At 42.1% G+C, this 117,648-nt stretch overlaps 3 protein-coding genes and 1 long non-coding RNA gene across 5 annotated transcripts; 1 reads left to right on the top strand and 3 right to left on the bottom strand.

Annotated features, from left to right (window-relative positions):
• Positions 1-9,136: 9,136 nt before the first annotated feature.
• On the bottom strand, positions 9,137-37,343 carry MOGAT1 (monoacylglycerol O-acyltransferase 1). Its single transcript, XM_081861589.1, has 6 exons — positions 36,681-37,343; positions 21,446-21,624; positions 20,205-20,409; positions 18,311-18,485; positions 15,572-15,771; positions 9,137-12,558 (listed from the first exon to the last, which is right to left on the bottom strand). Exons 1-6 carry the CDS (start codon positions 37,252-37,254, stop codon positions 12,404-12,406), a joined length of 1,488 nt encoding a protein of 495 aa, XP_081717715.1. The 5' UTR covers positions 37,255-37,343; the 3' UTR covers positions 9,137-12,403.
• Positions 37,344-43,579: 6,236 nt separating this feature from the next.
• FARSB (phenylalanyl-tRNA synthetase subunit beta) lies at positions 43,580-72,297 on the top strand. The gene is made up of 17 exons (XM_081861582.1): positions 43,580-43,730; positions 45,030-45,085; positions 45,740-45,894; positions 46,768-46,840; positions 47,379-47,494; positions 48,459-48,609; positions 50,009-50,117; positions 50,614-50,684; positions 51,442-51,503; positions 52,767-52,818; positions 53,378-53,439; positions 57,373-57,580; positions 57,980-58,060; positions 59,229-59,321; positions 60,134-60,251; positions 61,883-62,035; positions 71,525-72,297. The coding sequence occupies exons 1-17, from the start codon at positions 43,673-43,675 to the stop codon at positions 71,674-71,676; spliced, it is 1,770 nt and encodes a 589-aa protein (XP_081717708.1). The 5' UTR covers positions 43,580-43,672; the 3' UTR covers positions 71,677-72,297.
• Positions 64,539-70,838, bottom strand: LOC309341840. The gene is made up of 2 exons (XR_014156583.1): positions 68,267-70,838; positions 64,539-65,036 (listed from the first exon to the last, which is right to left on the bottom strand). It is a non-coding gene; the product is annotated as an uncharacterized lncRNA (long non-coding RNA).
• Positions 72,298-76,608: 4,311 nt separating the features above from the next.
• Positions 76,609-105,320, bottom strand: SGPP2 (sphingosine-1-phosphate phosphatase 2). Of its 2 annotated transcripts, XM_081861622.1 has the most exons (6): positions 104,999-105,320; positions 97,456-97,614; positions 83,437-83,616; positions 82,290-82,379; positions 79,715-80,015; positions 77,022-77,228 (listed from the first exon to the last, which is right to left on the bottom strand). In XM_081861622.1, the coding sequence occupies exons 1-6, from the start codon at positions 105,209-105,211 to the stop codon at positions 77,158-77,160; spliced, it is 1,014 nt and encodes a 337-aa protein (XP_081717748.1). In that variant the 5' UTR covers positions 105,212-105,320; the 3' UTR covers positions 77,022-77,157. The 2 variants fall into 2 exon arrangements, with proteins under 2 accessions (XP_081717747.1, XP_081717748.1); XM_081861621.1 differs by lacking the exon at positions 79,715-80,015 and having other exon boundaries at positions 76,609-77,228; positions 104,999-105,308.
• Between the last annotated feature and the right edge of the window lie 12,328 nt (positions 105,321-117,648).

The following is a 117,648-nucleotide window of genomic DNA, read 5'->3' as shown; positions in this document are numbered from 1 at the left end:
TTTATGTAATTATCACCGTAGGTTTTATCTTGCTTTGCTTCACACTTAATTTCTCTCTAACCTCACTCCTCTTTATTCTTCCTCCCCCAATGCCTGCCAATTTAGGATCGCACTTAATGCCTCTGATGAACTGTTCATGAAACATTATGTCAGCCTTTTTTGTTTCAGACAAGAATGGAGTCCGAAACTAAAGTTTTCCTACCAGTAGTTTAGAAACTTGTACCATTTTGTAACTAAGCTACATTTTACTGCCTGTGCAACTTATTCAGACTCCTGTATGGAAAAGCACCTGAATCTGACATTTGAATGGTTTTGTAAGTAAACCATTTTATAACTTATTAAATGTGTGGTCTGGGGATATGGAAGTTCACTGGAATGGGGTCAATTTTAAGGTTTTACATCCTATATTTCTATGCTTTTCTATACTGCATGTTTTGCAATGTTAAATCTCTGCTGGGGTTCTCTCACCAAAGAGTACTTGCCCCAAACTTGAGTCTTGGCTTCCAAGATTTCCAACAACCATCTTTTTTTCTTGCCCATCTGTTTGCAAATAATATCCAAAAGTCTGTCTCTCACACTGTAAGGCCTTAACTCCAACAGCACGACAGTAATTTTCCACCTGAATGGATGGCACAAACCCCAGAAACAGCCCTTTGAAGCATGGTGAGACCTGTTTTGCAAGTTGCCTTTTGAAGACTCAAATGTCAACAATAAGTGAAGTGTGGTCAGGAGGAAAAAACAAATAGCTTATTATATTATTTATAATTTTACCCTCCATTCCCTAGATTCTCAGATTAACTAGGTAAATGGCTAGTGTTGGACAACACCAGCAGTGGGGAACCTTTTGCCCTCTAGAAGTTGTTGGACTCAGCTCCCATCAGCACTAATCAGCATGGCCAATGGTTGCATATGATGGGAGCAGTACCCCAGCAAGAGTAGAGTAGACTGGGAGGAGGGGGAGTGACATTTTAGCAGCTTTCACTTGCAAATATGATTACTATTTAGTAGCTGGTGAGCTAGATATCATTTTTAGAAAGAAGAGCTGGTACACATTTATTCTACTTATTCATATCCTACCATTAAGAAAATATTTGTACAAGGCAGGTTATGACAGGGCCTAAAAACAGAAAAGAGTTTTGCAATCACAGAACCACAATGGTGGAAAAACTTTGTGTGTATTTGTGTGTAGTCAAATATAGCACTTGTGTCATGTTAGAACCAAGTAATAAGAGACGTGGTTAAGGTATGTTGCAATTTGAACAGAATTCCACTAGCCAAATCAGTGAAAAGTCATTCTATAGTTATGATAGCTGCAATTTCTCCATTACAGGTTCATAGAAATTCAGCTATAAGATCTTCGGGGCAAGAACATATTGTTGGGAGTTTTTGGTGGGCAGGGTGTCAATCTGTATGATGCCTGAATCCCTTCTCATTCCTGGGGTCCTGGATCCAGCAAGGGTTAAAATGTAATGGAGGATTTCATTACTGAACTAGTCAGGCTAGTTTCTTTGTGAGTAAATGGTCCTGAGGACTGTCATTAGTATAACAAAAGAAGTGGCTCTGAGCCAGAGAGCAAATGGGTGGACCCCCTCACTCACCTGGCTGGTAGTGAGAAAGACAAAAGCTGAGTGTACAGTGGTACCTCGGGTTAAGAACTTAATTCGTTCTGGAGGTCCATTCTTAACCTGAAACTGTTCTTAACTTGAAGCACCACTTTAGCTAATGGGGCCTCCTGCTGCTGCCGCGCCGCCAGAGCACAATTTCTGTCCTCAACCTGAAGCAAAGTTCTTAACCTGAAGCACTATTTCTGGGTTAGCGGAGTATGTAACCTGAAGCGTATGTAACCTGAAGCATATGCAACCTGAGGTACCACTTTCCTTTCTTGAAAAAGCACCAAATCCATCTGGAGTCTTCGTTTATTTCATGGCAATATCAGGCACCTTTCTCCAATAGAGTTAAATGTGATATGTGTAAGGGTTTCCATATGCAGATCTGATTAGCTCCACCAAGGTTGCTATATTATGGGCCTTAAGACCATAGCACTGGCATTACATGCCAACATAACTCTAAAGATAGACAGTCCCCTAAGTGAAAAATGAAATATCAATAATCATGCCTTTTAACTTTTACACTGATGAAGCCAACAAGTAACCATTCAGGGCTAGCGGCTTTCAAAATCAACACTTGCCACCTTCGGTCCTTTGTTTAAAGCATAAATATTAAAATACTTTCATTATTTCAGAGTAAAAAACTGAAACAGTGCACAACACTAGATGCGCTTCAAAGACTATCCCTTCTTATCTTCACTCATATTGCAATCCTAAAACAGATCACTCAGAAGGAAGTCCCTCCACATTCAATGGGACTTATTCCCATGCCTATTGGGTGGGGTTAGGAATTCTGCCTAAATCAGCTTGACACTTCTGGAGTTACTGAATATGCTAATATAGCACAGCTTACAGAGCATTGCTGAAACAAAGTAATAAAGGTTGTGTTTGAATATGTCAATGTTTCTATACCTCGTGCTCAAACAATATTGTTTTCTTGACTCTAACATGGTGCCGTTACCAAATGGAGACCATTACTCTGTGGTTAACTGTGCAATTATTTTAACTGTTATATGCTTATGGCACTACCCAGTGCATTGTTTGCAGAAGAACAAGTTTCTTATTTAATTTCTTTTAAGCTTTGTGTGCTCTTTATTTTATACCAGAAAAACGCCCATGTCATAGAACAACTCTTCTCTGTTGCTGGGCAAGGCCCACTAGGCACACAGACTCTGGAGGTACTGGGCATTCTCTCCCCCCACCCCACTAGCTGTGGAGCAACTCCAAGGGTTGAAATATACAGTATTTTAGTGTATAAGCAGAACCATTGGAACCGAACACCCACGTAAGAGTGGGTACTATAGTTAAATAACACAGAATTACCAGTAGCAGCCGTTTCATCTTACAATCCCAGCTATGCTTGTGGCTTGAGAAGATTGGATAGAAATGAATGGAACTTCATTCTGAACAAACCATTTTCGGATCAAGCTATCCTAAAACACGGGTGGCGCTGTGGGTTAAACCACAGAGCCTAGGACTTGCTGATCAGAAGGTTGGCGGTTCAAATCCCCAAATCCCCATGACGGGGTGAGCTCCTGTTGCTTAGTCCCTGCTCCTGCCCACCTAGCAGTTTCCCGGTGGGAAGGTAAACCTTCCCGGTGGGAAGGTAAACGGCGTTTCCGTGCGCTGCTCTAGTTCGCCAGAAGCGGCTTAGTCATGCTGGCCACATGACCCGGAAGCTGTACGCCGGCTCCCTCAGCCAATAAAGCGAGATGAGCGCCACAACCCCAGAGTCGGTCACGACTGGACCTAATGGTCAGGGGTCCCTTTACCTTTATCCTAAAACTGGTTGGTTTTCTTAAGCAACTCTGTTAAGGATGCCATACTTTGCCTATATTGATATGTCTTCAACTGGCAAAAACGCCAGGGATATAGTATAGAAAAATATGGGGCACCTTAATGGTGGTAGAGACAATTTATGCTTCACACTATGATATACCCAAGCCCATCCTTCCTAAAAGGGATTCTGGCCTGTGAATGAGAACTTTGGATTACAGCTACGATGATTCACTTGGCATACAAGCAACCGTTAAGAACAACTGCCTACATTTTGTAGAGCTGGCTTACTTTTAAGACAGGTTGAATCTTGCAGTAGGTGGAAATGAATGGAAGTCAGAATGTGTATTTTGCAGATGTGTATTACACACACCCATACCTTTTTCTCAGACAAACACTGCAATACTCTCACCCATAAGATTAGAAACAGCTGTCCACGTGCACTCTTAAGCAACAGCTGTCTGCCTCTTTCCCCAGATTGTCAGACCAAGGAATCCTTCAATTTGATTGGTTTGGAACATTCAGTACAGAATTTTCATTCTTCTCTGTGTTTGTGAATGGTTGCCAAGAACACCGGTCAGCAAAAAAACATAAAGGAGAATTTCCTAAAGAGGGGCCAGATCTGGATGTACAAGCGTTGCAGTGGTTGTTTTGACAGAAGTGGATTATATGTTTTGTCAGAATCCCTATAACATTGTTAGCTCAGAGCACTAGTACATGGGTGGGCAAACTAAGGCACGGGGGGCCGGATCTGGCCCAATCGCCTTCTAAATCCGGCCAGGGAACAGTCCGGGAACCAATGTGTTTTTACATGAGTAGAATGTGTGCTTTTATTTAAAATGCATCTCAGGGTTATTTGTGGGGGCCTGCCTGGTGTTTTTACATGAGTAGAATGTGTGTTTTTATTTAAAATGCATCTCAGGGTTATTTTGGGGGCATAGGAATTCATTTTTTGTTTTGTTTTTTCAAAATATAGTCCAGCCCCCCCCCCAAAAAAGGTCTGAGGGACAGTGGACCGGCCCCTTGCTGAAAAAGTTTGCTGACCCCTGCACTAGTATAATGAATGCAGCTTAAATCTTTTCCGATAGAACGCTATAACATTTTCTCCAGTAGTGTGCATGTCTCTGCCTGCCCACTTCTGTACCTTACAGGCTCTGTCTGCTGTAAACAGGCAGCAAGCAGTCTCTAGGATCAGCGAATGAAACAAAACAGCAACAAAAAAATTCACCCCACTTGATGTCAGAGGAAAAAAAGCTCTGTAGACTCAGTCTGTAACCATGTTCAGCCTCAAAGGGCAGAAAGATCATTAGTCAAAGTCCATGCAAACTTGCATAGTTACAAAAAGGTGCCCAATTCAAATCTTATCTTGAAGGAACTAAGTTCAGTGGGTGAGAGTTCACCTGATAAGATGGCAGTATTGGCCAATCCCCAGATGTGGATTTCTCTGTCAGGGCAGTAAAAATACATTATATTTGGCATAATGTCTTTCTTGGAACGGCTTAGTGGGACTTGATATGCCTATGTGGGCAGCTCCTAGGAAAGTCCAGTTAATCTTTTACATTGGTCAGTTTCCCCTCAACATTTATCCCCTAATTTGTGGTCAATATTACATTAGCTTGGGCACAACCAGCTCTCCCCAAGGGTCAGAGTTTGGCAGTAGCATTTGAGTAGGACACGGGTAGGGAATGTTTTCCAGCCTCAGGGCCACATTCCCTCATAGGTATAATTGGGGGGCGGGGACCAGAGGCAAAAATCAGCAGAGCAATGGATGCAGTTTATATTTGTACGATAGGATGCATTCAACTCATGCTGCAGCTGAAGGTTTTGAGACCCCTCTGTTCACCCACCTTTCCATCAAGGAAAGCAAAAAGCATTATCACACTCCACAAGACACTTTCTAGTCAGTCAAAAGAAATCCAAGGCTAGCATGGAATAGTAGATTGAGGAGCATGGCATGGAGAGAGTCCCATGGGCCAGTTGAAGAGGTATTGAGGACCTCATTTGGTTCATGAACCAGAGGTTCTCCACCCCTAGAGTAGGACATTGGAAGTAATCAAGTAGGCATTATTGGCAAAGTTGGTTGCCAATCATTGACAGACTTTATTGGCAAGTGTGTCTCAGGGGTGGGGTGTTGTTTCATTTTGTTGGATTAATGAAGTTGAAACAATTTACAGTTAACTTCTAAATTCAAGCATTATGACATCCTGAATGCCTCTTCCCTGCTGCTTGTAAGAACTGTCTTTGACTTGCATGTAAGTTCAGAAGAAACATAAAAGGTTCTGCAGTGCAATCCTACGCATACTTGCTGAAAGGTAAATCCCAGTATGTCAACAGGACTTATTCCCAGGGTAAGTGTGTATAGGACTGCAATATTTTTGCTTCTACATGAAATCAATTCATGTACTTGGGGGTTTAATGGTGGTATATGCAAGTTTGGAAGGGGAAGAGGAGCAGGATCACTAGTGGAATGCAAACTAAATAGAACGGATTGGTTTGGGTAATGAGATATCCTAATTAGCTAATCTGTGATGATATGTTGCTGTCTTTTGCACCAATATAGGTTGTTTGTTGTTGTTCTAGAGCAGTGGTTCCCAATTAGGTAGGGTTGCCATATTTCTAGAAGTAAAAATACGGATACTAGCAAAGTTGTTGAGGTGTTGTTTTTTTAGCTAATTGGGAATCACTGTACTACAGGATATTCATCCTTGCTTTTCATTCCTCTAAAATGAATGAATTATTGTAATGCAAGGAATACTGCCTGCCTTTCAGTATTCCTTACATCACAATATAAAGAATGCCTTGGGTGTTCTAAATGCCCTAAAGGGCTTATGCAAGTTAATTACTCAGCCTGGTTAATCCTATGTAATACAGATTAGCACTGTCAAATATTGCTCCCATCAACCGGCTGTCTGTCAGTTCTTTTAAAACAAGACAACCATCCATCAATACAAGTATGAACATAGAAGAGTGGGGACTAGGTGGACAGGTTAGTATTTTCCCCTCCTAACTGATAGCTTTTCTTAATTTAGTTGCAAGGCTGCTTTATAAGCTTACAACTTCATCTAATCACCCACTTGATTGTTAGAATCACCAGTCATTAAATACAGATATAATTACACACACATATGTCAATCATTCTCATCATACAACTTATGCAAGTTGGTGCATAAGTTCCAATGATTTACTTAGATCATAGTGTTACAGATATAAGCTTTAAGAATGAAGCATGCTGTGCTGCATTGCTCACAGATATTTTTTTTTTGCACTAGATGGTTTAAAAGCAACTGTTATGCAACAGGATTGTACAGCAGGACCCTTAGTTCTGGTGTGTTTGATGGAAGGAGGAGGCCTTGCACAACTGCCTTGTAGAGTAGGCCAGATGTGTATTGACTATCTGGTAACAGTTGCCACACCACCGTCTCTTAAACTTGCAGGAGCAGGATCCTGGCATGCTCAAGAAAAACGGGGGGAAAGGATCCTGAGACAACACACCCTGCATTTTCCAGCCAGAACCCTCTTAGTTCACTTGGGGAGTGAAGCCAGCACTTAGCTCTTAAACTCTCCCAGAGATCAGAATAGCTTCCTTTTCTCTAACACCCCAAATCTTATACCAAGTAGAATGCACCCAGCAGTTAGGGCACATGGGAGATTACAAAAATCCTTGAGTTTAGCAAACACACATTCTGGACTCCAACAACCCAATTAAATAAAGCTTTATTAAGAATAGAAGGGATGAAGGCAGATGGACAAACAGCTCAAATCCACCTACACTGACCTAGGAACTTACAAACAGGCTTCTTACTCCTCTCATGAGTAACAGAGCAAAGACGGTCAGTTGCAGGGTTTCTTATGATTGGCGTTGGATAATGGAATGGACCTTGGTGGAAGAAACAGGGGCAAAGGCTATATACCACAGCCCAATTTTGATGACTTTCTCCCTTATGTTGGTTTAAATGGCACCTGGCTCCTTGCTTAGCGGAAATCATCTCTAAGGTTTTTAAAATTTCCTGCAGACAGCACCTTTGTGGATTCAGGAGTTGGCTATGTACGTGTTGGCCTCATTCTTGGTGTTTCTAACATAAAACTCTGGTTTCCCTTCAGACCATACGAATATTTTACTAATGTGAAAACCATACCCATAAGACACTACTCATGACACTGAAAGATGATTTAGCATAGGAATAGAAAGGGGTTTGCTTTGATGTTACAAAAATGAAGCAGAGAGTAGGTTTTCACTTTCTGCTCTCTCCAGGCTATTTCTTTCCTTCCACAATTTGGCAAATAACAAATGGATGGTGAGAAAGGAGATATGCCATCTAGTGGAGCTAAAGAAATATAAAGCAGGTGTGCTTGTCTTGCATAACTGCAGGCAGAACCTTTTTTTTTTTTTTTGTAAAATATGAGGTATACTGATAGAAGTGCTGCAGGTGCCAGGACAAAATACTTGCCATGAGGGACCAAGGAATAACCTGGCTGCAAGGAATAACCCACTCCTGCATTACTACACAAAGGTAAAGTCAACATGATCCTTGAAATATGAGATCGGTTAGTTTTCTTCCTCAACATCAGGTGTGGAAACCTTTGGCCCTCCAGATGTTACTGAACTAGAATGCTCATATGGGGCGGATGATTCTGTCACTTTCAGTTCTCTCACTTGCTCATTTTTCCATTCTCAAATTCAGTTCTCTGCATTTCTGCAGCAATTTGAGCTCCCCCCCCCCCCCAGGAAGAACCCATCATGATTTTTTAAATTGCATTTTAGTGCAAATTTCTCCTGATAAACACATTTCGTATGCTGTTTTGACCACTGTTTGGTTGACCTTGGTTGGTTGGAAAACTACACCGCAAAATTCAGTTAACTGCAAATTTCAAAGGATGCCTGTGTTTTCATATTGTTTCAGAAAGCTCAAATTTGATAAATTCGGCTTTACACGCTACCTGAATCAAATATCTCCCCCATCCCTACTCCCATCATCCCTAGCTAATGGCCAGACTCACTGGGGCTGATGGGAGTTGGAGTTCACCCACTTTACTTCACTGAATATATCATAAAAGAAGTTGGTCAACAGGCTGTGTTTGCTTCAGAATCCAGCCACAATAGGAGGATAATGATGTTGCAAAGGATAACATATTTAATATTTAAGATTACTTTGAAAATGCACAACACTAATAATATTATCCTCCCCTTCTCATATTCCAAATGACAATTCACTCTCTCCCCTTCCATAGCAACAAGCTGCAATGTTGATCTTCCATTATTAAATTTGAGAGCCTTATACTAGGAAGCAGCTGTTCCTTTCCTTCATTCGTTCGTTCAGTAATGAGACACTAATACATCAAGACATTTACAGTGCATGTCTACTCTGAAGTAAGCCCCAAAGAGTTCAATGGGGCTTCCTGCCAGGTAAGTGGGAATACGATTGTAGCCTTAATCAAACCTCCTTCTTGCCTTTTCTTCATTTTCATTATATTATAGTATGCTGCATACATGCCATTGTGGAAAGAATATGAAAATCACCAACACCCAGCTCCCTTGAATGGAGCGGAACTACATGATGTGTCTGCAGATTATCTTAGTGGACTGGCTGCCAATATAAATAGCATAAAGATATTATGATAAACCCATGATGGAAAGACATTGGCTAAGCTAAAACCGCATGAAGCTAATCTCTTCATCAATGGGCTGCTAGATAATTATGAAAGAACACACATAAAAGATTGAGTACATGTAAGCACACCCACACACCCACATATTCATATCAAAATGGTTTATTCTTCTTAAGCTTCTGTTCAACAAAATAATCAATCTGTATTTTAAAAAGCCATAATACAGCAACAAGGCTGGAGCAGCGGAAAACAGCAGGTTGCATGTATGTATTTTGCAAAACTGTTCAACACACTGCAAGGCCTGTTGAAGGGCTATTCTTGATTGGCTATGTGATTAGTATAGGAAGCAATACTCCCACTCTGAAATGCTTTCACTTGGAAGGTTGCAAATTGCCGTTCCCTAAGTCAGATTGCTGCCATATCTAGCAAGTGGTCACTCTCTTCTGGGAGGGCTTGGAGATGGTCAGAGAACTGTTTTTCCTTGGGGGTTTTAAGGGAAAGTGTGGGCAGTGGAGATGGGTCCATTAGAATGAACGGGACACTGTCCCACCAAAGTCAATCTGCCCTTAACCACTCCCACGTGTCAGCTTCCTTCTCTTCAGTTTCCCATGTTGTCCTTGTAAAACTCAGCAGAAGACTGGGCACAAAACTAGAATGAGATGGCTCTGCTTGTCATTGACTCTGCCTACTGTCAGACTCCTTGCCATCCGTTCTGTCAATCTCAGTGGGGCCAACCATCATTGATGCTTAGGTATAGGGCAATCAGTGGCTGTATGACCCATGACCTCCCTCCATATCTCTCTCTCTCTCTCTCTCTCTCTCTCTCTCTCTCTCTCTCTCACACACACACACACACACACACACACAGCTCCTTTTAAGTGAACTGGTGCATGAGGAAGTAATGAGCTTTGAATAATTTTGTGAACCAGCAGTGCTGAGAATGACATAAGAACCAAGAATGTGGTATCAAGGGGAATTTGAAGCAAATGCTGATAGCAAGCCAACCTTCTGTGTATAGGGAGAGCAGCTGCTAGGACGTCCGGCCTTAGCTGGTTTGTCCCTCAGCAAGCGTTCCCATCAGAAACTAAAAGGAAAGGACTGGACCAGACAATATATGCTCTTTTTCCCCCACTTCCAGCTCCCTCTTCAAGCATGAGTGGTTAGTAGAGGGAAATAATATTGGCAAATTTTCATATCATCTCTTTATTTTCCTCTCAGTCTTGTTTAATTAAGTTCTTGCATTACATCACTCATGTCAAGCAGCTGTTCAGTTGCAGTGGAATAATCTCAGTGCCTCCAAAGCATGATCCAGTTGTCTGGGGGCTCGATTCAAATGAAAAACTATAGCTACATGCTTGGTTAGTTGGTGCAACTCTCAGCAACTCTAAATTAGGAATTTAGAATTTGTGTGTGTGTGTGTGTGTGTAATTCTGAACTGACAAATGCTTCCAGTGAAACAAATGCCTGAAATTGTACACATTCAGATCATAGAATCATAAAACTGTAGAGTTGGAAAGGACCACAAGGGTCATCTAGTCCAACCTCTTGCAATGCAGAAACCGTTTTGCCCAATGTCAGGCTTGAACCCACAACCCTGAGATTAAGAGTCTCAGGCTCTACCGACTGAGCTGTTTCACCAACTCACTTTTCATGGTTTCCATTGATAATACTTAGACTTAATTTCCCCTCTGCCAAAAGCTTTTTGATTACTAAAAAACATGCTTTTGAAAGAACAAAAAAATCAAGCAGATTTGATGGGGTCACTCATGTGACTAAACCAGGAAGCATTATCCTGTTTCTTAATTGATCCCAGTGCCATCCAATACACTGCTGTATTTAATTGGTTACAGGGAGAAGGAATCTCGGACCCACGGGCCAGTTGCAGCCATTCAGGCCTTTATTACGGTATCTTGTTCTTGGGACTTTCCCCAGCCACCCCACTTGGTCCTCATCAGCACTGCTTTGCAACCTCCTTGGAGTTTTTGCCTGGCTGGAATGTGTCCTTGAACTCATCTAATGCCTGGATGGAGCATCGTGAGGAGTGTAAGAGTGAGTGTAAAATCTAGCCTACTGTGGAAAGGTAATGAATGCCATCCATTGCTCTGGCCCTCTTCACCACTGTCATGTGACCCCCCAGAATGAATGCAGGCCGGGAGCTGAAAAAGGTTCCTTGTCCTTGGGCTGCAATGATGTCATCCTGTTTACTCAATACTCTACTAGTGGGAATCACTATGTGACTTAAATGAGGAAAGACAGCAGTGCAGAGTGAGCGGAAATAGGTGCAAAAGCACTTGCCTCCAGGGAAAACAGTAATACAGAACAGAAGGGGGGGAGTGATTGTTTACAAATACTTTTTTCTGTCAAAATATTTCTGCCCCACTGAAATTGTTGCTCTCAACCTGAAAGCTAGAGAGTATGCAACACAGTTCTAATATTTTAAAAGTTACATTGCAAAGTATTAATTGCACCTCTTCCCACCTGTCTCTTTGGTGAATGAGCTTTGAAAGGGAAAAAATCACAACGCATGGCTCCTTTAGAAGCAAAAGTGGTTTGTCTTCCTCTATTATCATTATCATTTGGGAGGGGTGCTGTGAAAAAACTTCCCAGAGAATCATCAATTTTGCCTCAGCACACTACTCTTCTAAATAAACGCACCAATTACAAAAGTACAAAGTTCCCGTCCCTGCTAAATGAGCATCTTTGGCTTATTAAATCACTTCAAGTACAATACCATATGGCTTAGGAACGCCTAATATGCCACATATTGCATTGCATAGTTAAATACAGATCAATAGCTAGGCAACAAGCCATACACGAGCATTCAGCAAAAACATTTAAAATTATTCAGTCAACTCAGATGGACACAATACACTTCTCTTTCTAAAAAAACAAACAAACCAAAGGCTTCTCTGCTGCAACCACTCGGATATTAACTGAACTCTGCAAGAGCATACCTCTGCAAAATCCCTACCTGTTTCAAAGGTAGGAAAAATTTCCTGGAGGAACAAGACTGAAGACATGGGAGCCCTAGACTTATTCCATGAGCGCTCTCTTCACATAGTACAGACCAATTATCTGTGCTTACAGATTGAGTCTGTCTCGGAAAAAGCATGAGATTAAAAAGCATTAGGATTCTTTGTAGATTTGCAATGTTTTGTTACAAAACTGCATCCATTGAGAGAAGGAATAAAAATGCATTCCCAGACAATAGAGCAAAGGTATACAAAAACACAGAGAGAATTGCAAATCTTTTTTTTTTTTTTTAAAGCAAATGCGTCACATTGTACCCAGCTACACAAGAAGATTGTAACTCTTGTAAGTTGTTGGAGAGAAGGGTTGGATGGGGTAAAAGGTTGCTTTTCACCAGCAAGCAACTCTTCTGAATCAGATTCTCCTTCTACTTGAACCTACATTTAGGTAAATGTGAGAGATGCATGCTCTGATATCCCGTACTTTTCTTTGTTTTTGTCAAATAACTCCTGGAGTTCCTGCAGATATTTCTCATGGAGTTGATTAATTTCTTCAATGGTGGGATTCAGATTCTGTTTCACCGCAATAGGGTTCCCAACTGCAAAATCAAAAACAAAATAAGAAAATCCCAGTGAGAGTTATCTGTGAAATTGCTCTGATCCAACTATCTAATGATCTTTCATAAATTGTAAGGGACCTCTAGAGCTATCCAAATTCTAAACTTTCCTGCGTTAGCAGAGCATCACAAATGACCCTGTCAAATGTGGACAGTAGGAATATCTACCTATTGGTTTTTCAGTACCACTCACACTGAGGCATGTGGATACCCTTTACTATGTTGGTTTCCTGAATACATTTTTCAAAAATGGTTCTGTGTGATCTTAAGTACTGCAGAGCAACAACAATGTCCAAGGAGGAAATATTGGCGAAATTGGCAGGATCAGTGTCACCACTTCATTAGAAGCTGTTAACAAAGAGCTATACAACCTGGCTGCTTACAGCACTTCTTCATGTACATACAGTATGAATGGCAACAACAATTCGCAAGTGAAAACAAACAACATGAATGGTCACATGAAAAGTAAAATTCCCAATTTTATTTATTTATTTCGTAAAAATTATATACTGCTCGATTTTTTGTTGTTGCTGTTTTTTAAATCAAAGTGGTTTACATCCAACGAACTGCTTTTCCAAACAGTCTCACATACTGAAGACAGATACTTTTGCCGAAAGAAAGCCATTCTGAAAACAGAGTATGTCAATGTGTCCAAAGCAAATAGATTTGCAAGTGGGAAGGACTTCTGCTGCAGCTCTGTTAATTACAGGCAACTGCCTATTAAGGAATGGAAGTATAGTGGTACCTCGGGTTAAGTACTTAATTAATTCCGGAGGTCCATTCTTAACCTGAAACTGTACTTAACCTGAAGACCACTTTAGCTAATGGGGCCTCCCACTGCTGTCGTGCCGCCGGAGCACAATTTCTGTTCTCATCCTGAAGCAAAGTTCTTAACCTGAGGTACTATTTCTGGGTTAGCAGAGTCTGTAACCTGAACTGAAGCGTATGTAACCAGAGGTACCATTGTACTTTATTGGGCTAGTAAAATGGGCACATTTTCCTTATTCAGTATTTATAATCAAATGACTGCTGCTATCTGAACAACCTGTTTCTTTATGGTGCCATCTAAACCTAGAACTAGTTTGTAAATTTGGGACACTATTATATGCATGGGATATGTTTACAAGTACTCAAAGATACAAAGGCATAGAAAACATCGTAGAAGTTGTCCTTCTACTTACCTAGACGTTCACAGTTTAAAATGACCAGTATGCCAATTGATCACCTTGTGTTCTTGTTTAGCAGAACTGTGTCTTTGTTGCAAATTGTTCTTGTATACTTTTTAGTTTCCAAAAGTTGGTTATTTTGTTCAATCACATCCACCATGCACTTCTTTCTTGCTATTTTTAAATCACTTTCATAAAGCAACAGGTTGAATCAGCACCTGGAACCTGCTCCACCCTAAAAGGCTCATGCATAGGTCAGTTTAAATTTAGCAGTCAGTGCACAAAGTAATGCACCCGTCCTTTTAGGTTCTAGTGTTTTTGCAATTAGCATTCGTTCTTTTCTTAGCCTCTTATCCTCTCTCCTACACCTCCTCTAATGATCTCTAACTTGTATTTACAAATGCAAATCTACCTCTCAACATATTCTGTGGCGTATCGTACTGTAGCAAGCAAAATGCCACTTTTTAGAAGAGCACTTCTCTTAATCAAAAGTTGAGCCAGAAGTGGTTTTCAGTCCTCTCTTCACTCTTGACAAAAGTGGTTAGAACATATCTTATGATCCTGTTTACATTTTAAAGCAGCTGACATAATACTTGCACACGACCTCAAGAATATGGTGTGTTGCTAGAAGTTTGCCATTTGAAAACTACACAAAGTACAGGAATGGTGGAATGCAATATAGGAAAAAGTACAAACCACTCAACATATTATCAAACTCCTGCAATAACCTGGCTTTGGTAGATAACCAAATGGGAATGTAGGTGGACATTTTTAAACCACTTATTATTTGGAGCTCAAGGAGACATGCATGGGGATTATTCCATTTTATATTCATAATTATCCTATATAGTAAGTTCAGCTGAAAGATAATGGGATCTGTAATCATGCTGGGATATAATGGGATCCACAATCACTGAAGTGTACCCAGTGGGCTTCTTGGTTGAGTACAGTAGGAACCCAAATCTCTCTGGTCCAAGTCCTCCTCCTCCCCCTTTAGCGATCACTCATATCTGAGTAAGATTGTCTTCCATGAACATGGTCTTAACAGTGAGTCTGTAAGTGACTGTGGAGGCCAGTTCTGGATCCACATGTCCTTCCACAGTGGGAACATAGGTTTCCTGGCAAGAGTTGATCACGGTGTGGATTTGCCAAGCATGCCTTCCTCTTAGCACGTTTCTCCCTTTCATCCTGAGTTTGAGCATCTTCAAAGTTCATGACAACTTTGGTAAAGGCTGTTCTCCAATTGGAGCGCTCACAGGCCAGAGTTTCCCAACTGTCAGTGTTTTATTGGATATGCAATCAAAGTATTTATTATCTCACTGCTGTATTGAAGCTTTGGTGATTTTAATATATCATCTTATTTGATTTGTTGTTGCAGTTGTTTGGTTTGTATTTTACTTGTGAACTGCTCTGGGATCTTGTAAGAAGAGCAGTATATAAATGGAAATAATAGTTAAAACACATTTGGTCTGATCCACAAAGGCTCTTATGATGTTCTTAACACAACATATCACACCGACTGTACAACATAGGGATGCGGGTAATAAAGTATGAATTGAAGCATGTTATGTAGATTATTTTCTGCTGACAAATTCTAGGAGCTACATATAAACACAACACAGTCAAAGGGCAGGGGGAGAGGAGGAAACCTATAAATTAAAGATCAGGAAAGAGACAAATGCTTATTTCAAACTTCTTCCTCTTCTGCATTTGGCGCTTAGATGGTATATGGAGCCGTTTTCAAAGGCTAAGTGGCTACTATTTCTTGACAAAGATTTGTATATTAAACATGTGCATATGAAATCAAAAAGAGAGCAAAAAGAACTTACCAATAGTGTGAACAGGTTTCCTATAAGGCATCACCCCAAAGCTATATTGGAAGATTCCTCTGCCATGAAACAAAGGCAATGCAAACCCCATAAACTTCTGCAGTTTCTCTTGCAATGTTCTGAGCCTCGATCCTTTGGGGTTTGCAACTTGTTTGAACAGTTCATTTTCCCCAAAAGAAAACACTGGGACCAGTTGAGCCCTGCCAGAGAAAAGCAACAACGCGGTTGACATAATTCATGTCAATGGGTTGACAAGTATACCCATTTAAAGGAGCTGGACCATAAAGAAGGCTGATCACGAAAGAATTGATGCTTTTGAATTATGGTGCTGGAGGAGACTCTTGAGAGTCCCATGGACTGCAAGAAGATCAAACCTATCCATTCTTAAGGAAATCAGCCCTGAGTGCGCACTGGAAGGACAGATCCTGAAGCTGAGGCTCCAATACTTTGGCCATCTCATGAGAAGAGAAGACTCCCTGGAAAAGACCCTGATGTTGGGAAAGATGGAGGGCACAAGGAGAAGGGGACAACAGAGGACGAGATGGTTGGACAGTGTTCTTGAAGCTACCAGCATGAGTTTGACCAAACTGCGGGAGGCAGTGGAAGACAGGAGTGCCTGGCGTGCTCTGGTCCATTGGGTCATGAAGAGTCGGACACGACTAAACAACAACAACAACAACAACAAATAACTTTGGCACTAAATTCATGTTGCTACCTACTGCCTCCTAGGAAAAGCTCAACAGGCAATAGGACTAAGCCTCCATTTACACAACTAAATGCAATATTAGTCCAGGACTAAACCAGGTTAGTCCAATGGGACTAACTAAGCAGATGCCATACGTCTAGGGCTTTCTTTCAGCCAGAACTCAGTTCTAGCACCTCTCAGGTGGGTGCCGTTTCCATTCTAAGAGAATAAGGGAGGTGTTCATGGTGAGTTCCAGCACCTGTTTTTCTAGAAAAATAGCACTGCATAGATCAGAGGTTGGTGGCTAAGCTTATTTTGGCCTGAGGGCCCCATTCACCCTTGGCAACCATGTGGAGACCACATGCCAGTGGGGACTATTGCCAAAGCTAAGCATGGCCAGCCCATATGCTTGCATAAAATTTCTGGCATGGACACACAGGGCACATGCCCAGGCAGGCAGCCCTCTCCCCAGCCAAAATCAGTGAAGTATTGAGCACAGGGCAGAAAAAAACTTGCATGGGATTTTTACGAAATTGTAGTTGGCTGCCTCTTTTACCAAGATATAAAATTAGAAATGACAGTAAATGCAAGAAATGTTGAAATCGGGAACAATAACCACAGGAAGGGAATGGCCCATAGGACTGCTGTTGGCTAATAGCTCACTTACAAAGAAATATTGCAAGTACACAGTAAAAAAAAGGCATGAAACAGGAAGTTGTTACATGTGCAATTTCATACTTACGTATTAAATGACTCTTAGACATATATAGGACAGCTCTTTTCTGTGTGTGAATATTTGGTTCTTGTTATTGGAGGGGGGAATCTATTTCACAACACTGCACTTCTTCCCTCGTTTTTATATATGTGGGGTGGAGGATAATTTTAATTCAATTCACACTTAAAGCCAAATTGATCAATTTCTGACTTTCCAAAACAATGTGAGAATTCTTCATAATTTGCACTTATCCAAAATCTGGGATGCAGTTCTCCAACCAACATTTACGAAAAGGCACATATCGGAGTGGGGATGGGGTGGGGAGGGAAGAATATACTAGTGAAAATAACATGCAAAAATGTTTTATATTAGGAGAAATTGTTTGCAAAAGTTGAAACTCCGTACAAAAATGTATTAGGAGAAATTCACATTAAAAGGCTAATGAATTTTCACGATGATTTTAAAAAGTCACAGATTGCTGCAGAAATATGGAGAACTGAATTGAAGGTGGGGAAAATGAGAAACTGAGAGAACTGAAATTGACAGATTTGGTATGCAGTTTTCTCTAGCAATTGTAACGCATGTCAGCGCACATAGTAGCACAGCATGTGTGCTTTCATACTATGATGTTACTTGGCTGGGGAACTGCATAGCAAAAGTTGGAGAATGCCTTGCAGACAACCCCAGTGCTAGAGACAGACAGACAGACAGACAGACAGACAGACAGACAGACAGACAGGTTGTGTATCCGCAGCAGTGACCAGAGGAGGGAGGACTGCTGGGGAGGACTGCAGAGAGAAGAAATGCCATGGTGCATCTCCAGCAGCAAAGCAAAGCATGTCTATCTCATATCAGTCTCTACAGCACTGTAACTCTCCAACCATTTGACTTCACCCCCAAAGACGCACTCCTACATTGTCTCCTGAGACAGCCAACGACAAGATATACTTATAGAATACTATCAAGTACAGTGGTACCTTGGGTTACATACGCTTCGGGTTACATATGCTTCAGGTTACATACTCCACTAACCCAGAAATATTACCTCAGGTTAAGAACTTTGCTTCAGGATAAGAACAGAAATCGGGCTCCGGTGGCACGGCGGCAGCAGGAGGCCCCATTAGCTAAAGTAGTGCTTCAGGTTAAGAACAGTTTCAGGTTAAGAACAGACCTTCAGAACGAATTAAGTACTTAACCTGAGGTACCACTATAGTCCATTTCATGTTTTGGGTACCTACATTCCATCTTATTTCAATTGACAAGTTCTCTATATTCCCAGTTAATGTCCTGTGTGTTACCACTTTATTCTTAATGGGTGAGTTCTACACATAGAACTTACCCATGTTTCAAAGCCACCTTAATGAACCCTTTCCTTTTGAGGATGCTAAGAGTTAAGCTTCCAGGACGGGCATCTAAAGACTCTTCTGCTCCTCCAATTACAATCACAGCAACATTTCCACCACCTTCATGGCTGAGCACATGAGACACACTCTTCTTGGATGCTGAAACCAGCCCTGAAAATGTGCATAAATAAATAAATAACAGAATACCCAATCAGCGTTGCATGGAAACCATTAGTCAGGTGGAATGAAAAAAATCTGCTGAAGTTAAATTTGTGCTCCGTACAGTAGCTAATTCTTTATTATAAACATGCAAACAGTTTACAAATGACATATTACATAATGCAATCTAATAGTCACTAATTTACCGTTTATTTTGAAAAATACTGTATTAAGATTGTGCCCTTAATGAATCATAAGACAAATATAAATATGTTTTCTAAAAACTCATATTACAGTTTATTTAAATATCTACAACATAAATGATCAAATTATTTAATTGAATATGATAGCAGTGGGAAAAGCTTTAAAAAATATTAACTGAGGTTCTCATTTCATGTACTTAAAAGGGGCCCACTGACTCTCAAATTGCTCATTTCTCTGTCTACCTTCCCTTAAGCATACCAGCTCCATTAATTCTGTCACTGTGGCAGGCAAAAAAACCAAATTTTATTAAAACTATTTTTGTTCTGTGGGAATTATGGGAGTACACCACTTAGCTGCTATTAATACTCTGACTAGATTTCAATGTTCTGCTCTTATGTCCTTTTTTTAAGCTATCCCAAAAGATGGTAGATTCATCTGTATTTGATATCCAATTATTTCTTATATATGCTCTGTAACAAACTACCGTTTTAACTTATGAAACAGTAAAGCCTACATGTTGTTACTACTGAATTTGATGACCCCTGTTTGGGTGTTTCCCCCTCATGCACAGGGCCAGATTTAGGTTTGATGAGGCCCTAAGCTACTGAAGGTAATGGGGCCCTTTATATGTCCAGCTGTCCTTTGCCAACAACAAATTGTCACTGTTTTTTGTGTTGAATATATGCTATATGGTAATTTATGGACCTAATAGGTATCTAACCAGTGATATTTTAGGGAGCAGGCTAGCAGGCGGGCCCCTTACTTACATCATAGGAGCCTACACAACACGAAACACTTGCTGTATGTATGTTTTGTTTTATTTGTTTTTTATCTTATATTTTGGAAATGTACATCCAGTTTTATTTTCCCTTTAAATTTTTGGGGGGCCTCCAAGAGAGAGGGGCCCTAAGCTATAGCTTGTTTAGCTTATACGTAAATCTGGCCCTGCTCATGCACTTAATAATCATGTGTAATCCTTCTTCCCCATCTGCAACCCCCTACCCTCTCACTACCCAGACCTGAGGAGTACATCTGTAGAGCGGAATCTCCTCTTTCTGCATCCTCTGGTGATGTGGAAGATGGAGAACACCTGAATAGGGCTGTGAGAATCAGGCCACGTCCCAGAGCTTACTTTACGAAGTGAACAAAGTGTGCCAGTGAAAGCATTACATTGCTTCAAATGGCTGGTGAAGACGTGGCTTTTCAAAAAGGCCTTTGGTGAATGATCTTTTTGCGAGCTCAATTTCTGATGGCTGTTCTACAGTTCTGAATCTTTGTGACTTGTATTTTGGTGTATGGGGGCAGCAGAGGGGAATAATGTTCTGCTGCACAAGGAAAACTCCTGAAACTGGCAGAACATTCTCCTTAGTGATATGTTAAATACAGCCCACTGTTATTATCTGATTTGCTAAATGTGTTCAGTTGCTTTGGAAATCAGGTAGGGTCGCATTTTTTAAAAAAATACTGTGCATCAATTCCATTTTTGGAAAAACAGACACATCTGAATTACTAGGGTTTACTGCTTACCTGCACACATAATATAGTCTCTGAAGAAAGGACACCTGAACCAGAAAGGCAAGATGTGTAGGTATGGAGTCAGACCAGGGAATAACTTCTTAAAACCTGTGTATTCTGTGCAAAAGTTTCCAAAAGCTCCAGCGACAAGGACGCCATGAGGATGAAACCCAAAGAGGTAGTTCTGGCTTGGATCCAAATCCGAGGTTTTTATGAGCTGAAATAAAGGCTCAGTAAGAAGTTCACTCTTAATTTGAAAGTTGACTGGCAATTGCATACTGGCCAATTCAGATCCCACAATGAAAGCTAATTATTGCTTTTGCAAAACAAACCTGCTCCCGCCCCCCCCCCCCGACCAGACATTTTGATGAGATGGAAAGTTATGGGGAAATGCTCTGGAAAGTGTGGGGTAAGAAGAGTTTGGATGTGATATCCCGCTTTATCACTACCCTAAGGAGTCTCAAAGCAGCTAACATTCTCCTTTCCCTTCCTCCCCCACAACAAACACTCTGTGAGGTGAGTGGGGCTGAGAGACTTCAAAGAAGTATGACTAGCCCAAGGTCACACAGCAGCTGCATGTGGAGGAGAGGAGACGTGAACCCGGTTCACCAGATTACGAGACTACCACTCTTAACCACTACACCACACTCTCTTGATGTCCTGTTGCCTAACCTCCACACCCACAAATAAGGAAGATTGCTCAAAGAACAGGTTCTCTGGAAGAGACCTCAATTTGGGTTAAAAATAAGAAATGGAGGTGTAACTTGTAGAGTATATAGACACAGAGATCTCAGCTCTCAGTTAAATTGCAATCTATGCACAGTTACTCAGAAATAAGTCCTCTTGTGCTCATGCTGTTCCAAGCCAACCATAGTTGGTTTGTTAGGATTGCATAGCAAGCTGTAGTTAAGCAAGGAAAGGATTGAAAGCTTTCAAAACCATTTCTTCCAGTCACATTGGAGGACAGGAGGGGAGTGTGCAAAGCCCAAGGCTTATTTAGGACTATAATGTGGTGCTCAGCCATTGTTTAGTGCAACGTGTGGCCATGTTTCTGTGATGGCTTCTTCACGTTGGCCATCCACACGTGCAAAATTTCAGCACAGGAATAATAATGGAACAAAACAAAACAGAAGTGGAATCCTAACGAGATGCAAAGTACATCGGCTTTCCTCCCCATGCTCTGGGACATACGCAGAGCGCACAAGCATGCACACACAAAGACATTAACTTTCACTGCAAAATATTTCACTCACCTGAATTGGAAAGTATTCCTTAAAGTATCTCCACACAGTCCAGTTTCTGACCCACTTGGATCTTCGCCCCCCAGTTTGGGGGGTTTCCCAGTCGAGGTAGAGCCAGAGCGCATAAATAGCTGAGATAAACCAGTAATCTCCAAACACAAAGATCATGAAGATTCCACAGCAGCATTGTGCTAAAAACAGAGACACAGAAAACACAAAACATTTGATACAATGAATGCAACTCATAATTTTACCTCCTTGCCATTTTCTTCTCCTTTCCCATCATGATCCCTATGGCTGACCAACAGAAGCCTCTTGAGGGTTCTTTCCTTGTACCTAATCCATGGAGGTGCTTCCCCTATAGCCACACCAGCTTGCTACTTTGCTTCTCTGCAACTCTCTGCTCTCAACTCTGACATACAACCTGCTCTCTGCCCCCAAAACTCGTAACACTGCCATATTGCCGTTGACAGCAATGGAGGGCTCTATCCTATTCTTTGCATTCCTATGCCTAAGGTCACCACTGTTATATCAGTATGTGATACAGAGAGATAGAAGGAGGGTTTTTTGTTGTTTATTAGCAATATACAGTGGTACCTCGGGTTAAGAACTTACCGTATTTTTTGCACCATAACACTCACTTTTTTCCTCCTAGAAAGTAAGGGGAAATGTCTGTGCGTGTTATGGAGCGAATGCCTGCGGGTGGCGGGGGGGATCTGCTGCAGTCGTGAGCAGAGGATCCATGGTTCCCCTTCCTTCCCTCCTCCATGGTTACAAAGCATGGATCCACATGGATCCTCAGGATTTTTGCATTGGGCTACTCCAAACTCACTGTCAGATCACGTCTGTGGCCACAGCATGAACCACAAAAATCATATATCCACTATTTTGTTTAGAATATTTTCTTTCTTGTTTTTCTCCTCTAAAAACTATGTGCGTGTTATGGTCTGGTGCGTGTTATAGAGCGAAAAATACGGTAATTCGTTCCAGAGGTCCGTTCTTAACCTGAAACTGTTCTTAACCTGAGGTACCACTTTAGCCAATGGAGCCTCCCGCTGCTGCCGCTGCGCGATGTCTGTTCTCATCCTGAAGCAAAGTTCTTAACCCGAGGTACTATTTCTGGGTTAGCAGAAATAGTCTGTAACCTGAAGTGTCTGCAACCTGAAGCGTCTGTAACCCGAGGTACCACTGTATACTCTTTGAAATCCTTCATCAAATGCTGGGGGTTTTATTTTGCCCTTTATTTTGTTTCATTTTTGTCATTCTGCCTGATAAAACGAGAAATCAGAGCACGGAGGCATAATGTCCTGCCTTGGATAATTTAAAATGATAAATATTAATCATTCTGCTGAGAATATGTGGTTTGGTACTGCAATTCCATGATACCTTCAAGCTGAAGCAGGGCAATAATTTATTTTTAGCTTTGGAAATAAAAAGGAACCTTTCAACCACACTAATGATAAACTATTCTAATCCTGACATGTATACATGAATAGATGCAAAAGTCGCTTTTCAGATATCCACAGTCAATATGCAGGTGTCAGGAGCTGAGTAGGGCTAACACAACAGTGGCAGATACAGCAAAGAAGAGCCGCAGGAAAATAGGCAGCCAACAGTGCTGCCCTGTTCATGTCTACTCAGAAGTAAGCTCCATTGCTTTCAATCCTACATCAATTCACTTAGCGGTAAGCTCATTTAAATCAACGGAACATATTTCTAAGTAGACGTGTATAGGAATTCACCATTTTAAGGGAAATGAACTTGAGAAGAAATTGTCTAAAGCCAAACTTTGTTTTTTTAAACTCTCAATTTTCTTTCTCGTCCAAATGAAATACATTTGTTTCCCGAAATATAGCTTGTATCCAAAATGTACAATCCGACACAATTTAGAAATTATTTGGCAAGAGACAAGGAGACGGAAAGGAATTGGAAAAGTGAAAGCCATGGAAGGCCAGACCTTTCTTGAGTAACACACTTTCAAAACAGAGAGTCTTCTCCCAGTGCCAAACTTTAACAGATTTAGAGCCTGAACAATAATCCCATGTACGTGCAGAACTTAAAGCAAAGGCATCCTGAGAGCGTTTCAGGGGGGGAGGATAGTTATGATAAACTTTCCTCTTGATTTATCAAGCAAGTGGTCATGAGTTCTTGTATTACAAGTATCTTGCGGCACAAGTTTTGCAACTTATTCCAGAAGCTGAGATGTACGTATTCCATTTGTGGCTGAGCAAGTTCCTGACATGACAATGACTCAATATAGTCTCACTTGGCTTGACAGAATTACTACCCTTTCAGCTCCTTGGCAGGATTCCACATGGCTTAACATCAACATGACCTTGAGGTATGAAAGTCACACAAAGTTTGATGACTAGTACCTGGCAGGGCTATTCAAAGACTTCACAAAGGCTGCCACACAGTCCAGATAGCAACAAAAGCTGATAGGATAGGTTTGCTTTTGCACTAACCAAGGGCTTACCCTGAGATGTGCGTCCTGCTTTCCTTAGGGTAGGAAGCCAAATGAACTCAGAAACACTAAGGCTCAAACTAACACACCCACTGTTCTTTCTGTGTTTGTCTGAATGACCTGTTAAGCAAAGTTAACAAAGCTCATGGTGTTAAATAGATCAACAACAAACACATGAGAGAGTTCTTAAGCAGCTTTGATTAAAAGCAAGTTGAAGACCAAGTTACATAAACCTTGGACAACAACATATTTTTGGTGAAAGGCAACACAGTGACACAGGCAGTTCAACTGGTAAGTCTCTGCATGTCACTCTGAGCAATGTTAGGGACCTGAAAGAGTAAATGCTCAGTCATTTAGACTACAACTCCCACCAGCCCCATCCAGGATGAGCTACTCCACCACTCTTGTTTGCATTTAATTTCAGTTTAGTTCCTGCACCTTCCCGTTCAATTTATCCCTGACTTTCTCCACATGCGTGATTTCTCCTACCCAATTGCAGGCTTTGGTTTTCCCCAGGGGTCAAACCCCTGCTAAACACCATGAATCTTAAGCAGGTGGCCTTCAACCAATCACTATCTCTGTCTAAACTACCCCACAGGGTTGTTGTGAGGATAAAATGGGAGATGGAGAGGGTAGTTTGTTAAGGGCTCTGGGAACTCTAGCTCTGCGAGGGGAAAACTACAATTCCCATGAATCAATTGGAATGGGGGTGCTTTAAATGTCTACACAACCTAAATGTGTTTCCCATGAGCAGAGGCACTTTCCCTCAGATATTCCAAGACAAGGACTTATTATTGAAAATGCATTTTAAAGTTATCCCTCTGCTGGGTTTCACCTCTAGCACAAATGAAATTGAGGGCAGGGCACAAACATCTTGTGGTTTGGGCAGGGTCCCTCCCCTCTCGATTTGCATCTACTTTTACATCCCTAAGGGAAACAGGGTGGCTTGAAGGAAACAGGGCCATAGGTGACACATTAATGACCAATGAGGAAGTGAGACTGAAATAAAACACCCCACATGACCTAGAAGCAGGAGTGGGGAAACTTTTTCAGACTCCCCAAGGATATTCTGAGGGCTGTGGGTTAGGGATCCAAAAACACAATGACTTTAGATGTACTGTGTGTTACAACAAGCTGTCTATAAGGAAAGAAGAGCTCAAGGATTCCAGTGTGTTTACATGTGTGCTCCCTAGCCTAGATCTTACAATTCCTTCACCTGAACCAGAGTTTGTTGCTCCCTGCTGAATACTAGACTTACCAGCAGATGACAGCCTTGTAAAGTCCTTAATATATGTTGTTATGATTATGAACTTTGCATCCTCTGTGGTTTCCAGTACAGTCATACCTTGGGTTGAAGTAGCTTTGGGATAAGTATTATCGGGTTGCGTGCTGCGGCAACCCGGAAGTAATGGAGCACGTTACTTCCAGGTTTTGGTGACTGCGCATGCGCAGATGGTCAAAATGACGTCAGGCGCATGCGTGGAAGCGGCAAATCGCGACCCGCACAGATGCACGGACGTGGGTTGCGTTCGCTTCTGGATGCAAACTGGGCTCTGGAACGGATCCCGTTTGCATCCAGAGGTCCCACTGTACCTGTTCCTAGTAGAAAACTGTCTCTCAGGGGCTTTGGCAACAATTTTGAGGATTCCCTTTCAATAAATAGTAGTGGCCAGTTCACAGAAGAGCATCAGCTTCACTTCCATTCCTGATGTAAGTGTTTATTCTTATAATTAATATATATAATCTCCTCTATTTCTGATGCTCAGATTGTGATTGCTGTTGCTTTCGCAGCCAAAAATGGGAACATTCACAGACAAGAAGAAGATAGTGGGCTGGGGACCCTGCGGTGTGCAGGGGAAAAGCCTAGGAAGGGAAGTGATTCACAAACAAACCTATGAGAACTAAGGACTCAGCTACACTGGCAAAGAAATATCACTTTATATGCATTGTTTATGCATTCTAACACTATGACACCAGATGGCACTGTGGAGTTCCATTTTTGCTAACCCGATTTCTCATACAAAGTTTGCAATGCGTTTAACTGAAATGCTTCTTTGATGTGTCTAGATTCAGCCCAAGTGTGCTCAGTGGCTGTGGATTGTGAATTGCTCAGGGTGGTGGAAAAGGATGGAGCAACTGGAATCCTGAATAGGGAGCCCAACACACTGCAACATTTATTTGCACTGCAATACCCACTTGTTGTATTAGACGGCATACGCAAGCAGATTCATCATGAGATTAGAGATTCCCCAGGTTTAAAAAGAAGATAACTGTGCTTCTGTTACATGGCAGGAGGTGTCATTGCAATGTGCAGTGATGGAGAGAGCTGTGTTGGCATTCAGACAACACCCCTATTTTCACCCTCAAACTGTATGGAACTGCAACATACATGAAAGCAAGCACTTGGAGCCAGACTTCCAGTTTGGCTCACTTGTATAGCTCCTCATCTAAACAGCCTGACTCCAGTCAGACATACAACATTGGCGCAACATTATTTGGGATCCAACGCATAAAAGAAAAACCTAACAGAAAAGCACCACACAAAGTCATTGCACTGAAGCAAGTTGTCTCCCTTGTGCTTAATCCGCGCTGGGTGTTCAGCAAACAAAACATTATTACACTAATTGGATTAAGCAGGAAATACTTGTCCGAGGCTGTGCCTCTAGCTTCTATTAATGAATAATAAATGGTTTAGGAGCTGTCAGAGCATTGGATGGAATGACAGAAAGTCAGTTCATCCTCACTGACAAAGAAGCGAGCCATTTGGTAAGTTTAGACTCCAGGCTTAATGGTATAAGAATGTGGAGAGGTGGGATTGCAATTCCTTTTGATGGCCGTGTTTCAAATGTGGTAAGCCAGCACTGCTGCATTTGAGGCAGGTGGCTCCTCCTCATTCTGCTGAGTGAGGCCCTGAACTTCTGCCCAAAGTCCTGCCCTGCACCACTGGGCAAGTTGAGTGGCATAATAATAATAATAATAATAATAATAATAATAATAATTTATTATTTATACCCCGTCCATCTGGCTGCCCCAGTCACTCTGGGCAGCTTCCAACAAAGTATTAAAATACAGTAGTCTGTTAAACATTAAAAGCTTCCCTAAACAGGGCTGCCTTCAGATGTCTTCTAAAAATCTGGTAGTTGTTTTTCTCTTTGACATCTGATGGGAGGGCGTTCCACAGGCTGGGCGCCAGTACTGAGAAGGCCCTCTGCCTGGTTCCCTGTAACTTGGCCTCTCGCAGTGAGGGAACCACCAGAAGGCCCTCAGCACTGGACCTCAGTGTCCAGGCAAAATGATGGGGGGGGGGGGGAGAGACGCTCGTTTCAGGTATACTGGACCGAGGCTGCATACTGTGGTAAAGATTCAATCTTTTTTTTTTTTTTTTTTTGCCAATTATTTGTAACATTTTATTCTCTTGAATGGAGTGTATGGGGAGTTAGGAGGAACACCTCTGGCGGGAGACACATCGTGCTACTTCTGGGGTAGTTTGCCCACCTTTGGTCCCCATCCTGCACTCAGCTCTCACCTGTGGCTGCTAGAAGCTGTCAGCATGCGACAGCAGCCACATTCTGGGAAATGTTCCGACTGGCTGACTAAACCAGGGGAGGGTAGCCAATGGGTCTCAAACCCTCAGTGGGTTGGGGACTTCCCCTGCAGACAGGCTCCAGCAGATTGTGCAGACAAGACCAAGAGTGGGTCCAATGGTCAAAAAGGTGGTTTCTGCATGCACCATAGAGGGAAGTGAGGAGCAGGTGTGGCTCATCAACCCAGGAAGGTAGCCCATCTAGGCAAAGGAAAACTCTGGTCCTAATTTTCCCTGAGGAAAAACCTGTACCTGCTACCCTGTGGGGCATCTGCAGGAGAAGAAAAGGCTAAGGAGCAAATTCTACACAAATCCAGAATGGAGACTCTAAGATACCTGGATGGTGTCTTGTATACCTCCTTCTGGCAACACCTGCAGCCAGGCAGGTGCCAAATGTATAGCTCTGCTTTCCTTTGGACCACATCAGTGAGGCCAAGAGAGGGGAATTGTCATCTGGACAGTCCAAGACCTCCATAAACACTGCCCAGGTTTGCACCCCAGAGAGGTCACTTCAGTGCAGCTAATGCAACAAAAACAACTTGGGAAGCAGCAGTTAGGAGTTACCAGTCTCTGCAGCCACAGCAGACGTTGTGATCTTCCAGCGGTTTGATTTCACCCCCGAGGCAGACTCCATTGTCTTTCGAGACAACCGGATGCCAATAATTTCCTAGCAGTTATTCCACTACATAAACCATTCGTAGATCTGGAAAAACCTATGCTCAGTAAGGCCCCATCCATATACAGAAATTTGCCTGAGCCGAACACTTGATTTCTTTCATCTGCATGAAGCCCCATGCAGTTGCCTTCCTCGTGTCACCATGTCCTTGATCTTTACAGATGATTAATAAGAGAACAACTGCTATCTTTGTCTGTTCTGCTTTGGAGAGCAGCCTCTGGCAGAAACTAGATGTATGCTAGGACAAATGAGCCACAAGCTGAAAGTTCCAAGAGAGTATTTTCATGAATTCATGCAAACGGCTTTTTGCTGATATTAGTCATGGAGAAGTGTTTCATAAGGACACAAGCGCTCTGCTATGAAGGGGACTCTTGCAGCTCTGACTGCTCCTATACTAGCCACACTGGTTGAAGGAAAGGTTCCTCCTGATTCAGGCTGAGACATACAAGGTGACACTCCACACATCACACATTTGGAATCTGGAAGCCAAGTTCTACATTCTCTCCAGTAAGAAATTGCATTTGTAATGTTGGCTCAAAAGTCTGATGTAGTACTAACAACTGGAACACTCCACACCAAGCTGTCCACAATTTACAGTGTGTACGAAGCCATACTAGACTTCTCTGAAGTAAGTCCCTTGATTGGCGTTCCTCAGGGCCACCCCTCACAAGATAAGCAGCAGCAATAAAAGTAATGTAAATACCATCAGCACAATCTCTGGATGCTTAAGACTTTGGTAAATACTACATTTTGCTTTATTTGTTTTTTCAGTAGTAGTAGTAGTAGCAGTAGTAGTAGTCAGTGGCGTAGCGTGGGTTGTCAGCACCCGGGGCAAGGCAAGTAATTTGCGCCCCCTAACCCATGGATTTGTGCCCCCTAACCCATGGATTTGCACCCCCTAACCCATGGATTTACGCCCCCTAACCCTAACCCCTAGATGTTGCGCCCGGTGCGGCCGGCCCCCCCTGCACCCCCCACGCTACGCCACTGGTAGTAGTAGTTATATACCCTGCCCATGTGACTGGGAATACAGGGTTACTATTTGTACCAAATAATCATGAATGTTGCCAAATAAACCCATATTTAGTGGGAATGTGTCAACCATGGGATTGTTTGGTCATATAGATAACAAACGGCCCCAAAGTAGAAGCAAAGTCGGTAGGGTCCACATCACCCCTGGCGGCACATATTTTATGAGTCAGGCTTTTTTGGAAATGGTAAAGAACATGACTTTTTTTAAAGCAATGGATTTATAGAATAACAAGATGCATCCTTCCGCACTTGACAGATCAAGGGGCAAGCAACAGATATATAGAATTAATGGCTGAGAAGTAAGGTCAGAACTGGCCGTCAAAATTGGATGAGACATAACTTAGCATCCAGGGCAAACCTGTTTGCCAACAATAATTTCCATTACAACCTGCTTCCAGAACTTTGGTACAGTGGTACCTCAGGTTACATACGCTTCAGGTTACAGACTCTGCTAACCCAGAAATAGTGCTTCAGGTTAAGAACTTTGCTTCAGGATGAGAACAGAAATTGTGCTCTGGTGGGGCAGCAGCAGCGGGAGGCCCCATTAGCTAAAGTGGTGCTTCAGGTTAAGAACAGTTTCAGGTTAAGTATGGACCTCCAGAACAAGTTAAGTACTTAACCTGAGGTACCACTGTATATAGTTTCATGTCACCACATATGTTCCTTGTACCTTACAACTCCACCAGCATAAGGGGGAAACAATATGTGCTGGTCACACCAAGGTACTTTGGTTAATTTCCGCCCTACAGAAAATTACTGTATTTTTCTGCGTTGAAGAGGCCCCCATGTATAAGATGACTCCTACTTTTGGGAGCCCAAAATTAAGAAATCAGTCTTTTAAAATACCTGAATGACCCACTGCCCTGGTTGATGGAAGTGGTGATGTATTTCACTGCATAATGGCAGGAGCCTGCATCTTGCTTCCCTCGTCTCAGCTTGGCTCCACAGCTACCTCCGAAGCCCAGCCTCATTGACTCAGGAGCTGGCAGGAATGTCCGAGCTGACGCATAGCTCACCACAGACTTATGGTAGAAATCCATGTATAAGACGACCCCAAAGTCTGGACTAAAAAATGGAGGGGGATGTTGTCTCATACACGGGAAAGTATGGTATTTAGTTTAGAGTTTGGATTTGATATCCCGCTTTATCACTACCCCAAGGAGTCTCAAAGTGGCTAACATTCTCCTTTCCCTTCCTCCCCCACAACAAACACACTCTGAGGTGCGTGAGGCTGAGAGACTTCAAAGAAGTGTGACTGGCCCAAGGTCACCCAGCAGCTGCATGTGGAGGAGTGGGGAATCGAACTCGGTTCACCAGATTACAAGTCCATCACTGTTATAGTCAAATTGTGATGGAACACAAATCGAACTTCAAATTTCCTCAACTGAATTGCCAAATGTCCAGTGCTTCACTGTAATGAAGGATGCAATTCAGAGCATGAAATAATTAATCAGCCTTTATTGCTATGCTGCAATATGCTGGAGTATTGTACATTTAATAAAACCACTAATTAGTTGTTTTTAGGTTGCCTTCATATGTAACTGTGACCTAGGAACCTATCCTGCTGAGTTTAGCTTTATTTGTTTATGCTTAGGAAATGGATCACATTTCTTGTTTTGCAATGGCAGTAATCCTAAAGACATTCAATTGGAAGTATTTTCTGAAACTGGTAGGACTCACTCCCAGATCAGTGAGTTTAGGATTGCGAAACTGAACAGATGTACATAACTCACATTGGCAAAGATTGTAGTTTCTCAAAAGGAAATGTACAAATCTTAATTTCCTATATATACAAAAAAGTTTTAGCATATTCTATTGACATTTTGGGTCCTCAGAAAACCGCAGTCATCATCAGGACCTTTTTTGGAATCTTTTAAGCAAGAGATTTCAGAAGAACTATTTCAACAGTTATGAAACCCACATACCTATGGGACTGCCTCTCCTGGTATGCCCCACGGAGGACCTTAAGGTCCACAAATGACAACATTTTGGAGGTCCCAAGTCGCAAGGTGGTTAGATTGGTCTCAACCAGGGCCAGGGTCTTTTCGGTACTGGCCCCGACTTGGTGGAACGCTCTGTCACAAGAGACTAGGGCCCTGCGGGACTTGACATCTTTCCACAGGGCCTGCAAGACAGAGCTGTTCCGCCTGGCCTTTGGTTTGGACTCAGTCTGCCCCTTATGTTTCCCTCCCCTTATGGTTTTGATCTATGGGCTACTTTTAAAATGAGGCTGCATTTTAAATTGCATTTTAACCTGTATTTTAAATTGTTTTTTTTTCCCTATTATGTTTTTACTGTCATTTTACTGGTGTTAGCTGCCCTGGCCGGGGAGGGCGGGGTATAAATAAAATTTGTTGTTGTTGTTGTTGTTGTTGTTGTTGTTGTTGTTGTTGTTGTTGTTGTTAAAACAAGGCTATCAATAGCTACAAGCTGTGATGACTATGCTCTACCACTACAGCCAGAGGCATTATGCCTCTGAATACCAGTTGTTGCATATTGCAGCAGCGCAGAGTGCTGTTGCGCTCACATCCAGTTTGCAAGCTTCCCACAAGCATCTGATTGGCCACTGTGAGAACAGAATGCAGGACTAGATGAGCCATTGGCCTGACCCAGCAGGCTTACTTTTCGTTCTTAAAAACTCTGGTGTGCAGGCAGCCAAGAGTGACCCAAGTTTATTCTCCTTTCCATTCTTTTCCTTGGACTTTATTTAGAAAAATGTCTAGCCTAGTTTTCCAAAAGTGCAGGATAGCTCACAAAGCAAACTTGTGGCTTTGGAAAAGTTTTATTTCCCATCAAAGGAAGTGCTTTCAGAAAGACAGCTTTTCAAGTCACAGGTGGGCTGTGCAGATTTTGTTGGTCCAAGCAGTAGACTGGAAACCAGCAGGATCTTTTCCATCTGGATGGTTGTATATAAAACCTGCACCAGTTAGTATGGCTATTTTTAGTAACTCCTCTTTGCCCTGTTTTCAGTTAGTAGTACAGCATCAAACGATCTGTGGTAATTCACACAAAAACTACTCTTAAAAATTACAGCTAAACTGTGGTTAAAGCTTTTTTAAAAATCCCCAGGAAGGTGAAGGGAGGAAAGTAATGTGACAGAGAAGTCTCAGTGAACCAAGACTTGGTTGGAAAATTGAAGCTCTGACTTCAGTTTGCTGTAACAAATGGCTTGACAGCTATGGTGAAGGATCTTAGAAGGTTATTTCCAATGGAGAATGAGCTGATTAGTAGCCACTGGTTATGGTTATGTTATGTTTTTATAGGGGAGAGGAGGAAGGCTTGGCTACTGAAGCCCTGCAAAACCATCTCAATGAAGGAACAATAAATATTTGTTTTGCATGCTTTTTTGAAGCACTCCTTTCTTAATGCCATTTCTATTCATCATTCAGGTTTAAGGAGTAGGGCATGGGTTATACTGTAGCACTTCACCATGGCACTACTATTATTTTTATTTCCTTCTCTCCCCCCCCCCCAAATAGCTGCATCTGATTATACCTGTGCAATAACTTTGGTATCTCTTTGACTCCACCTCTTCTCTACATTCTAACTTGCAAGATTAGTTTCTCCTGTTAGAAATTACCATCCTACACACACACATATACTAGCTAAATAATTCCAGTACATCCAGTACTGTTTCTAGTATGTCACAGAAGAGTCTTAAAGTCAGGCAGTTATAAATTACTTAAGGGGCAATCATATGGCAAGAGTCACCTGGATGAGCTGCTTAGGATGTGGGTGAAGATATGTTTGCAAGTGAAATGTGGCTATCTCCGAGTTTGTTTGTTTTTAAACATATTATTTATTTTTATTTATTTTGTGAAATTTATACACCAAGTGATTGTAACTGCCGCCTCCCCGAAAAAAACCCAAGGCAGTTTACAGAAAGAAGAATACAATGAAATTATTAGTGAAAACAATTAAAACATCCAAAGAATTGGAAGCAGCAATAAACTAAGAACACATCAGCATTCTCAATATCCGGGTAAACAAAAATGTTTCTAGCAGGCAGCAAAAGGAGTACAACGAAAGCCCCTTTTCAACAGAACCCATCAAAATGACTCACTGCTCTGACTTCAGAAGCAGATTATAAGAAAAACAGTTGTAATCTTTTGTATTGTTAACCGGTTTTAGGCTGTAAAACGTAACAGGGCTTTCCTCATTTAGCTATTTGCTTGAAATATTTTCAGCCTACCCTTCTTCACAAGGGACCCCAGGGTGGGGTGCAGTAGCTCCATTTGAAAAAGAATAACCATCAGCACAATGATAATCAGCACTCTTGCATCTGCCCGCGAGACAGGATTTGGGGTAGCTCTGAATTTCACAGGTTCCTTTTTATCTGAGAGGTATTGTAGCTCTGAATACAGTGGTGTGTCCCTGCCTTAAGAAGATCTCCCTGGGCTCAGTAGTTAGACAACTATTACACTGGCAAATAGCCCCTTTGGGGGCAAAGCAATAGAAAGGGTGGCAACAGTCCAGGTTCATGCTTGTTGTTGTTGTTTAGTCGTGTCCGACTCTTCGTGACCCCATGGACCAGAGCACGCCAGGCACTTCTGTCTTCCACTGCCTCCTGCAGTTTGGTCAAACTCATGCTGGTAGCTTCGAGAACACTGTCCAACCATCTCGTCCTCTGTCATCCCCTTCTTCTTGTGCCCTCCATCTTTCCCAACATCAGGGTCTTTTCCAGAGAGTCTTCTCTTCTCAAGTATTGGAGCCTCAGCTTCAGGATCTGTCCTTCCAGTGAGCACTCAGGGCTGATTTCCTTAAGAATGGATAGGTTTGATAGGTTCAGGCTTGCTTGGAGGCAACTTGGATATGTTCTAGTCTGGCTTCATGGCTGGCCATACCACTGAACCTGCCTTAGTAGCCATGGTTGATGACAGTTGTTGGGAGAAGGATAGGTGGAATGTGACCCTGCTTGCTCCTCTTGACTGACTGGCAGTTTTCAGTATCATGGTATCCTGTTGGAGCATCTCAGGGAGGTGGGGGTTGGGAACCCTGTGCTTCAGTGGCTCTGCTCCTACCTCCAGGGCCATTTCCAGAAAATACCGTACTTAAGGGAGGCTGAGCACCATGGGAGTTGTCCTGTTGTGCTCAGCAGGGTTTCATCTTGTTCACTAAAGCAGCGGGTGGCAGCAGCAGTGTAAGTTACCATCTGAAAAGAACTGTGATTTTTTGCTGGGTTGGTGGAGGGAAATAGTTTATTGCTATGAGAAAGTGACCCTCTGAAATTAATAATCCTTGGGTGGCGATGCTGCTGTGAAGTGTTAGGGGTTTCTTGACCACCACAAAAGGGAGAGGGAACCAAACTGCTGCCCTTAGTTGGAGATTTGGGGGTTGAACGCTCACTGAAAAGTAAAGCCCGGCCCTTGGGAGAAGTGGATGGAAAGCTATTCTTTTTTTTACCCTGCTTACTCAGAGAGCAAGGCAGCAACTGGGTGACATTGCAGAGATTGTCATCTCCAAGACGTATACACGGGCTGAGAGGCGAGGCCGGCTTCTGGGGTGAAACTGACAGTGGGCTTGTGTCCAGTTTCGAAGCCTCCTCATTCTCTAGAGGTTTGTGACGTCTCCTAATCGATTTCCACTTTGGGAATTTGATGGTGCTCTGGCTTTCAGACTGAGATCTGGTACAAGGCATGATGGACACGTCAACCCGAACCTGCGGAGCCAAAGGGGCGCGAGGCTTCTTCTCGCAACCAACCCGCTTGACTAAATGAAACTACTCTGCCTGCCCACTTGTGGCCAACCGGCCCCGACCTGCCCATTGGTCCCCGGGATCCAAAATTACCGGTAATAATTTGGAAATGTGTCACTAGGTGCAGATCAGTACTCTAGCAGTTTTTACTTCTGGGTATAGATAGTCCTTTAAATATCTCCAAAAGACATCTCTGCTGATCACGGAATCCTAGATCATGATCTTTTGGTAATACAGTATACAAATACAGTGGTACCTGGGGTTACAGACACTTCAGGTTACAGATGCCACTAACCCAGAAATAGTACCTCGGATTAAGAACTTTGCTTCAGGATGAGAACAGAAATTGTCCTCCGGCAGCATGGCAACAGCAGGAGGCCCCATTAGCTAAAGTGGTGCTTCGGGTTCAGTACAGTTTCAGGTTAAGTACGGACCTCCATAACGAATTAAGTACTTAACCTGAGGTACCACTGTACTGTAATCAAAATTTATTTGCTTAACCCATCAATCACCTAAATGGCACCACCTGACCTTAGTACGCCACTGAGGATGGCGCACTCCTGATTTCTCTTTGGGAGGGGGCAAAAGTGATGCTGTTTTCCCTGGTGGTGGCATTCTGATACATTATTTTAACTGGCACAATCTGCGTGCTGCTTTCCCTGGCGCGATCGGTGGTATGTTTTTAGCAGTGCGAGACTCCCTACTACTCCCTAAAAAAAAAGTTCAACAACTTTGGGGGGCGCTGGATGGAAAATTTGCACCATGGCACCATATATGCTAAAGATGGCCCTGCATAATTTTCTCATCCCAGCTCAGCCAGTTGAAGCAAGACCAAATGTAACTTCCAAAAAGGGGCATTCTGGGTGTGGGACCAGAGAGGAGGGACTTAAATTGGAGCCTGAACCTATCAGCTCTGTCACATGACTTGTAGGGTAGCACTTAACACTGCTTTCCTCCAGCTTCTGCTGCATAGAATTGCTCTCTTAGAATGCTAGAGCCATCACATCATCACAACCTTTCCGCAAGAGCGCGCAAAGCTCATCACAAAAGTTCCAGTAGGCAGTTTTCCAAATCCCCACGTGGGACACTGAACACATCTTGCCTGTTTCTAGATGGTGCAGTTTGAGCTTAAAGCACTTTTACTCTGAAGCAAGCCCCACTGCTTTAAATGGGGATTTCGTCACAAAGACGTATGCACTGGCTTGCTGCCTTACTCTGGAGTAAGCCACATCAAGTGAGGAGGGGCTTATTTCCTAGCAAAAGCGTTTAGAACCGCAAGCCAACAGCCAGATTCTGCTCTGGTTTCCTAAATTCCACTTTGTTTCAGTGCGACTTACTCCTTAGTAAGGCAGCAGGCTTACAGCATAGCTGCTTGGAACTGAACCTCAGCTTAGTGAGACTTACTTGCGAGTCAACTTGCACCGTGCATGAGCTCGAACCCTGCCCCATCCTATGCATGTTTACTCCAAAGTAAAACGTACTGATCTGCCTGCACAGAATTCCATTGTAGCCCGATCGTATATGCATACCCTTCGACAGCTGGGATAGCTCAGTCGGTACAGTATGAGGTCGTGGGTTCGAGGCCCACTTGGGCAATGAGATCCCTTCATTATAGGGGGGTGACCCTCGTGATCTCTACCAACTCGACAATTCCCAGCTCCAATCAGGCTTAACTCTCAGAAAAGCACAATTTTCACTAGCCTGCGGCGCGAACACATTCGTTTACTGCAATTTCTGTTTACGTCCAAGCGATCTAGGCGAGGATCGGGCACCTAGACGGGGCGCAGACGCGCTTACCTAGCAGCAGGAACGAGAAGACCCATTGAAACACGGCGGCCGTCTGCAGCCTCCTCGCCAGGGGGATGTTGAGCGGGGCGAACTCGACCTTCATGGCGCGCCGCCGAAGAGGCTTCACGCCAGAAGGCGCCCAAAGGGCAACGGTGAGCGCGGCTTCTCGCCTCCCCCGGGGTGGGTCCTCCTCGCGGGCTGGGCTGCGCCTGGCCAGTGGAGAGAGCCCATCGCCCCTTCCAAGTTTGGAGATCCCGAGGCGGGGCCCTGCCGCCGGCACGATCCCTGGAGCCAAGGGAGTTGGAGACCTCGACGAGAGCTTTGCGCCTCGGTCCGCGCCTTCCCCGGCGCCTAAGCTGCAAGGATCCGCCCTGGCTGCCGGCCCGGAGCAAGGAGAGCGCTGCTTCCTTGGGCCGGTCGCGGAACGTGGCGGCGGCCCCGACGGAGCCCCTCGGAGGCGGTGTTGCTCGTGGGGAGGGGGAGCCTGTGGCCGGGGAAGGGGAGAGGGCATACGCGGCACAACATGGACAAACGAAGTTGGCAGGGCTTCCTTCGATCTCCGATCTCTTTCACACTGCCACATGATTCATTCGAAACGTATCTTCCCTGAAGTCTGTATTGTAAGCAAGGAAAGCCCTGCTGCTTTCGAGGCAGTTAGCGTCCCAGTAAGCCCGTTTAGGCCTAATAATAATAATAATAATAATAATAATAATAATAATAATAATAATAATAATAAATAAGTTTATCCATTGCTATCATTTGTAACTGAAAAGTGTTTTTCATTTCATCCCAACAATGGGATGGAGTATGTACGTTACTTGGGCGCAGCTCTCCCTCTCCTGCGCTCTTTTCTGGCTCCCCCATACAATAAGCCGTCGCTTAGTTCACAGATCCAATAATTTGTCTGCAAATGCAATTTGCTTCAGGGGCATCGATTACAGCTGCAGAAAAGAGAAAAGTGTTTTGTTTGTGTGAAGTCCCCGGCTGTTGCAAGGAACCCTCCTTGAAAGGGCATATTCACAACATACATTTAAGCATGGCTTCTCCCCCACCCAAAGAATCCTGGGAATTGTGGTTCGTTAAGGATCCTGGGAATTGTAGTCCTGCGAGGGGGGAATTAGTGTTTCCAAGCGTCTTAAGAGGGGGAGTCAAGTGCTTTAAATGTCTGTTGACTGTGCTTTGAAAGTATGGTGAGGATTTGTCCTTTGTCATTCCTGAGGATGACCACAGAATGGAAAGGTGGTGGGGTGACCCAGATCGGTTCTCCTGGACCTCTGAGCACTGACTGGTCATTTGAGCTGGACTTAGGAGGCCTGGTGTTAATGCTGACCAGTGACGTGAGTCTTGGGGACAATTTTAAATTTGACAAGGTTCAGGTGCAAATCTCCCCCTCAATTTAGAGTATATATTGATTGACCTTGTATAAAACCATATCATAGGAGCCAACTCCTGGGGCCAAGGTCCCCCCCCCCCAATAAAATAGTTGAAGAGGCTGGGCCACCCCAAAGTTGATGGGCATTGCCATTCAAATAGTGCGGGTGTGCCCCATCATGTGATTGATTATGCAGAGCGGAGCTTATTTAATAAATACTAATAAAGAAAGAAAGAAAGAATAAATAAATAAATTACAACCCAGGTGGTTAAGAAAGCCCAACAGAGACTCCATCTCCTCAGGGTATTGCGAAAGAATGATGTCAATCAACATTTGATTATCTCCTTCTACCGGTCAACAAAAGAAAGTGTCCTTTCATACTGCATCATGGTGTGGTACGCTGGTTTGCCATCAACTGATAGGAAGTGCCTACAGAGGGTGGTGTATACAGCACAAGATATTATGGTCTGTCCCGTGAATCCCCTGGATGAAATAGCAGAAGAACGTTGCCTCAGGAGAGTGAGGAAAATTCTCAGGGATGATTCACATCCTGGCTGGCAATTTCTTGATCTCCTGCCCTCAGACATAAGTTATAGAAGCATGATTAGTTGCACCAACAGGGTAAAGAACAGCTTCTATCCATGGGCTGTTAGGCTGCTGAATGAAAAGATAACAACAGGGCAACTGACTTTCGGGTTTAGTGGGTGTGCGTCAGTAAACAAGGGAATTAAACTAAGAGAGCTGAGTGGGGGGTGCTTGTGTAATCTCACTGTATACAAGTTGTACAGGTGACAATAAAGTATTTCAATTTCAATTATTTGGCCTCCACCCAATATTTTATTCAAGTTGGCACCCATATACAGGCTCCTCCGCACTCATGCATGATCAGAACGCGCTCGACTGCTGACATGTGCCATTTGTGGCACCCAAAGGGGGCAGTTTGGAGGCAGACTAGATGGCACATACACTCATCCCACTGACGTGGGTGGTGGCCAGTAACGGAACCCACGGAACAGTGGGTATTCCCCTGTACACAAACAGTTGAGGAGAATAAATCCATATATAAGTTCATGAAGGCTAGCCATAGTGTCTGCATAGCAATGGATTCCAGGTGATATTACAAGTTGGCTCAGTTTGCCTACTGATGGAATTTCCTTTCTCCTGATTTAGTTATCTTGACTTCCCTCCCTTTGAGTTAATAGGAGATTAGGGAAGACATGAGGTTTTGCAAGTTAGTTGCATTTTCCTTTGTGAACATTCTAAAAAGAAATATACATACGTAGCATTGAAACTATGTATTTACACTTCCAAAATTGAAACAAAAAACTTCTTTATCTTGATCCTTGACTAATTTTATCAGTAGCAACTCAGTATACCTTAAACAATCTTCATCTGCACGATTCAGCCTACTTGCTTAAATGCTTTGCATGATGACCTAAGTTGGGTTCTTCCTGCTTCCATTCATTGTCACTTACGCAAGGACTCATGCTCACACACTTTCCCTCTGCTACTGATCCACAAACTGTCCACAGCCAGGGCAGGGAATTACATTTGCTTCTTCCCCATTTTGACTCCTGACTTCTCCTCTGCACCTTCCCTTATGTGGGGTTAGTTGACGTGGAATCTGGGGGGAATCTAGTTTGTGCATTTTTTAAAAAACCCAATTCTTGTCTTGCTATGCTCTAAAAATGTCTTTTTGCATCAAGTGCCAGAATGTATGTGGGAATGCAAATTTATATGTGCATCAAATTGAAAGCAATATAATGCAAATCAATAACAAAATATTGTGGCACCTTAAAGACTTAAGAAATTGATTATAGCAGAAGTGTTCATGGAGTGGAGTCCATCAGATGTAACTGATGGAGTGGACTGGAGTCCACAGAAGCTTATCATGGCATAATAAATTGAGTTACAATGTCACCTGGTTGTGTTTGCTGCACCAGACGAATGCCTCTGCCTCTACAGAAGTTTCTGCAATGTGGTAATGATATCCAGACTCAATATATTCATTATGTGTCCAGTTCCTACAGTAATCTGACATGTGCAGTCCAACACAGATCTCTCTAGGTTGGTGGGGAACCTATGGTCTTCCAGATATAACTGGACTACATTTCTCTTACATGTTGGGAATTGAAATACAGTAACCCCCAACTTACATGCATTTAACTTGTGTGCATTCAGCTTAACACACTTGGCAAAAAATGTTTCATTTTTTTTTAAAGGGGGGGGTGTGCAGAAACGGGGCAGGCATCCATGGGAAAAAACACCTTGGCAATTCCACATGCCATTGAACCCAATGTGTTTTTACTTTTTTGTAATTATGGCTTTAGGCGTGACCCCTGGAGTGTAACCCCCACATAAATTGTGAGCTTATGGTGCAACAGTATTGGGGGGGGGGACTGACCACAATTTCACCATCGCTCCTTTAGGACTGGGGCAGATAACAGTGAAATCTAAAGCCAAAAAATGGCAATCCTACTTTATGTTTTCAGGGCACTCCTCAACAGGCTTACTCAGAAGTAACTGTTGCTGAGTTCAAGTAGATTCCCTAGTAAATGTGCTTAGAATTGCAGCATTACTAGGGGGGAGTAACAGGCCACAGTTCAGTGGTAAAGCACCTGCGTTGCATGCATGTGGTCATAGGTTCAGTCCCCAGCAACTTCCCGAAAGGCTGAAGTTCCCTGATTGAAATTGTAGAAATGTGCTGTCAGCATAGGCAATACTGAACCAGATGGAGCAATAGTATTACTTACTCCATGAAATCAATAGGGCTGTAGACTCAGCTGCAGAGCATCTGCTTTGTGTGCAGAAGGTTCCAGGTTCAATCTCTGGTGTCTTCAGGTAGGGCTGGTATTGTTATCTTTGGAACCCTGGGGAGCTATTGTCAGTGTTGACAGTACTGAGCTGGTTGGATCAATGTTCTGACTTGGTATATGGCAGATTCCCATGTTCCTTACAAACAAATCAAAATACTATCATGTTATAGCTTTGGGAATTCTGTTTGGGAATTGTGTTCCCCCAAATTAGAGAATTGGGGACCATCCTGCTCAATGTGGAAAAATCAGAATGAGAGTGTCCCCAACAGAGGGCTGTTCACTCTCTGCTTGAAGACCCCCAGTGAGGGAGTTAGTCCAATTTTTCTACAGAAAAGTTTTACATAGGAAAGAAAGAAAGAAAGAAAGAAAGAAAGAAAGGTGTGTGTGTGTGTGTTGCAGCATGGTAAACCAGCACAGACATAACAATTAAGACTTGTTCTTTGGGCTATGGATGAGATTTCTTGGTTATTTGACACTGTGGCTCTCATTGTTAGGAGATCAATCAAGGGTGGAATAAGGAACAGAAAATGCTGAGACATGTTTCAGTCTTATGACTTTAATGCTACACTGATTGGTACCATTGCAAACATATCCATCTCACAAAATAGTAGAAGCAAAGACCAAAGTTTGCACTCGTCCATCAAACTTGTTCTAATACATTTTAAAGATTTGAATTTTCTGTGCCCAGCAGTTGTCTGGCAAATGCTTCCTGCTGCAGGAGAGGAGAAATAAACTCTTCAGTGCTGTTGTCTCCATACATGGTGTGAAATGGGTGTAATGTGAAAGAAAGGCTGAGAGATATGCTGGTATTTTTTTTGGGGGGGGAGCAGCAAGCATGGTAAGAGAAGCAGACTGGCTTATGAGGGTTGTTATCTTGACATTGCAGGCTGGGCTGGAACTGAAGCTGAGTGGCATATGACGACCGTATAATGCAAGGTAAATGCAATGTCACCTGTTGTTAATATCCTCATGTGGCAGGTTGGAAGAACGTTTAAAACCACTTTCTATTAAAGAGCCAGGGCTAGCCCTACCTTTAAGAGGAGTAGCTGGTGATTTGGGGGTGGGTGAGAGAGTGGTGGCAAGTGGCTGGCCCTGTGCTTTCTAAGCTATCTTGCTGTCCTCAGGAGCCTGCTGCCCTGTCACCAATGCCGACATAAGCATCAAATGCCAGTTCAATCAGTTTCTATATGTAGAAATACGTCTGTGCGCAAGTGCACCTTCTCGTTCTTCACTTTGAACATCAAATTGTACAGTGGTACCTCGGGTTAAGAACTTAATTCGTTCTAGAGGTCTGTTCTTAACCTGAAACTGTTCTTAACCTGAAGCAACACTTTAGCTAATGGGACCTCCTGCTGCCGCTGCTGCACAATTTCTGCTCTCATCCTGAAGCAAAGTTCTTAACCTGAGGTAATATTTCTGGGATAGTGGAGCCTGTAACCTGAAGTGTATGTAACCCGAGGTACCACTGTATTGATTTGGCCCTGGGGCTGAGACTGAAGGTGGCTGACAGCAGCTGTCATATAAAAGTTTTTAAAACTGTTGCTGGTTGAAAGAGAACATTTGAGATGCAGGATTCTGCTGCAAATTCCAGCAGGACATAGACACTAGAACAAAAAAATAAAAAGTTGTCCAGTAGCACCTTAGAGACCAACTAAGTTTGTTCTGAATAGAAGCTTTTGTGTGCATGCACACTTCTTCAGATACGAAAGCTTATACCCAGAACAAACTTAGTTGAGCTCTAAAGTGCTACTGGACCATTTTTTAATTTATTTTGACTGCGTCAGACCAACACGGCTACCTGCCTGAAACCAGAACAAATATAACAGGATATAGAGACGTTTCACTTGAATTCAGTTTGCTAACTGTATCCATATGCTCAGGCTGCACACCTGTGGCCACTTGCTTGGGAGTAAGCCCCGCTGAACTCGATGGGGCTTCCTTCCTAACAGACATGCCTAGGACCGCACGCTGTCAGTCATCTGTATCCATCCCACAACCACGATGAAAACACACTGGGGTACAAAGGCAGTTAATGCATAAAGTTCAGCCAAAAGCAAAACACAGCAAAGTTAAAACAAAACAAATTCCTTCCAGTAGCACCTTAAAGACCAACTAAGTCAGTTCTTGGTATGAGCTTTCGTGTGCATGCACACTTCTTCAGATGCATGCACACGAAAGCTCATACCAAGAACTGACTTAGTTGGTCTTTAAGGTGCTACTGGAAGGAATTTGTTTTGTTTTGACTATGGCAGACCAACACGGCTACCTATCTGTAACTGGAACAGCAAAGTTAAATTAACAACTCCCTCGCAGCTCTCTGCTCCGCAGCCAGCACGCAGCTAAATGCAGATCCGGTTCGTTCTATACATTTGCACGCAGAGACAGACACGTTGCCTCACTTGCAGGCGGCGGAACTAAATGAGTCCGGAAGCCGAAGTGGGGGGGGGGGGCTGCCAATTCACTTCCAACCCTCCATAGGTCTATGGGCAGAGCGTGTTGCTGATGCAAACGTTATTTAGTTGTCTGCATCTTGCCTGATCAAAGGTCACCCAAACAGCAGGCGAATTCCCATCTGCTGATGGAGGTGTCGCGATAATGATCTAGCCCCTCGACTATCTTCATGACAGCCCATGTATGCGCTTGGATGAGCCGGGCGAGCTGGGAGGAATCGGAGCGCCGCGGAGCGGATCAGGCACTGATTTAGACAGCGCTCGTTAAAGAAGGCCCGACCCGGCGAAAGGGCTTTGCTTGCAGGGGCGCGCTTGGCGCACGCGCAGTGAGGTGCTCTTGCCCCGTCGTCTCGTCTGCCGACCATGCCGACTGTCAGCGTGAAGCGGGATTTGCTTTTCCAAGCGCTGGGCAGGAGCTACAGTAAGTGCGGAACGGCGGGGGCCGAGGGTGGTGGTGGTGGTTCTCGCGCCAGCGGGGTTTGGGCATCCCTCGACGTCGAGGGAATCTAGGGAGACGAGCTGGGGGAAATGTGTCCAGGATCAGGCCTTGAGAGGCTGCTGGGGGTCCCTGGCAGGGAAAGGGAAAGCAGGGAAAGGACAGGCTCCTGCAGGTCTGTCGGTTGGTGTGGGGTCTGGAGAAGGGAGAGGCTGGGTCCTGGTGGGTGGGTTGTGCGCGTGCCCCAGTCAGCTGCCCAGAGTGGCTGGGGTGTAAATAATATATATATATATATATATATATATATATATATATATATATATAAATTATTATTATTAATTTGTTAAGATGCCTTTAGCTTCGGGTCAGACTGAAATCGCAGGCGTGCCTCTACCTTTCGTAGAAGGAATGAAAGAGATTTGGTTCATTCATTCCACAGCCAAAGGACGGAAGCATTGAATTCCTGGACTGGATCTGTTCCATAGCTGTCAACGTTTCCCTTTTTTTAAGGGAAATTCCCTTAATACGAATAGGATTCCTCTCAAGAAAAGGGAAAAGTTGACAGCTATGATCTGTTCATGCAACTGTAGGAATTGGGAAAAGCAAAAGGCGTCTTGCCCAGCCCTTGTTCTCGTAGAATCATAGAACTATAGAGTTGGAATGGTCCCTGAGGGTCATCCAGTCCAGCCCCTTGCATTGCAAGCAGGCTCAACACCAGGGGTACTTTCCCCATCTTCTTATTTTGAGGTACCAGTGGTTGAAAATCACAGCTGTACATACTTGGCAGTAGGTCGTAGCTTCATGTGCCTTTTGTTGTTGTTTTAGATTCAGATTTGTTTATGGTAGCTGTGGGCTTTCCCATTCTATAATAGAAACTGCACAGGTAGTAAATGTAATTAGCACAATGAAGAGGGAAAGAGGTATAATATAGAGTGTGAAAAGGGCTAGATGAGGAACACAAATGGGAGGTTATATGTAACTGATAAGCATACTTGTCAACTGGCAATTAGTAACCATATGTTAAATTACTATGCTAGGAAGCACAAAGAGAGATACTATAGCAAGTTGCAAAATGATATGTATAGATTACGTATAGATACCTTCAATGTTTTAAGGTAGGAGTGGGAAGTTAGATACTTTGCAGAACTGGAGTTATTAATATACTTTCTGGCCCCTTCTGCAACCGAGCAGGTGAAATCAGTTACCCTTTTCAAGGACTGAACCATTTTGACTTACTGTAAATATTAGCACATGCCAGAATTAATGAAACAAATTCCTTTCCAGCGGATGAAGAATTTGATGAACTATGCTTTGAGTTTGGATTGGAACTTGATGAAATTGTAAGTAATTATTTTTATTAACATATCTACTTGCAAAGACATTTAATTTATGTCATTTGTTGTGTAATCCATCCTACAAAACTTTATTCCTGAATATTTAGGACCCTCTTCAATGAACAGCCTACTAGTATAGTGAAACTATACTTTTAGTACTTTTTATTCCATATAATATTTCCTAAGTTCAGGCTGTAGTTGAACTTGATTATAGTAAGTTAATAACTAAAAGTTCCTCCAAATGGTGAGGTCTGAAAAACCAGTCTGTACAGTATTATTCTTTTGCTGTCAAACTTAATAGTGTGTTAATGAGTAATGACTGCAATTAGTTGTCAGTAGAATTTATAGACTTCTTTTTTTAAAAAGGTCTTTGGCTTGTCACTGTTATGTAGTTGCTTCACTATACAAATTTTGCTAAAAATATAGTTGTAACATATTTGGTATTCTGAGTAAAAGTAGTTAGGGTTGTGCTGTCAAACATTTGTATGTCTCTGGCTAGTATAGACAACCATTTCTTTTTAAAACTTCAATACAACTGTGTTTTATTAGTGATCTGCATGTTTGTATGAAAGTCACATTAACCAAACTCATTTTATTTTTCCATATATGTATTACTGATTTCAAAACAGTTTCCTGTGAATTATGCTTGTTTCATTTCAGACTTCTGAGAAGGAAATAATAAGCAAAGAGAAAGGTGGTGAAAAGGCTGAGGGTGCATCAGAAATCATTCTCTATAAAATTGATGTTCCTGCTAACCGATATGACCTTCTTTGCTTGGAAGGTCTCGTCAGAGGACTTCAGGTCTTTAAAGAAAGGTACCTTAGTATTTGGAGATGTTGCAAACCTGTTTTATTGGTTTACTAATAAGGGCTGAGGTAAAACACTTCCATTTGTTCTATTCCTGAACAGCATTTGTGTAACTAGGCTGTAGATGCTGAAGTTTCTAAAGCAAGTAAAGCATATCTACAGAGCACTCCAAATGCACTGCAATGTGTTAGGAAGCAAGAGCATTGACTTGCACACATACTCTTAAGTCCAACTCACACTATTTTCTAATGCTTTCAAGGAAAAGTTGAGTATTATTAGAAACTTGGTGATTTTACTCTGTTGTTCTATTTGTTTTATGTAACTTGTATTCGCATTCATTGGATATCTGTTTATATTTGAGCAACATTTTCCTGCAAAATAATGTGTTCATAGTAGCACCCATTATATCTTACACACATTTCCTCAGCCACTTATTGAATCCAGTAAGACTTACTCTCTAATCATAGAATGATAGAATTGTAGAGCTGGAAAAGACCCCAGGGGTCATCTAGTTCAATCCCCTGAAACGTAGGAATCTCAACTAAAGCATCCATGATGGATGGGCACCCAACCTCTGCACTTTAATACTTTCTAGCAAAAAAAGGTACCAACTGTTTCCAGTTGTGTTTAGATGCTTTAAAATATTGAATAACACTTAAAGTTTGGTTCTATTTATAATATTTAAGGCACAGACTGGTTCTTGTCCTATGTGCATGTGTATGCATAGCTGACTAGAAGGTGGCAGAAGGGAGTTCCGTATTTAGGAGTTGCATATGTTGTTTGGAGAACAACATGGATCCATGGTTCAGTGCTGTTACTTTTTTTTTTGTATATGTGTAAAAATTGTTCTTGAATGTTAATCTCAATGCTTAATATTTTAGAATTAGGGCTCCAAGATACAAGAAGATCACACCACCTAATGGTGAAATTCAAAAGCTGACCATCACTGAAGAGGTAAATAAAACACAACTACATCTCAACATAACACTTCAATGAATATTTGTCATAAGTGATGATGATGGGGCCTCTCTTTAGGAATTCTGAAGTCTATGCTTTATTGGATTTAAAGTAAAATTTGGTGTTAGCCGTACTAAGGCTTTTGGTCACCGTGTGTCTTCAGGAATATATGCATGTGAGAGGACAAATTAATCTGGATGTCATTTACTGTGAATATTGGCACAGTTTAAACCCCAAGCAAGGAGTTTGTACTGTCTCAGTGAAATGTTCCCTTGATAAAAAGCAAATGTAAAGCATCCTTGAGGGATCCCAGAACTCATTCCGTGGTTCTTTGGATTCTGGTCAATCTTTTCTTGCTCCTAGGTAGAGTTTCATGATAGAATATGGTAATTTTTTCTTTGTGGAGTCCACCCCCCAAAGTGAAAATTAATTGCAAGATATTCTGTGTTTTGGGATTGCTTTCTAGTGGCACAATAGAACCCACCCCGCTTTGTCAAATTCCCTAATCTTCGTAATGCACCCTTACACATTGCAGACTACTCAAGTCCGTCCTTATGCTGTGGCTGCAGTGCTTCGTAATATAACTCTTGACAAGAACCGCTATGATAGCCTTATTGATCTACAAGAAAAATTACATCAAAATATATGCAGGTTAGTTGGCAATAATGCATACAGTTGAACAAATTACATTGTTGTTGTTGTTTTAAATGATGAATTATCAGTCATTGGCAGCATTCACACATTGTGTAAAACCATATTTAAGCTTCACTATAATGTAAAGGCGGACACACAACAATCTTGTGTACAGTGTGCAAATCACTGCTGCTTCACTCCTCCCTTGCCATGTTTCTAGGAGCTACATCATGGTTTGGTTTGACATTAACACCCAATCCTGAGCTCACAATTTGTTTTCCTCAAGCAAGCCAGGAGCAGTAAGCCAAGAACAAATGGTTGCTACTGCTTATGGTTTGGTCAGAGAGAGAAAAAAAAAGCCATGAGCCTGGGTTCAGATACAGTGCTGCCTCACAGCAGCAAGAGTGGGGGACGAGCAACTGAATCAATCTCTTGGAAAAGTTCTGATTGAAGAAGAAGGTGGTCTTTTGTGTTTTCATTATATTTTAAAGCAATTAGCTATTTTTTAAAAAATCAAGGCTAATTGGAGAAGCTTCTTGGATAAATCTTTTTTTTAATGGTCTCTTTTGATATGCATATTATTGTGTAACATTGAAGGCTGTTTAAGACAGCTGGACCACTGAGCAGAAGTGATTTAATATTTCTATAAAGATGATTGATTGATTGATTGATTGATTTATAACCCGCCCATCTGGCTGGGTTTCCCCAGCCACTCTGGGCGGTTCCCAACCGAATATTAAAAACACAATACAGCATTAAACATTAAAAACTTCTCCAAACAGGGCTGCCTTCAGATGTCTTTTAAAAGTCAGATAGTTGCTTATTTCCTTGACATATGCTGGGAGGGCATTCCAAAGGGCAGGTGCCACTACTGAGAAGGCCCTCTGCCTGGTTCCCCTCTGTGGTATCTGTATATTTTAATGAGGAATTTCAGGAGTAGGTGGAATCTTCATTGCTAATTTGTCTTGTTTTCATTTTATAGGAAAAGATCATTGGTAGCAATTGGTACCCATGATCTTGACACAATCTCTGGCCCATTTACATACACAGCTAAGCCACCATCTGAAATTAAATTCAAACCTTTGAATCAGGACAAGGAATACAATGCTTCTGAAATCATGGATCTGTACAGGGTAGGTGACTACAAATCTATAAGATGTATCTTTAGGAAAAATGCAGGTCTAGAGACACATTGTTCACAGTCTAGAACAGGGTGGTCTGCGAGGCCTTTTTTGGCAGCACTCAGCGGCATTCAAGAAAAAAAATCTTAAAGCCTTTAAAATATATTTTTGTGTCATTCATGAAAGCACATTTATTTGTGTATTAAATTTGTTTAATAAATTAACTATATTGTTCCATGTGCATGTGTGTGTACACACACACACACACACACACACACAATATTATTTATGTATATTAATATTACATATATTGTGAGCTTTTTAATTTATGATATGGAAATTTAATCCAGTGTTTGTTGAACTACTCTTGTGGCCCACTTGGTATGAAAATTTGGACTGCCCTAATTTGGAAGATCATGCAACTAGTTCTCTGTGTACAATGAGATTTCACCCCCCCCCCCCAATTAGCTCCCCATACTACATAGGAAACCAGTTTTGGAACTGATAGGGAGTTTAAGAAAAATATGACTGAAGCAAAATACATGGAAGCACGTTACATTGGTGAACCAAACATAATGATGCTCAATTCACATTTTTTTCTCTGGAGAAACTTAAGCATATGTTTTTTCTTTTTTTTTTTTGTCCTAGGAATGAAACACATCTGTTAGAAGCAGCAGTGTTATGTTTTACGTTTGTTTAAATAATATCATGCTGCTACAACCGCAGGATGATACTGTGGGAATGTTCAGGGATGCAGGAGAGGATATATTGTTTGATTATATCCTTATCCAACTTGTGTTAACAAGTTCCACAATTTCAGCAGAGTAACATTCCCCTCTTTTAAATTTGCAGCGGGTGCGTTTTGCTCAGGTTCGCTAAAGCCTCTATAATAACTGTTCTGGTATTTTCCCCTTATTCCCTCATAAAATATAAGACACGACAGTCTTCTATAAAAGTATAAAAAGAGTTTACTCACATTCTGTTCACAATCAGATCCCAGAAGGCAGACTTAGCTTAGAAAAGTAACATACACTTGGAAACTATTCCATAAGAAGACAGTCCCTTTGTCCTCTCTTGGCTGGAAGCCAAGAGGGCATCTTTGGCTAAGCAGTTGTTGCTTCTTTGATGCATGTGGTGAAAGAGAGAGAGATGGCTGCCCTGCCCTGTGGTTTTGTCATTACCTGCACAGGTGAGGCCACACCCACCTCTAGTCACATGCAGTGGAAGTCTGTCCGAGCCCAGAAGGAAACAGGAAGTTTACCTGCTGGCTGGACAATCATTCTTCCCCATGCGCAAACATGTTCACTCTAGGAATATTGTACTTAACTGCTCCTATGTTTCACATCCCACAGATACCTTGCAGTAACTGTTTAGGAAAGAAATGTAAATATTTCTGCTTTATTTGTTTTAGACGGATAGTCATCTGAGGCATTATCTACACATTATTGAAAATGAACCCCTTTACCCAGTTATCTATGATAGGAATGGTGTTGTGCTTTCAATGCCACCGATAATTAATGGTAAGATTGTGCTTTTCTTATTTTGTGTTTATTTAGTATTGTCTATCTGCTACCTCATGACTTTCTTCTTCTGTTAGGATCTGGTGAAGTTAATTATTTTGCTTATACCAATACAGTTATGATATTACCTCTTTGCTGAAACCTGTGTTGCATAGTAACCTTTTCTGTTTTTGAGAGTGTTTTTAATCTATTCTCACGGTCTGATTCTCTCAAATCTATATTAAAAGAAGAATATTAGCTCTGTTTTAAAAGTGTAGAAATCTGAGTAAATGAAATGTAGATTGTAAATGTAACAAAGTGTTGTTCAGAAATGTACATATTACCTCAGTATGCCTGTCAGGACCAAATTGTAACTCTAATTTCAGTGTTCAGTTGAGGTGAAGTCTTTGCTGTATGGGGTAAGAAATTGGCAAGGTCTAGAAGCCTGCCCATATTTTAAATAAAAGCACTCATGCAACATCAAACAACTTCAAATGTCTGTATCTGTTTTTTCCAGGGGACCATACAAAAATAAGTCTTAACACCAGAAATGTGTTCATTGAATGTACAGCCACAGATCTTACCAAGGTAAATAAGCTTGATAAAGCAGCAAGATGCTGAACAGTATAATTCTGCTGAAAGTATTATTCTGATTTGCAAAGTAAATTGGAAATGGTTCATCTTTGAAGCTGACCTAAGCTGCTAGCATACATTAATCTCTAGAAATATATATTTGGCAAAGTCCATATGAGAGTTTAGGATGGTGTTTTACAGAGTCACCAGATCCAAGACAAATTTCCCTATGGGCTTGCTTCGCAAGACGAAAACGTCTTGCAAGTTTGTTTCCTTTGTCTTGCAAGTTTGTTTCCTTTTTCTTAAAACCGTGCATTCAGGGGGTACAGTTGCAACTTGACTTCGAGGAGCAACTCGTAGCACGCGGTGTGGTAGCCTTTTTGAGGTTTTTTGAAGACTTTGGTGATTTTTGAAGCTTTTCCAAAGTCCGTGCTTCGCAAGACGAAAAAATCGCAAGACGAAAAAACTCGCAGAACGAATTAATTTCGTCTTGCGAGGCACCACTGTAATTTTAGAGCGATAATCCACTTGATGCTTTCGTCTGCCAGCCACAGGCATCTACTCACTTCATCTTCAGGAAAATCTGTTGACTTCAACCAACGGGATTGGGTTGGGTAACTCTTTATTGCCTCACTTTTTGGGGTTGAGGGGAGCAGTTAGTTTTAAAAGGCGATACACTGCTTTAGTATCTTATTGTGAGCTAACATTGTAGTCTTGTATTTTAAATATGTACATGAAACTAAACAGTATATATATATAATCTTTCTTAAAGGCGAAGATTGTCCTTGACATCCTTGTCACAATGTTCAGTGAATACTGTCAGAAGCCATTCACGTGAGTTAACCTTTTTTTTTTTTTTTTAAAAAAATATTTTGTATTAAGTTTCTTTTCTCATAACAAATAACCAATAACATTATTAAACAAACATTTTCCAATTTTCTCCCTCCCTGTTGACTTCCCTCAACTACCATTTCTGGTTTGTTACATCAAGTGATACATTCTGCTGTTTGTATACTATAATACAGTGGTGCCCCGCAAGACGAACGCCTCGCAAGACGGAAAACCCGCTAGACGAAAGGGTTTTCCGTTTTGGAGGCACTTCGCTAAACGAATTTCTCTATGGGGTTGCTTCGCAAGACGAAAAAATATTGCGAGTTCCCGCGGTTTTCCCCCGCTTTTCCCCCCTTTTCCTAAGCGCTAAGCCGCTTATCAGCTGATCCGCTGATAAGCCGCTTCTCAGCTGATCGCTAAAAGCTGCTAGACCGCTAATAGCGCTAATCCGCTAAGCTGTCAATGGGCTTGCTTCGCAAGACGAAAAAACCGCTATACGAAGAGAATCGCGGAACGGATTCTTTTCGTCTTGCGAGGCACCACTGTATGTTTATTTAAATCCAGCCAACGAGACCATTTCTTCTTCTTGCTTTTGCAAATATATTGTAAAAGGTTCCCATTCTTTTTCAAAGTCACTATTGTCCTTTTCACGCAATTTGTCTGTTAACTTGGCTAGTTCTACATAGTTCATCAACTTTTCTTGCCATTGTGCTTTTGATGGTACTTCTCCAGTCTTCCAGTTTTGAGGTATTAAGATTCTTGCCGCTGTTGTCACGTACATAAATAGATTCCGTTTTTCTTTCAGCAATTCTTGTCCTAAAATACCTAAGAGAAAAGCTTCTGGTTTTTTAACAAATGTAATCTTAAACATTTTTAAAATTCATTATATATCATTTCCGAAAAGTTTTTAATGATTTTGCAATCCCACCACATACGATAAAATGTACCTTCCCCTTCCTTACATCTCTGACAGTTTTTTTTGTTCTGTTCTATACATTTTTGCCAGTTTTACTGGTGTAATGTACCATCTATACATCAGTTTCATGTAATTCTCTTTCAACAATATACAATTCGTAAATTTCAAATTCACTTTCCAATGTCTTATCCAGTCTTCAGATTGTATATCATGACCTAAATCCTGTGCCCATTTAATCATTACTGATTTGACTTCACATGAGTTAACCTTAGCACTTAAAACCAAAACCAAAAATGTTCATGTCTTCTGTATTCCGCATGTTGAACATTGTTTGCTTTTCCCTCCTCCAGTGTTGAAGCAGCAGAAGTAACTTACCCTAATGGAAAAAGCTACAATTTTCCAGTGAGTATTTCAGAAGTGCTTTGTTTTCATAAATGCAAACTAATAAATACACATTGATGAACCCACTTTTTGAAAGGAGTCATAAGACAGGGCGTATTTTCTCTTTCCTGGCTTGCATGTCTGCTACAGAGCACTTTGGGTATCAACTCTTGTTTGTTCCCTTGCACTTCATAAAGTTCTTTTACTGGGTAATGTTCCAACTATTTCCCCAAAACTGTCCCACTTACCATCTTCAAGTGCAGTGCCAGCCCAAGACGCTTTGCTACCTGAAGTGGAGCCTAAATATTTCCCTACAAGGGCCAGTACTTTAAAATGACCTGTTGCACCAGCCTGTGTATTCTGCCATTCCCACCCCTACCTTCATCCTGCCACCACAAGCAGCTTGCTTCACTCTGTCCAGGTAGGCTTTCTGGTCTTCCGCCAACATGCTCTGGATTGTTCTTCTGGGTGCTGAGGGGCACATAACTGCCCTGTAGGTTTTTAATTACGTATGTAGGAGAGTGATACACTTAGAGAGAAAATTGATTTCTATACTTAAAACTCCCTCTCTTCTTTGCAGGAGCTGGCTTATCGTCGGGAAAAGATAAAGCCTGAAATACTGAATAAGAAAATTGGAATTAGGTATGCTAAATCTCTTGGCTCTCTTTGAAGGGTGCACATAGTTCCATTGACAGCATTTGTGTCACATTTTTAATGCTTGTTAGGTTCATACATTTTTAGGATCTAGTGAGAATACAGAGAGGTGCTTAAACCCTAGAGATCCATATTTTATTATGATATATAACCCACTTTTTGGATATATAGTTAAATATCAAAATACAACAAAAAAATCCAACTAAAATAAAATAGTAGCAGAATGAAAATTTGTTTGGTAGAGCCACAGATGCCGTAGATACCATTTTATTTAAGCTTCAAGTCTGTTGTACATATTAATGAACTCAGTGCGTGATGCTACAGGCTAGAGAACTATCATGATGATGTTACAAAATACCACAGTGCCAACTAGTGCTCTGAATAAATGTTGCACCCACCATTCAGTAATCGTTCTCCTTGGATAGTTCTGAATGGATGTGTACTGTTGCTCCAAAGCTGTACCTTTTTATTTGTTGTTGTTGCTGCTTTATTTACATATCACCCTTTGTTAAAACAAAGGAGTGGTTGAACAACATGCATAACCTTAAAATGAGAAACACAGTCTTGATGCATCACTGAAACACAACCATACCAAACCTATATGTTGTTGTTGTTGTTTAGTCGTGTCCGACTCTTCGTGACCCCATGGACCAGAGCACGCCAAGCACTCCTGTCTTCCACTGCCTTCCGCAGTTTGGTCAGACTCATGTTTGTAGCTTTGAGAACACTGTCCAACCATCTTGTCCTCTGTTGTCCCCTTCTCCTTGTGCCCTCAATCTTTCCCAACATCAGGGTCTTTTCCAGGGAGTCTTCTCTTCTCATGAGGTGGCCAAAGTATTGGAGCCTCAGCTTCACGATCTGTCCTTCCAGTGAGCACTCAAGGCTGATTTCCTTCAGAATGGAGAGGTTTGATCTTCTTGCAGTCCATGGGACTCTCAAGAGTCTCCTCCAGCACCATAATTCAAAAGCATCAATTCTTCGGCCATCAGCCTTCTTTATGGTCCAGCTCTCACTTCCATACATCACTACCGGGAAAACCATGGCTTTAACTATACGGACTTTTGTTGGCAAGGTGATGTCTCTGCTTTTTAAGATGCTGTCTAAGTTTGCCATCACCTTTCTCCCAAGGAGCAGGCCCAAACCTATATAGCATCCCGTAAAAACATTCTAAGGTACCATGTACCATATCATGATATTCCAAAGCACTTGCTATGTGTCATGTTAGTGGAACTCATTTGGGGACAGAAATGCAAGGTATAGTTTTCCTCATCAGGAGGAGCAAAGACAAACACTTGACAATGAAGTCAAGTATGGACCCATCCAGTCGGAATCGGGGTCAAAAGGCCAGCTGGCTCGGCCCCAGCTGGAGCATCTCCCCTCAGCCTTGCCGATGCGGAGATTCATTGACCTCTGCTCCGATGTACATCAGTGACTCAAGCTTGCAGACTTGAGCACACTTTACTCAGTGTGAACTGCGCAACAGAAGAGGCTTGAGGCTGTAGGCACATACTAAACTACACATTTATTATACATAAATCAGGACAAAGAAAACATGGTATCTCTCCTTGCTGCCTTCTCGGAGAGAGACTAAAAACAAAAGCAATACAGAGCAGAAGTTCTGCTCACACAAGCAATCTGTGCTGGAATGTAAACAGACATGTGACAGGTAAAAAACCCATGTCTGCAGCAATGGGTGGAATGGAATCCCAACACATCCAACATTCTCTACTTGTATTACTGTTCCACTGAAATACTTCTTTAGCTATAGCATTGCTACCAGGAAATCTGTCACTCAGTAGTGGCTCTATTTGTGGAAGGCTTTCCCCACCCTGGCACCTTCATTATACACCTTCAGGTGCTAGGCAAAAACGTTTCTCTTCAACCAGGCCTTTGGCTGATTAACATCCTATACCCTTTTAAATGTGTTTGTGGAAGGAGGTGAGGAAGCAGGGGTATTCGTTTGTGGGGGTGGGTTTGTTCTTGTTTCTATTACAGTGGTGCCCCGCAAGACGAATCCCTCGCAAGACGAAAAACCCGCTAGACGAAAGGGTTTTCCATTTTGGAGGTGCTTCGCAAGACGAATTTCCCTATGGGCTTGCTTCGCAAGACGAAAATGTCTTGCGAGTTTTCCCGAGTTTTCCCCCCTTCCCCCCCTTTTTCTAAGCCGCTAAGCCGCTTATCTGCTAAGCCACTATAAGCCGCTAATAGCGCTAATCCGCTAATCCGCTAATGGGTTTGCTTCGCAAGACGAAAAAACCGCTAGACAAAGAGACTCGCGGAACGGATTCTTTTTGTCTTGCGAGGCACCACTGTATGTATTTTGTATTTTTATATTGTATTTTTATGTTGTGAACTACCCTGAGATCTATGGATGAAGGGCAATATTCAAATTAAATAAACAAATTAAAGGCCAATCATCTCCCATATGTCAGTGCTCGGATTCAGGGGCACATGATCTCATCCAGCCATGCAGCACCTGAAATCTTAATCTGTACAACAGGAGCTGGGAATTGGATCTGGCTATTGGGCCATGTCCTTCCTTCCCATTTCATTTGCAGGTCAAATTAGTCAACCACCTGGTGTCGCAAGGAGTCCGGTACGGTGCTTTGAAGTCCTGCTGATCAGCTGGCTGATAGTACTGAGCAGGGCTCTTGGCAGATCCCTTTAAAGACTGTCTATGGAGCTCCCCATGGGATTCCAGGGAGCTTGAAGTTGCCACCAGGATCTGCTTTCTTCTGGGATCAGCTGCACTGCTGTGTTCCCCTGACTGACAGTGAGAGCAAACCTCTCTTGTTAATGCACAATCGGGAAAACACTTTAAGGCTCGTGGTTTGGATTGGCAGCTGGCCTCAGATGTGGGTTTGGTTTGGGGGAAATGGCCTTATGGGCAAAATTGGGACCCATGCTAAGGTGTATGTCTCTGTTCTACTGAACTTCTAAAACCTTTTTGCTCCTGTGACGGCTCTCTTCCATTTTGATGACAGTGCGATGAAATTTTGAGCTGTTGGAAATACTTAGGTGTCCAGTTCTAAGGTACTTGGGAGATTGGAGATGTTATGTTGTTTTGTATCACAACATTGGTTTAGATATGGAGGGGACAACCATGTTGCCATTTGAGCCTTTAGTCATCAGATGCCATGTGCCTTTATTGTCCTTTATTGCTGGGGCTGATGGGAGCTGTTGTCCAAAATCAATGAGAAGACACCAGGATAGGGAATGCTCATTAATTGTATCCAAATATGTGCTGTCTGTCGCAAAGCAGCCTATTCCTATTTTAGGCTGGTTGACCATCTGTCAGGGATATTGAAGTTGCATAGTACCTTTCAACACTGAAAGTACCGTACAACACCATAATTATACACTGCTGCACTGCACCATACAACCCCTGATCTCTTGCCCTCAAGAAGTAAAAAGAAAATATATACCAGATAATATAATTCTAGCAGGAGCTTCAGTCAGGAACAGGCACTAGTCATCTTTTACTTAGGCTTCACTTTATTGGATGAAACCAGTCTGTTTGAGATCTGGGACATTTTAATTACTTCACACTTTCTCTTGGGTGCAACTTTTCAAACTCCTATTTGTGTGCTTCCTCTCATAAGTGTGAGAGGATAAATGTTGGTGCAAGTTGAGGGGGTAACAATATTTGCTTGAAATGCCAATGCGGGTGTTTGAAAATTATAAGCCAGGTTTTTTTATTTTTATTTTTAAAAGAAAATTGAAAGGTCTTAAGGACTTGTTCAACACCAAGTATCATAAGGTTTGCTATTGTGCAGCAAAATACTACTATTTTATCTCCTGGATTGATTTGTGAGACTTGGCATTTTTTTTAGCTTGATCACTGTGAAAATGAAAGGCAGTGGCTTCAGAATGAAACCATGTGATATTTTCCTTTAAAAATTACTCTTGCTTATGTTTTAGTGAGACTCCATCAAACCTTGCAAAGCTGCTCACCAGGATGTGTTTGAAGTCACACGTCATAGCGAATGGGAACAATATAGAGGTTGAAATCCCTCCTACCAGAGCTGACATTATCCATGCATGTGATATCATAGAAGACGCAGCAATAGCGTATGGCTATAATAACATTCAGATGACTATTCCGAAAACATACACCATAGCTAATCAAGTAAGATTGCACCCTTAAGTAAACAGTCTGTATTGTCAGTTTAAAGGCTAGAAGTATGCCAGAAGGGTTCTTAGAAGAAAACTGCGCCTAAGAATTAAAACAATATTCTGTCATGTCTTCTAGCAATGGGAGTTTACTGTAGCAGGGATACAAAACAGATGCCCAACTGATCTGAGAAACTCCAAAGACCTGCAGTGGATGGGCTTGGGGAGGGGGAGGGCAACATTTAAACCTGGAGGCCATATTAAATCTCTAACTGGGAACTGCATTTCCTCAGTCAAGGCCAGATGTAGCTGTTTGGGATCACCTTTTTTGAAAAGCCGTTCTCGCAGTCATCTCCATGATTTTATGATATTCGCTGAGCTGAAAGATGAAAAAATTATTTTTTGTTCCCTCTAGCTTCCTCTCAATAAGCTCACAGAACTTCTGAGACAAGATTTGGCAGCGGCAGGCTTTACTGAAGTGCTCACTTTTTCTCTGGTGCGTGTTAAAGAACTATTTAAGACTGCTATAATCTCATTGAGGATTCAGGCAGCAGCAGTGGTATATGATCATTTTGTCAGGCTCCGATTTGCTAATGTTTTAGTGTAAACAAATTTCACAGCAGTGAAAAAGGAATAGTTGCTCTGGTTTTTTGAGTTCTAAGACCCTGCCTGACTTGCCTTAGCCTTCTTAGCCTGCCTCTCTTTCATATCTGCCTGAGCTTATCAGCAGAATGAAGAGAGAAAATGAAGAATAAAGAGCCTTCCTTTTTGGAAGGTTGTGGCCAGGAAGAGAGCAAGCTGGCTACGGCACAAGGATGTTAAGAGTGGTTCTGCAGAACTGAGGCCCTGTTGGAAACATCTTTTCTGGAGGGGCAGTAAATTATGCTGGTCCTGTCCTTCTACATTAAAGAGAGTGGAGCTTGACTGATAGATCTGCTAATACCTGCTCCTCAGGCCCAGTCCAATAGCGTCTGGAGGGCCATGCGTTCCACACCCCAGTCTTACAGAGAACATCTTGCCAGCTCTTAAAACAGCTGCAATGTCCATTTTTAGGCACAGTTCACTGTTAAATATGTTAACTATTGAAACTGTAAGCAACTTGAGACCTGGCTTTCTGAAGGATCAGCCTTTGTCCTAAAAATCTGTCCAAAGCTATATATTCTTCATCAGAGGTTCTCCTTTGAGTTCTGCCACTATTTGAGGGGAGGTAGTTGGTGACCCAAGGGAGGACTTGGTGTGCTGCATTTGGCATGCTTTGTCAGTGAAGCTCACTAGACAAGAAGTTTGATGAATTTCTGGTTCCAGGCAAATGCTGCTTCTATTTTTCCAGTATCTTGAATAACTAGTTTCCATTGTTGTTTTATGGTTTGGCTGGATTATATTCAGATTACTTGTGTTTTTAAGATTGCACCATCTCAGGAGCTTATGCCGGAAAATGGCTAACAAATGTATTAAATTAATAGATAACATAACTAGTGTTTAAATTCAACACTACATGTTCAAATTTAAAAAGTTAAACACAGACCTGCTCAGTTAGATTTAGTGTTGCCAGCCTTCATATCCTGACCATTCCTAGATATTTATTTTTTGCTATTAGTAATTTTTGAAATTGAGTTATATTTAACTTGGTTGGGTTTAAATTAATTTGTTCCTTTTCATATCAGTGTTCCCAAGAAGACATTGCTAATAAACTGGGAGTTGACATCTCTACAACGAAAGCTGTGCATATAGCAAATCCCAAAACAGCAGAATTTCAGGTGAGAATTATAAAGTGAGTTTTAGGCTAGAATACAAAACTGCTTGTTGGCTGTAACTCTAAATGAGTTATGGCCAATGAAAAACTTTGATTTACTGTGGCATATAAGTATGAAATATGTCAATCAGAAGCCATTCAGAGGCCATGTTTTATAGCTTGCATTGTTTATGGTCAGTCCTGAGTATCTTTTGCAATATTTAATTTCAGTCTTGTATTCTCCAGTTTAATAGTATTGCTTTTTTTTCACAGACACTTTGTTTTAGATAATTACTACATAGACAGTCCTGCAAATGTTGGTCTGTGTTGGCAGATTGTAAGCGGCTGGGAATTGCTGAAGTGTAGGGGAGAAATAAGGGAGAAATAAATATATTTCCTATTAATGCTGATACTTGACTCTTGTGTATGTTGCCACGTCTTGCTCTCAGTTGGAGATGTTCTTACCCATGGGTAGGCAAACTAAGGCGCGGGGGCCAGATCCGGCCCAATCGCCTTCTCAATCCGGCCCTCAGACGGTCCAGGAATCAGCGTGTTTTTACATGAGTAGAATGTGTCCTTTTATTTAAAATGCATCTCTGGGTTACTTGTGGGGCCTGCCTGGTGTTTTTAACATGAGTAGAATGTGTGCTTTTATTTAAAATGCATCTCTGGGTTATTTGTGGGGCATAGGAATTCGTTCACCCCCCCAAAATATAGTCAGGCCCCCCACAAGGTCTGAGGGACAGTGGACCGGCCCCCTGCTGAAAAAGTTTGCTGACCCCTGTTCTTACCTATAGAGACATGTTTAATATATAAAGTTCCGTATGTGCCCTACAGGTGGCGCGCACTACTCTCTTGCCTGGTCTTCTGAAAACTATTGCTGCTAACAGGAAAATGCCTTTACCTCTGAAACTCTTTGAAATCTCTGACATTGTAGTGAAAGATTCCACCATAGGTAAGCTAATCTCAGTAAATGCTAATGTTTTCAGAAATCAAGGGCATGATTGAGTCCCATCCTGAGCGTACTGCCCCTGTTTTCCCTCTGCCATGGGTTCATACATGGGTGTGCTCAGCCAGTGCATCAGGGGGAATGAGATGTACCATATCCCTGTTCAGCCTTTCCCCTCCGCTTGCTACAGCATAGAGGTATGCATTGGAAGGCATGAATAGACTTGCCATGGCCTGTTGCACTAGCTGAGTGCTCTCATGCATCCACATAGGTGCAGAAGGAGAAGCAGGGCTCTGTTGAATGTCAGGGAATCCCCTTGCAGGTGGCCACTGTGCTTTTGTGCTCGACTGGATCATACCTCAGTTTTGAAATGTTTTTAGCATATACTTACTCAGTGGGTAAAGTTGATGATTATACAATAGCTCTCTGTTTTTATTGAAATGTCTCTCTTTTGAACTGATATTTTAAAACATGCGTCCTTTTACTTATTCTATCCGCCATGTTTCAGGAACCCTATGTAGAGCTTTGCAATTAGATCATTCATGGGTCTTAACTAATCATTTGGAGACCTTGTAAAATAATGGTAAAAAAAAAGATGTACATCACCCAAATGCAAGTGTCCTATGAAATTTTGTTGCTAGAGGGCAGCGTTTACCAATTTTATTTCTCATTGCGTTTTCTTGGCTCGCAAATTGTATTAAACAGGTTTTTCAGACAGTGCTTTGAAGTCACTACAATACATATGAAATTTATGTTAATATATTTGTCTGGTCCATTTTTTAAAACACAGCAGAATTGTTTTGTGGAATGACGCCATAGTTTTCGAGTTAGTTAGAATGAACTGAGAAAGCTTAGCTTAGATTTGGCAGCAAACACTCTGTTTGGTCTGTAATGAATGAACTTCATAATCAAGTACAATATTTCAAATCTGGATGTCATGAGTGTGTGTGTGTGTGTGTGAGAGAGAGAGAGAGAGAGGGAGAGACATCTAGAGCTGTTAGTACTGCCTGGATATGACTCAGACTTTGGCCGAGTTCTCTCTGTGGTAATAAAGCTCTGCCTGGACTGTGTCATTTCAGACTGCAGGTGGAGGTTTAAATTTGTTGTTGTTACAGTATATGCTAGTTGTGTTTTTCATTGCATTTTATATGCTTCGTTCTTCCATTGATGAGGATGAGCCTGAGGCCCTTTGAGGCCTTGTTCAGATCACACTAAACTGTGTATAATTGTGGTGTTTATACACTATAGCAAAAATCAACATGCCAAGGAGAAGGCTAGGCTAAAATGCTTTTTCTTGACATGCTAGATTTCTGTGAGTTGGAATGTTCTTTTTTTTTTAAAAAAAGTCAAAGATTCAGTATTGACAACACTCGCAACTAGTCTGAAGTGGTACAATTCAAGCACAGTTTTGTACTCCAAAAGAACTAAGCCTCAGAAAAGACCTTTTATTTTTGCTTGTTCTTAATTATTTACTTTTATTTAATAAGTTACTACATTCTGTATTTTTCTTTTGATCTACAGATGGTCAGTGTGTAACTGTAAATAAACACTGATACAAAATTGGATTAAAGCAGACAAGAGCTATAAAATGCAGTCTGTGTAAAGCCAATAATTTTGGTTTCCTCTTTCTTCTCCAGATGTCGGTACAAAAAACCATAGGCATCTTTGTGCTGTCTATTATAACAAAAACCCTGGTTTCGAGATAATTCATGGATTGCTGGATAGAGTCATGCAGCTGCTGGATATCCCACCAAGTAAAGAGAAGGGATATTATATTAAAGCAACTGAAGGTAAGGGAAGCACAGAAAATGCCAGGGACCCTACCTGCATGTAGTTGCTGAACAGGTGGATCAGAGCCTTATATACTGCCTATCTAGTAAAGCAATTATTTGGAGACAATGACTTGTCTTGCAGTTCAAGCAGAAGGAAGCAGCAATGAATTTCCCACCCCCTCTAGCCCCTTAACCTCCCAAAAGACTCTTCAGAAGTTTGGGGGAACTCTCCTGAACAGAGAGAGGTGGGGCTACATGGCCATTGAAGAGAGGTAAAATCCCAAAATTGGGGTAAGGAGGCAATGTTCCTTCTGGTCGCTCTGTAGTTCTTCAGTGCAGTGAAGTGATCTTTCAAACAATACAGATGGTAGGTATTTTATCACAAAGGTTGATACAGTGTCGCACCACAGTTTTCCTCGTGGAACCTCAGGTGTTTGTGAAGTATAGCGGGGGTTTTTTACTTCATACCATGTGAATGAAACATCAGGAGTTGAATGTCCAGTGGACAGTAGCATGAGGCTATCCTTTTTTATCCATAAGAATGAGAGTCCCTAATGCACTTTTTAAAATGAGCTGTAAATAGCTCTCTGAGGTGTGTTTATATTTAAACCGGGGGGGAGGGGGGGATGACGAAGTGCCTGTGTCTTTCAAAGTTATGTTGAGCTACAAATTTCTAGTAGCTTTTATAAAAGAGGGAGGGAGATGAAGCTTAGCTGTGTAGTTGTCAACCAGTCATTAAAATTGCCCTATAAATTGCAATAAGGATTCTCTTTTGTTTAATTCTTGTACTTCATTCAGTGTGCGTGTTGCAAGTATGTGACTTCAGTTAAAACTTTGTACATTTTTAATATAAAAGCCTTGCTAAGATCTGTGTAATGATCTGACTCATTTCATAATTTAGAAAAGGTGTCTGTTTACTGTATATGTTCGTTCTTGTTCCATATGTGCACATCACGGTTATTAGATCACCTTCTGTTCCCGTAATACCTAAATATCCATTAAGTTAATCTCAGGGTCACAACCTTTTTGCCCTTGCAGCAACACCTGTGCAACAATTACAGATGCTTGAAAATATGGGTGAAATTGTGATGTTCCCCAGGCCTTCACACTGATGTTTAGTGTAACTGGAGCCCTGCAGTATATTGGGAGAGAATTTTAGCCTTGAGTGATCAAGTTTTATTAAAGATGAAACCATACTCCTTTATGAAAGGACTCTGGGACGATCCCAAATATTTACCATCTGACACTTATTAAGAATCATAAATGCATCTCCGAAATTTAGCATCCCTTTCAAAAACTTAATTGCAATTTTCTAAATTAATTTGTTAAGCGATATGAAACAAGCTTTCCGTTGAAATTAGCAGACCATTACTGTAAACTACATTTTGCGTAGCTTAGAGACTGTACATGCTGTCTTTACATTCAGTGCTCCTTGACTGATCCATAAATAGATTAAATAGATGTTTACGAGCACACATGGACGAGAAGCTTTCCCTTCCCCGTACTTGCTTTTTCTGTCTAAAGGCCTGAATTGTTAAACTTTTAGAATATCAACCTTGAAATCTTAGTATTCAGGGTTCAAGTCCCTTTTCGGGCATGTACTTTCTTCTGCCAGGTATATGCATGAGGCTTGCCGCTTTAGAAATCCTGAGAAGTGTCCAAAGGTCCATGATACAGCTCTAACACAGAATCAAAGCATGTCTGGTCCTGTAAGCTGCTTGGATAGAAAGCTGTCTGGGAACCATATCTAAGCATCATTGAACTCTTCAGAGGAAGAGCAGGGTTAGGTAGGGTTAAATGGAAGAAATACGTTTTAAAAATCCTCCCATGATTTTCAAAAAGTAGGGATCTTTGCTCAAAACAGAAGGTGCTCCCCCATCCTCTCCAGTTAAAAGGATCTCTCATAGCTAGAAAGAATCACAGCATAAGGCTTTAGAGACAGTTGCTGGCAGAGTAGATGATATCTACTCTTTTCATTGCACAAGCAGAGCTCCTTGGTTATGTAAGGTTCCTTCATCGGGTTTCATTTGATTCTGTCACAAGCAGTCATGTACGGCAGACCCTGCAGTTCAAGAGGGCCTCTTAGTGTTCTGGAGAGCATTTTGAGGGTTGCAGGTGGGCAGGAGAAAAATATCGGGCCTGCAGACTCTGCTATCTTTGTAGGATCTGCTTTGCATGAACATCAGGTTCCATGTGTGGACCTAATAATGTAGATACGCTTGGAAGCCTGGCAGCTGAGATGTAAATGCCTCGTTTTAAAGTCTTGGACCTTCCTTCAGTGCTCATTGGGAAAGTTGTGCAATAATGCTGGTGATGCATCTCAACAGTGTTCCACTTCTTTCTATTTCTGGGCTCCATTTGTTTAATTGAAGGTGTGGCGCAGTGTGGAAAATGCTAATGACAGTAAATCGCAATGACAGCTTTTCATTTAAGGTTTGGCTGGCAGTAAGACAGTTATTTGCAATTTTTGAAATATGCGCTGCACATTTGTATTACCATAAAATGGAAAACAACTCTCATGACTACAAGATGACCTTTGTTGTAATGTTCCAAGAATCTCAATGTCATTTTGAGATGTCCACCTGGCCAGACCTATTGATCATGCTGCACTTAGCACTTGATGAAAATGTTAAACAGTAGTCTCAGAAGCAACCAGCCTCAATGCTGTTTGAGACCTTTCACAATAGGATACATTCTAAGTTTACTCCATTGATTATTATACTGGGGGACAGTTGGTAATTTGAAAGGGATCCCCCACCCCTTCCTCTCGTGTTCCCAGAGCAGGGATTACACCTCAGTGGTTGGTTTTTTCCATTTCTGAGCCTATGGCCATTTTCCGTATAATCTCCCACAGGTCATGCTGGGGCTCCAGGCAGTGGTGGTAGTTAAATTATTGCCAGGTCCACAACTAGTTCTTTGATTGGCCACAAGGCAGTTTGCTGGGGAATAATTTCTGCATCCTGCCATTTTTCCTTGGAGTCTTGGAGATTGGTAAGATGTGTCAGAAGTTAAGCTGCAACTTTTTTTTTTAGAAAAAAAATAAAAGCATGCTGTTAGTAATAAACTCCTAACAAAGAAACCAAAATATGAAACATTTGTATTTGATTTGTCACACTATAATCTATAGTTTGTAATGGTTTTTGCGTTACAAATGTGTTGCAGGCTGTTTTAGTCAGGCATTATGCAAACCTAATAAGCTAGTTTTCTGCCATATACATATATATATTTATTTATTTAAAGAACTGCAGCACAAATATCTTATATTTCTTAAAGCCTGAAAAATGAACTACTGAACCTTATAAATCCTACAGTAACTTGAGTTATAGGAGCAACTGCAAGCTGGTGAACCAGCTTAAATGTTTATGTAATGGCAAGTGTTTAGGGTGATACAAAGGGAGAGAACCTCCCACCTACTGCTGCATATAATCTCTCCTATCCTGTTATGAATTGGTTCTAACTGGTCCCAGGACATTGTCAGAAGGCACAAGATGAGGCAACCTTGCTTAAACTAAACAGTTCTGAGACTGGATGTGAGGGTATCTAGAAAGTTTCTATATACTGTATTGAGTTCCATTATGGAAGAGACGCAGGACATAGTTCATTTATTATTATTATTTTAAAAAAATATTAATCTGTGGAAAGGGTAAATGTAGAGACTGTTAGAAAGAGGTAGGATTTCAAGTCCATGAAAAGACTGCTTCTAGGTTGTATTTCTTCCTGAAATTGTATTGAGGTTCTGCAGTTTATTTCGTTCTCTCACCAGAGGTCATTTGAAATGTTTCACAGCTATAGGGGAAAGCTCTAGACACTCTGCCATGAGATCAAACACTTTATTGTGTTGAGATCAAAATCCGTCACTCTGTTCCCTTTATTGGGATTGGTGAGAGGGAGCATAATGTGCTGTAATTCCCCCTACATAATGTGCAAGTTAGTGACCTCCCAGGACAGGGGTTTCCAAACTGTGGAGCATGAACTGCCAGTGGTCCTTCACAAGCTTCATCCAGGGGGTCCGCAGAATGTCTGTAAACATATGGTTAAAATCTGTACCACATCTAACCTATTGCATTACAAGTGCTAGAACAGGCAAAAAAACTCACAGGACCTTCAGTATTTTTTCAAGTGGTCCATGGGGATAAAGTTTGGGGAACCACTGCCCATGGGGATTGGCGTTCTCATGGAAGATAAGTGGCTGCTGGCCAGTGTGAGAACAGGATGCTGGACTAGATGGGTCCAGAAGGGCTCTTCTTTTGTTTATTTATATCCTGCTTTTCTCCAAGGAGTTTAAGATGATGTACGTAGTTTTCCCTCTCCTCCCTGCCTCCTCCAATATTAAGCTCCCAACAACTCTATGAGGTGGGTAAAGCTAAGAGCTAGGAGCGTCTCCACCCCCATCGTTCAGCCCAGACACTGAGGTCCAGCTCCAAGGGCCTTCTGGCAGTTCTCTCACTGCGAGAGGTGAGGTTGCAGGGAACCAGGCAGAGGGCCTTCTTGGTAGTGGCACCTACCCTGTAGGAACACCATCCCATCAGATGTCAAGGAATAAACAACTATCTGACTTTTAGAAGACATCTGAAGGCAGCCCTGTTTAGGGAGGTTTTTAATGTTTGATGTTTTATCATGTTTTTAATATTCTGTTGGGAGCTGCCCAGAGTGCCTGGGGAGGCCCAGCCAGACTGGCGGGGTATAAGTAATAAATTATTATTATTATAAGAGATGGTGACTGACCCAAAGCCACCCAGTGAGCTTCATGGTTGAGTGGGGATTTGAACCCTGGTCTCCCAGGTCCCAGCCCAACATGGCTCATGTTCATATCTTGATTTGATTTGTCATATTTTTGTCATTCTCAGACAGTCATACCTGTGAAGTGTGCTCACAAGAAATCAGTGGAAAGCTAGCACAGTGTTTGTGAGGCTTTGTCTGTCCCTGAAGCCACTGAAAAAAGACTAGCATAGTTCTTGCTAAATATGTTGGTGTGTCAAAATTCTGACCCTAAAATATAATCTCCATGCCAATCTAGGCAAGTCACACGGTGCTGAAGCCATCAGCAAAATCCATCAATATACTGAGACATCTTCCCACACAAGCCCCAGTTGTGTTTTGAGAAGTTCCCATTAAATTATCAGCATTACCTTGAAGATATTCCAGACGAATTCTACCCTAGCATTTGGATCTAATGGACCAGATGAACTTCCTTAGAATGAATAATTATTCCAGTATCACTTAGGATCTACGCATGGGGTCATTTCTTGCTGAGGCTGACAGTATACTATTTGAGCAATTTTGACACCTCTGTTCAAATTGTTTGTAGATAGGCACCAAAATTTAGTGCTCTTCAGACAGTGATGGTGAAGCAGTTATCTTCACATGCTAATATGCCTGTAGTGGAGAACACTATCTTGTTCATTTCTTTCTAATCATATGAGAAGTCTTGTGCATTCAAAGTAACTAGGAAGTGTTTCTGCATCCATGGAGTACATCTTGTCTTAGGGATCACAAGGGTAGAGAACTTCAGACATACTTAAGTCTGTAGGAAGAACAAACCAACCTCCAAAATACTGTCTGTTTACACTCCACAGAGAAGTAAGCCTGCCTATAATATAAGCACCCATTTGACACCCAGCAGCTCTGTGTATAAGGTATGATTTATGGGTGGAAATTGTAGGTGCGTTCTGTTGCTTCAGTCCCCTTCCCACTCTTTCCACATGTTGGCTTTGTACAAAGTTTTCAGTCATCTGCCCAGAACTACAGTGATACGTTTTCCTTCAATAAGTTCATTGCAGTAAGTAAAGAAGTGTGTAGGATTCTGCATTTGAAGAACGCAACTCTAGTATTTTGCCTGGAAAAACCAAGTCTGTGGGCAGTTTATTTTTACTATCTCCGTAAACCATGGCGGCTTTTAGGTGTGTTTGATCGACTGTGTGATCTATTGTTGATAAGCTAAATTCTTTTATGTGGAGTTAACACTGGGAAAGTGCAGAAGGTAGTGAACTTCAGATGTTGAGAAATAATGGAAACTTAGGCATGTGTTCAACAACAAACTTCCTTATAGATGTTACAGAACAGTTATTTATTATTATTATATATTGAATTTATATACCGCCCTATACCTGGAGGTCTCAGGGCAGTTCACAGAATACTTATTCAAAGAACTGCAGCACAAACCTCTTGCTTCTTGAAGACAGTTCAGGTCCCCAAACTCCAGAATGGACAGACTAGGTAATTATTCCTTTTCACTTTGTATCTTCTTACCTGTTCAGGCTACCACACCTGTCCCACTGATTCAGATGTATAGTAAAATATTTTTCTTCTTGATGTTCCTTAAAGAGATGAAAAGAGATGAGAGGCTGCTCTTGAATTGAGGGATTAGGCTTGCATTTATTAAGAACTTTGGGGGCTATTAACTGTTTCACTTCAAGCATAAGCCATTTACTCAGATCAGATTTCCTGTTCTGCAAGTGGTAATTTTTTTTATTTCTCCTTTTTTTATGACAGTGTGTAACTAATGCCAGTTTGGGAATATTTGAGTGCGCAGAGTATAGTGTTTTCTCTTGCAAAACCATATTTAATCATGGACAAGATTTATTTGCTGTATAGAATGACCAGTAAAAGTATTGCTTCTGTGCGGCAGAGAATACGTAACTTCTGTTTATGCATGGGCTCCTTTGGGAGGAAGGGCAGGATAAAAATCAAACAATAATTTACATAGTAAAATTTAGGAAAGCTTATGAAATGAAATGAGCAACAAATAAAGATTCCATTTTAATCCCTGATAGATTGAAGACATTTTATGTATTTAGTAACATATTTTTTTCTAATGTGAACTGACATTTCAAAGTTTTGACCATCACATTTTGGTCAAAATATTTGGGTGTACAAAATATTTGTGTGTAAACTCTTCCAAATCTAAGCTTTATGGATGTAACTTGCATGGTTAGAGTTTGCTAAACTTCTGGAACAGGAGCAGCCATGGAGGATTTCTATAGGCTTTCCGGAGAACCACCAGAGAATAAGTTATTTACTGGCATGACTATCGCTGTTTCTTTGTGTGCACCATATTTCAGTCATCTGGTTTGTTCCAGTTATGTTCAGGAAATAACCATTTATCCGAGGGAAAATGTGACCAGGACTTCAGTAGTCATGCTGAATAACATGTCTCCTGCCTCTCAGTTACTTAAGTGTTGACTTCTGATACTCTCCCCCATCCCCTGATAAGAATATAATTGTTATGATCGCTAAAGCTTTTCCCAACTCTGACCCAATATCATCCCTTTAATCTTCTTCTCCCAAACATGGGAAGAAGGGAAGGAATTGGGAAGAGAAGAAAAGCCATGCAAGGTGTTTGACCGGCAAGCACACAGAGAATTCAACAAGCCCTTTGAAGGTCAATTAGCCAGAAAATGTGCTAAAGACTAGGTACTTGATTGGATTAGTGGCCAAAGAATTACGCCCTGAATAATCAAAGCGGTCCTGCAGTCTAAACACACAGGCAATTATTGGTTCTTAGGGGCATAGTGTAAAAGCTTTAATAACAGATTCTTTGAACTTCAAAGCATTTTAGAAGCGACAATCTTACTATGAACTGTGATTTTTGTCTCTTGCTTGCATGTAGTGTTCCTACGACAAGGCTAGTTTTAGCATTTCTGTTCCCACAATGTGTGTGTGTGTATCTGAATTAATTACAAAGTACTTGGTGCCTTGCCCATTTTTAGTTACAGATCATAGAGATGGTATACCTTCATGCCTCAACCTTTGGGATGCCCTGGGACACTTTAAATATTCTCTGTCTGTGGCAATAAGAATTTGATTTTGTGGGCATCAAAGTAAAATGCAAACATCTGAATATTCTTGCGATGGAAATTGGTCAAGGCCATAAAGAAACGAAGGGAAAGTGACTCGGCTGTGGTAAATTCAGAGCCTCACCTAACATTTCTCAGTTACTACATCAGCTGAAAGGCTGCTCTTGGGGGAAGCAGGGGGAATGGAGGACAGGAAGCAGTGACCGTGCTAGGAGGGAGGGCCAGGTGGCAACATCCTCATAGGGGAGTCTCATTGCACAAAGTAACCACCAGCACTGTTGGCCGACTGGGGAGGGAGGGCCACAGGGCTGTAGTGACAGCCCACGGCAGTGTCCAGATTTTTCTGGTGAGGTGCCGAGAGGGGTGCACCCCGCCCCTCACCTGCGCCCTTAGCAGGGGCCAACCTACCCAACCCCTAGATATACCTCTGGCGATCTCTCATCTTCAGAGATTGTGAAGGTCGTAGTTTGGACACAGTGCCCATCCCCAAGTTTCTGCTCTCTTTAACACAGTAAAGTCTTTGATGGATGACTATTAATACAGTTTTTGTTTGACAATAGATTCCTGTGAAACATCCACCACAATTTTTTGGGGGGTGAGGAAAGATTTTGAAAAATGACCTCATCTTATAGCGTTCTTCCCATGTGGGGGCTGTGTTGCATGAACATTTCACTGCATTAGAATTACATGGTAAAGTTACTGTGTGACTTTACCGTGAGAAAAAGAATGCATGGATTGGTCATTTAGTTTTATTAGTTTCAGAGGATTTGAATGAGTTACAGGAGATTTTGATTACACATGGGGGTGCAGCAAGAGACAAAATCACTTCAACTGCAAGAGAGTAAGCCTTTATTGGTGCCATTTTGTCTATTTAAGACTAGTAGTTCCATTTCACTAATCATCATTGGCCCACAGAACGTTGCCCACGTATATGTGAATGACCCCTTTATCGCACCTACTTCCTTATTTTGTGGGAATTGGTGAATCAAGCCAGGAATCACAGTTAACTATAGCAGCCTGTTAACATGTGCTTCCAAACAAGCCGGGATAATAAGTCATGATATGAAGTTGTCTTCATATCCTTGTCTGCTTGGAAGCCATTAACCATAGTTTCCGTGCTTTGAATGTAACAGCCATTTAGTATTAAGTCTGGCTCCATGGCTTGTTTCTTCTCTTGCATGAAGAGAAGGTCAAGCAGCTGTGTACAGGGGCTCATTCATAAGTCTTATTTAATTGAATTATGATTTGTCCAAGCATTGACATATTTTGTTTCGCGATACATGAAGCAGCTTTGGTGGATTCATCATTCTTACTCACTCTGTGCAAAAGCTTGTAACCTGTACACTGAATGTAGAATCGAAGAACTGTAGAGTTGGAAGGATCCCCAAGGCATCATCTAGTAGTCCAACCCCTTACACTTCGCCCTGGAAATGTGAAGCATGTCTACTTAAGGGTTCATCCCCCACCCCCCAAAAAATATTTCTTCTCTAGCATTAATAAAATTGGGCTATGATAAGAGAAGCAATCTTTCATTGTTTAGCAAAAATTATTCTCGTGTAACACACCCTTCTGCTCTTGATGTTTACTTGAGGTTTAGTGCCCAGAATGCCTGGGGCAACCCAGCCAGATGGATGGGGTACAAATAATAAAATAATAGTTATTTATTAATAGTATTATTATGAGAAACATTCATTTCTCCCTTTTCTTTCAGACCCTGCTTTTTTCCCTGGACGCTGTGCTGAGATCTTTGCAAAAGGGCAGATTATTGGGAAGCTAGGAGTTCTCCACCCTGACGTCGTCACCCAATTTGAGCTCACCATGCCCTGCTCTGCCCTAGAAATCACAATTGAGCCTTTCGTGTGAAATCCTGACAACAGCATGCTTCTTCAGTCCACATAGTTCTGTTTCCTCCCCCCGTCCCCCCAAAAAGTCCACATAGTTCTGTTTCCAAGAGGGTCTGTTTCTACCATCGGGACCGTCCCTAATTTTAATAAATTAGGCAATGAAATAGACAAGTCTTATTTTGCTCTTTGCTAAATGTTCCTTCAGTGCAATAATACTGCCTTCAGGGTTTTTTTTAGGGCTTTTCTTAACAGATTGAGCCATCAGTCAGATGTAAAAAATAAAAAAGTTCAATATATTACCATGAATATATATGGGCAAAGAACATGATCTGTTCTCCAGAATGTTCCAGAGGCTGAATCTCAAACTGTAACAGATTATAGCTGCATAACAGGAATCACATTCTTTTATTGCATGAAATAACATAATTGATTGTAGCAAATGTTGAACAAATGTGAACAGAACTGAGGAATTAAGCTTTCTTTGTATAGGGTTGATATGAACTCTTCAGGGTTGAGAAATGTGCATTTCTTGTAAAGTACAGCAGTTTTAAAGCAAGATTTCTATAAAAGATACTGTTGTATGTTAACCTGTTTTATTGTAAAGAAGGGATCAAAATAAAACTTGAAGGTTCTGTATTTATATACACCTAAGTTCCCTTGAGAAAGACTGGTGTGGTGAGCACTGCTTCTGTCATAGGCCTGAGATTGCTCAAACTAGACCTGTAGAACACCATCTTATCACCCTCCTGACTTCTCATGTGCTGGCAGAGAAACTGCGACTGGAATATGAAATGAGAAAGCCCCAGTGCATTTTTGGAAGCTATCACATCTATCTAAAGGAACTCTTTGGGTTGCCATGTTAAAAAGGAGGAGACCAAACAGGAGGGGAGGAGAAGTAGCATTATATGTAAACAATATGTATACCATAGACCTCCAAGCCAGACTGATGACTTGGATGATGCCTTCCTACGGCAGATTACCAAACATTCAAAAAGGAGAGAGAAGGCAGTAATGGGAGATTTCAACTACCCCAGTGTTTGTTGGAACTCAAACTCTGCCGAGAATGTTAAGGGCCAGCAAATTCTGCAGTTGCCTCACTGACAAATTCCTTTCCCAGAAGGTAGAAGCAGCAACAAGGGGCTCATCTATCTTGGCCCTGGTCCTCACCAACAGGGAGGAACTGCGACAAAATGGAAGTACTGGGAACCTTGGGAAGAAGTAATGTGAGCAATTTAAAAAGGATGCTGCACATGGGTTTCTCAAAAACAAGTAATGCCAGACAAATCTCTCTTTTTGAAAGTTATAAACTTGGTGGATCAGGGGGTGCTGTGGATGTAGTGTATCTTGATTTCAGTAATTCTTTGACAAAGTCCCCTATGATACCTTTGCAAAGAAACTGGTAATTGTGGGCTGGACAGTTACTTGGATTTGTAGCTGGTTGGCTGACGGAACCCGAAGAGTACCTCCTAATGTTTCCTTGTTCTGTTGCTGTTCAACACCTTTATAAATGACTTGGATGAAGGAACTGAGTGATACTCATCAAATTTGCAGATGACACCAAACTGGGAGGGGTAGCTAATGCTGCAGAAGACACAGAATCAGAATTCAAGATGACCTTAACAGATTGGAGAACTGGCCCAACGCTAACAAAATGAAATAGGGACTTAGGCAGGAATAACCAGCTCCAAAAATATAAGATGGGGGACATTTGGCTTGCCAGAAGGCAAGTAGTGGTCCTAGTAGACCACAAGCTTAACATGAAACAACAGTGTGATTGAAGTTGTAAAAAAAGCTAAAGTTATTCTAGGATGCATCAACATAAGTTATGTGTCCAGATCAAGGGATGTCCTAGTACTGTTGTATTCTGCCTTAGTTAGACCACACTTGAAATACTGTGTCTAGTTATGGGCACCACAATTTAAGAAGGATATTGACAAGCTGGAACTAGTGCAGAGGAGGGCAATAAAGATGATCAAGGGTCTGGAAACCAAGCCTTAGGAGGAATGGTTGAGGGAATTGGGTATGCTGGGAGGAGATACAATAACCATCTTCAGATATCTGAAGGGTTGTCATATGGAGGATGGAGCAAGCTTGTTTTCTGCTGTGGCTGGTAGAACCTGAACCAGTGAATTCAAGTTACAAGAAAGGAGATTCCAACTAAGCATGTTTCTGACAGTAAGAGCAATTTAATACTGGAATGGTCTCCCTCTGGAAGTGGTGGACTCTACTTCCTTGAAGGGTTTTAAGCAGAGGCTGGATGACCGTCTGCCATGGATGCTTTAGTTGGGATTCCTGCATTGCAGGCAGTTGGACTAGAAGACCCCCTTCCAACTCTACAATTCTATTGTTCTATGAACAAAAAATCTGCTGCATGAAAATAGTGGGTTGCCCTTCAATCTTCTGCCTGCTTCATAGTAGCCTCCTACTTTATATAATACACTTGCAATGTATGTGACAAAATAAGCTTTAATAAAAAATAGTTTCTGGAAACATTTTCAGTTTGAATAAAGTCAGAATTTTCAGAATACACTTTACAACTTACAGTAAAATACAAAAATAGAAATTGTGCAGGTTGTGGTTTATAAATTGCAGCATACATACGTGATCATAAAAGAATAAAATAGATGCATTTAAAAGAGCAGTTTTAGAGCTACAGCTAAATCTGAAGCCATTGCAAAGGTGGGGACACATAAATTTATTTGCATATATATATATATATATATATATATGCAGGTTTTGGTGTCCTCGGGTGTCTTCCCGTGTAAAAGTTGGGGTGTCTAGGCGACGTTTCGACGAGGTCTCACTCGTCATCTTCAGGCTGGTGCTTTCGGCTTCTTGTTACTGGAACAGAGTTGGCTCTGTTCCAGTAACAAGAAGCCGAAAGCACCAGCCTGAAGATGACGAGTGAGACCTCGTCGAAACGTCGCCTAGACACCCCAACTTTTACACGGGAAGACACCCGAGGACACCAAAACCTGCATTCCTGTACCCGTGAAAATCTACGAAAGCATATATATATATATATATATATATATATATATATATCCATCCCTGTCCAGGGACACAACCACACATTTTTGTGCAAGCTTGCTGTTACACCGATATTTTGCTGAGATGATGAGAATGCAGTAGCTGGCAGATGGGAGGGACCCTTATATTCTCTTACAACCCATATTCTTGCCTATCAGCTCAACAGATTCACCTCCAATTTAGATGCAGATTGAGGGGTTTAGCAAGTATACCATATATGCCAGCACTCCCTTGCAAGTGCATCTACTTTAGCATGATGAAGAGAACCCCACTTACATTGTAAAATTCTGCTCCAGGGAAGTTCTGTATTGTCATTAGAATCCCCGTGGGGTTCAGGTCTTTGCCTTCATACAACCCCCACATTTTACAGAACATGTTATTTAAGGAATGAGCATGGCGGAAAAGATGAGAGCCTTGTATTTCTTATAGGACATGTTCAAATTCCAGGACTATATGTAGGAGTTATACCCTTAATGTAATACTGAAGCTTAAGGATATATGAACGGTCTTAATGGATCAGACGGAAGGATCTTCTAGTTCCAAGATTCTGTTCTTACAGCGGCTAACCAGATGCCGTTATAGGAAACCCATGGGCAAGACATCAGCAGAATAGCCCTCTCCCAGCCTAAGCCATTCCTAGTTTGGGGTTTTTTTGTTTAGATTAAAGTTAGGTTAACATTTAGACTCCAGTTAATTATCAAATCTACATGTCTAAGCAGCATTTCATTTAAAGGCTCTGATAAGTGTGCTAAATTGGCTTCCCTACAGCAGGAATCTATGCAAAGCAGCAGGCAGATAGCAATTTACCAACACTTGGAATGGCAGCGCCGAAGTCAGACCAATGCTAGTTTCATCCTGTCCTCAAGCTCCAAAAAGGGCAGGAGTTGTTTCACAGTTCTTGCTGGAGCCTTCATTGCCAATAGGAAATACCACTTTGCACAAGAGCAATTAGTGGAAAGAAAGAGGACATGAAGATCTAACTTTGTTATTACTGCAGTTAAAAAAATAAATCTGCAATCACATTTGCACTTGCCATCAGTTACTTGGTCCTTGCAATTCATTTCTTGGTGGCCTACAAGTCACAGCAACAGTGTTTTCAACATTCTGGGCCAATGCCATAGCATACCAGAGCACAGCTTCAGACATGACTCAGCTTAATAACATGGATGTGTTAAGAACACAACATAATTATACCCATACGTGTGAATTTGTATGACCGGGAGTCTGTTTTGCAATATATGACTTCAGTGTTTGTCATCCTGCTAGATGGGCAGCCAGATTCAGTGCCAACCCAGCTTCCCTGTTTACAGCATCTTATTTCTCCCTGAGAGTGCTTATCTTCCTCCCAAGTCTCAGACTGTTAAGCCTGTAAAGATAATTACAGTGGTACCTCGGGTTAAGAACTTAATTCATTCTGGAGGTCCATTCTTAACTTGAAACTGTTCTTAACCTGAGGTACCACTTTAGCTAATGGGGCCTCCTGCTGCCGCTGCACGATTTCTGTTCTCATTCTGAAGCAAAGTTCTTAACCCGAGGTACTATTTCTGGGTTAGCGGCGTCTGTAACCTGAAGTGTCTGTAACCCAAGGTACCACTGTACTTGTAGTTTTGCTTTATTTTCTTTAAAAAGGAGGCGCTTCTCCAACCACCCTTATCTGGCAGCATCCCTTGAAGGGCTTGTTTTGAGGTTTGACAACCCTGAAGAAACTCTTCAAACCACTAGATCTAGGAGGAACAGATCTGTCTGTCTGTCATGGCAGGCTTCTAGTTGCACTAAATGTTTAGCTCAGACAGCCATAGTCGCTGAAGCAGCCACAGCGTGTTAAAAGATTGCAGCGAACAAAAATTACTGGAAACTCAGTTTAGATCTCCACTATTATCTATGTTGTAGAGCTATGCAGGAAGGCACGACACTTTGCTGCTCAAGTTTTTGCTTCTGCATGCATTTTTATTGCACCCTATAATCTGGACTGCTTCTTTTAAAAAAAGTGTGCAGCGTTCAGTTTAAGCCCAATAATTTATGCAGCAATGGCACAAGCACCGTAGCACTCAGGCCGATGGTAGAATAGGTTATAAATTTATAGGGCACTTCAATTTGTATTTGCTGCATAGCTTCAATGTCATTAATAGAAACCTTGTACCAAGAACACAGTGATTTAAGAGCCAGGCTTTTGATGATCTGCCGTATAATCAGCAGTACAGCAATTCCCACCAAAAACTGTGCAAGAACCAGCAAGAGCATTTCGCCAGTGACCGAAGGGATGCTGTGTGTCGCTTCTTCAGCCGAAACATTTGAAACGTAGTGGTTGTTTATCCAGAACCCTGTAATTGCTCCAGCTCCAGCTCCCAGAATAGTGGTTGTGTCTGCCCTAGTAGGGCTATAGTAATCCAGTTTGGGGTAGTTGTAGCATAAGATGAGGGGGACAACGATGCAGAACATGGGGCACCAGGGGCTGGTCAGCATCAGGTGATCAAGGAGGTCCCAAGTTGGATAAGCCAGAGCAGTTAATATGGCTGAGATCAGGCTGCCAACAATCACGTCCTAGAAAGACACAGAGGTGTTAGGCATACAGCGCATTCTCATTTCCTTCAAGCAGACCATCCTTCCCCTAAAGTAACTGTAAGAATAGGTATCTGATGAATTGCTAAAGATCACTGAGTTGTGGTGCTTGAGCATATTACGTATATTGAGCATGTAACTATGCTGAGCAGAAAACCTATGAACAACAAAGCCAAATTGTTTTGAAGTTAATGCATTTTGGAGCTTTGCAAGACCGCTGACAAATTAAATGGACCTTAAGGCTACCCAGGAAGCCTAAATACAGACAAATTAAGCAAATTAATTTAAGTTCAATGTATAACTTCATAACCAAAAAAGTTTCAAATGCTTGTCTCCTTTTGCAAACCAGTTGGGTGGGACAGAGGAAGGTGGGGCCACAGTTTACTTACGGGCATATAAAGGGAAACATGCATGGTTGTTCAAGAATGAAGTACAGGAGCTAAAGATGAACTTTAATCAAATGAAATAATAAAATGCTGAAAATTCAGGAAGGGCTCTAAAGCCTCATAGCAACCCCTGGCCTCTGAGGCTATGGCCCTGGAACTTGTGTCATCCTGCTTTATGTATTACCAGGTTAATGATTAACAGATGAATCACTTCCTTTAGAATGCATTTGGATAAGGACTTGAACAATTGCATGCCCGTTTAAAAGTGTGCATATAGGTGCATCTACCTGGCAGCACAAAAAATAAATTACCTTATTTAGTTCAAGTTGACAAACACGGGGGGAGGGGGAATGGGAGAGATATCAACCCAGAAAACTTTTTTCCTTGCAGGTGATTTCCTTGCCTGGTAACATTCTGTGCATTCTGCACCAGTTCTTTGCTAAAAGTTGTTTTCCTACCATTTCATGTATTTGCAGCATCAACAGTAACACCTGCAACCATATTCCTATGCAGCAAAACTCAAAGGCTAAAACAATAAGAAGGAGGTCTTTTATCCTGAGTATTTATGTAGTACTTTCTCAATTTGTTCCAGAGAATCCAGATCACATTCTTCCCAAGCCTCTATGAATTTCTCTGTTTCCTCCATAGTCCTCCCATTGTTGTTATCATTATTATTTTAAAGCTATTGTGTTTATGGTCATATTTGAAACTTCTACTGCAGTACAAGCACAAAGGTGTTAGCTTTTTCTCCCTTGGAAAAGGGCATGCAGCTGAAAGAAGGAGGAAGCTGGAAGAAGAAGAAGAAGAAGAAGAGGAAGAAGAAGAGGAGGAGTTTGGATTTGATACCCCGCCTTTCACTCCCTTTAAGGAGTCTCAAAGCGGCTAACATTCTCCTTTCCCTTCCTCCCCCACAACAAACACTCTGTGAGGTGAGTGGGGCTGAGAGACTTCAAAGAAGTGTGACTGGCCCAAGGTCACCCAGCAGCTGCATGTGGAGGAGCGGAGACACGAACCCGGTTCCCCAGATTACGAGACTACCGCTCTTAACCACTACACCACACTGGTCTTCAGAGTCAAAAGAATCAGAGTCTTTTGCATTTTCTGTCTCTTGGGTGCTTTTCAAGGCTCGCATCAAGTCTATCAGATCTGACTTTAACCCAGAGCCCTTGTAAAAGCAAAGTGTGTGTTTGCTGATACACTCTTCCTGCTGTGTGTGGGGCAGGGATAGGGGGCAGAAGTGACCAGAGTGACGCTGACAGTGCTCTCTCAAAAATATCTAAGTGTGCCCAAATACTGGCACCTCTGGTGCACACCGTACACATGGAGAACCCTATAGATATTTTCATTCTTTTTGCTTGCCAAAGGACAATGAAACCATCAATATAACCCCCAAATAAAAAGTGACAATAAATTCACTGAAGCAAATAGTTTCAGGAACGCATCTAAAGCAAGTTTAAACAACAGGTTTCTGTTCATGCCAAGCCCTTCCCCGCCCATAATCTGTTAAATCTCTTAATTTCAAAGGAGGATTATGTTTCCTTCATCCACTTTTGCACAAGGAGGAAGCTCTATTAATGAAAAGATTAAGGAGAAAACCATCACAAAAGTAGATGAATGCAGTTCAAAGGATTTAAGTTATGCCTCTCCGTAGATCAGCACAGGCATCTTCAGGCAAAAACATATGTTAACACTGAAGTCTGGATTGCTGCTGAGCAGCCTGAAACCAGCTTTGTCAGGTCAGAGTGGAATTTATTAAGAGAAGCAAAAAAGAAAGAAAGAAAGAAAGAAAGAAAGAAAGAGAGAAAGAAAGAAAGAAAGAAAGAAAGAAAGAAAGAAAGAAAGAACCATTTAGAGGACTTCAGCTACTGTCAATTACATGCGAGAAGACTAAAATGTTAAAATCATGTCAACACATCTGTAGTCCATGCTGAATGTAAAATGAAGAATATTGTTATCGGTATGCGGGGTGAGGAGGAGCTAAATCCTATAAATTTTGATTTTGATTATTTGGAGTATTGAAGGGAAGATTGCAGGCCAGTGGATAAATACAGGCTAAGGTTCCTTTCCAAGCCAGGGGCTCACCTGGGATAGAGGCATTAACATGACAAAAGGTTTTAATGGCCCTTCTTGGGCCTGGGCAGACAGAGGTTGCCAAGGTGATGGGGTGTGTGTGAGTGGTGACGGGAAAAGAGTGCTTTTTAGTAAGATGTGCTGGGAAGAAGAAGAAGAGAGGGGGTGGAAAGAGAAGACTGAGTTCCATCTTGGGACGGCTGGCTGAAGGCTGACTGGTTGTGATGCCTTTGACTCCAGAGCTGCACTGCTGTGGGAAACAAGCCCTGCTTGAGATGACCATGCTGTAAGCTCTCGACTCCCTCCATGCAGACTGAAGGTGTAAATAGGTGAATAAATCATATTTCTTAAAGCTAAGACTATCTCCACCACATCTTCAATTTTTCAAAGGAGCACAGACCCTGGGTGAGCACCTGGAACCCCCCTGAAATTTTGCTACGGCTTGGTAGAGAGTGGGGGGTGACACCCAACTTTTGTAATAATATGCCACTTATTATTTAAACAAAATGTATATACCATTTGATGGTAAACAGAACCTCCAAGTGGTTCACCCTAGAGCTATGCACTAATGGCCTCTTGAAATTCTCCATATTTGGGTGCAGATGCAAATATATTGTGGACACTGTTGAATTTCTTAGGGCAAGAGCAAAGCAAGGAATCTCGGTGTAGTGGTTAAGAGCAGTAGATCCGTAATCTGGGGAACCGAGTTCGCGTCTCCGCTCCTCCACATGCAGCTCCTGGGTGACCTTGGGCTAGTCACACTTCTCTGAAGTCTTTCAGCCCACTCACCTCACAGAGTGTTTGTTGTGGGGGAGGAAGGGAAAGGAGATTGTTAGCCGCTTTGAGACTCCTTAGGGTAGTGATAAAGCGGGATATCAAATCCAAACTCTTCTTCTTCTTCAAACTCTTCTTCCAAAAGTTTCTCAGGGATAGAATTCACCATTAGCACAGACTTCCAATTTTGCTATTATTTTTTAGTTTTGTTTTTTTCACTGTAGGTGATAGTAGCAGCAACTGTGTTGATGGTCAGACCACCATTTTACATCCTCCATGATGCTGGAATCTACAACATTCCAGGGTGATGTGAAAGAAGAGTGGAAGTTATTCTAGAATCAGGACAAGATTCAAGAAATCTTCTACATTAGCTACAGATAACTAAGTTTATTCAAATAGATTTAAATTGCAGAACATTTTTTTGCTGCTACATTATTATTATTATTCTTTATTATGTTATATACTGCTAAATGCCAAAGTAGGCCTCTAAGTGATTTACAAAAAATATATAAACCAATTATGCAACCATATTAAAATCTTTTAAGGCTACAATTCAACAGTCACTTACCTGGGACTAAGTCTCATGGAATGGGCCTTACTTCCTAATAGGCATGCACTGTATTTCATTTTCTTGTGATAGCAAAAAAATCTCACAGAACTATAATTTAAATCTATTTTAAGAAGGGGACCTCCCTCCCCACCCAAATTAAAGTAGCTTTGTTCTCTCAAGACTGTCAACAAAGGCTTCTCTCTTCTTTACCACCAACCCCATCTGAATTTAGAAAAGTCTCTTCTTATCACTTATCAAGGGAAATATGCAGAGAATTTTTACTGACTGACTTTAGGTCATTAGTTAAATCTAGACTGGAGACATCCTCCCTTTCAAATTATTGGTTTGATCTACTGAGGTCAAGACCTTTACCAATGTGCCTGATGAGGATGGTAAACAAGCAAATGTCATGTGTGATCCAGGAGGCTCATGGTATAGAATCAGCTAGCGGCACCGTGAAAAATGATGCACACCTCTTCTCACTACAGAAGCTACATCAGGCCTAATTTTCAGTGAAAGAGGCTACATGTAGGAGTAGTCATATAACATACTATGAGTCAAGATGACGCATTCCAGGAAGCAAATCACCCAGCTTTGCAGCCCTTCCCAGTCACCAGATATACTTGTAGCTCTGGGAGAAGGAGGAGCAGAAAGTCCAGCTCACCACTAAGCCAGCAAGCTATTGTACTTAGTTCTACCAGTAAGGCTTTGCCCCACAGGGCACCTACAGTAAATACAAGAGATGCCTAAAGAATGGTGCTCAATCTATGAGCACAGTGAGAGAGGCTGATGATGTTCAAGCATAGGGTATTATTTATAAACCAGGGGCTGTGCTCTGCTTCACTTGCCAACCCCATCTACCCCACCCGCTCCCTTTAGAGGTCACCAAAGCCACCCCTCCCTCTCTTTATACCCGCCTTCTTCTGTCTTCCTCATCCAATGGCCAACAGCTATCAGAAGTCTACCACCATGCTCTTATTTTCAGCAGCCACCTGTCAGCCACCAAGAGAACTGCAACATGACAACAGCCTTACTTGTTTATTATATGTTACATACATGAGCTTTGCATGGAAAAGATAGGTCGAAAAGAGAGAAAATGGATGCAGAATAGGTTGAGCTGTAAGTTTATGTGCTATTAAGAGGGCTTAACTAGGATTTAGGCAGTTTTTCTGTGTCATTTGCTTTTAACGTGTACTGGTTTATGTTCATGCTTCAGGATATAAATCCCTAATATATGGGCAATAAACTAAGGAGAGACCTTACCAAAACTGTGTGCATTCCAGTGTAAATTCTGCTGAGGCATACCAGAGTTGAAAATAAGAAGGCTCCCAGCAGTCCTAGTTCAAGTGGGTACTGTAAATATAAAAGGGGAGTGAAAGAAACATTAATAGCAGTTGCATATATCACAAAGAATCAAATAAGGCACCATCAGACTTTTATCAATGGTCAGGCCATTCTAATTCAGAACCAACTGCATTCTGGAATATCAGAAGTTTGATGAATTCAAGTAACGTTTCCAAACAACCTGGACTGAAATATCTAGCAGTGATGATTTGTAATGTCCTTATAATAAATTCATCACCTACAATTGTTGGAAAAGGATAAAGATTTCAACCTCCACAGGTGGTACTGAGCCCTAGGAATGGAAAATGCAAAAGCTGCGCTCTATTTAGACCAACACTGGATGAAGAAGACAACAGATAGTGAGGAGGACCTCACCGCCGTATTTGGACCTGTGCCGTTAGACCTGTTCATAAATATATGGAATCAAGCAGTGGATGTAGCCACATTTGCAGATGGCAAAGTCAGTCGAGAATACAAAATTCAATTGTGAAGGGCTCCTAAATAAGGTCTCCAAACTGTATGGTTATGTAACAGAATAGAAGACAGGAGCCAAATGGAACAGAATATTCTAACTTCACATCAGCACAAACAAATAAATTGGCTATAAATCCTTAGGAATGATCTGAGTGAAAAGCTCACCTTGGAGAGATTCAGATCACTGGAAAAGGCACATAACAGAAACTATAAGGTAATGGTCATGATGCCATTATACAGATGAACGTGTAGAATGTGGGGTCTGGCTGCAGAGTAAGTGGTGAAAGGCTCTTAGATCATGCTGGATTTAGCTAGAGCTGCCCCTGTGTGGCAAGATCAGTGGGGCAAGTTTGCCTGAGACGTCGTGGGAGGGAGAGAAAGGGGACACACCAAACCTACACTTCTTAGATTTAAGCCACAGTTTTTGGAGAGGCTACACTTTCTGGGGCTGGAAAGGGGTTAGTTTAACCCCCAGTTTGCTAGTAAAACTGAATTACTGTGCCATGAAATGATGCATGCCTAAAGAGTGTGTCACCAACACGAAAAGTTTGGAAAGCTCTGCCTTATCCAGTACACCACACTGCATGCCTACCTTGTACTTGTTCACAGTTGTAACCACAAATGTAAAAGAAATGGCGGTTGCTGCCATTGCATGTGTGGATGGCATGCCATACTCTGCAGTGGTCCTTTTTTCTAGCTTGACAACAGGTGGAGAACAAGGGCGGGGCCACTTGAGCAGGTCCTTTGAGACTTGGCCAATGTACATAACCACCTGGAGACAGCACACAGATAACGGAGATGTGCTTATTTCATTTCATTTAATACCCCACCTTTCACCCAAGTAGCCCCCCCCCCAACCTCTCAAGTCTCAGACACATATTCAGTTACAGCAATTCACTCCTGTCATCTTGGCATGGTACTTTTGAGACCAGCATATAGGCATATCTCCAGCTCAGCCAGATGTATGCCAGCATAGCTCCTTGATCCCAGTTCAACTGGGGCTCAGCTAGCAAAGCCGACACTGAATTAAGTCCCCACAAAGGGATGTTCCAGGGGAATGGTGGGGGCAAGACATTGGAGGGGGAAAGTCATGTGACTAAGTAACCCAGAGAAAGTTATACTGGCCAAAAAGTTGTGTACGTCAAACTCTGTTTTAAGGGATTATTTCCCCTCTGCTAGGCTTGGGTTGGCTGAGCCCCTGCTCCTGTTTAGAGTTTGGAAAAGAGGTAAGTTACACCAGCATAGTTGCATAATTTACCTCTGGCTTTCTGTAGCTTATACTGATGTGAACGAAATAACAACAGGAAATATTACTGGAGTGCATAGAAAGAAGCAGGTTAAAAATGCTAAACATCACAACAGGGACCATCAAAATCAAAACAGCAAATTTCATCTTAAAAAGGGGGGAAAAGTGCTCCACTTTTTACGAACTTAGTTTCTTGTGCAAAGATATGCCTTGGGTAAAGATATGGCAAGCCATGAAGAGCTGGATTATTAAAGACCTGAAAAAATAACAATTTGTGCTAGCACATCTCACTGCAAGAGGAAAATCCTTCTCCCACATACTTTAAAAAGCCTGTTTTGAATAGGAGTTGTGTTCTCTGTATTTCCTCGTGCAACCTGGCAATGGGAAAACCAACTTCCTTGATCCATGAGAGTTCCAGCAAACTTTGGGACACATACTAGTGCAATATATATATATGTTTTACACCACTTGCTTTTCAGAGTTGATCACTTTGTCATTCAGTTTCCTCCCCAACTACAGATCCCTCAAAACCATACTTCTTATCTCCAATAAAATAAATCAAGGAGATTGGAGCAAAGCGCTCTTATTTTCACCCAATTTGCAAATTGCTAAAGAGCTGCTAAAACTTAGATACATGGCTGCTAAGGCATTGGAGGGGTGTGTGCTGCTGCAAAACTCTAAAGCCTACGTATTTCTACACCAGTCTTAATTTAGTACACATAAAGACTGCTTTGCATCTTCTAGCCAAATCACTGGAGTCAAATAAGATCAATAATGTAACTGGAAAACTGCATGGCAATTCATTCCATTTAGGTTACTTGCTCAGAACCTGCTAAAACCATTCCTGTCATGTGAAGAATGAGGCAATATATAACGTCCAAGTTAACATTGGAAGAAGCTGATGAAAGCTGATGAAGCAACTTCTCTATGAGGAAAGCTTGCAGCATTTGGGACTTCTCAGTTTAGAGACAAGGTGAGTGGTGACACAATAGAAGTTGATAAAATTATGCCTGGCATAGAGGTTCTAAGTAGTTTGCTATCCATGGGATTTATGTTTTCTATCTCCCTGCTTCTTCCCTACCAAGCACCGTATGAAATCTCTCTCTCCTTGGGACTCCCTATACATTCTCAGATATCCCCCTCCAGAATAAGTTTCATATAATTTTCCTGCTTTTACTTCCAAGACTCCTCCTGGCCTCTTTTGGTGCTTAATTCACAATCCTCCTTGATGAGCTAAAACCCCAAATATATTATACTGCCTTTAAGCAGCTCCTTTTAAGTTGATTAAATCTTGATTAAATATGTCTGTGAAGGTCTTAAAGAATAGAGACGTGGTGCTAACAAGTCAATATTTGGCTGTCACATACAAGGCACTTTCCCAGAATGCTCCCACACATGCGGCAGTGAAGGTCACAGAACTATTGAAGAACACCCCAACCCCATCCCAAAATCAAGACTGAAGGCCCATGAACTGCAGCTTTTGCCTTCAATTCCTGCATGAATCACTCATTTCTGAAGTGTTACAATTCCTTTGATGACCATGGGACACATTTAGTAACGGACATTGCCTGTAGTGACTTTTTCAACTGGGTCACGAGGTCAAGATCATAGCAAAAGGCTAACTAGGTCTTTTCTCATCAAGTCACATCAGCACATTTGGGGGGAATTTTAGCTTTTTGTGTGAATGCTCTTCTGTCATCATTTCGTCCTCACTTTTACAAATGTGTTTTGCTGAACAAGAAGCAACTCTTCTGGTTCAGAACCACAACTGCAGAATGGTTGAAGACAAGACACTGGGATTCAAAACACTGAAAAAGTGAACAGTACTCTGGCTCACTACTGCTGTCACGTACAACGTAGCCAGCGATGATATCAAAGTGAATCACTTCTTGTATTTTGTTGGATGGCTGAGAATTCAAAAGCTGATCTCACAAGTTTAGTTAGCGGCAACATCTTTTAGCTGCCATTGGCTTTGTTGTGGTTGTTTAGTCATGTCCGACTCTTCGTGACCCCATGGACCAGAGCACGCCAGGCACTCCTGTCTTCCATTGCCTCCTGGTCAAACTCATATTAGTAGCTTCAAGATCACTGTCCAACCATCTCGTCCTCTGTCATCCCCTTCTCCTTGTGCCCTCCATCTTTCCCAACACCAGGGTCTTTTCCAGGGAGTCTTCTCTTCTCATGAAGTGACCAAAGTATTGGAGCCTCAACTTCAGGATCTGTCCTTCCAGTGAGCACTCAGGGCTGATTTCCTTAAGAATGGATCGGTTTGATCTTCTTGCAGTCCATGGGACTCTGAAGAGTCTCCTCCAGCACCATAATTCAAAAGCATCAATTCTTCGGCGATCAGCCTTCTTTATGGTCCAGCTCTCACTTCCATACATCACTACTGGGAAAACCAATGGCTTTAGTCTTTGCTTTTTTTAAGGCCACTAATTTGTAGGATAGCTTTAAGATGCACTCACATCACACAACTGGGCTGTGCAGGTGATGTTGACCATGGCATGACAGGGCCATTTCAATGGCAGTTACCTGTTTGTGGAATGCCCTCCCTGATAAGGCTTGTCTGTCTGTCTTCCTGATTATTGATTTGCAGGAAGCGGGGGGGGGGGGGATTAAAAAGCTGTTCTGTTTACTCAGGCATTTGATGATTCCTAGCATCTGTGAAGACTGTTTTAAGGATCCATTTGAGTAGCTTCTATAATACATTCTTTCTTTCTTTAAATGCTTTACTTTTGCTAGTAAGCTCAATTTTGGGGACAAATATTCATGCACTCAAAAAGCAGTGAAATGGAATGGAAGAAAACTATGGCCAAGTGACTCTGGCTCATGACAAAGTAGACCTGAAATGCCACTCTTGAGGGCAGTTTTTCCCCCTTGGTGTGTGAGAGAAGTAGAATTACTAATAAGGCTTTATTCAAGATAAGATAATATCCATTTAATATCACAATTATTTCTATGTTTGCTGCTGTGGGCTCTGACAGGAGGAAGTGTGGGATATAAATTGAATTAATAGTAATACAGTGGTACCTCAGGTTAAGTACTTAATTTGATCCAGAGGTCTGTTCTTAACCTGAAACTGTTCTTAACCTGAAGCACCACTTTAGCTAATGGGGCCTCCTGCTGCCGCCACGCTGCCAGAGCACGATTTCTGTTCTCATCCTGAAGCAAAGTTCTTAACCCGAGGTACTATTTCTGCATTAGCGGAGTCTGTAACCTGAAGCAGATGTAACCCGAGGTACCACTGTAACTGAAAGCATGAGCAATGAATGGTTTGTGGAACCACAACCTACTATTGATGCACTTACTGTGTGTCCTGAAAGAGTGTGAAACTTCCATACAAGGAAAGAATCCTGGGCAGGAATTGTATGCCAGTTTGCACATGAAGGCCCATCCCTGGGGATGGTCATGCAAAATTAGATGCTGGTGCCAGACAGGTTTGTTTTTAACCTTTTAATCCAACTGTTGCTCATTAAATCACTCTACAAGTCAAAACCTGAAAACCATATTAGCAGGGCCGGGGAATCCTTTTCTGGCTAGTGGGACCTGATTTCTTTGGGGGGGGGGGTAAGCTTCTGCGGACCACGTGCTGGTGGTGGGGATGGTGCCAAAGGCAAAAGAGGGCAGAGCAGCAAAATGTGAATTTTGCCTTTGGACTGTAGGCTGGCTTCTTCACACACACAAACAAAACGTGTGCTCAGGCAATCATTTTGCGAGTTCGAGGACGCATCCCAGCCAACAAAAAACTCACAAGGGGAGTGGAAAGTAGGGCTAGTGAGGGGAGTGTGTCTTTGGAAAGTGTGTGGCCTGGGGAACATCTTACGGGTCAGGTAAAGAGGCCTGGAGAGTCACCTTTGGCCCCCAGGTCTGAGGTTTCCTACCCCCTGTCTTCTCACTATAGAATGTTTTCTTGGGACAGAATTATCCATGATCCCATGATGGAGGTGATAGCGATTTTGCAAATATGAAGAGTCTTATGTTCTCTCTCAAAGCAATTTTTATTTACAGCTAGTGTTCCAGGTCTCTCTTTTCTTCTTTTTAAAGACTTTCTGTCAAAGGTTTTTGGGTTTTTTTAAGGAATGTCCGGCAGCTAGACTGGTGCCTGGGAGTGGCCACCGAGACCATATAACACTGGTCCTGAGAGACCTGCATTGGCTCCCAGTATGTTTCTGAGCACAATTCAAAGTGTCGGTGCTGACCTTTAAGGCTCTAAACAGCCTCAGTCCACTATACCTGAAGGAGCGTCTCCACCCCCATCGTTCAGCCCAGACACTGAGTTCCAGCGCTGAGGGCCTTCTGGTGGTTCCCTCACTGTGAAAAGTGAGGTTACAGGGAACCAGGCAGGGCCTTCTCGGTGGTGGCGCCTTCCCTGTGGAATGCCCTCCCATCAGAAGTCAAGGAAATAAACAACCATCTGACTTTTAAAAGACATCTGAAGGCAGCCCTGTTTAGGGAAGTTTTTAATGTTTAATGTTGTATTGTGTTTTTAACATTTGGTTGGGAGCCGCCCAGAGTGGCTGGGGAAACCCAGTCAGATGGGCGGGGTATGTATGTATGTATGTATTTATGTATGTATGTATGTATGTATAAATAAATATTATTATTATCATTATCATTATCATTATCATTATCATTATCATTATCATTATTTCATTACAGATCTTGACCCATACAGACCAACTACAGGGGGAATTTTTAAACAGCAACTACTGTAGTATGCTTTTCATGCTTCTTTTTTTGCACTGGAAGAGAGTGAATTTAGAGCTCTTGGTCCCATTACCGCAGCAGCAAAATGGAAACATAATGGATAGTGCAAGATAGCAGGGCTGACAATTTCAAAGCAATGCATGGGGATTAAAATTGTGTGACTCACAAAAACTGAGGGGGGAAAGCATGACGAATTTTCTGCACAGCATTTAGAAAACTGAAGTAAAGCACAGAAACACCTCGCAATGCTTTGCTTCCTCTTAGAGCTCAGATTTAACTCCTTCATTTCCAAGGAAAGCTACAGCCCAAGATCTAAAAACAGGAAATGTTGTACGTATGGAAGAGACTGGAAGCTTAGAGGAGGGGGAAGGTACAAAGTGGTGTGGTCAAAGTATAGATCTAGGAAACAGAAGGAGAAAGAGGCGCTACAGTAAACAAAGGGGGGGGGGGAAGTATGGGAATACAAAAGGCAACACATTTCTCTCCTCTTTCAGCAGAAATAGAGAGGAAAGCTCCTGAACTTCTGAAATATATATGAAGATAGCCTAAATGTGATTGGACCATTTTGCTAGCCCAAGATTAGAAACAAATCTGGTATATAGTCCATAATTTAGAGTACCAGTAAAAAAGTAAAAGAGCATGTCAAGTTAGACATGTGGCAGAACTTCCCTGTTCACTTATTTTAATTATTTTGGGTTTGGAGTGAGAGGGATTTCTTGCTGCCTCCTCCTCACTTTTGTGTTACTTTAGATATAAACGCTGCTTGCACCTTGGGTTTCATGTTCTCTCACAACTCCTATATACTTAAATTTCTAATCCATACAAGGAATTACTTGGTCTCAGATTTCAAATCCAAGCAGTGGAAGCACACACCCGACCTACTTCCTTGCCTACCGAATTATAGGCTCTTAACCAATTAGTCGGCGTTCAAATGCAACCTTCAACACAAAGGCTTTTTCCACTTGGAAGTGGGCCTAATTTTAGAGAGAGAAACATTTACTGTAACAGAAGACAGCTGCATTTAGATGTTTATGTGCTCTCCAAGATGGCTAATTAGAGTGCTGCTGAATCACCGGGATTCGTTTAACGAAGTCTCGAAAATAAATGTAAAATACTCCAAGATGCACCCCTTTTTCCAGATGTTGCTTCATTCTTGTGTAAATGTTTGGATGGGTGGAAAGGTAGAGCAGATCTTCTGCTTTTCCTATTGCTGCAAGAATGGCTTGTTCTCCTGATGGCATTGCCATTAATTATATTATATCACGTTGCAGGAGTTGTTATTCCATTGTGTTTATGACCTTCTATTAAGCTGCCTTGATTCTACCAACGATGGCAGAAAAGTGGCACATCAACTTGAAAGATGCCTTTCCTATTCATGGTCTTCTCCCGATAGATTTTCCAGCACTTTTCAATCACCACATGTTCACTGCCTTGTTCACGCCATGGATAGCGCAATTCTTGTGGTGCCACACTCTACTCTTTTAGTGGCACCTTTCCTTTCCCAATTCTTTGCCTCTGTCTCAAGGACCATATTTCCCCTTGGTCAACCCTCTGGGAAACTGCATGCCACAAGTAGCTGTGGCCACACCACACTCTTGCACATGTGTACACACAGGGGCATAAGTAGATCAGTCAAGGAGAGCCAGTCACCAACTCTTATTTTCTCAAATGACCTACCTGGTGGCCCAGAAAGGTGCAATTTGCATCTTTATTCAAGCTCAGAAAAGTTCAAACTTTTTGCCCCACCACAACATTGTGTCTTTATTATTTTTGTTTTGTTTTTCATCACCACCACCAAAACTGGTGGGATCTTGGGGTGCTGGAAAATTTTGCTTGAGGGTTGAGTTGGGTTCCTGGGCCAGGTGTTAGCTGCCCGTGCTCTATCCAATAATATTTTGGACCTTGGGCCAGGTGTTAGCTGCCCCGGCTCTATCTAATAATATTTTGGACCTTCATCCCTTCTCCAGCAGCCACGTGGCACTGGGATCCTTTCTCCAGAAATGCTGTACCCTTCTCTGCATTAACTGTCTAGGCTTTGAGGCAGGGTGCATTTGTTGACTAGCGATTGGAGGCTGTGGGAATTCCTCTTGTGGCTGCGTGCAATTACACTGACCGCATGATGTCAGGTTTCCTCTAAAACCCCCAAGAAGTGACACACACCAGAGCCAAATGGAATTAAATATTCCAAGTATGATACAAAATTGGAAGACACAGTTGTAATTAGGGGACCTAATGCACAGGATTATTTGAGAACCCACAGTTATTAGCAAACTGCTGGTTCTTTTCTTCCTTGGGGAAACAATGTATTGATGCTCTCAAGTTTGTGAAATGCTTTTCTATTAGAAAGCACTTTTGAAATTTTGAGAGACTTCTTCTGGAAACTTATCATCTGACCTCATGATTAGTAGAGTTATTTAAAAAACCACAGAGCATGCCCACCTGAAGAGCTTGATGCCAGCACAGATCAATGGGAAGGATCACTAATGCAGTGGTTTTTGTATTTGTACGGATAGATGATGTTCAGTTGTAATTTAACTCCCAATGGGGATTTTGTAGAAATGAATTTAGTGGCCAGCACCCAATCAGCTTGGATTCCATGGTCCTCGAGCTCTAATTCTTATTTTGAAGGAGTCCTATGAACAAGGCTTTCAATATGGGGACACACACACACATATTTCAACAATCCTGCGTGCTAGAGTCTTTTATTTCATAAACATTTGTTCTAATTCTGTATCCTGCTTTTAAAAAAGAATGCTTAGTTCCATTGCTGCCTCTGGCTTTTAAGTACTTTTTAAAAGTATTTTTTATTAAACAAATTTAACAAATCAAATTATGAATCAAATGTAACCAATTACATTTCCCCCTTCCCTCTCCTAGCCTCCAAATACTTCCCTCAGCTCCTCTCTCTGATTTGTTTATGCATATTATTCTCTGCATGTTGTAAAATTGTAAAATAGTACTTTTGAGACAAGCCTCATTTTAAAATTTGTGTCAAAATTACTCTTGACACAGTTGCAATGGTTGTATTTTACATCAAAAAGCAGGGCACGCACTTTTAAAATCTAATGATTGAATACAATGAGGCACATTCATTGTTGATGAAATCTTTGAGGGGTCAGAACAGATGCTCTGAACAGCAAAAATGAGATCAATCATGAAAATGCTGGAAAAAACCTCAGTACACACTTTGTAGAGACACTCTTGGTCTTCTGGGGTGGGGTAGGGTGGAATAAATCGTCCAACCACTAATATTTCTCCACCAGTTACTGCCAGGCATCTTGTTTTTCTGCAATCTATCAGTTTACATGAGACACTCCCCTGCCAAAGTCCACACTGCTCAGCCTTTCAATATATATGCAATACATATATATGCTGCTTGTGTCCCTGAGCTGGCAGCACATGCCGGTGTGCATTTGTAAATCTATAAAGCAGGGAGGCGTGTGGAATTTTTGCCAGCCTCAGGGCCACACTCCCTCCTGAGGAACTTTTCATACACAAAGGTCAGTGTGGTTTCTAGACCACCTCCCACAAACTTCTTAGTCCAGTCAGGTAAAAGCCCTCAGTGTGTGAGGACTGGGCATGTTGTGGAGAAGGGTGAAGCCTGGGCAGAACTCCGAAAGCCAAAGATCGAGAACTGGAGGTTTATTCCTGCTATGGAGCAATTCCTGTCCCCGCAGGTTCTGAACAATATGCAGAACCATTATAGTCAAATAGCTTAACAATCTGCTTACAAGGTGTACCTGAGTACCACTGAGATTAAGCAGGTGGAAAATCCTTCTCCCACATACTTTAAAAGCCTGTTTTGAATAGGAGTTTTGTTCTTTGTATTTCCTTGTGCAACCTGGCAATGGGAAAACCAACTTCCTTGATCCATGAGTGTTCCAGTAAACTAACTTTGGGACACATACTAATGTGTTATTCATATATATTACACCATCTGCTTTTCAGAGTTTATCAGTTTGTCATTCAGTTTCCTCCCCAACTACAGATCCCTCAAAACCAGATTTCTTGCCTCCAATAAAACAAATCAAGGAGATTGGAGCAAAGCGCTCTTATTTTCACCCAATTTGCAAATTGCTAAAGAACTGCTAAAACTTAGATACATGCCTGTTAAGGCATTGGAGGGGTGTGTGCTGCTGCAAATCTCTAAAGCCTACATATTTCTAGACTAGTCTTAATTTAGTACAAATAAAGACTGCTTTGCATCTTCTAGCCAAGTCAATGCAGTCAAATAAGATCAACAATGTAACTGGAAAACTGCATGGCAATTCATTCCTTTTAGGTTACTTGCTCAGAACCTCAGCTTCCGTTAAAAAACCTGCTGAAACCATTCCTGTCATGTGAAGAATGAGGCAATATATAACGTCCAAGTTAACATTGGAAGAAGCTGATGAAAGCTGATGAAGCAACTTCCCTATGAGGAAAGCTTGCAGCATTTGGGACTTCTCAGTTTAGAGACAAGGTGAGTGGCGACACAATAGGAGTTGATAAAATGATGCACGGCATAGAGGAAGTTCACAGAGAAATGTCTCCCCCCTCCCATAACACTGGAACTTGTGAATGTTGGGAGATTTAAGACAGATAAAAGGAAGTACCGTATTTTTCGCTCTATAAGATGCACCAGACCACAAGACGTGCCTAGTTTTTGGAGGAGGAAAACAAGAAGAAAAAAAATCTGAATCTCAGTGCCGTGAAAGCAGCAATCCCTCTTGCTGTTCTGCCTTCTGTGATAGCTGTGCAGCCTGCATTCGCTCCATAAGACGCACACACATTTCCCCTTACTTTTTAGGAGGGAAAAAGTGAGTCTTATAGAGCAAAAAATACGGTACTTCTTCGCAAACAATGGAACTCACTCCCACAGGAAGGAAGCCGCAATGGCCACCAGCTTGGAAAGCTTTAAAGGGGGAGTAAATAAATTCATGGAGGAGAAGGCTGTCAATGACTCTTAGCCATGGGAGGCAGTAATGCTTCTGAATTCCTTTTTGCTAGAAACTGCAGGAGGGGAGAGGGATCTGGGGCTCACATCCTGCTTGCATGATTCCCACAGGCATCTGGTTGGCTACCGTGAGTTCAGGATCCTGACTAGTTGGGCTGTTGGCCTGATCTATCAGGCTCTTCTCATGTCCTTATGAAATTGAGGTTTTCAAGACATTCCTGAAGCAGAGGATGTCAGGGCTGGTGTGAGAAAGCAGGTACATACCAAAATACTTTTTAGGTTTGTCTCCCCAAGTGGCAGACTTCATAGTTTTTGCTCTGGAATGTCAAATGGCATTATCTGAGGAGCATGCAGGAGTGCAGCAGCAGCAACATCTCCCAATACCAGGCAGCGTGGAACATTGTTAAACACAAGTTACTTATAAATTCACTTTGTGTGTGTGTTAATTCTAGCAGAAATATAGTTTTCAGATAGAAGTGGCTACTGCATCATTCCCAGTACTTAAACGCTGTGATATACTAACAAGCCTAAAAATGCCACCCCCCAAAATTAGAAACCTAGAAAGCTGCCATAAACCAAGTTAGACCATCAATTCTCCTAGCTTGGTATTGTCCACACAGCCTGGCAGCAGATCTCCAGGGTTTCACGCTGGATTCTCTCCCAATGCCATGTGGAGATGCAGGGAATTGAACCTGGAACTTTCTGAATGCAAAGGAGATTCTCTACCACTGAGCCACAACTCTACATGCTTTTTATCATGCAAATTAAGCAACTGGCTTGCCTGTGAGTTAACCAAAGAATGACCATTCTAATGCACCCAGCCTTGGGGAAAACTATTGAAGGTATCTATATATTATCTCCAGAATGCAGAGAATGAAAACGATGTCTATTTCTAGCAGGGAGACACTCTCCTTTGGACCCAGAGATATTGCCTAAAGTAATGCATCTTACTCAAAAAATTAAAAAAAAAAATGGAACGTATTGGTCTCTCCACCTCATCTTTTCTGTTTGAGATTTTCCAAAAAGCACCTGAACTACAAGGGAGAGGGAGAACAGACTCCATGCATCAGTTTGGTCTTTCTTAGTAACACCCAGCAGGCTCCAGCAGAGGTCACTACTACACACAGCTGCAAAAAGTTTTAAGTTTATGTCAAGAATTATATTATTAAGCAGCTTCAAAATAGGGGCATGAATGTGGATTTTGGAGAATGAATACAGAGTGTGGGGCGAAGCTCACTGTCTGCTTTCGGTCTGTTATCCCAAACTGTTCAGTGTCCAGTTCTGATAACATCAATGACAATAACATTTATTGATATCCCATCTCCCCCCCCGAGCAAGACTTAAGGCGGCTTACACAAATTGAAACAACACAGATAAAATACAAAAGGCTAAAAACGTATAAAAGATAATAGCTGAAAAGTAATTAAAATCTAACAGAACTTAAACCTTTTAAAATATAGATACCAAAAACAGCAAAGCTATTTCCTTCCTTCCTTCCTTCCTTCCTTCCTTCCTTCCTTCCTTCCTTCCTTTCTTTCTTTCTTTCTTTCTTTCTTTCTTTCTTTCTTTCTTTCTTTCTTAAAAATCAGTTTCCAAAGGCCTTTTGGAATAAAATTGTCTTTGCTTGCCAGCGGAAGGACAACAAGGAGGGAGCCAGTCTAGTTTCTTTAGGGAGAGAATACCAAAGCCTAGGAGCAGCCACTGAGAAGGCCCTTTCCTGCATCCCCACCAAGCTCGCCTATGAAGGTGGTGGGACTGAGAGAAGGGCCTCACCCAAAGATCTCAGAGCCCAGGCAGGTGTGTATGGGTGAATACAGTCCTCCAGAAAGCCTGGACCTAAAACTCCTGAAAAGCTAGCAAGTCTAAAATCATTGATGAGGGAGAGCCAGTGCAACCAACTGACGTGAATACTTCAACTTAAAAAGCAAGGTTTGCCAGGTTCAGTTCAGCTACAGCATATGAAGGCCAGTTTACACTGTCTGTCACTGACGTGGGTACAGCTGCATGGGAGGATCATATGATCTCCATTTTTACATGGTAAGGTGGGTTTGTTTATTTGTCTTTAGAACACGGAGTGTGGAGAGCATTTCAGAGATGTATAAATTTGCAACAAGCATTAACCCATGTGAAAACTGAAGCAATAAAATGGCTCGGGAGTTCTGTAACTGAGTGTTTTATTGCCCCGATTCACTGAGGGAGGTCTGGGCACAGAAACAGGAATCCTTGCCAAGTATTCCCTCCTGGCTTCAACACAGCACAAAAGAGGCTGCCAATGCACACAATTTATCTGCCCAGGTGTCTATCAGGTGTGTGTGCAAAGTTCAGTTGGTGGCTAGGGCTGTCGCCTTCAGCAGCGCTCACCAACCAACCATCTCCTGCAGAGACATTGGACACACACTGTCGTGGGGTGAATATCAATGAAGGTAAGCTCTACCTTTTCTCAAAAGGCTATTCAGTGCTGGCGCAAGAATGCCTGTACAGATTCTTGCATCAACTTCACAATGGAATCTTTGGGTTGGGGTTGAAAGCTTTGGATTGGTTGGTGCCATGTTTCTTTTTTACGGCTTCAAAGCAATTTATTAAAACTATGGAATGGCCTGTCATATAGAGCTGATTAAAAAATCAGTGAAATAAGTGCCACTGACTAATTTTGCACTAAAGGTAAAGGTAAAGGGGACCCCTGACCATTAGGTCCAGTCGTGACCGACTCTGGGGTTGCGGTGCTCATCTCGCTTTATTGGCCGAGGTAGCCAGTGTACAGCTTCCGGGTCATGTGGCCAGCATGACTAAGCCACTTCTGGCGAACCAGAGCAGGGCACGGAAACACCGTTTACCTTCCCACCGGAGCGGTACCTATTTATCTACTTGCATTTTGACGTGCTTTCGAACTGCTAGGTTGGCAGGAGCTGGGACCGAACAACGGGAGCTCACCCTGTTGCGGGGATTCGAACCGTCGACCTTCTGATCGGCAACCCACAGCACCACCCCCGTCCCTAATTTTGCACTTCTTGATACCAAACAATGTTGAACTTAAGGATTTCTGCCACAACTGTACAACCCCCCCCCCAAACACACACACACACACACACACACACACACACACACAGATTTTCAAATACTGCAAGAGCAGGCAGTTATGTTTGCTAAATTTTTATCCTGGTGTATCCCAAAACAGTATGAACACATGCTAGGAATCAACCACCAACTGGATGCAATACCAGTTGTGTAAAGTGTGGCACTTGTACATTCCAAACTGGGGACAAGAACTTTGAACTTCAGGCGAAACTTTTTAAAAAATGAATTTAATACAAAAATTAAAATTTCATATTAATCAAGCTCAACCTATATAATAAGTACCACTTTTTAATGTTACCTTTTCAGGAGGCACACTTTCATCCTTTCTGTTTACAGAGTGGTGGACATGCTATTACGTTGCAGTCAAAACCAAAACAGGTATTGTGGTATCTTAAAGACCAACCAGTTTTATTATGGTTTGAGGCATTTTCATTGACTAGAATCCATTCCCTTTAGATGCAAGATGAAGTAGAGTCTAGTCCAAGAAAGCTTTAAATCTGTTAGTCTTTAGGGTGTCCCCAGATCTTTCGTTGCTAGAAATGTCAAAAGTTATACAGCTTGATTGGCAACCAGAAAGCTAGAGAAAAAACAGCTGATAATGTTACAACAACTTGCACATATATAGTAATAATCTGAGCAATACTTACAGACCACATAAGTATTAGCCTTCTGGCAACATAGGGGTTAATGCTCCAGTAACTGAATGGGAGGAATGTGATGTAGAAAACCTCTTGACCCATTGCAGCGGAAATCCTGAACAGGTAGTAGTAGAAATAATTCTTTACAACGTATTCTTGTGAACAGTCCTAAGAAAAATTGTTTTGTAAAGGTTAATACGTTTTGCTGAAGAGAAACCAATGTTACTTCACCACTCTAACAGCCCTCCAGAAACTAATTTGTTATTCAAATGTTCTCTTTGCATGTGACATTTGGGTCCTCATGTTTTAACACATGGGTGCAATGCATTTCCTGCCTAACTGGCCTTTTTTTTAAAATTTAATTTGTTAAAAGTGTCTTTTAACCCACATTAATCTATTACATCATGTAAAACAATCAAAGCTGGTAATGCACCAAAAAATTTAAAAGCCTAACGTAGCTCAAGAAGCAACAGCCTGCTTTTTATTTGCTCCTAAGCTAAAACCAACTAAATAATAAGCAAATAATGAATCAAATCCATGTTGTACAAGATACCATGATGATAAGGTATTGTTCTGAATACATAACAAGAGGAGAACCTAGACACCATAATTCAATCTGTCCCTGTGATCAGAACAAAAACCTATAGGGCTGATTATTTAAAACCTCAGTCTTCATTTCATTTTGTTTGCAATATTATCTAAATGTTACTATATCGCAGTGAATGGCACACAATGAAAATCTTCTTCCCTGGACAAAACACATGCAACCAGTATTTATCTTCTCAACAGAAAAGCGTTTTTCTAGTCTGAGAATACCATTAACACCCACAAATCAAGGAAGTTCTTATGTGAGTGTTGATGTGTGCAGGCAGTGGGGGCAGAGGACAGGATACAGAATTTCCTTGAAGTTTTCCTTTGCTTCTCGTATTGGGGGGCGGGGCGGGGGGAAGCTGTTGGTTAGAAAACAAAAGGAAAATCTCCACTTAGGCATATGCCTTCCCAAACAGCCAACTGCTCTCAAAGGACGAGGGACACCTTTCTAAGGTGGCATGGATAGTTGCAAAGGCAGATGCAGACATCTTACTCTCAGTGACTGAGACAGCAGACTGAGCATTTGCTCACTGACATCCTTGCCTCCCCAAAGCACTCTAAAGAGGGGCAAAGTTGCCAGTACAAAAACTAGCATTACTTGCAAGTTTTGCAGGGCACATGGCCAGGCACTTTTGAAAACTGGAAAACGGATTAGATGGAATTCTGGCCCTGGGAGCAGCAAACTGCCAGCCAGTCTGGTATGGTGGCTGTTCAAATCTCATTCAGCCACAAAGCTCAGTGCATGACTTTAATGCATTCTTTTCTCAACAAAGTCTACCACTAGGAATAGGTGAAACGGACAATTTTGATCTCTCTTAGTTTCTCTGTTTTCCATTCTTAAGTTCAGTTATTTACATTTTCACATCAGTTTGTGATTTTTTTAAGCCTTCTTGAAAATTCATCAGCATTTAAGTGTGAATTTCTCAAAATAAACATTTTTTAAAGCAGTTTAGCCTAAAATGCACATTTTTGCAAGGCAATTTCCCCCAATACAATGCATTTTTGAATGTTGTTTTCATTTCATGCACACTTTAGTGTGGAATATGTATTTTTGAACACACTGCTTGATGGGAACACTGCACTGCAAAATTCAGAGTAGTGCAAATTTTGAAAGATGACTGCGCTTTGGTTCATGCATTGCTTGCAAACAGTTGGTTCATGTATTGTTGGTGAAAATTGGGTTGGTTTGCCTTTAAAAGCAAAGTGAATTTCTCCCTCATCTCTACCTACCAGGGTAAGAACATTTTGAGGGCAAAATGTGGGAAATGTTTGCAAGCAATGCATGAACCAAAGCGCAGTCATCTTTCCAAATTTGCACTACTCTGAATTTTGCAGGTTGCTTGCAGAAAGGGCAGGATGAACACACAATAAATAAAAACAATGTGTGCATTTTTAAAAAAGCATTTTAAAAAAATGCACACCACTTACTGGCATAAAACACCTCTAAGCAGTTTACAAAGAACATTGGGCAGGAAGCTCAACAATGGTCAGAGAGGACCTGGATACAGAAGTATGACATGATGAAAGGACAGATGGAAAAAATGGGAGGATGAGAAGCGGTGCAAAAAAGGAGAGTGATGAAAAACAATAGGCTGTGGGGAAATCCCACAGAACCTAGGGACAAGAGGAGTTGTGTGTGGTTAAGATAAAGGTGAAGGGAAAACAGCTAAAGAGCAGGGCAGCTGTGTTGGCAACAAGTTTTTAATGACTTCTGTGAATAGCCTCCAGATATAAGTACCTTGCCATCATTGGCAGCGATTAAGCCTTTCTGTTTTCTTACTCCAAGAAGCATGTAGGGAATGCTCTCCTATTGTGATGCACATCAGTTATCCTGTAACATTATCCTGGACCAGCTACAACAGGACTTTGAGAGAAGCTTAAATCTCTGATGGGCAAAGAGCCACACACTGTACCCAGGGCTGCATCTAGATACCTGCAACTTGCAAGCTTACCTCCAGCTGTCACTGGATATTACAACAATTGTGAATCGATTGTCCTTCTTCCTAAGAGGCTGTGGCAGTGTAGATGGGACCGTTCCCTGGTATATTTCACAACCCGTTCCCTTGAAAAGTGATGTGAAAACAGGACTGTAGGCACTCTCAATGGCACAAGTCTCCCACAAGAATGAAAAATGTGTGCATTCAAGGCTCTGTTCAGGTTCTAGGCAGCAGACACGTCTAAACTCACCATCCCTATATTTTTCCAGAGATGCTATGTGGATGTTTAAATCTAAATTCTTTGTGAGACTCCCATCGCAATCTAACAATGGTTATACTTTACTGAAGGATGCAAGTGTCTTAAATTATTAAATTTCCCTTATGAAGTATTAAACACATGATCTAGTTACAAACAGCATTCAGTTGAGCTCAGCTCCAGACGTGGGAGGGACAGTAATTTCAAGAATAATTTTCAAAAGACATGCTAGTTTTCAATGCACATGGACTATTTGTCACCACGGAGCATTCAAAAATGCCTTCCATTTAGGAAAGTCTGCGTGCCACAAAATTCTGCTGCATCAGTTTATCAGATCTGGCTCAGCCTTCATCTAAAGCAGAAGATTATAACGTGTGGTTGTAAACCAGATTTTTTCTTCATGAACACATGCATTTCTACACAAATACCCCTACCTCTTCTGCTTTCAGCAATAAACATACTGCCATAAAACTTCAAACCTGCTCCTCCTCCTTACCTTTCACCAGCACAAGAATTGCAATATTGTATTGAGTTTCTATAGTTTAATACCCAACTGAGGAACATGATTCGACAATACTGATCCTCAGCATTCATTTAGAGCTTTGTATCTTCAAAGGGTTGTACAACATTAATAAATTAAGCTCCACTACTCTAATGTAGCCATCACGCCTACTTTATGTAGAAAAATGAGTTGCCGAAGGCAAGTAAATAGGTGTTTTCAGATTTGGGATTAGAATTTGAGTGTTACTCGTAATCAGACCCACACAATGCACAATAGCCAATCCTGACTCTACTTAGTCAGGCTTATTTTTTTAATTAACTATAATTTGTGTGCCAAATTAATATTGCTCTGTAAAATGCAGAAGGTAATGCAATCCAAAATTAAGAGTCTTTCAGATATTATGGCCTCCAGGATTTGAAATATATTAGCTCTGCTGTGCAGTTACCAAATGGTGCAGAGCTGAAGGCAAGTAGGATTTTAGCATACCTTGCAGATTTAATGATTTTGAAATCATGTAAAAGTGGCAGCTAGGGTCTTAAGACACCTACAAGGCAACATCAGTTTCACATAACATAAGCAGACCCTATACAAGATCTTGCTAGATTTTAAGTGGAGAACTACCTTTATGGGGGCCAAACTAGATGCAACAGTGGCAGACACCATCACTTTCATGCGTCTATCCATAATTGTATCTATCTAATTATAACCTCAAAAGGGAGAGAGTTGAATCATCATTCCTGAAGTCAATTGTCCAAACCCAAAGCACAGCACCAGAAATGAACCAGGCATGGAGAATAAACAGAATTGGATTCTTCCAATCAGCTGCTTGCCACACCAGAGGAAGGAAGGGTAGAATTATTCCCCACCTCCTTTTGACAGGGCCCAAACTTTCTCCATGAACCGCAGCATTCAGATGTGAGTGCCTGGCTTTCCTAAAAGAGAAATTAAGTGACTCCCCATCTTTTTCATGGTGAACCGTTGGCCCTCCAGATGTACAGTTACCATCATCCCTGGCCACTGGCCATGCTTGCTGGGGCTGATGGGAGATGCAGCTCAACAACACCTGGAGGGCCAAAGGTTCTCCATACCTGTGTTAGAAATTTGCTCTTTGGAGCTGCTCTGCATAGATCTAAGCTAATGTGTTGATTGAGGGAAGGAGGGAGGAAAAGCATCTTGGAGAACGGGTGGGGGAGAAACAAAATCTGCACACCAGCATATAGTATGTGTGTTATATATTTAAAAAGCACATGTGAAGGACAGAGTAAGTGGAATGGTAGGAAAGAGCAAGGCACTGGAGATCTTTAAGGTGGAAAGAAGTTTTTTTTTTTTTAATTGTTCCCATTATTCTGAATATGAAGAAGCTCATTTATCCCACTAGAGCGTGAATGAAGAACCTTTAACCCTCCCAGTGTCTGACATGGTCAAGGATGAGAGTTGCAGACCACTGCCATCTGAAGGGCCATAGAGTCCCCATCCTGGCTGTAGACAAGGGTTTCCCAAATTTGGGTCTCCAGCTGTTTTGGGGCTACAGCTCCCATTGTCCTCAGCTAGCAGGAACAGTGGTCAGGGAAGATGGGAACTGTAGTCCAAAAAATAGCCAGAGGCAGGGAAACCTGGCTGTAGGTCATATAGCCAAAATCATTCGTTAAACATATCAAGAAAATTCCAATCTAGGCACAGGGGGATAAATATTATGCAAGAATCTCATCAAAGCCTAACTTGAAAACTCATATTTCCTCCCTCAGAGTGAATATACATTTAAACAAACAAGTCACTTCCAATAACAGCTGAGTTGCTGTTACTACTGTGCTTTCCCTGTCCCTGTTGTGCTCTTCCATAGTTAGTTTTTTGTGGCAAATCATAGTTTGCCATTATGTGTGAAATAGGAAAATACCATAGGTTGGCATTTTGCTAGGAGATGACCATTGGAGTCATTCATTAAAGCTAATTCAGCAGCGGGCACGGAGACAGATTAATCTTCTTCAAACATCAGATAAGTAAAGCATTACAGTGCAACTAGATTACATTACTTCTTACATTCAAAAGGTATACAAAGAGAAATAGCATGACAGTTGCGACTATAACTATTGACGCAAGGGTTTTTCACATCAGAATAAAGACCGGCTTGCTTGGATTGGAGAGGATCTGAAAGGAAAAAATGGGAAAGCTATGGAACAAAAGAAGGGGGGGGGGAGGGAGGAAAATGAACTCAGTTCAGGAGGAAAGTAGTTGGTTGAGTAGTTCGTTTATTATAAAATAACAATAATAATAATAATAATAATAATAATAATCGCTAGATAGGGCTCAGAATGTTGCCCGCTAGGACACTGAAGAGCTGCACTTGGCATGAGACAAGTTCCTGTGTTCCTAAGAAGGAACAACAATAGCACAAGAAAGAAAAATTAAAGCTGCAGCCCTAGAAGCACTTTTCTGGGAATAAGTGCTTGGATCATAATAGGACTTGATTCCAAGGAAACATGTATGTAGGACTGCACTGTAAAGTGCAGAAGCAATAAGCTGGAAACAAATAAGATAATAAATTGAGCATGGGAGGACAGAATACAAAGGGAAGAGACTTTTGGAACATTTACGTGATAGATCCCTTGCTCAGAGACCTCCAGCCTTTTGAGACAAGAGGATAAACAAATTGAAGTGGTCAGATATTGCTAGTTCATCTACAAAGTCCACCTGAATAGTGAAGTATTTCATAAAAGTCACACATACACCCTCTTTAGCAGTGCTATGCAGGTAGCACACTTGAATCTTGGTGCGTCAGTGCCCACACAATCAGAATTAATTAGTTTGTGTCTCTTTTCAACAGAGTTCAGTTTGGGCACATCATAATAGCTATTATCACAGAGTAGTATTGTTTCTGTTTGTGCACAATGGTCTCCATGGAATTCTATGACATAGTATTGTGAGGGGGGAAGATCTCTTAACACTTAAACAGCCTTGCCATGCTCAAGGGAAGCGTTACAGTTTCAAAGAGTAAGCCAACATTACTTTATCAAGTTCCTGCTTGTGTTAGTACAGAATCATTCTAGTCTGGTGGTACAAAGGAATCAATGGCTAGGATACAAAGGTTACTTAAGGAACTGTACAATAGGAAAGTTTCCCATTCTTTACTCTTCCCTATAACCTCCTGTGATCCCCCCCAAAACTATTGCTTTGGGATCAACAGAACCTTTAAACAATCTGGGGGTAAGGGCTAAATTGGAGGAATTCCTTTTAAGTTAACATCTTTTGATCCAAGCCAATAGGTTTATGATGTCACAATATCTGAGGTTTATTATAATTTTCTTCTGACATCATAGAAGTTAATCAGTTCTGGGGGCAGGAAGGAATACAATGTTCACGTTTTCAGTTTTATTGAAGGGCGGAGTCCAATTCTTCACCTAGTTTCTCACTGAAAATGACATCACCCTACCTATCTAAGGTCAAGTTCAATTCTGTCACACTAGACCATGATTTCGTACTTTATTTTAAATGAATGCACATCAGCAACTCTTTGGTAAGTGTCAACTCATTCACAAATTCTGAAGCAAGTATCTCATCACCCACTAGTCCTTGGGGGGGCGGTTATCCTATAAACACCCAATTTGCTTTCATTTAAAATTAACCTGAAAAATAAAGCAGCCTAGGAAATTTGCTAGATGTTAAGTCAGGTAGGTATAACACTGCCAAATTCTTCTGCAACAATGTCGTTCCGTGATATTGCAGAGTCTGCCTTCCATATCTGTGCTCTGCCATGTCAACACGAGCTCAGCACAACCGAGGTCGAGGGCTGCAGTGCTCGGCTTGAAATGAAAAGCGTCCTGCACAATATCTTCGGCTATCCCTGATGTCCTATACTTGCAACTCAATTACTGCTGAGCCAAGGAACGGGGGCTGCAGTTTTTTCCTCTTCCCCTCCCTTCCTCCTTCCTTTAACCTTCCTCACTTGAACAACAGGAAATCCATCTGCCTCCACGAGAAAAAGAGGGGGGAAAGGAGCAAGATCGTGGGGCGAGAGACCCGGACAGGGGAAACCTGCGCAAGACTGAGACGAGTCCATTTCCTCGGGATAGCAAGCATTCCGCGCGCTCTCGCAACTCACCTGCATTCAAGGAGGTGCCATTTCCTCCGTCCAACGTGCCAAGCTCCTTATCTGTCTCTAGGACGCGCTTCTGGGTCAGAGGCTACAACTTGAGCCCCGGTACCTTTTCCTCTCCCCCTCCCCGCCGCTGTTTCAATTAACCCCTTCCTCTCCCTTTGTAACTTTCTTACCTTCCAGCCGTTGCTGGCGGCACCGGGGGCCGGAGGGTGGGCGCGCTGCTTGGCCGGACTGCTGCGCCCATTGGCAACGTCCCTCGCGGGCAGGTGGAGGGGGCTGCCGTTCCCCACCTTGCCGGCCTGCTCCGCCCCTCCCTCGGAGGCCGGGAAGAGCCCGCAGCAGCGCTGGAAGCGGGCCACGGGCTGCGAGTCCAGCAGGCAGGCCATCCTCCTTCCCGGCAGCTGGGGACTCGCTTCCCCCGCCCAGGCGCGGCGCGCAAACACAGCCCAGCCCGGCCGGCCGGCCACCGCGTTGCGGAGGAGCCAAGGAGAAAGGGCGGGGCTCCGGGCGCCCCGCGGACAGGTGCAGGCGGCGAGGCCCCGCCCACCCCTGGCCGCTGCCCACGACCGTCCTTGCCCCGCCCCGCCCCGCCCCGCCCCGCCTTGCATGACGAAGGCGGGAGAGGTGACAGGGTGATCTCTCAGTCGGACAGGAGCGCAAGATTGCTGCAGGAACCTATGTGGAGCTGAAACCATAGAACCATAGAACTGTAGAGTTGGAAGGGACCCTGAGGATCATCTAGTTCAACCCCCTGCAATGCAGGAATATGCAGCTGGTCCATACAGGGATCGAACCTGCAACCTTGGCGTTATCAGCACCATGGTCTAACCAACTGAGCTATCCAAACCCAGCCAACTCCACACCTGCCTGCCTACCCTATCTTCCTTGGGAAATACTGCAAATGATCTTTCTTCTGGCTATATAGAGCATCTGCTCTGGTGGTGGTTAGATGTTGGGCTGAGACCCAGGTTCAAATCGCCACTCCGCCAGGAAGCTCCTTGAAGGAACTTGGACAAGGCACTGATTCTTAGCTGAACGTGCCTTCAAGGCTGTTACAGGGACAGAGATGTACCTCAGCTCTTGTGCCCTTGGCAATGAGCTGTATCGGCACCCTGCGGCATCACTTGCACCCATGGCAATGAGATGTATCGGAGGCCAAGGACCAGAAACCCCAAAAGTTTCCTTCTTGCTGCCTTTCGCGCTCTGACAGTGACTTCCTCCTTGCAGAGGTGGTTTTAGGGCAGTACAACTGGTTCAGCACCACTGGGCGCCATGCTGCAGGGGGTGCTGTGACAATGCTGTAGAATGGAGCATGAGAGGCAGGGGCACTGAATTTTAGTACCACACAGGGCACCGCTGAAATCTGTGAGCCGAAAGTCCACAGCCGTCAAGATTGGGTCTGCTCTGCTCTGCCTTTCCTCTTCCTCCATCAGTCTGTCTGCCTGCCTCCCAGCCTTCTTCCTTCCACTCACTGCTTTCCATTCTTCCTCCTCCTGCCTTTCCTTTCCTTTCCTTTCCCTCCTCTGGCAACTCTTATTAATCTCTCCATCCTTCTCTCCTCTGAGTCCACTCACACTTCTAATAGCACTGCTGGCCAACTGAGAAGGAGGCCCCACAGAGCTGTTGCTATGGCCCATACCAGTGACTGGATTCCCCCACCGTGGCACATGGGGGAGTCTGAAAACCTTGTCCAGATGCCCAGAGCAGCAGCAGGGCAGTCCAGGCAGTGTGTGGATGGGCATACTGGCTTCTAGCCACTCTAAGCTGAGTGGAGAGGTTCGTTTTTTGTGCCCTCCTTGGGCCTGGGCCTTTGGCAAGAGCCAACCAAACAAACCCTTAGGTGCAACCTCTGTGTGAGGACAAAGAGGAGGGATGCAGGGACATACTGTCCCAAGTAATCCTGTGCACTTAGAAGGAAATCCTTTTATGGTTTGGTTACAGCATAGTGCTCATAACGCCAAGGTTGCAGGTTCAATCCCTGTATGGGAGAGATGCATATTTCTGCATTGCAGGGGGTTGGACTAGATGTTCCTCCAGGTCCCTTCCAACTCTACAATTCTGTGAGTCTAAGTTTAGTGAGGCTTGCTGCTGTGTAAATTGTATAGGGCCATAGCCTTAGTTACTGAGCATAAGAAGGAAGTGCAATAGTAATGTAACCAACAAAATCAATGAGTGTGCTAGGGCCAAAGACAGCTATGGAATCCAGGTAAGAGACTTGCTAAATTTACAGCATGAGCCAAACTGTTTTTGCTCAGATTCCCCCTTGAATTCAAGGTAATTGGAGTTGGGACTGCAGCCTTAGTTAAAGTTCATTCACTAGCATGTATAAGTTACAGTGTCTCAGGCAGAATCGGGAGAAGTGCTGTCCAATAAGTCTGACACAGCTGCATTACATCTGCCACTTGGGACCAACATAAAGCAGTGCTTTGCATCGCTATGCTCATCTTGAAATAATAGGATCACCTTTCATTTGTCCTGGCTGATTAAGTAATACCGAAAGCTCATCAAGTGGTGCTTTGAGTCTATGGTTGACTTTCTAGAAGAAGTCGCTCTTTCCTTTTGCAGGTGCTACTTCTCTGCCAGCCTACTTTGGGCTGTGCTGCTGCTTTAACTGGGGCTAAGCAAGACTGCAATGCAGATGCGACTGTTTACAGAATACTGCTCTCAGCACAGCCTGGTGCCCTCATTTTGATGCTGTTGTTTTTCCAAAGCTTTGTGCTGTGCAGTTCAGTGTGGTCCCGGCATTCTGCCACACAGAATAGAGAGGGCCATTGCTCAAAGCGTAAGGAGAGACCCTAAGGTCCAACTCTATTTGCAGCCATACTACTGCCCCAAAGAAAGCTCATTCACACAGCACCTTCCCACTGATTAAAGCTGCGATTCTATTCATGCTTTCCTGGGAATCCCATGAAATTCTGTGGGCTTACTTCTGAGTATGCTTGTATAGGATTGGACTGTAAAGGTGCATAACCCAGAGGACAATGTGCCACAATCAAGGAAGCCAAATAAATATATAAAAACATCAATATGCCTGTAGAACAGACAGTGCCAATTAACACAAAAAAGTCTTGTGTTATATGCAATTCCTTTGAAATAAATTCAATATTTTGCTGACCTTGCTTTAGGAAACCAGAGTTAACTGAGTTTAACTTAAGCTTAATGTGAAATTATTTAGTATGGTATTGCAGCATAAATGCAATCAGGACACTTCCAAGAAGCATTAATTTAAAATCATGGAAGATTAAGTATCTGATCCATCTTCTTTTATATACATTTTTGTGTGTGGAAACTTTGCAAAGACACATTACAGACATTTTCCTAGAAACCTCAGGAAACTTAATGCCCCTCTTTTTAAAATATAAAAACAACAACTCCAGCCCTTTCCCCCAACAAATCTGTTTGTAAAAAGGAGTACCTACAGAATGGCCTGGAAGTAAACATCCTTCTACTGTTGAGTTAAGCAGGTTTAGCTCTGCAAACTGCCTGGAAAGAACCCCCTCCAACCATATACAACTCACTCTGCTCCCCTTAGAGCAACATTCCCCAACCTGTGCCCTCCAGGTGTTTTGGACTACAACTCCCATCAGCTGCAGCCAGCATGGCACCAGGTTGGGGAATGCTGCCTTAGAGGGATCCAAGTTGTGAGTGGTGGTGATCACGATAGCAGAAAAACCTGAAAAGTCTGGTTTCTGCAATTCTTGGAAAACAAAGCCACCAGCATTTGTTATCCCAGAGGGCTACTTTCAGATCTCTCTCCCTGTATAAGAACCAGTTACGTAACTATAGTGGACAGAGAGGCAGACACACAGGATGGGATTTGCTACTTGGTCACATGTTTGCTGAATAACCATAGGAACAGGAAGCTACCATTGATCTATCCAGCTTAGTACTGTTTACTCCAATTGGAAGTGGCTCTTCAGGGGCTTAGAGAAGGGTCTGCACCATCACTTCCTACCTGATGCTTTTACATCACAGGTGAGAACCCTGCTTCTCAGGGGCCACAAGTTATTTAGACCTCATTTTATTTAGCCCCAATGTCTCCTGAAGCTGCCCCACTCTCACATCCTGTCAGAGTTCCTTCCTGTGCAATTGCTCCTTTCTATGTAATTCAGAACAAATGGAAAGGGCAGTACAGTGGTACCTCGGGTTACATACGCTTCAGGTTACAGACTCCGCTAACCCAAAAATAGTACCTTGGGTTAAGAACTTTGCTTCAGGATGAGAACAGAAATCGTGCTCCGGCAGCAGGGCAGCAGTGGGAGGCCCCATTAGCTAAAGTGGTGCTTCAGGTTAAGAACAGTTTCAGGTTAAGAACGAACCTCCTGAACGAATTAAGTACTTAACCCGAGGTACCACTGTATTTTCTTGAATAGACATAAATCAATGTTTGCTTTTTGAACTTTTTTTCTTGGTTGCAAGACTTTGGGGGAAAGAAATAGTGCCCCATCTATCTGAGAACAAGTTGGTAGGTGTCTCTGTGTGTAGCACCTTAAAGTCAGAAAGGATTCCTCACCCCCACAGTAGCTGTATGGTCAGTTGTATTGGAAAAATAATTGAAATCCTCTGTATGCTTATTTTACTGTAACCTTTTCCAACCCTGTAGAGCTTATCTGCATAGACCTGAATAGGACTGGGAATTCTAATCTGAAGTAAATTTGAAGCAGGGCGATCCGTTATTTGGGATTAGTTCATCAAAAAAGGTATATCTTTGCCAATCAGCAGCTCAAACTCTGCCCACCAGCTGGCATGCAGCCCCTTACAAATTAACCCCTGAGGGGATGCAGCCCTCCACAAAAAGTAAAGTTCCCCACCCCTGCTTTAAATAGATATCAGGATTAAACCTGCATAAAAAACAGTGTGCATTATCACTAAACTATGGTCCATCGCCTTGGCTACTCAGTCTCTCTCAGCCTCACCTTCCTTATAAGCTTGTTCTCTTTCCAAAATTTTTTTTATTGGTTTTCACACTATTATAAACAAACAAACAAACAAACAAACACATAAGACAAAGAAACATAAATCATAGCCTTATTTAAAATTACTTATTAGCATTGTTAAGTGACTTCCTTGCATCCCCTTGGTTGAATTTCATTGCATATCCTTTTAACGGTTTTCCAAATCACAATTCTTATAAAATTTAACTTGAACATTAACATCCTTAAATCTTCACATTATGAAATTAAACATATTAATTCATCACTTAACATAAATAAAGTCCTAAGCTAATTAAGTATCTGCAAGCTGTTTTCAGTTAATTTAACTTAACATATTTAACTAGGTAATCCTTAAATTTAATCCACTCTTCCTGATACTCCTCCTCTTTCTGGTCGCGGACTCTTCCGGTTGGGCTTATAAGCTTGTTCTCAAGATGAATGGGGAGGGGTATAATATATACTACCCTCAAAGATAAAAACAAATAAATATGAAATGTCACTCAGTATAGTTAGAGGACTAGGCACGGTTAGCAAATAAATGGGGCAGGTCCACACCACACATTTAAGCACCTTCAATACACATTTCAGGCATGTGATTCCCCACAAAGAATCATGGGGATGGTAGATTTTTCTTCACAGAACTACAATTCCTAGCACTCTTTACAAACTACAGTTCCCATGATTCTTTGGGGAAAGCCATGTGCTTTAAAATGAGCGCTGATTATGCTTTAAATGTATGGTGTGGGTCTGCCCATAGACCCCGTGTTCTAACCTCTGATGCTATATTTTCCAGGGGTCATGATAGAGGTGTATATGATGGTGCATGCTGTGTAGAAAGTGGACAGGGTTGTTGTTTCCCCTCCCACTCTCAGGACCATCCAGTCGGATGGAATGTTGGAAGATTCAGGAGAGATAAAGAAAACAAACTTCCTCAAGCAACACTTGGCTTAAACTGTAGAATTTGGCTTAACCCACAAAAAGTACTGATGACCACCAACTTGGGTGGCTTTAAATGAGGACTGGACAAATTCATGAAGGACAAAGGTATCAATGCTTACTAGCAATGTTGGCTATAGTACCTTTACATTCAGAGGTGGTTTGCCTCTGAATACCAGTTCCTGGTACCACAAGTGGAAAGACTGCTGTGCTCTCAGGTCCTACTAGAGAGGTTCTCCAAAGTATCTGGTTGGTGACTGTGAGAAAAGGATGCTGGAATAGGTGAGCCTTTGGTCTGACTAGCAGGCTTCGTCTTACGGGTTTTATCTGTTTCTTTTATGACTGTATCCAATGGGCAGAGGATTCCAAGTGCATGGACCTTACTCATGTCCATAATTTCAATGGGTCTACTCTTGAGCATGACTTTATTAAATACAACCTGTTCACAAGGGGGAAATTTCTCTTGATTCTGAAATTAAATGATGACTCAGAACAGGAAATCAACCTATTTGCTGCAATAATTAGGATGCAGGTTTGAGGAGCTCTCAAAGGTTTAAATATTATTGCGCTTATACGCCACATTTCCTCTAGAGGTTCAAAGTGGCGTACGTGTTTGCCCTGTCTCTCCATATTATCCTATAACGAACCCTGTGACGTGGGTTAAGCTGAAAGCTAGTGACTGTCTCTGGTCTGGGTTACCCAGTGAACTTCATGAGTGAGTGGAGATTTGAACGCTGGTCTCCTAAGTCCAACACTCTAACCACTACACCACCCTGGCTTACCTCAGATAGCAGATGACCACAGCAGTATGAATTATACAGACTACTTTGTGCCCGCTTTTTATAGAGTAAGCCCCCCAAATTAAATCTGTTCTTTAAATAGTTTTATTCAGTTTTTCCTTTTTTTGATCTAATAGTTACTGGGATATTTTTAATTCTGCTCATTAGCATGCTTATTTTGCATTTGGCATCCACTTCTATTTCAAGGTACCATAAGAACAAAAGAAGTGAATTTTATTGTGAGGTAAACATATCCTGTGAAATAGTAAAAAGGGTGAGCAGTACAGCAGCTGCTTGCTGCATATTTATCTGCTTCAGATAGAAGCAATTAACTTTCCTGTTTATGTGGTAAGTAACCAGATAATACTATGTAATTATGTATGATTTGCATTGCACAAAATGGTATGGGTAATTTCCATTGAAGTTTTGCAGGCCATTTAAAATAATTAATCTCCTCCAAATTGTTTTAATGTTATGAGGAAGTATGGCTGGTTGAGTTTTAACACAATTCCGGAAAAAAAAGACTTTCCAAAGCAATTTCCCCCCAATGTGCTCAGTGATACGGTTGCAAAATAATAATTTTAAAAGGTAGGATGGAAGCAGTGGAAGTAGCAATTGTCTTAACCACAAAAGCGAAAACATATTTTACAAATTCTTCCTACGCTATCCTGAGCAATGGTGAAATAATAGGATTCGTTACCTTTTTAAACCTCATCCTTCCTTCCAAAATCATCTTCAGTTTTTTAATCCAAGGAAAAGTGTTTCACGTGTTATGCAGAAGCAGCTGTGTGTTTGCTTCTTCATAACAGTTGCTCAATGGTAGAGCATCTTCCTTGCATGCAAAATGGCCCAGATTCAATCCCTGGCATCTCCAGGTAGCACTGTTAGAGCCCCATGTGAAACCCTGGAGAGTCATTGCCAGTCTGTGTAGAAAGTACTGAGCTTCTGTACTGGTTTCATTCTGTAGAAAGCACCTTCCTTCCCACATTGTTATGTTCCTGTGATATTATTTGAAGAATGAAAGGACACTCACAGAGTCCCCTTGGCCGCCTCATAGGTAAGTGCATCAAAGATCCTACACCCTACTAGGGATGGGAGGAGAAATTTGAAATAGTTTACATTTAAAGCCAAGCCTCCCCACCACCACTCAAGCTGGAGCAGAATTCATGCAGAGGTCATCAAAGGCTCAGACTGAAATCAGAGGACAAAAAATGCCAAACCTGTTCTAAGTAGTTGATACAAGGATTCTCCTCCATTGGAGCTGGGATAACAAAGCATCTGGATGATTTAAAAAACAAAACAAAACCTTGACTGGTCCAGGGATGGGTGTGGCTTGAGGCTGTTCACCTCTCTTGTAGAACACTGGAGAAGAATGCAATGGCAAGTTGTGTTCTTCTTCTCTGCAATCCAGTCTCCATGACTGCTTCAGCAGCAAAGAGTGGTTGAACCAGGACCTGCTCACAGTTCATTGCCACCTGGAGAGAAGGACAAGATGGCACCCTAGCCAATTCCACATACAAATGAGTAGCTGAATCTTACTTCAGCACTGGTGATGGGACAGCGTCCTACCCCACACCTGAGAGTAACAGCTTATTTTAGGGAGTTCAGAGGGAGGCTGCTGAAAACCCCTTTCCTCCATAACTGCTACCTGAGACAGCTTCCTTACTCTGTCAATTGATAGGGCCGGCTGTTGGGTTGATCAGACTTGGATCATCATCCTCTTTCTAAACAACCACAGATGGGCAAGACTCAATTGCAGACAAAGCTGTTTGAAATAAGTGCACAACAACTACAAATCTTAGCCCATGTTTAGGTGTGAGGAGTCTCTGTTCTGTTCTTCTCAACCAACAACAGAAAGCTCCTACCCTGCTCAACCCCTCTATTTCTCAATTTCTGCATCCAGACACACGCAGATGTTTATTCAAATAATGCTATACAAAGATGTTCATACAAATAAGATTTCATTGTTCAAATTCATGGATGAGACTGGCTCTGAAACCATCATATGGTCCAAATACTTCCCGCCTCTCTGCAAAGCTAGAGTCCTCTGCCTTGAATTTTCTCAGCCTATTCATAACAGTTTTTGGAGATTTTCTCTGGAACATATGGAGCCAACTGCTTTCTGAATTAAGAAGACAAATTGTGGGAACTGAGAGCCCAAATGACAAATGTTTCCTTTGCATGTTTCTCCAGCAAAGGTTGCAATGATATGCACAGCCAAGAGCAAATGAATACTTGTTTGGATGAATGAGAAAACCTTATGGAAAAGCCAAGGCCATCATGAATTGGAAAAGCAACTGAGCTATAAAAGGTTTTATTTTCAGGCTTTCAAAAATAGCTCAGCACTGAGCGTAAAGGGAGAGAAAGGAAAGTCAGGCTCAGCTGCCATTCAGTTTAAGCAGTGGAATGAATGAGACGGTACTGAATAATATATATGGAGGGCTTATGGGAATACTGACATATTCAATCCTTCTTCCTTTGCAGTCCCAGTTCTTTTCCTGCAATTTTAAATCCAGTTAGGAGTGTGCACACTTGTGTCCCAAATATGGGAAATGATGCTCAAAAGCACTTTTAACTATAAATTATTGAGGAATATGTATGTTTATAGACAGAAGCAGAAGTTTATCATGTAGGTCATTGTGAGTGCTTAGGACTTGTAATATATGGGATGAAAATACAGAGGTAGCCATTATAATCATCACAAGGCAGTTATGCCCCTTTTCTCATTCTTGAAAATGTGAGTAAATATCATGAATAAAAGATAAGGCAGGTTCCCCTTCACCACGTAAACTCTAGCTGTGGTCAAGTCATGCAGTCAAGTAGCAAAAAGGCAGAATATAAATGAGTGGTTCCTTAATCCCAAAAATATCTTCCAAGAGTGTCTGATATCTTCCTTGGTTCACAGTAAAACACTGTGATGTAATGGTTAGAGTGTTGGATGATGACTTTGGAGATCAGGGTTTGGACCCCCACTCAGCCATGAAGCTCACTGGGTGACCTTGAGCCCGTCACCATCTCTCAACCTAGCTTACTTTTCAGGGTTGTTGTGAGGATTAAATGTGGAGAAGGAGAACCGTGTAAACTGTTAGAATTCCTGCTCCACGATTGCAGTCATGGGATTGTTGTCTATCACATGACGGTGTATGTTTTGACTCCACAGAGTGGGAAGTGATGGAGACAGGTTGTTTGTGTTGCTGTGTTCCGTGAAGTGAGACTATTGTCCTTTGTTCTTTTTCTCTTTGCTGTCTGATGCTAGAGAGAGAGGGAGCCATGTTGCAGTGCTCCGTGTGTATTTATATGTAAATAAAGTAGATTAGCCAAAATGCTGATTTGCTGAGGTCTGTTATGCAAGCTGTGAAGACTTTGCGGATCCCTAAGTGTGTCGGTGTCTGTTGGCATTGGTCGCTATGATGTTCAGGCTGAAGAAAGCTTATGAAGCTCCTGAACGAATGACCAGGAGGGAGAGAACATGCCAGTCGGGCATGTGTCTCTACCAGGGTCCTACTCGGGTGTAGGACGAGCTCCTGACATAAACAACCTTGATATCATTGGAAGATAAAGGTGGCATATGCGTGAAATAAATAAATTACTACAAAATAAATCAAAAGCAGAGGTCTCTGTGGTTGATAAAAAAATATTTCTATCTGCCTGCATTATGTACAGAAGAGGTGAGATGGCAAGACTCTTCCACTGGCTCAGCTGGAACCAGCAAGCCACATGACACATCCCTTTCCAGAAGTGTCTATGTGAACTGTGCACCTCAGAGAGAGACAGCAAGGCTCGCTGCATCAGCTTAGCTAGGCATGTGAATTTGCTTTATTTTAGCCTCCTGTCCGTACCTATTCAGTGGTAAGCTGCCATGCCTAGCTCTGACCAGGGCCAGACACTGACGCCTCAGAGAATGAACCAGGCACCCTGTGGTTCAAAGATCTTGAGGAGAAGGAAGCCCCCTAAAGCCAATGCTGAGCATTCCTTTCAGTGGCTTTCTGGGTTGATATCCAATGAAGAACCCCAGGAACTGTCAGAGGAGGAGGTGGAGCCATCCGCCAGTCCTTGAGAACCAGTGTAAAAAGCTTTGGTTCGGGTTGAAGAACAACGATGCAGCATACATCTTCAGCCCCAGAGTCATCAGCCTACTCATGAGTAAGAAGTCCCTGATGCTCCTTTGCTGCCAGCAGCTGTGGTTAGGGTGTGGTTGTTGAGGTGGGAATAGTAGCACATTCAATCCTTCTTCCTTTGCAATCTCAGTTCTTTCCCTGCAATTCTAAATCCAGTTAGGAGGATACTCCCTGGATCATGCAATAAGCCATTTAAAAACAAACAAACCATGTACAGTATTACAGAAAATAAAATGACTGAAAGTGTGTGTTGTTCATTCCTGTTATATGTAGTAATGCACTTTTCATTTCCCGAAGCAATGAAAAGCCCAGAGTTAGCATTACAGGATTTTGTTTCTTTCTCACTTTGTGTCCCTGAATCTGCTCCAGAGGGTTGGAGAAACCCAATAGCATATTTAGGGTGTGTGTGAAGAAGTTACATTGCACAGCTAGAAATGATTGTACAGGCATAACCATTAAGTTTAAAACCGCCCACTGTTTCCACATCAGATTCCCGGAACAGTAGGATTCCTGCAGCCTCCCAGGCTTTTTACAGTCCAGCTAAGAATATAAGAGGCATTTGCCGGATCAGGCCAGTGGCCTATCTAGTCCAGCATCCTGTATTCATGATGGACAACCAGATGCCTGTGGGAAGTCCACAAACAGGACCCGAGCACAACAGCCCTCTCCCCTCCTGCATTTCCCAGCAACTGGTTTTCAGAAGTATCAATGTGTCTGACTGTGGAGGTAGTGGCTAGTAGCAATAGTTGGCCTTGTCTTCCATGAATCTGTCTAATCCTCTTTGAAAGCCATCCAACTAAAAACCCAGCGGTTCAGATTCAAACTCCCATAAAACTGTTTCTCTGCACCTACCATCTTCCAAACATACCAACCACGAAGCAGCATTAATATTCTCTCATGAAAGTCCACAACCAATGAAAAAGAGAGCAAAAGTAGCTGCATTAGGCTGAATTATGAAAAGAATTCCAAAATGCACAGCTAGGCAACATCTTTATTGGGAATGTCCCAAATATCCCTAAAATGTGACAAGCTTTCAAGTTCTCCAGATCTTGTAGTTAGGCAAGATGTTACACAAGAAGGGGGAGACGGGTGTAAAGCTGGTGTTGCATCCATGAGATCAGCTTGTAGATTTAGGCCCAGGAAGGAGACTGTAGGCTGAAAAAGTTCCTCCCAGGTGCTACAAATATTAGGTCACACCGTTGGATTCTGGGACAAAGAAGCAATGGCTGTTTGTCATCTTTGAGAAACTGAAGTCAATTTGTTTTTTCAATGATAGGCTCATTCTCCATAAACGGCACAGCCAAAATCATAATAGGTTGGGAACAGCATTTGTACTTACCTGTTGAACTTACTTCATCCTAAAATGACTATCCAGGCTATCCATCTGCCTGCCTGCCTGCCTATTTATCTATTTGTTTCTATTATCATCATGAAAACCTCTAACTGGTTTACTTAAAGTAAAAATCATTTTGTGACAATCTGTTGGACAGAGCATGCTAGCCTTTATTTAGGTTTCATCACAGAATTTGCCCCAACCTTGAGGAAGGACTATAGCCCAGTGGTAGAGCTCATGCTTTCCATGCAAAAGGCCCCAGGTCAAATCTCCAACATCCTGAGGCAGGGCTGGTCAGGACTACCTAGCGGTCAGGAGCTTTCCAAGTGGGCCAGGGACAGCCTCTGGGTTGGAACCCAGGAGAGCTTCTTCAAGTTAGTGTAGACCAGCCTTTCTCAACCTTGGGTCTCCAGATGTTGTTGGACTATAACACACATCTTCCCTGATCACTGCTCCTGCTAGCTAGGGATGGCCAGCTGGTCTGTCCCAGGAAAGGCAACTTTCCTGTGCTCCTAATGCCTGTTTACAGAAGTCTTTCACTGACAAATTTTGGTCAGAACTCTTGAAACAATGTTTAAGCTTGTGCATCTTTTCTCTGAAATCAACACAAAAAGTTTCACTTCTCATATGAATCCCCTCCTCTCCATCACCAGGAGAAAGTGTATCTTTCAGGAGTAATGTGTGAAGAAGTCATAAGACTTAGTCAATCAAACACAGGGACAC

The sequence above is a fragment of the Podarcis erhardii genome (genome assembly GCF_964252035.2).
Source record: "Podarcis erhardii genome assembly, chromosome: 5".
NCBI classification, from domain to species: domain Eukaryota; kingdom Metazoa; phylum Chordata; class Lepidosauria; order Squamata; family Lacertidae; genus Podarcis; species Podarcis erhardii.
Note: the sequence above shows the minus strand (reverse complement) of the source record. Positions and strands in the feature narration are given on the sequence as shown.

Coding starts and splice junctions, on each gene's coding strand:
- MOGAT1 (XM_081861589.1), bottom strand. CDS start 37,254: ATGTGGCAGTGTGAAAGAGATCGGAGATCGAAGGAAGCCCTGCCAACT. Junction 21,625..36,680: donor CTTCTCGTTCCTGCTGCTAG/GTAAGCGCGTCT, acceptor CTCTGTTTTTAG/CACAATGCTGCTGTGGAATC. Junction 15,772..18,310: donor AAGGTGGCTTTGAAACATGG/GTAAGTTCTATG, acceptor TTTCTCTGGCAG/GGCTCAACTGGTCCCAGTGT.
- SGPP2 (XM_081861621.1), bottom strand. CDS start 105,211: ATGGCCTGCCTGCTGGACTCGCAGCCCGTGGCCCGCTTCCAGCGCTGC. Junction 82,380..83,436: donor CAACTGTGAACAAGTACAAG/GTAGGCATGCAG, acceptor TTATATTTACAG/TACCCACTTGAACTAGGACT. Junction 77,229..82,289: donor CTGGAATGCACACAGTTTTG/GTAAGGTCTCTC, acceptor GTGTCTTTCTAG/GACGTGATTGTTGGCAGCCT.
- FARSB (XM_081861582.1), top strand. CDS start 43,673: ATGCCGACTGTCAGCGTGAAGCGGGATTTGCTTTTCCAAGCGCTGGGC. Junction 57,581..57,979: donor CATACACCATAGCTAATCAA/GTAAGATTGCAC, acceptor TGTTCCCTCTAG/CTTCCTCTCAATAAGCTCAC. Junction 58,061..59,228: donor AAGTGCTCACTTTTTCTCTG/GTGCGTGTTAAA, acceptor TTTTCATATCAG/TGTTCCCAAGAAGACATTGC.